The 144179-nt window shown below is 39.2% G+C and overlaps 1 protein-coding gene across 3 annotated transcripts; it reads left to right on the top strand.

Annotated features, from left to right (window-relative positions):
- The first annotated feature begins 38653 nt into the window (after window positions 1–38653).
- NOX4 (NADPH oxidase 4) lies at window positions 38654–143564 on the top strand. 3 transcript variants are annotated; one of them, XM_062020370.1, is made up of 18 exons: window positions 38654–38710; window positions 39420–39515; window positions 47750–47860; window positions 48797–48881; window positions 49537–49634; window positions 51536–51563; window positions 54721–54793; window positions 58144–58224; window positions 62966–63194; window positions 65472–65636; window positions 65785–65847; window positions 86680–86740; window positions 108145–108226; window positions 131354–131473; window positions 134943–135051; window positions 135617–135685; window positions 137693–137793; window positions 143083–143564. In XM_062020370.1, exons 1-18 carry the CDS (start codon window positions 38654–38656, stop codon window positions 143201–143203), a joined length of 1749 nt encoding a protein of 582 aa, XP_061876354.1. In that variant the 3' UTR covers window positions 143204–143564. The 3 variants fall into 3 exon arrangements, with proteins under 3 accessions (XP_061876354.1, XP_061876356.1, XP_061876355.1); XM_062020372.1 differs by lacking the exon at window positions 131354–131473; XM_062020371.1 differs by lacking the exon at window positions 38654–38710 and having other exon boundaries at window positions 39443–39515; window positions 47754–47860.
- Window positions 143565–144179: the final 615 nt, after the last annotated feature.

Below are 144179 nucleotides of genomic sequence, written 5' to 3'. Positions count from 1 at the left end.
CCTTCTAGACTTAGAGGATGACCTCTTATGTTTAATGAAAGCTGGGCATCACTGTTTTTCCAATTGAATAGCAAGATAGTTTCTCATTTGCCAGTGTGCAAGGAGTTGCATTTCAAGGAAAAGGCATCAAGATGAAAGAGATAACATTTATGCTGGGGTTGATCCTTGTCTGTTCTGGAATGTGGGACATCTTCCACATTTTAAGGTAATAAAAGGAGTGTCAGAGTGGAGATAGGAGTAACAGGCTGAGAGGACAGATACCTAAGTATATAGAATAGAGCAGAATCCTAGAACAGTAGGGATTGGAAGGGACCTTTAAATATCATCCAGTCCAACCCCTCTGCTAAAGCAGATCCTACTAGATCAGGTCATGTGTCTTAATATGCATTTTATCTTGCTATAGAATTCACATCTGTGGTATAACAACTCATGAACAGACTGGTTTTCTTTCAAGTCTTACAATGTTTGGCCTAGGGCAATGTTGCCGTTACTTTGCTGTGCAAGAAACACAGCCATAAAGGGTAAGCAGACATGCTTTGGGTGGTGAGCTGTTTAACACTGGAGTCTTTTTTAAACTTATATTCTCTGAGTTAATTTAAGCAGCTACTACAGAGCTATCCGCTTAGGCCTAAACTTCATTTTCCATGACACTGAATGCATGAATACCATTATATTCTGTGATTCTGTGATATACACTAGTATCCCAGAGACTGAACCAAGAATATCCTATGCAAGAAAACATTAAATAATTACAGCTAGAACTAAAGAACCAGTGTTCCTGAGCTGTAAAAACTAATCTCCTTCTTTGGTGATTCTGGCCCAACAAGGAGTGATCTGCAGTATTCCCAAGAGGTCAAATGAGAATTCTGTAAAGATTTTCGGGAGAGCATGGATCTTAACAGACTAAATACTTCCATGAATTCACCTGTACTGCCTACTTCCTCTTCTATTTTAGATCTCAGATATTTGTTTTGAATCTAGTTTATTTAAACTGAAACTACATCAACAACTATCCTTTTATTTCTACATTTGATTAGCAGCACCATAGTTAAAGATTGTTTCCTCGGATCTCACGCAGCAAAGTTTATGAAAAGCTCACAGACAAAATGTTCTGTTGCCAATCTGTCAAAATCTATGGTGTTCTAAGTTGCAACAAGGACTGACTTTGATCAATGAAAGAAAAGAAAAACAGACCATTAATCATTATTAGTGTTATAAAATCTTTTTCTCAAATTCAAGATTTTATGTCAATCCCATGTCTCCAAGGAGGCACAAATTATTTATATGTATTTATGTTGGATTTACTCCTTCTGATATGCTTAGGAAGCTATCCTTTAAAAGATGACACTGGAATAAAAACTTTAAAAGAATACAGGACTACCTTGGCTGATAGGTATCACCACACCTTGTTAATATATATAAATATTATTACTCCATTTACAAACTTGCATTATACTTTAAATCTCAAGTAATAAAAAGTTCACATATTTGACAGATGAACTTTCTAAACTTTATCTAAATCACCTGTACCTCACAAGGCATTAAGATAACCTTCTTGTTCTAAATTCTGCTTCTCTGTAATCATTGGCTCTTTTTGAGGGAACAGACCAGGAAAAGACTGGAAAAATCTGAAGAGCTTATATTATCCATCACACAGATGGGTCCAGAATATTATGCAGACAAATGACATGCTGCCTACTCAGGTCAACAGATTGCCCATTAAGGATAGATAATCTGATAATGATTTAGGATGCATTTGTGGGCAGAGTGGAACAGAAGTTCTGGCCAAAGTTGTTCCCATTGAGTTGGAATAAAACCAGTGGATCATAATTTATCACCTAGAGCTCACAGAACTGAACTCCAGCTAGCTAGTTGGATATACTACCTTGGCCCACCATGCCAGAAATGGGCAGCTGTATAAAAGCCACTGCTGAATTATACTCTGAGGAAGCTTCGTTTTGGCTCTTTTTCCATGGTGAGGACTGTGAAGGGCATGCAATAAGTTTGCCACATCACTGTGAATTCAGATTTATACTTATCACTTTTCACTTTGACTTCTATTTCTTTTTCTTCAAACTAAATTCTGGCATTGATGCTGGTGATGCCTGCATTCCAATCCAAGTGGCTAATTTTTGGTTATTTCATCTTAGAGCCTTCTAAACACAGAAGGCACAGAACCACAGAACATGCTACTATCTAGCTTTAACATCCAGTTCCAATTCTTACTCTGGCTCCTGGCTTTAATCTCTTGATATCGAGCACTTGAGAAGGTGGTTAGTAGGTTGCAGTGAGTTAAATAGTGAAGTCAATAAAGAACTTCTCTTTGACTCACTTCCTTTATATTAATAAATATCCTTATTTCCATTTTCTCTGCTTATTTCATTATTATCTCAATTGACAAACAGAGAGATAGTATTTTATGTTGTGTATTTCTAATCCTTAGAAAACCTATGCACTAAATGTCTGGATTTATGCATTACTATTTAATATGAATAGTTATTAAAGTCCTTTTCTGTGTTGAATTGAAGTATTTAGTTAAGGATGCTTTACACTGGTAGTTTAGCTACCATCACTGTGTGAGCTGTTGCTGGAAGCATGTATTTTAAGACTGCTCAAAATTAATTATGAACATGTTTCCCAAGCATGTACTCTGTACTGAAGACAAAAGATGGCTTGGAAACTACATTTTCTCTTGGTAAGCTGTCTTCAAAAGTAAATAGAAAACTGCTAGAAATATTTTCATTTCTGTTTAATGACAGAAATGGAATGTATATTTGAGGTGTTTGAATGGGAGTTGTGAAGTGCAATAGGAATGCTGCAGCACTGCACTATGCCAGGGTTGATAATGGATCCATGGATGGTTTATTCTATTCCTAAATGACAGTAAAAGAACTGGGACTGGTCAGTTTGTCCTTCTAATATTTTTATTCTTTATACAAAATAGCCATTAGTCAGCAATTAAAAATTTCAAAGAGATTCAGATGAGTTCCTGTGTGATCTACTCTAGATGGTCCTGCTCTGGCAGGGGGATTGGACTAGATGATCTTTCAAGGTCCCTTCCAATCCTTTGGATTCTGTGATTATTTTATTATTTGTGCAGCAATAATGCTTATAAATCTCTGATGAGATCAGGGTCCCTATGGGCTTAGTACTATACCTTCTTCCCTATTAAGCAGACAAACTAAATAAAGAGAAAAATATTGCCCTGTTATACTCTCCCACTGGTATAATCTGAAATATTTTCAAGTGCCTTATATTCAAAACCCTTTAAAAACTCCTATAAATCACATAGGCATTAACATCATTGTCTGTCTGGGAGAATTAAAACAATTACATAAAGGAGCAAAGTTAAAAAAAAGACTCGCTGGCATGCAAGGGGCTGTGACTATCCTGTGCAAAGATTCACTTGTCTAGATCTGCTCTGGGTGTCTGTACCCTCAAAACATCCAATGCAATTTAGGTAAGAGGTCTGAACTAACACAGCTTGTTTTGTTTCTAAGGCTGCATTCTGATTCTCAGCAGGAAAAATTAGCCCGTGTCAAGCTCTGACTTACCATGGCTAGACTGCTTCTTGCAGGCAAACTGTCTTGTTTTCTGCACATTCAGTGACAGAATACAATGGAGATGTGATGCTGAGACCACAGAAATCTTTGCCTTGAAATTTATGCCAAGATTCTTGAAAATCCAGTAGTACAATTTAAAAAGATTGGTTCTGTTGTGGTTTCTACCTGCCTGCTGAAGGGAGATGATGGACTTGATATCCAGTGTTAGATGTGTGCAACTGAGCAGTAAATTGCCTTAGTTTTACAACTAACAAGCAATAGACAGTTATGCTGCAGGAATAAAACCACTTTTGTACATAAAGCCTTACCCAAGCTGTTCTTTTTGCATATTTTATTTTTTTTCAATATACACAGTATGTTTAAACAGAGAACAATAAAAGTTCTTAGTTCTTTTCCAAAGTAGCACCTATCCTTATTGTTTTTAAAGTATTGATGCTCTTGTAAAAAAAATATTACATAGAAAGGTAACAACTGCAGAGGTCTTTCTAAAGAGTGAGACAAATCAGAAAAGCTGAAAGAGAGCCAGGTACAATATTCAGCCAGGAGACACTTGGTAGCTTTGGGACTGGGAATTTATGACACTAAACAGTTTCATATGAATTGTTTCTCTAAAGAAATCCTATCTTTGAGAGTAAGGCAGGCTGAACATGACATTTAGGCTGACCTTTCAAGAAAAGCAATTTTGTTTTTATTATTTTAATAAGAGCTACAGATGTTTATCTGAGCATCTGCTAAATTTACCCTGATTTTGAAGTCTGATATGACAAATGAGTGCTCAGTACATTACTATGAATTATTAATAGGATTTTTAAAATAAAAAGGAAGTTTTGACCCATCCTGGGTGGGCCAAGTTTATAAACTACTGACCTATGCTTCTTTATATTGTGAATGCAATAATGCATTATTGTAACCTTAATAGTATTTGCCTCAGTTTAAAGTGTTAGTGTCCATAGTTAGAGGTAATTTGGTTATTTCTTTCATATCAGTGTAAAATTTGCAAATTATGCCACCTTTCCAAAGCTGTATAAAAGCTAACTGGTGGCCTGCAGAATCACACAGGTACTTGTAAACATGAGTCATTCTGGGTCATAGTAACCCAGACTATGAATAAGTGAATGTTAACTGATTCTGAATCACAGAATCATTATGGTTGGAAAAGACCTTTAAGATCAAGTCCAACCACTAAACTCACACTGCTGAGCCCATCACTAAACTAAATCATATCCCTCAGCACCTCACCTATGCATCTTTTGAATATCTCTAGGGTGACTCCACCACCTCCCTGGGCAGCCCATTCCAATGCTTAATAACCCTCTCTGATTGCAATCACAACGTTCCAGGCACCTTAGAAATAAAGTCTGGATCTAAAATTGTGTTAAAATGCTGTAAATCTGCCCATATTTTATCTAAAGCCATACTAGATTCATTTAGTTCTGCACCTCTGTGAATTCTTTTATCCACAGCAAATGTGGGTTCTCTGTGTGTGTCCCTTTACTGTCCAGGGTGTACGTCCCAAAGGGAGTGAGTGAGTGTGACAAGCTTGGGACAGCTAAAGGAGCTATTGCCTGCAGTCATCCTCCTGTCCTTGCCACACAAGGCATGGAGCTGTTCATGTCACTAAGTACATTAAAGATAAATTGCGTTCTTAATGCATGAAGCTATTTGGGCCACCTCACTAATGGTAAGAGGCAGTGAGGTGTAAGCACTGAGCTAGTCAATGCTGTTCCTGCTTTCATCAAAGCTGGCAGACAAATAATCATTTACTGGAGCAGGATGGGGCTCATCAGTGTATAAGCACACAGCCTCTCGCTCTTGCTTTATGGCTGAGACTGTAACCTTGCTGACAGCCTCATGAGTCTGACATTGTAATTAAAATAAAGAACTATCATATATTTTTTAAAAATCATTCACCCTGTATTACAAACTGCATACTAATAATGCTCAGTGTTGTTTTTTGTTTTTCACTTTGACTTACCATTGGAAAGTCAGAGACTGTACAACTTAAAAAAAGTGAAAAGAGGAATAAACAAAAACATTATACATAAGCCTAAAAATTCTATAGTCTACACACAAATGAACTGGAGTTCAGGGTCATGATCATTATGACTTCTTGGTTTATTCATTAAGGGTAACAGCCCTCTCTTCCATTCTGTCTCAAGTGAATTTTGTCTCAAAAAATTCACAGATTCCAGAAACCTGTGCAATTAGCACAGAAAAGACTATGCCAACAGTAGGAAAAGGCACAGGACAGATTGCCAGTTGACTAGTTGATATAATCCTGATGAGAATCTACTGCAAAAACAGATGAACAGCCTACTGTGTTTTTCTATGAGAAAGGCCTCTGCTAATACTTACGTGAACAGTGGTCTTACAGTACTTTTTCTGAGTAAGGACTACACTGAAAAGCTCTGCTTCTGGTTTTCCCCACTTCAGAGGAAGGACTTTAGAGCAGCTTACTATATCAGGACTTTATAGCAGTGATGAAGCACTGTCTGGGTTGGGGTGGATGCACAGCATGGAAAGAAAACATACCTGCTGCCCCAAAAACAAAGCAAATACATTGTGCTCACTTGAGGTCATCTGATCAGCTTCCAGTGGCTGTGAGCCATTGCACACAGAGTTGGGCAACATACTACATTTGTTGCTAAAGCTGAAGTTGCACTGTTATTAATATGGGTCAGGAAATGTCCGCTCCCTCTCTCCCTGATGAAAGACAGAAACACTTAATTTTGGGATATGTTTGTTGACTCCTCCCTTCCAAGGGATTCGTGATGGATTTAGTGGGATGCTAAAATGTCTTGATTTATCCTCTGGGGTTAATTAAACTTAATTTCAAAAACAGGTTTAAAGATGACAGGCCAGACCTCTGAAGGATACATGCCTTCTGTTACCTCAATTAGCATTAATGCATGTTAATTGACATTTTGGTAATACCTCCCTGATCTGCTATTTTAAGGTGAAGCAGAGAATTGTCTTTGCCGTGTTGCCTGACAGGCCCTTTCAACTTATCAACCTAATGTGTCTATTCTCTAGTGAGAGCTTTGGCTTTTTTCTTTGCAGCACTTAGTGGCTGAACCTTAAAAATAAGAATTAAAGGTGGTAAAAATAGAAGATTACTCAATTATTATATAACAAATATGACAAGTTCCAACTTCAGAGGAATCCAAAAAAGGGTGTGAACAAGCAGAAGAAAAACAAATCATTTCAAGGAAATACAGTTTGATTCTCATCAGGCTCCTAAAAGCAAGGGAGACCATGAGAAGGAACAATTTTTAATTTTTAAATACTGCTGGATAACCAATGATAACTCTTAAATCAGAGGCAGAGAAAGGGATTTATATATTAATATGCCTGTGTGCTGTAGATTTGATTCATCAGTAGTTGTAGGAGCTAGTTTGAATTTCAAATAACAAGGTGAGACAAAACTTGGATGAGGTAAAATTTTTCCTCATTTTCTACTAAATTTTTTACTTTAAAATTATGGTAAAAGAATATGCCTTGGACCAAAACAACTGCTAAAGCAATTTTTCCTTCCAGTCTCTTCCACTAGGTGCCTTTGCAACAGTAATACCATCCAGTTTTTAATGACATAACTTTAATTAAATAAACTAATTCCAACTTTTAAAATCATGTTCTCCTCCTTCCACCAGGCCAATGGGAGACATAACTATCAGGAGATGGAGGAGAATTATTTCTGTTTTGAAGAATAAGCTTTTCCTCTTTCCTTTGCTCTCTCCCCTTTGTTGAAAAGCAGTGATTGGTGCTGAAAAAATGGCAGAATGATCAGCGGAGAAAACTACCCAGCTGAAATTTTGTTTTCAAAGAGAAAGCAACGCTTTTTCCTAGATTATCTTTATTTTTCCTTAACAATTGTGACTGGAAAACATGGAGATTTGAAAATTAAGAGAAAGGTGATTTTTTTTCCACCTGAAACATGCCACTGAATTCTTCTCTTCCTGCTCATTTTCAGCTCTAGTAATGTGCACACTTTCTCCATGCTTAAGTGTGATTATCAAGGAATGGTCTAAATATTTATTAGAGACTTCAAATTTAGTCTTATACTTTCCCGTGCATCTGTGCCAGTCTCACTTATCAGCTACCTATCTCTCTGAACAGAAAGACCTCTGAAAGAAGAAAGCATGAGAAATGGCTTCTGGGTTCATGGGGTACCAAGCAGGCATATGTGACCTTGTTCTTAAAACTGTTCTTAAATTTTAAGGCCTCATAACCTCTGAAGGTTCCATCTTGTTTCTGGCAAAGTCACATTAACTGACCTTGTTTCCTGTCTGGAATCTGAATCATTTGTGGGGATGTCTGCTTGGACAGAAGGGAGGTTTCATGCATAGGGTTGAGATGGGACAAGGGGAGCTCACTGCTACCAGGCTGGAGGTGCTGATCCCTGTTCCACTCCACATCAGCTCCCTGGAAATTTGCTCTTGCTGTTCCCTTTGTGCTGTCTCTGGAGTTTGTCTGATCTAATTGAGCCAGATCTGCTCTATAACTCCAAGAGAATTATTCATTTGATACAGGTAGAAGTTCTTTTCCTGCCCTTAGGAAGCACTACCAGATCGTGGAGCAGTCTGGTAAGCATAAGCACAAGGTGACACAAGCATATAGAAGAAGAGAGTCCTGGCTGCTTCTTTCAGCAGTCCCCTACATTTGACTAGATTAGCTGTAGCATAGCTCTTTATAAATTAGCATGTCACTGTATTTTCCTTCAAACTGAAACAGTTTTGGAAAGTGATCAATAGGAGCAGAGATGTGTCAGCCAGTCCAAATGCAAAAGTAATAACGATAAAATTGCATTTTTCTATAGTCACCTTCATGTCTCTCCCATGTTAATTAAGACTTCAACAGTTGCTGGTTAACTGAGGTATGAGAATATAAAGAATCTCGCCCAAGGTCATATAGCAAGGAACTAGTGGCTCCCAGGAGTCTTTGCCTCGCAACAGCAAACTTCCCTGCTGGAGTCAGAGGAAACAACAGTGTGGCTTAATTGAATTGGCATTCTGTGCCCCGTTCTGTTCCCTGGAAACAGCACAAGTCTAGTATCAGTAAAGGCAAAATATTCCTGCTGTCTGATCCAGGATTTGATTTGAACCACATGCCCTTTTTGGTCCCTAATGAAGGCTCATTCCCTTTGGGAGTAACTCCTTGGCATATCAAAAATTCTTCTGGAGGAAATGCTACTGGGCTTGGCAGGTCCCAAGGGGAAGCTAAAAGAAGACAGAGAGTGAGAGGTGACATTTCAAAGCGGGGCCAGACTGTCTCGGGAACCTTTTCTACCCTGCAGCTGAAGCCTCCATCATCTGAAATTTGGCATCCTCGGATGCTGCTGGTCATGTTTATTTTTATTGCTATTTTATGCTTTGAATTGCAGAAATGAAGAGTACTTTGCAGATTATCCATGAGAAATTGTCTCTTTTCCCAGGCACTGCTCAAGAAGCAAGTTTGTTGTTTTGTTGTCTTTTTTAATGGGACTCTTGGCTGTCATTGTTGATCTTTCACTGGTGACCTTTCAGTCCCAGTACTCACTCCAATCTGCAGTTAGTTAACTGTGAATATATTTAATTAAAGCTGTGTCTCACAGCAAGGGAAATATTAGCAATCTGTGTATCATTAGGGGTTTTTTTGGTTTTATTAGTCTTAGAGTGTTTTAGGACTCTCCCTATGAAAATATCATGACAACCCCATCTGCTTTCTCTTGACAGAAGTTTTAGCCAGCTACAAAATGTAGACTTTGTTATGCCTGTGAGCTGAGAGAAAACTGTTCCCTAATCAACCTTGTCTTAATTATAAAGTACTGCATCTGCTGTCATGCTTTATGTTTTTGTCACCAGATTTTGTACTTCCTCACGGAAAATTTCAGTGATGAAACTTTAGTAACACCTGTCAATAGGTTGTGCCAACCAGTGAACAGAAAATGGGAAAGAGGGATTACAAAACACAGAAAAAGACATATAGAGATTTGGAGGCATCTCCAGCACCACCAAAATCAGTGTTACCATATAAGGTAAGAAGGGAAAAAATATTTTCTTTGGGGATTTAATTACCTGATAGGACTACATTTTCTTCCCACTCCACTGTCCTCTCTCTTCCCAATACACTCAAGCAGTTGCCGTTGGTGTTCACTGGCAGCGGTTTGAACATCTACCTGTTGGTTCAGGACATGCTCTTCTACCTGTAAGTCCCAAAATTAAAAACTACTTCACTGTTCAGGTGAGGGAGCCCTGGCACAGGCTGCCCAGGGATGGTGTGGAGTCTCCTTCTCTGGAGGTCTTCAAAACCCACCCGATCCTTTTCCTGTGTGACCTGATCTAGGTGGACGTCCTGGAGCAGGGAGTTGGACTAGATGATCTCTAAAGGTCCCTTCCAACACCTAACATTCTGTGATTCTGTGAAAATCCTTTAATACCCAAATACACATTCCCTGTCATTACAGCCTCTGCATACCTTCTGCTGCATTATCAACAAACCAGAAAGCATTGTAGCCATTGTACATTTTCACCTTGTACTGCCTTTAGTAAGAATTTAAGCTAACAGTTACTAGGAATTTAGAAAAGGCACCAAATGTGCATACAGCTTTTAATAGGGAAAGTGAAAAAAAAACCTGAGATGACTGTTAGAAATTGTCATTGATTTTGATGTTTTAAAACTTTCCTTTTATCTAGATGCATTGCTTTGAAGCAGGTCTCCAATGGGAGATCATTGTTAATATAGTAAGACAAGTAGATTTCTTTACAGGTATTTGGGCATAATGGTGATTCAAATTGGTCAAATTGGTGCAAAAATAAAGTAAAGCCTTGTTAAATCACAGCTTTGTTTTAATTGGGGCAGGAGAGTCATAGTATAGTGAACATAATGAACTCTTCCCCAAGGCTATTGGCATGCCATCATAATTTTACCAAGGATTGTAAAAGTATTGTTTTTCAAGACAATACCATGATGTTTGAGTGTACCAACAGGACGTAATTATCTTGACGGTCCTCACCCTGGCACTTCCATTCCATGCACCCTCTGTCCTTTTCTCCAGGAACTGTGTGTCTTTATGCCTTGCCCAGTATCGATTTCTACCTCTGTCTCTTGTGTGGATTTCAGAGCTATATTGCATCTAGTCTTGTCTCCAGGCTGTTTCTCCTCTGGACCTCTTAGACACATGCTGGACCAGATTCATCACCTTTCTTTGTCTGGGACTGCTGATGGATACTGTTATCATGATCTTGCTCTGCCCAGATGGGTGGAACTTGCACTATACATGTTCTGTAGACACCAGTAACTCCTAGTTCATCCTACCTTGTGAAGAAGCCCTGTTCTTGCTGCTCTCTGATATAGGAAACATTTGTTTTTGCAGAAAATATCAGTAGGAGCTTAGGTATTATATTACGAACAGTCAAAACTCAAGTTCCATTCAATCAATATCTTGATTAAACTGGTTATTAAAATGAAAATTGTCAGAACTGAAGTGGAAGCTAATCTCAAGATGCTTAGCATCTAAGAGAGAGAGTGTATGTATGGGGAGAATGAAATCTATTTCATTTCAGAATTCTGATGTTCTGATTGCATTAAATATGAGGTGTTAGTAAGGATTATTGCAAAATGTTGGGGGAAGAAGGGGACAGATGAGAGAGATATTATATGCAACTTTTACAGAGGACAAAACATCATTTGAATATGTTAGACCAAGCTGATTATATGAAAGACTTTACAATGTAATTTGAAGAAGAAGATCTCTTAATAATGGGATGATGTGTAGGAAGTGCAGAAAATGCAACATGAATTTCCCAAGAGCAAACAGTATTCAGTAACCCAACCATTTTCCCTGATAAGATTTCTGGATTTTGCTAAATAAAGGAGAGACAATAAATTTCCCTTATCTTGGCTTCAGTAAAGAATTTTAGAACAACAAATACAACACTGTGAAATATTGGACAACATACTTCCACCAGAGAGAAGAAAGTATTAATTCCACTGACCAATGGAAACCTGTCTGTGATCGTGATCTCTTCTCAGCAAGGAGCCAGCCTTGGTACACATCAGCAATGCAAGACTTCAGACTACTCCAGAGAATATTTTGTTCTGTGTTTGGAGCGTATGTGGTCGTGGTGTTGGGAATGAACAACTGAAAAAAAGACAAATTAAACTCAAAGAGAATATTGGAACAAATTCAAGATGAATTTCAGAGAACATAAATACATTTAAGCTGGATAACCAAAGAAGTACCTAAGTACCTGAAGAATGAAGCTTTGTGATGATCATTCAGTAATAACAGGAAGAGCAGAACTGAAATTAGAGTTCATTTTAAGACAGAGCTTAATAAGCTTATGAAATAAATCTCCCTGAGTGATTCCTCAAAGGTCTAAGTACACTAACTGCAGAGGTTCCTCCCAGTCATGCCAGATATTTTTCGATGGACTAAGATTGGATTGATTTTGACAGAGAATAAGACCATCCAACAACTCTGACAACAGTCATTTCCACTTTATCCTTGTATATGGTTTGTGGTTCACCACCATGTCCTACAATTTCTCACAGAACATTTCACACTATTTAATCTTACCCTGAATAATAAGAATTATGCTGAATTATATGGTTATGTGTGGTTGGTTAATGGATGACTTATGGAGACGAGACAGAGGTCTTTTTCTATTGTTGAGTGGTGCTGTGTCCACTGTGATATACAGAAAGTGAACACAATGCAGAGTTATGTTCTGTGCTCCAAATAGATGAGTATACCTATTTTCACAGATTCTTATATTAAAAATTCTTTCCTGTCTGCCAGCCTATGAGAAAGTTAGAACTTCTGATGCCTTCTTGCAACAATTGAAGAATTAGAGCAGCAATATACAGCCAAGACAATGATTTACTAAGAGCAAAATGCTCACTGGCCCAAATGTCTCTTTTTTCATACATAGGTAAAGTAAAACAAACAAACAAACAAACAAACTTGTAATTGTCTGCTAAAGAGAACAACCTCTCTTCAAGTACGAACATGAGCTATGATGAAGTGTATCATGAACCGTGATGGAATAGTTAACATTTTTCAAACCATGAATGATCTGCTAAGTAGTTGCAATTTTTTTGTGGTCAAAGACCTGACATTTGTCTAAAAGTAAAGACAAAAGTCTTTTGTTTCTTATTTTCATGAAATCAAACAATTAAGGTCCACAAAACTGAAATAATTTGTTTCAAAGTCACACCAAGAATAAACATCAGTGTGTTGTGGTATACAGGGCTCGAAATGTTAAGTCCTGTGCTTGAGGAACCTTTACTTATGAATAGAACTTTCTGCTTTTGAGCTACTGTAAAGAAACAAACTTAAAAAGACATTTGAGATCCTTCCACTTGCATTTTTTGCCTGTACATTAACTCAGGCAACAAGGCAGTGATACAGAGAATACCATAGGAATATTGCTACTTACAGAAATAATTTTTTTGTTGATTAATTCCTTAAAAGCAAATAAAAAACCCCAGAGGGTTGCCAAGAGTTAACCTATTCAATGTCCAGTATTAATTAACTGAGGTTTCTTTTGCAGAAGCAAAAGTAGGACCTTATTTGCAGTCGTTTAAGACTGAATGTCTAACAAATGAAAATTGAAACACAGTGAAGTGCCACATGAATTTCCATGAAAATGTGCATCATAGGTCCAAGGTAGTGTTTTATTTTTTTCTAAATGTTGAGGATCTTACAGTTCTTCCAGTGCTGAGAAAATGTACCTTGAACTGCCAGAAAAACTTAAGAGTTAATGGTATCCTCTAAGGAGAAGGCTTATGTTCAGGTCAGTGCAAAAGTCTCCTTTGGTATGTGTGAGGGAGTATCGGGGATGTAGAACGAGAGCATTTACGGCCACAGGAACTGCCTGGTGGAGGAGGTGCAGTGAGGTTGGGATCTGGAGCAGTGGAAAGAAGACAAATTAACATCCTGCCCCAAGCACTGCAATGCCTTGATATGGCTCTCCCACCTCTAAACTGAGATATGATACTTGCTTGTGTGAGAGGAAAAGAGGTGAAGTGCAAGACTAAGGTGTGAGGGTCACAGCAACGTGAAGCCACTGAGCTGCTTATCATCCAGGGTGTATCAAGGTGCCTGGCACCTCTCTCCTCAGGAGCATATTGGAAGCAACATTATACAAGTAACTAATTATGCTTCTCAGTAAAATTAATGATACATAAAATTCACTCATTTGTGTTCCTGTCTCTTGTGTCTCTACATGGTAGCTATGATTTTCCTCTATTACGGTTTGAATTACAGCAGGCTAAGTCTGCTCATTTTTCTACTTCTGAACACTTCTCATCTCTTCAAGTCTTTGGCACAGCTGCCATTTCTGAAGCAAAGGCAAAGAGGAATGCAATATTTCCCTACTTTCTGTGACTCTCAGAATTGTTTTATAGCCACATTGGGAAAAAAAAATTAACAAGGCTACACATTATATATAAGCTGTTCTGTTTTCTCTGGAGGAAATCATCATGCTTTCTGCTTTATGGTCTAGAAGGTGATTCACTGTCATTACTGAGCTCATGTAACCTAGATACCTTATGTGTAACATAAACCTCTTCCATTACATGCAATATCGCATGACTGAAGACCAATTTTCACTATTAGACATGAAGATGTGCTGAATGAGGTACTTAAAACTCTCAGGAAAAAGCCCTCAAAATTTGTTAGCTAGATGTGCAAACACACTGAGAAACAGTCACACAAACTTTGGATCAGGATATGCAGCCCTTTTACATTCACCTCAGCTACTGTCTTGCTGTAAGCATAAACCTATATTGAAAGAAGAAAGATTTAGTTGCACAAGCATCTGTGTATACTGATACACAGATAGTAACTGATACTAATATCACTTAGACATTTGAAACCATTTGCACTGTGATAGTTCAGAGAAATGTGTCACAGTTTAATGAAATTCTTTTGGATTAGGTTTAAAGAAATGGCAACAGAATTTAGTTCCAAGCTTACCCATCTTTTCCTTAAATTTCTAGCTTTTTTTTTTTTTTCCACATGTAAAGAGCTGCCAAGAGAAATCTTTCATAGGCCACACAATGTTGTCTGGATTTTTAAAAAGTCTACAGCCCCTTCCCCCCTAAATAAATGCCTTCAGGAACAGAAATAATTTTTCACTTGTTCCTTTAACAGAAAATATGAATGGCAAACCTAAAATATTTTTGGGAAATAAGTTTCGTGATTGTGTTCTGGCAAAACATTGGAGAGAGGTTACATCTCAGTGTATGTGTAACTACGCATCACTGAAACAAGAAAACAGACATGTAGCTCTCTGGAAACCATATGATTCTCATTTCCAAGAAGGCCAGTGGCATCCTGGGGTGGTTTAGAAGGGCTGTGGGCAGTAGGTTGAGAGAGATTCTCCTTCCCCTTCCTTCTTTTACAGTGTCCTATCTCAAAAGGCTATACTATTTGAATAACCAGACTCTCTTCTTCAAATAGATGGATATTTACCTCTATGACTTCTCCAGAAGCTGAAGTGTTCCAGCATTTCATTAGTAAGCTTCAGAAGAGGGGAGCGTAGTTTTACCAGTACAGGTTGGGGAATGAAATCTTAGAGAGTAACGTAGGGGAAAGGACCTGGGGGTCTTGGTGAACAGCAGGATGAGCATGAGCCAGCAATGTGCCCTTGTGGCCAAGAAGGCCAGTGGCATCCTGGGGCATGTTAGAAGGGATGTGGTTAGTAAGTTGAGAGAGGTTCTCCTCCTGCTCTACTCTGCCCTTGTGAGACCACATCTGGAATATTGTGTCCAGTTCTGGGCCTCACTTCAAGAAGAACAGGGAGCTGCTGGAGAGAGTTCAGCACAGGGCCACCAAGATGATGAAGGGAGTGGAGCATCTCCCTTCTGATGAAAGGCTGAAGGAGCTGGGGCTCTTGAGCTTGGAGAGGAGGAGACTGAGGGGTGATCTTGTTAGTGTTTACAAATATGTGAAGAGTGGGAGTCAGGAGGATGGAACCAGGCTCTTCTCAACAATGTCCAATGATAGGACAAGGGGCAATGAGTACAAACTGCAATATAAGAGTTTCCAAAGAAACATAGAGAAAAACTTCTTTACTGTTCAGGTGTGGGAGCACTGCAACAGGCTGCCCAGGGCGGTTGTGGAGTCTCCTTTTCTGAGGACATTCAAAATGCACCTGGATGAGTTCCTTTGTGATCTACTCTAGGTGGTCCTTCTCTGACAGGGAGGTTGGACTAGATGATCTTTGAGGTCCCTTCCAGCCTGGAGATTTTATGATTCTGTGATTCCTTTAAAAAAGAGAAATCTGTGTCCCATCTTGGTGGGGAAATAGCTTTGTGTGTGAGCAGGTAACATAGTTCTAGATGTACATAACTACAGCTAAGAAATCTGGTTCAGCTAGTGTATTGTATGGCTTTCTCCTGGTTTGTGAGAAAGTTAGTCCTGGATACTCTAAAAAGTTTTTTATTGGGTAGCATGTGAGGAATACAGCTTGCTTACTGAAAAATAAGAAACAGCCAAGATGAAAGCAGACTGAGACGTAAGGCTTGGACAAATGTGACAAGACAATTGACGATTGACTCTGTCAAGACAGATAGTCAATAAAGCTGAATGGTGTGTAGATCTTTGTGGGTATGGGATACTTGTCTTTAATCATGCTGGAAGACAAGTAACAAAAATACAAACAGCGTACGATGAACTTGCAGAGACAATCTCTCTAGAATATAAATTTTCAATTAGATTCTTTTCATATTGGTTTAATTTTCAAGTGAAAACATTTTTCCTTTGTTTTTCTTATAAGAGAAAGTAAAAGCAATGGTCTTGTTAAATGGTGCCTTAAGAAGAGTACAGGCATTTCAGAGTGAATTATTTGCTCTAATTTGTTAATATTTTTTCCTACTGGAAAAAGAAATCTTGGATAATTTCTCTTACTACTTACAGTGTATACCATGATATATTCCTTTACTATGTTAATCATAATTCTTCATTCATATTTCTATGGGAGAACTAACTTTTCAGTTTCCTGTTTTTTTTTTTTTGCCCCTGGGTCAGGTTCAGGGTCCAACTTAGAACTGACTGGCCCTAACTCTGTCATCTACAGGGGAAGTGTCTGGCAACTGTTTGTTTAAAGAAGCCACCCTTGTAGCCCCCCCACTACCAAAAAAACTGGCCCAGGCAAAACCACTACAAACTTCAAAAATACCCACAGTATTAATGTGGAGGAAAAGGAATTACATTACTCCTTTTAACAGTGAACTTGACTTCTCCAGAGAATTGCTGGAACAGATTCATGGCCATCTCACTTCAGACAACCAGCCGACTCAGGCAAAAATAGGATGAGCTCATTTCTTTCCAGTGTCTGAACATTTTATGCTGTGCTACTGTTTTGAGTACATCTTTTCCCTTAGTTTCATGTGTATCTCTCTCCAGACAGGCAAATATTTTGTAAAAAAAACCCAAAAAACCTCAACAAGTTGGTCTAGCAAATTAAAAACAGAGAATCTTGCCAGGAAAAAAAGATATCAAAACTTGGTTACTCAGTCTCTGTTTATCTCAGCTGGAATGACCGATGACTATTTTTCTTCTGCTCTTTAGCTGTTTCCTCTTCTCCAACTTGAGTTTAAATCTTCATAACAATATTTAAACTTCAAGAAATAGTAAGATCTAAACATCCTAAATCTTGAAGTGCAAATACTCAAGATACTTATCTTAGTCTTCAAAATTGCTCATTGGACAAGTTTGTTAACTTAATAAGACTGTCTCCAGGAATGCAATGATACCAGTTATATTTAATGTATTGATGAATTTTCATTGCTTGAGGACTAGTTAAAAAGTAACACTCATATGTGCATAACCATAGCATACGTGGAATGATAAAAATATTATTCCTATTTACCTCAAAAAACCCAGTAAATATCTGAATTTTCCTTGTGATGATCTTGACCCAGTGCCTCTGAGCTGGTTATTATGGCTCAAAAGAAAACATAAAATGAACAGACAACTGCAAGTTAGAGGACAGGTCATTTATAGCAATAGGTTTCTACAGGTGGATATGGAGTGAATAATTTTCTCTTTAATAAAGTTATACGGAATGCTAAGGAAAAAGGGCATATGCATATCATGAGGAACTGACTCCTGGAAAAGGGATTCTGAGATAGTGTATGAGGCATGATCCATGACAAATTGAGTGCAAACTTCAAGTATAGTGGTGTAGCTGAAGACAAACACAGTACTTGGATCTACCAGGAGAGGAGCTTCAGCTAGCATAAAGAGATAATGTTACAGTCATGTGCAGAACAGTAAAGACCACTACTGGAATCTTTTTTCTAGATCTAGTTACTCTCTTCAAACAGAAATATCAAGCAATTCTTAAGCAGTATGAAGAAAAGTGAGATTTGAACTTTGGTTTCAGGTATGACAACTGAGCCTAATTAGTTTACAAATAGAAACACTTCAAAGCTGATGAAGCTACCTTTGGAATACATCAGCAGAAGAAATCTGATGGTAGATGGTCTTTGACTTGGATGAGAAGGCACGCCTGAGACCCAGTCTCTAGAAATTGCTGACAGCCATCAGGAGAAGAATGGAGTGAAACATTTGAAGAGGAATGTTAATAAACTACTAACAATTATCAACAATGGCCATGGAAGATTGTTTATTTATCACTTCAGTGTTTAAATGAGAGAGGGTGTATTAGGTATTTCTTCTATATGCCTGCTGTAGGAATTGCTGTGTAAAGCACTTTAACCTGTGATAACTCTGAAAGCAAGACAAGCTTAATTGTATACTGCTTTAACCTGTGATAACTCTGAAAGCAAGACAAGCTTAATTGTATACTGCTTTTAAAACATTGACTGTAAGAAGCAGTTGCGGTTGAAAACCCCACTCTATCATATATGAGTTTTGCCAGAATTTCCCTGTCAATCATAATTGGCCAACCAAGGGCATGTTCCTTTAGAGACTCTGATTTAAGCCCTGTCTTCTTCCAATCAAAATCAAAGAATTCCAATACCTCACATCAAATCCTAAAAGAATGGAGCTAGCTGTGGAAATAAAGTGGGAAAATACCTTTGAAACCCATCTCTTTGAAAACTGTGAAGATCCAAACAATGATAGAAGCGTTTCCTCAGAAGCTGTTACTGAGGAAAAAAAAAAGAAATTAAAATTAGCATAGTGATTTGTAGGAATCCCTGTTGACACTGCAGGTACTTATATGAAGCCAGAGTCATTATCCACCACATTTTTCTGAGTGTAAAGTGCTTTACAACATCTCACAGTGAACACTATGAACACGGTAAATGATTCTTTTATGGGGTGTGAAGAAAGAAACCATTTACTCTCTTCTTCTTTCTGAGTCTCTCTTAATGCATTCTTTTTAAAAGAAGTTGTTGCTTACCTTCTGCCGTGTCCTGGCTCTATTCCTGCCACTTATGCACTGACTATTTCATCTGTCACTGCAATAAAGATGTGGCACACAGTGAGAATTACATGAAGCAGCGGGAGAGTAAATCTACAGCAATATTTTATTGCAGTTGCTTGCCCTCAAAATATAATGTCTAATGTAATATAACCTAAATTCTCTTTAAATAGAGCTCAAAATGCAAACAGTTTCATTTGTAACAGGGAAAGAGATGCAGTTCTTGGCTGTGGAATTAGAAACATCATTTCAAAAGAAAACCCCAGAAATAAGAAGGCATGAATTTCAGAAATACATGTTGCTGATGCCCTTCTGCAGCTGACACTTGGTACAGACTCAGATTTGCAGATTTCCATCTCCAGGAGCCTCTGGAGCCTCACTCCTTTTTCCACCCAAGCATGAGGATTATAAGAAGGCACTGAATGCAAATGAGAATTCAGAGCAATTCCAAGGAACTCTCAGTTCTTCCTCCATAACAATGGAGATTTATTACACAATGAATTACATTAACTTTATTCTTTGTGAGGACAAACCCACTCTTTTTGACTGGATCTGAACTGCATTATGAAATGCAATGAGGCTTAGTTGTATGGCTTTCTACCTCAGGATGACCTTCCTGTTATGAAGTCAATTGCATTACAGTATGATCTGATTTTTTTCCATCCCAATGTGATTTGTCCTGTGAAACTTTGTATAGCTTCGTAACAACTGATCATAACATAAGAATTTATCTGTAGACTTTGATAGTCTTACAGCTCTTGAAAGCTCTTGGCTTTGCAAGAACTCTCCTTCAATGATACAGAAGTCGAAGGCAGTCTTCAGGGTGGCTTTGCTGAAGCATTTTTGAAGTTTTATCCTCCTGCCTCCAGCTTTTGGATGGTTTTAAGGGCCAGGCCTGATGACTCACTCTACGAACTTCTGCAGCAGCCTGATCCTTGTTTTCATGCTTTCTGTGAATTATTTGTTATGTTTGAATGTTTTACAGAATTAAACTCAGCAAAAGCCTGTTTAACAAGGACAAGGACTGGGAGTTCTTCCTCTCTTATTCCCATTTCTCATTTTTTAAAATGTTGTTTACCATTTTCCTTTGTTTTTTAGCAGCTTCACATTCTTCCAGATGACCTTTCTTCTATTTGTCTTCAGATGTGGCTAAAACCAGCTCTGTTGAGATAATTAAATCATAACCATTTTCCTCTTTTCCCAGTCTGTTTAGTTATGTTTCTTCTGTGTAACTATGTGATTGGAGGCTGTCAAACTGCAGCTTCTTCCAAGCTGGCAGTAAAATTTCTCTTTTCACAAATTATTTCTTCAGTCTTGTTCTGGAGATTCCTGAAACACTATCACTTCTTCAATAATGTCTCTTTTCACAGTTTGTTTCTACATTCAGATACTTTTTGACACTACTCATTATTTTTAAGACTTCCTTTTCTATAGATTTTCTTTAGTTTCTCCTCCTCTTAGGTCTCACTGAACCATCACTTGGTAAGCAGAATTTCACACGTAGCTAAGTGACTCAGTATCATCGACAATGTTTTTAACTTAGGTCACTGCATCTTTGAATGATTGGTTCCACCACCTGCAGCTCTTTGATGTTACTTAAATGTTGATGCATATCTTTTCTAGTTTAGTTGACTGGAACATCTTTCTTATTAGGAAAGGCTGCAGGAACTGGGGCTGTTTAATCTAGAGAAGAGGAGATTGAGGGGGGATCTCAATAATATTTACAAATATCTAAATGGTGGGTGTCAGGAGGTTGGGACATCCCTTTTTTTCAACAGTATCTAGTAACAGGACAAAGGGTAATGGGATGAAGCTGGAACACAAGAAGTTCCATTAAAACATAAGAAAAAAACTATTTTACTGTGAGAGTGAGGGAGCCCTGGCACAGGCTGCCCAGAGGGGTTGTGGAGTCTCCTTCCTTGGAGGTCTTCACGACCCACCTCGACACATTCCTATGCAACCTGATCTAGGTTGACCTGCTTCTGCAGGAGGGTTGGACTAGATGATCTCTAAAGGTCCCTTCCAACCTCTACCATTCTATGATTCTATGATTCTATGAACTGGGAGAGTAATAGAGAAGGTGATGAAAGTTATTCAAGTTTGAGAAATAACTAAGAGCAGAATTGAGGGGCATTATCCAGGAAGAAAAATACCTTTGGAGAGCAGGGTCCATGCAGGTCTTCTACATCCTGAGTGCTTTGGTAAAAATTAGTACAGTATCAATTGTGCTTCTAAAACAAGAAACAGGAGATGTTAGATGAAAATGGTAGGTAGGGGGTCTTAAGCAGGCAAAGAAAATATTTGTTCATCTATAGTGCAGCTGTAGAATTTCTTACCAGTGGAGGCAATGGACACTGAAAGTCTACAGAGTTCTTAAAATGATGGACAATTAATGGAAGGGAAAACAGCTCAAGGATTAAAAAAAAGACTGACTCTCAGGAACTACCTGGACCATGAATAGTAAGATGCTAAAAGATTATTCTGCAGAGGCATCCCTAAGACCCTTGCTGTTTAGTTTTGCTTTTTTCTTAGGCATCTGACCCTGGCTGCCCTCAGAGTCAGGACAATGTATGAGGCTATTTGCCTGACCTGGAATGAATATTGCATGCTAAAGCATTTTTTGAAGACTTTTATAATCCAAACTTGGATGTCTGGAATTCAGTAAATAATAATACAAATTACATGTTGTCTTTGTGCATTTTGGGTCAATTAACATTGCACAGAGACTGGAACCTCCAGGACAGTCAACTTTGAAAACTGGACTGACTTTACAGTGCTAGAGAGACATATCTGTTATGTTTAGTCTACAGATATACATGTAACTGTGGGCTGGAGACCACATAGACCCTAAAGCAATTCCCTTGAGAACTGAATCTGGCTGTGTATTGCACAGTCTAGAGAACTATTTTGCAAAAGGGGAGGCAAAGAAGAGGTACTGAGAGTCCAAACTTTCTCTTTTCTCTAAACTGTTGTTTAACTAACTAAAATTTGACATGTACTTGGCTAGATGGCCAGAACCACAAATACTTTCTCAATCTGTGTGGAAAAAAAAATTATCTTGTATCACCATGCTTTGCTTATTTAGTGCTGACAGGGCACAAAGTTGAGGAGGGCTATTGGTCTTGAGAAGCTGGTAATGTAACAAATGAAAAGCCAAAATAACTGTAGATCAGAAGAGGGAAAAATTGAAGGATGTAGAAACTGAAGAACTTCACTCATTCTGAATTAGTAAAGCATTTTAGGGACTAATCAGTCTAGTTTCTTATCTGTAAAGTGAAGACATCTCACAAGGCTGCATGCAAATTATTGAAAGTTGAGACAATTGGTTTCTACAGTAATTCACAGAATAAAAAAACTCCCAAGGAAACAATATTCTCTGTGTAAACCAAAGTGGAAAAGTGTGAGGCTACACACTGGATGAAGAGGATAAAGGAAAAAAAAGAAAGAAGAAAGAAAATTCTGCACAGCATGATGACTCCTTTGCTGAGCACTCTCCATCAAAGGATCTAAAACTAAAAAAACCACAAACACTCAAAAAACAAGATGTCGTTACTGTGTCAGTTTACTCAGTCTTTGTGGTTATGGTCCTGGATGCTGAGGGTATGTGCTTGGCCCTAACTGTCACGGTTCCTAACTCTTCCCTGCACAGTAAGATACCATATCCATTTTATCCAAGCTCAGTCACTACCTCATGCGCTGTTAGATGCATCACTTGCAATTCTCAAACACCTTAAAGGCTGTGCTTCTACCCCAGCCTAGGCATTTTTTGTTTCCAGCAGGTATCATAGAATCATAGAATCATAGAATGGTAGGGATTGGAAGGGACCTTTAGAGATCATCTAGTCCAATCCCCCCTGCAGAAGCAGGTTCACCTAGATCAGGTCACATAGGAACATGTCCAGGTGGGTCTTGAAGACCTCCAAGGAAGGAGACTCCACAACCCCTCTGGGCAGCCTGTGCCACTGCTCCGGCACCCTCACAGGGAAATAGTTTTTTCTTATGTTTAAATAGAACTTTTTGTGTTCCAGCTTCATCCCATTACCCCTTGTAAAAAAGGGATGTCCCAACCTCCAGACACCCACCCTTTAGATATTTATAAATGTTAATAAGATCTCCCCTAAATCTCCTCTTCTCCAGACTAAACAGCCCCAGTTCCCACAGCCTTTCCTTGTATGAAAGATGTTCCAGTGCCCTGATCATCTTGGTTGCCCTGTGCTGGACTCTCTCTAGCACTTCCCTGTCCTTCTTGAGCTGAGGAGCCCAGAACTAGACACAGGACTCCAGATGAGGCCTCACCAGGGCAGAGAAGAGGGGGAGCAGAACCTTCCTTGACCTGCTGGCCACACTCTTCTTGATGCATCCCAGGATGCCATTGGCCTTCTTGGCCACGAGGGCACATTGCTGGCTCATATTTGATTTATTATCAATCAGGACTCCCAGGTCTCTCTCTGCAGAGTTGCTCTTCAGTAGTTAGACCCCCAGCCTGTACTGGTGCATGGGGTTGTTCCTTCCCAGATGCAGGACTCTGCACTCATCCTTGTTGAACCTCATGAGGTTCCTCTCTGCCCAACTCTGAAGCTGGTTGAGAACCCATTGAATTGCAGCACAGCCTTCTGGGGAATCAGCCAGTCCTCCCAGTTTGGTGTCATCAGCGAACTTGCTGAGGGTACACTCTGTCCCCTCATCCAGGTGGTTGATGAAGATGTTGAACAAGACTGGACCCAGAATCGATCCCTGTGGAACTCCACTGGCCACAGGCCTCCAACTCAATTCTGTGCCATTGATCACCACCCTCTGGCCTCTGTCTTTCAGCCAGCTGTCTATCCACCTCATTGTCTACTCATCCAAGCCTCATTGCTTGAATCAATATCAAGCTGCCCATTACAAGCTCTCGGCTGAAATACGTATGTATCTCATAGGAAGTTAAACAATGTAATCTGTAGCACTAATAGAAACATTTACCCTTTTAGTTGAGAGCTGTAATTCCACTGCAGTGTTGCAATCATCATCTGCTATGCACCAGTCAGTCAGGTGTTAGGTAAGACACAGTGCAAGGGCAAGTGTCATCCCTGGGTGGGAGTGCTGAGCACCTAGGTGCACACTGCATCCCGCACGATGCAAATATAGGCATCGTTGGCTGAGCACTACTGCAGGAATGCTACAACGGCTTATTCCATCTCTCAGGCAAATCTGTGCATTGTATGAGTACCGTTTATCCTCAATACTAAACCTCAAACCCTTTTTACAGAATTCCACAGTACTTGTGCTTATGTATGTATAAAGACATACATTTACTGAAGGTAACATCTCTTTGTTATAGCCTCAAACGGTACTGATGATAAATTGGAAAATGCATCTTAAAGACCCTGATAGCATTTCCTATTTTTATCCATTTATTTTGTGACTCACAATATTTGTAAGCAGCATTATTTTCAATTTAAGGTACCTAATAGCAACGCTTCTTGCATCAATTTCCTTTTTTATGACTGCTGCAGCTATAAAAATATATACAGTGTATCTTTTTAAATAAAGAACTCCCAGGTTTTTGGAATAGAACTGTTCCCATCAAACAAAGGATCTGCACCTACCACAGAGACACTGTTGTTCTCAACGGAGAATGTTTTGATTGCTTACCTGTTCCTTATAATTTCTAAGTGGTAGAATTCACAATTGTCTGAATGCCAAGATAACATTTGACTCCAGGTTTCCAATTGAGCTTTATTCTTTGTCTTTGCTATAGAAACGAAGAACTGGTATTTGGAAACCCCACCGTTAAAAGAAAGTAAGTAGCCGTGTACTTTGCAGAACAGTGCTTGTTCACACAACCTTCCTCTGCAGGAACAAAGGCAGCAAGAATTACTTACGTGTGCAGAATTGTACAATTTTCTGGTTTTAAAAAAATCAAACAAAGTTAGTTCCCATAACCCTTACAGCACATCTGCTCTTTGAAAGCAAGAATAATTGACAAAGTATTGGTGTTATATAACATTTCTAATCACAGCTGTTGCCCTTTTGTCACTTACATTATTTTAAACCAGCTTAGATAGTGATATATCAAAGAAATGTCAGACATAGTGAAGAGTGATAAGTGCAATTCTAATTTAGCTGGACACTTATGGTTTGATTATCAAACCATAGCAATGAAAGAAACATAAAGGAGTCATAAACTGATGCATAATTTATGTCTTTATCATGCCATATTAAAAAAAAAAAAAGACAGGAAACCAAAACTGTTTCGTAACATAACTTTTAGAGTTGTTTGTTATTGAACGTTTGTTACATTAAAAATTGTCTTTCTGTTATTTCAATGAACTAAAATGAACTAACTCTGGGTGGTATAACAAACTGCCTAGAAATGTCAGTTCCTTGGGGTAACCTAGCCTGGAGGCTGAAAAGTTTGCTTTAGTACTAGTTTCATTCCAGAGATAATAAAGCTAACATAACACAGAAAAGGTCTGACAGTATCGTATCTAAAAAGACATCACTGCTTTACACTAAGATTCATGTGTTTATTTTTAAAAAACATACTTAAAAGAAAAAATCTCAATGAGGGAGTACACGAGGAGAACGACAGAAGTGTTTTTTATGAATCTGAGTAAACAGTCATGTCAAGAACATCACCACTATTGCCTAACATCATCCTTGACTGTGACTTTCCATTTTTTCCAAAGATAGGGAAGACACAATTAAATGGACTGAAGTCAGGACAATTAATATGAAGGGTATTAATAACAATATTAGGTGGTACAAGCCCATCAGCGTGGCCAGAGTGTTTTTGTAAGCATGATACTGAGAGATTTGAAGGAAGTCAATGAAGTCTGGAAGTGGCTGCTTTTCTTTTGCAGCTTATTTTAGCAAGAAAGCCAAAATGGGAAAAGCTCAGTTTATGTTTGCTGATGAATTTAGTAAGTGGACCAGGGAAGTCAACAGTGCTCTCTGACTAAGGCTGATGATTGACATTGTGATTGAAAATGAGAGGTAATAACCACCAAGGTACTTCATAGCCTAAATATTTTATGTTTGGTGTGTGTCCTGGTTTTGGCTGGGATAGTTAATTTTCTTCCTAGTGGCTGATACAGTGCTATATTTTTTATTTGGTGTGAGAATAGTGTCAATAATGCTCTGATGTTTGAGTTGTTGCTAAGTAGTGCTTGTCTTAAGGGAAGGATTTTTCAGTTCCAATGCTCTGCAAGCAAACAGGTGTGCAAGAGGCTGGGAGGGAGCGTGGCCAGGAGAGCTGACCTGAACTAGCCAAAGGGCTATTCCATACCATAGAATGTGATGCCCGGTGTATAAACTGGGGGTAGTTGGTGTGGAGAGATGGATAACTGTGGGGCATCAGTCAGCAGGTGGTGAGCAATTGCATTGGGCATCACTTGTCTTTCTTGGGTTTTTACTTCTCTCTTTTTTATCTTACATTTCATTTTAATTATTGTTAGATATTTTTACTGTTAAAATATTTTATTTCATTTCAGTTCTTATCTCAAACCACAAATTTGGTTTGTTTGTTTGTTTGTTTGTTTTTTTCCCAATTCTCCCCATCCCACTGGCAGGGAGAGGAATGAGTGGCTTTGTTGTGCTTAATTGATGTCTGGGGTTAAACCACAACAATGTGTCTGTGAAAAGGAGCAATTCACCATGGTGGGGACTTTTTTCTGTGAGGTTAATACCTTAGTTGTTTGCCTCTCTAATCTGGTAGTCAAAGGCAGTTAAAAAATAAGCAAAAACTTGGACTATAAAACACTTTAAAAAAATAAACAAAACACCTCTAACTGGTTTTAGTCACATGTCTTAGACATCAAGGACTTTGGAGCAGATACTGGAAAAGAGGTTGCTGGATTTTCCTCTTCTAACTTACAGAATCTTAGAATAAATCTTTTTATAGACGAGCAGTGTCTTACCATCACCAAAGGGAAGACGTTGCCTCCAGCCAGTCTACCTGATGGCCTGATGGTTAAGATACTCTCCTGCACAGCATGTAGGGAGAGTTTAATTCCCTGAGATTGAGGAGTGCTTTCATCATAAACCTACTATCTTTCCTGGATGCTCTCATTATCAGGATACTAAATGAAAGCTGTATTTGAAAGAAAAAAAAATCCAATAAGATTTAACAAAGTTTCTAATTTGGTAAGAGTTTTGTGAAAATCTACCAGATGTAGCCCAACTGTCATTAAAATTTCAGATAAGAACATAATTATGTACATATATGTACCACTACTATGACAGTATTACTTTATTGCCCATCACTGACATTTTTAGAGGTTGTTAAAGAAAATTTCTGTTTTGCAGAAAACATTTGTATTTTGAAAACACAATGAAAGCGATCTTCCAAATTTGCTGTGGAAATTATAAAAGTCTTGCTTTGGAAAAACATAAAGGTGGTTTTAATTTTTATAGTTCCATTTTTGTACTGGTTTGTTACAATGTATCACATCTTGAAACGTATCACAGCATGTCAGAAGAAACACTGTAAAATTCTGTATCTCAAATTACAACAGTCAACGGCTACTAATAGAAACATTTCTGGATCCATCTGCTTCTACTGTAATAGTGTGAAATGTCACACAAAAGAAGGTAGGCACCTGGTGAAGTAATTTAAGGAGCAGCTGTTTTCAACAAGCTGTGGTAGCTTGTTAGTGTGCTATGCAGCAGCAGTGCTAGGAGCTGCGACTACAACAATAGATTTATACTTTCTATTTTTGCTCTTCTACTTGTGGCAGGGTCAAGATATGACTTGTGCTCTTCTTCCATTTGCTGATGGAATTTTGTACTGTTTAGTGCAAATGATGACAATTTCAGTGGCATATCCACACTCTAACCTACTCTGGAAATTGGTGATAGGGAAATAACAGGTCTAAATCTCTTTTGACTGAGGAAAAAACATCTAAGCTTAAATATCAGATGCTACTCAGTTATAAGATCCAGACCTAGTACTCATCCTCGGGAATCTGGGATTCATTCAATTGTTTTCTTACTTGCTCCACTACTACCGTGGACTGTTTGTTTTCTAGGAGAGAATTGATCATCTATTTACTAAAAAAACCCCCCTTTATGAATGACCTACTTGCAAAACAAAAAAAACCATAAAATCTTTACAGAGCCTAACCATTATAAATTGATAAAGTTGCTGTTTGTCTAGAAATTTCTGATGAGTAGCTGAAGTCCTCAGTTTCCCTCAAGAGAGCATGTCTTGGTGAAGAACACATATCCAGGACAGTCAAGATGACAGGTAGCTCTACTTGCAGAGAAACCTGATGAGAACGTTATCTGTGATTTCCTTTACCAATGTGTAGCAAAACAAGGAGAGAAATATTGAGAAAGAAAGTAACTAGCAACTAGCTAATAAAAAAGACTTTCTGCTGAACTAACTTTTTTTCTATTAAAAGCATTCATTCCTGTCAAATAAAATCTTAGGTTTACATACTTAAAAATGCCAGCACCTTAGTGTTCCTGCGTTCTCCTTGCAGATGCTGGGGAATGTTATCTCATTAAAGACTCTGGCATTGAACTGAAAAATGTATTTCCTTTGGGAAGAAATTTAATTACAGAAAAATTATTTTCATTTTCACAGAGAATGGACTGTATCTTTTTTGTTTATTTCTTTTTGTCTCTGATGTCAGTCAGTTACCTTTACTGACAGGAAAATATAAATGCATTTCATTCCTGGCAAGCATATTTCAAAATCCTCTGGTGTCTCTTAATCAAATAACAGAATTTACTTTGAAGTAAATTATTGAAAAATGATGCTGTTTACTGACCTTTGGATTTAAGCATCTTTATAAATCTTTTGACTCTAAATTCTTTAAAAGTAATTAATATTAACTGTTTAGTCAATACCGCAATTCACATTTTTGGCTTCCCAAGTAGATGATGATAGCTTAAATTCCACTGAGGGTATAAGGCAATAAAAAGGACATCCAAAAAATCTGCTCAAGAATACTTGTTATATCATTCATAATTTAAATGATTTAATGTGCTTCAAATTGTTTATGTGAGAGAAAAAAACTCTGCTTTTTAATAATATATAAAGAGTGAAACTGCTTTTAGGCAACAAATTACCAACTAAGGAAGAATTACTGCTGTAATTAAAAAAAAAACCCTACATAACTGAAATTAGATGTTATTAATATATTCTAGTTTATAACATTTTCATAATACTTTAAACAAAAAAAGGTTTACTAACAATAATTCTTATTTAGGAGAATAGGAGTTGCCTATATATTTTTCCTGGGATAAAAATTGGAATTCCTGAACAATTAATTTTGACTGCACATGAATTGAAGTAACGATGTTGTTTGGGTCTATGCTATTCCTGTATTTTTTTTTAATCAGTAGAGCTGAACCTGCTTAAAGAAAAATTGTTTGAAGAAAATGTGCTTGAAGAAACCAAGTACTTCCCCATGCAATAAGTATTTGCAAAAAGTGTCTCTTCATAAAGAATGAACAGTTATATTTTCCTAGCAAGGGAGCTTGTAAAGATTATCTTTTTATGTGCTTTGTGCTTTTTTTCATCAGCTACAAGCTTTGATATTCTTATTCAAGCTTTAATATTCTTATTCAAGTCAGCAATGTGCCCTCGTGGCCAAGAAGGCCAATAGCATCCTGGGACGCATCAAGAAGAGTGTGGCCAGCAGGTCAAGGGAGGTTCTGCTCCCCCTCTCCTCTGCCCTGGTGAGGCCTCATCTGGAGTCCTGTGTCCAGTTCTGGGCTCCTCAGCTCAAGAGGGACAGGGAAGTGCTAGAGAGAGTCCAGCACACGGCCACCAACATGATCAGGGGAATGGAACATCTTTCATATGAGGAAAGGCTGTGGGAACTGGGGCAGTTTAGTCTGGAGAAGAGGAGATTGAGGGAAGATCTTATTAACATTTATAAATATCTAAAGGGTGAGTGTCAGGAGGTTGGGACATCCCTTTTTTCTATGGTAGATAGTAACAGGACAAGGGCTAATGGGATGAAGCTGGAACACAAAAAGTTCCATTTAGACATAAGAAAAAACTATTTCACTGTGAGGGTGATGGAGCAGTGGAACAGGCTGCCCAGAGGGGTTGTGGAGTCTCCTTCCTTGGAGGTCTTCAAGACCCGCCTGGACATGTTCCTATGCGACCTGATCTAGGTGAACCTGCTTCTGCAGGGGGATTGGACTAGATGATCTCTAAAGGTTCCTTCCAACCCCTACCATTCTATGATTCTATGATTCTGTGAAGGTGTCCCAGCTTTTCTGTTTCTTTAATTTGTTTCTTTTGTTTTTAGCTTACAGTACTTTCATGTGCAAATGTAAACTTTGCTCTTAATCAACGTACATCAAACTCTGACTTGTAATAAATTCAGCTTGGACACAATTGCTTTTTGAAGCAGTAATGTGCTTCTTTTTCGAGGTCATTTGTTTTCAACAGCTTTTTCCAGTGATGGACCTTAGTGACTTTATGTTTTTATTAAATGAGAGAAATGAGGGAAGTGATTTTGGTTACAGGCCTTAGTTTCAGTGAGGCCTAACATAACACACAGTGGCACAGTTCTCAGGGGGAAGATTTTGGCAAACATATTTGGACCTGCAATACAGAAAGGTGACTGGAGAAAAATTTTCAGAGGCACCCCATAAATAAGAAAAAAGAGAAAAGTGCTGTCTTAAAATATGGTGTGGGGAGGATACTAAATGGTTGTGGAAATAGTTCACTTACTGCATAGCTGAGACGTGTGACTGTCATGCATGTGGAATTGATCTCACAACAAACTCAAGATCCACCTTTCATGATGCTGTTGATTGGTTCAATTTAAGTTGCCAGAAACTGTGTTTCATTAATTTCCAAGGGTTTGTATAATGCTTGTGACTCCAGAGGAACAGAGAAATCTAACTCTTATAATAGTCCTTATTATACAAAGAGGAGACTTCAGCTTCTCCCAGAAGACTGTCTAGTAACAAAGTCTTTGCAAAAAAATGATATGGTCTGAAAAAGAAGTAATAGCATTCCTTATATCTATCTAGGCAAACAAATAATAAACCTCTAGATATTCAATAACACTGAGTAGTGTTTTTAAACTTCAGATGCATGTAGAATGAAGGTTTTCAAGCCAGCAGCATTTTGTGTCAAGGTCTGTCATAATGGCTGTCTCTAATAAAACTGGCTCTGCTTACTCAGAGTCCTGAGGGCAGAACAAGGAGAAATACCAGCCATATTTTGTTCCCACTCTAACTGATACAATTCCATGCACTTCAGTAATGTTGCTTTCCATTTACTCCTGGGCAAGACTTGGACTCAATAAAGTGCTTACATATGTGCTCAAAGCCCTCACCAAGCAAAGAAATCTCTTTACTTAACTGTAAGCAAAGTTAGACTGAACCCCAGTGCTTGGGGTTTTTTTTTAAGTTAAATATGTGCCTAAGACCTTTACTGGATGAGAGCCTAATTGAATAAAATAGGAGATTCTAGTCTATCCCCTATAATCTTCTCCATAATGTTCACAATCTTTCTTCTCTAAACTGTCTTGCCTGATACTGTTTACCTTGTCTTAGCCCTAAATGCAGCATGATCCGCAAAGTCCCACATATTGTTGGGCTTCATCAAACTGAACAGAAGCTGTAGATCCTCTGACATTGTGAGATTGCCTCTGTGGGTCATGTGAAGCATGGAATATGAGTTAAATTTGCAGTGCAGTTAATTGCCAAGTGTGAATATTAAGTATTGCTTCTACAAAAAATAGTTGAACTCTAGAGTAAGGCCCTGTAATTGTGACAAAAATAGGTTCATTCTCAATAAAGTTTGAGACTATTATAATTACAAGGAAGAGAAAGGAATATTATGTTCAACATTAAGTTGAAGATATAATGTCAGAAGTAATGTTGCAATCCTGACCAAAAAAAGTGCTGCTAAAAAAGGAAGGTGTGGTGAAGTTGGGACCGTGCCTGACTGTTGGGAGTCCTGGGTGGCAGTCCCCAGTCATTGCAATGATTGCTGGAAGGTGTGTTTGGACTGGAAGACATTTTCTGAAACTGGGTCATTTAACTTACTCTGGAAGATATTGTACAGTCTTTTTCATAACACAATAGAACTCTAACATTTAACAAGCTCTTTTTTTTTTTCCCCACCACTCTTACTAGAAATCTGTTCCAGCACTCTGTTGCACCTCGTCTAGTCTCCAGGCTACATCATGAACAGGGTACAAATATTTATCCTTGTACTAGGGTTCCCCTTTATTTAAAGAGTGGTAGAGTGCTTTCCCTCATTACTGTTTACACTTTATTGCCAACTGTACTTGCTTTGTCTGACAGAATACTATGCCACCATTTCTCTCCAAGCTAAATAGATCTTGCTTTTTCACCCTATTTCCATTACTCCCATACTCTCTAGAGAGTGCAGCTGTGTGGCACAGTCAACTTTTCTGCCTACTACTGGCCTGGTAGGTTCCAGTCTGCTTATGTGGTTTGTGTTGGGTTTGGAGGTTTTTTGTGTGTTTTGTTTTGGTTTGGGTTTTTTTTTTTGGCTTTTTCTATTTTGTTTTGTTGTGTTTGGGCTTGTTTTGTTTTTATCTGGTGCTGTTACAAGCATGTGTGTATTTGGAGATGTTTGTATCTCTCTCAATAGCATGTATTGCACTTCAAATTCTCTATCTGTACAGGCAGGATGATGCATTTTGGATGCAGCCTGAAGGCACCTTTTAGAAGCAAATTAAAGACAGAGCCATTAGGGGAGATATATTGGAAGAGCTTTTTTCTGCATTCCCATAGGAACTTCTTTCTGAAATGTGAAGACAGCAGTGAACTTCCACAGAAGTCTATGTGAAGGATTTAAGCAAGTTTCACAATGGCAGTGTAACTCCAGATTAAGTTAGAGGAGTAAAGTTGTCCAAGGCACTTTTATGAGAGGATTGTGATGTGTGACAATGTGAACAGACAGAATGAACTCTTCCTCAGATGAGAACTTCCAGTGTCTGGGATATCTGACCAACATTTGGTCACCTTTTATCTTGCTGTATCAAATATACTTTCCCGATTTTACTTTTTTGATTATGGATAAAAGTCAGCTTTAGTTCCCAGAGCTCCTCTGTTAGCTTTGTGCCCTCCTTTTCCCTGCTTATCCATTTTTCTTTTCCTGCCCTGAAAACTTTGTGGTAACAGTGCAAACACCAGTTTGGCAGATTTAATCTGGAAGAGTACCCCAATCTCTTGGATCAGCAGTCTTGATGCTTTTAACTTTACAGTCTTCCAAGGAAAATAGTTTTCCAAGAACTGAGGAAATTATGAGTGTTTACTCAATGTTGATATTATGATGTTTGCATAAGCATCTTGTTGGATGTTGTACAGGCTTCAAGAGTTTCCGTAAACTATGCTCTGTAAATTGTAAGAAAGAGCTGCAGTTTGTACTGTAACTGTTTGAAATTTTTCAGTTAACCAGGACTGACATGTTCTCAATGAGCCCCCTAGGAAATGTGGATACTGCACTTTATTTGGTATGGATCTCTGGGTCCTGGTACTGAATCAGGATGCCCTGGTACCTGATACATATGTACCTGGTACCTGGTACATAGCGCATGTTATCATGCACTATGTCTCTTTGGGATGCAAGCTACAAGACATATAAAATAATGTTTTATTTTTGTACACTCTTAACCATCTCTCTCCTTAAACCTGAGAAGTTACTGTGCTGATACGAAGCTTTTCTTATTTCATGGATTGTTCCAAGACTCAGCTATTAATGATTCCACTAAAGCTCTGACCTCTCTTTGAAGGATATATCACTTTTTTATCAAGATCATATCACAAGGAAATGTTATTCAGTGGTAATGTGTTACTGATATTGTTCAGTAACATTTTTTTCCACACCAGCTTTGTTCAATAGCTTTTATTCATGGTCTGGAAGGAGTAATAATCTTCAGTGCAGTGCTGTAGCTAAATTGGCAAACTCAGTAACTTGGCATAAAAGCAGAGATGTCCTGTAATGTATTAAGGTACTTGTACTCCTACCTGTAATATTAGTGAGCCTGGTTTTGGACTTTTGTATAAAAATAAGGGATTTCCTCTTCAGAAAGGAAGAAAGAAATGTCTACTAAAATCCCTCCAACTCTGGAAACCTTGTCTTGGAGCAAAGTATTAAGAACTAAATGAACAGTCTACTCAGTTAACCAGGAAAAAGGTAAAAAGGTGACTTGATAGCAACAGAAAAAGGGATTTCTGAGAGTAGATTAATTTCTGTGTAGTATCAAAATAGCAGATAATGCCAGCACTCCCAAAATGATCTTAGTCCTGTTTGGTCTAAACATACAGTGCATCCAAAAAAAAAAAAAAAAAAGAAAGTAAAGAATAATGAATTCAGGGATAATTTATTTGGAGGTTGTGTTTATTTCTCTTTTCAAAAGTTTTAAAATAAGGCTAGTCATTTTTTATTTTAAAGAACTGCTCAAGCTCAGAGTTGATTGGCCAAATACAGACATACTTGGTTGAAAATCACTGGAATGTTGATTTTGGGGGAATATAATAGTTCCTTTAACTTCTAAGATCAATGTAATATGTATTTTAACCCCTGTACTACTCTCAGACCTGGTCCTCATTTAGGGGGCAGGAAATAAAGAAAGGCAGGAAATCAGTCAGTGGGAGAGCAATCAGGTCTAAAATCTTTTAAAAGCTACAAGATGCTGCATGTTAAGGATCTGTAGATACGTGGTTCAATTCAGTAATAAGTGTTCAAGAAAATCCTACAAACAGTTGGAAAAATAAATATAACTGACATTTCTTTCAAATTGTCAGGGAAGGCACTCCAGCTGTATTTATTCTACACATTTCCCCCATGTGCTATGTGCTTGCATTCTTTCGTGATGAGCGACGTTGCCGTGTGTTGGAGTTGTCATGCTATGTTCCTTGTTTCAATCAGGTTTGTGCAGGAGGTTATTTGAGGATAAAATACTGTAGGACCTCCCGTCATTTATGAACTTGTAGCATGGAGCTAAGCAATGGCTGAATAGTTTGATTTGGGAGGGATTTTCAACAGAGGCAAACCCCAGCCTGTTAATGCTACCTGTGCACTTGTGTCTTTCTGCCCATTCTGCTGTGTCTATGAGATCTGAGGATCAGAATCCGTCCATCTGTCATTTTCTGACTTGTTATTTGAAGCCTTTGGGCATAAATTTTACTTTCCTGGTAAGGTAATGTGTAGGCCTGGGCCTTTTCTAATGCTCCTAGACACTACAGCAGCATTAAATAATGCATTACCGTGAATCACTGCAGCTTAACTGAAATTAAGAAACTTGGCTGTCACCCAAATCTGGAGAAGCATTTCACCCTGGGGAGGCCTCCGAGTCCCTCAGGGAGCATACAAGAAAGCAAGTTGATCTTGTGGTATGCAGCAAATGGAAAGATCCAGTTTCAAAAAGGGAAAGAAATGACACAACATGTAATGCCATGTGAGCCATACACCATCACACACGATATTACTCACGTGGCACCGATCTTAAGAGTGACGTATGTTTTGATTACTCCTTTGACCTTTGTTGTGACTACACACTAGAGTTATAGGAAAAAATATAAAGGCAAACAGCTTGTAGCTTAAGTTTAATGAGAAAGTTTCTAGGAAATACAAGAAGTCCGTCTGTGGAGCAGCCCTTCTGTTTCTGGTTTCTGCTGTGATTACAGTCTTCTCCTGACATTTTGAATATTGAAATTTGTTCTGCATTTTTTCTTACCATGGAAACAAAAAAATGAACTAATATCCCAAATCTTCTTTTCCTAGATAATCCTCTCCCTTCCTTAGATGCATGCTGTTACCACTTGACCAGCATCTCTTTCCAGTTTTATTTGACTTTGCTGTCCTTCATTTTTAGCTGCACAATGGCTCACTTTGAGCCTGTTTCCTTCCTCAAACCTGGTGAAGGGCAGTGGTTGGGAAACTTTCCTGGGATGTGAAATGCAATGGCTTCAGTCCTTTAAGAAAGATCCAACTCTCTCACTGTTAGACATGTGCTCTGATCACTCAGCTATTAGGCAGAAACTGCACTTTTCTTGTTCTCTGTAATGAAGTCAGTGCCAATATTCCCTTCTCCTCTGATGAGCTCAATGTTAAGGGTAAACACCCCCAAGAAGGTATATTGGATCAACCCCTTTGGGAATGCAGGCAGAATTTAAGGGCCTGTCTGCCTAAATCTAGATTGAAGTAGAGCAGAAGATGAAATGCCTGGATTGCTCCCCAGATTGGAAGGACACAACGTTGTGCTCACAATATGTGGGAACTTGCAGGATGATTGGGATGCATTGAGAGTTGGAGACACCTCAGAGTTTAGGTGATTTGAATCTGAATCACTCTCTAGGTACCTTTGGCACCAGAAGTCTTTTAAGCCCTGTCTGTAACAACACCCAGAAAAGTGTTCTAAAGTACCTGAAGAAGCTCTGGATTTGAGTGTAGCAGATGTTGATGGGGAGTATGTTTGGAAAGCGAGTGTGCAGTCAGGGCGACTTTGCTGATGCAGTAGAAGCAACCTTATCAGAGAAGGCATATGCTCAGTCTGAGAGGGATGACCTGTCATGACAGTGACTGTCCAACTGGCAGGATGAAGCACAAAGATTGTCATAACTGGAGGAAGCAGAGATTATCTGGTGCTCAAATGATGTTTGAATCATATTGCAACTTTTAAAATTATTCTGATTGTAACTAGCATCCAGGACCATTTTTGAGTGTTCTTCTGAGTGTGGAGTTTAAAATGCATGCTTATATACATCTGAGATGGTTTAAAACAGAGAAAGATGCCAGAAAACTTTGAGATCCCTGGTAGCCACTTGCAAACTCAGCCTTTTCTGTGGAGGAAGAACACAGTTGTATTAGTGTAGCATTGGTCTCTGCCAGCGTCTTCTTGGGGTACTGATTCAAAATCCTCGGTCTTTTCTAGAGAAAAAGAAAAAAAGGGATATTTGCCACAAAAACACACCCTTTGCTCTCTACCTAGATATAACGTAGGATCCAATGTCGTCTGGAGCATGAGTCACATACTGCACATGTGTTACAGCACTTGGTAAGTGGGCAGTGAAGTGCAGTTGCTGGCTCATGAGTCATCAGCTTCATGTGAGTGGGCAGTCAAATCCTACATAAGCTCGTTTTTTCAGAAACATTTCTAAGGGTATTTTGAAGTACAGCATATGGCATGGGTAAATTATTTTGGTTTTGTTTGTGCTTGCTGAGGCTTCAGCTTTGGTGGAGGCACCACGTTATTAGGCCTGACATATCCTACAAGTTTTATTTTTTTGTCATTCCAGCTTTGACATGTCTGTCTAGAGAAGTTTTGTCATCTGATTCCCTGTAAGCAGCTTCCATTTCTCTTTACATTCCAACAGAAATGAAGAAGTGAATGGAAATACCAAACAAAATGAAGAAACTATGTTATTTCTTGTGCTGATAGAGATGCTTTGGCATCAAACTATGGTTCTGCTGTCTTAAATTCAAAATACGTATCTTCCCTTTCACTTGTTCTACTTTTAGAGTCATTTGATGATAAAAATAGCTGCAATCCTCTGTCCCACTGTTCCAGAACTTCACCTTACACCTCATACAGCTGCAGAAATCCAGCCACTTTTTAAGACAGGGCTCTTTCCACAGCCAAAATACCACTGAGTTTCACTGGAGCCATGGGGAGTCAGATGCCCCATCTTTATATGGAATTGGTACTTAGCCTCCTGACTATTTTCTGAGCCCTTGGTAAGTGGCTCATGAGGAACACAACAAATAGCGACTTCCTGAGTTGTAAGAGAAAGACAACCAACTCAAGCTGGACTAGGTGAGACTTCCCTGCACTGCTCCTGGACTTGGCATGTCCTGGAAAAACAGCCTTCCTGTACTGCCAGCCCTCACTGCTGCTGCTGTCTCAAGGGGCAGCCCTGTGCACAATGCCTGGTTTAGAGTGGAAGCTGCCCTGGTGACTCATGAGGGTGTTGTATTTGAAAGCTGCTAGCAACAGGGTATTTTTAAAGCTTCTTTTAAAAACAAAACCAAAAAACAGTATCCAGTGCAGCCCCCCTTCCAAAAATAAAGCAAATCAAACCCGAAGACCACCACGAAAAGCAGACTGGTTGCAATGCAAGCACAGCAATCGGAAGTCGAGCACTGTGGATGTGGAGGTGTCTGCAGCACCTTTCCTCGTGGCCGCGGTAGGATTCCACATGTGCCGCGCCTGCACGCTCGGCTGCTCCGTGCCGGGCTCCAGAATCTGCCTCTGCCCCTGCCTTTGTTTTGCCCCGAACTGCTGCTGCTCTCCACTCCCCTCTGCTTTTTGTATTGCATTTCATCGGGGGCGAGTCGGGGCGAAGAGGAACCCCACGGACGGGACTCTCCGTAAAGAAAGGCTGTTCTGCAGGTGTGGGGAGCCCGCCAGAGGCCCTGACAACCCAAAGCCCCCCGGCCGAACCCCCGGCAGCCCCGTTCCCCCCGCCTGCCTCCGCGGCGGCTCCAGGGCAGCAGATCCAGGCCCGGCGGCAGACAAAGGGCAGAGCCGGTGGCCGCTGGGGCAGAGCCGGTGGCCGCTGGGGCCGGGGCGGCAGGGGCCGGGGCCACAGGGCCCGGGGTGGCGGGGCCGGAGCGCGGCGGGGCCGGAGCGCAACGCCCCGGCGGCCGGAAGACGGGGCGGGGGGTGAGGGGTGGGGAGAGGGGAGGACCGGCTCGGCCCAGCTGAAAAGGAGGGCTCGCCTGCCCGTCGCCCCCTTGCCCCCCCGGTTCCTGCCCCACAGCCGTCCCGCAGCATGGCTCTGTCTTGGAGGAGCTGGCTGGCCAACGAGGGGAGCAAGCACCTCTTTCTGGTAGGGGGCTGCCCCCCGAGGGGTCCTCTCGGCGGTGGTCGGCTCGGGTGAAGGCGCTGGTGGCGGCGGGCCCGGCCCGGGGGCAGCGCGGAGCCCCGCAGCCCCTGGCACGGGCGGCAGGAGCCGGCGGGGCAGCGCGGGGCCGGGCGCCGTCGGGGCCGTCGGTGCCCGGCGGCTGGGAGATGGGGATGCTCTCCGTGCCGGTGTGCGGGGGGGCACAGGGACGCGCCTGTGCCACAGCCAAGGGACAACGCAGGCGTCCGCGTCCCGAGAGAGTCGGCGTATAGTGTGTTTGCCCTTTGTTGGAACCACTTTTGGGAAATCTTGGGGGAGAAGGTGCATCTTCATGAAGGTCAAGTTCTTCTGCCTTTGTCTCTGTTGCTAGTTTTTATTCTTTGACCCTCTAACTGCAACAACTAAAGCTTTGGAGTACTGTTTTGTATGCCGAAGGGTTTCACTGTCTCTCAGTGGTCTGAAGTCAGAAAGGTAAAGTTTTGTGAAGTTCAGTGAAAGTGACGTTTTCTCATGCAGTGCTTATCCCTGTTAATATTTTTAAATGTTTTATCCTAAATGCTTGAAGTTTGTTTTCCCATTTCATTTACATATGTTCATGAAACTATAGGTATGTGAATTTTATGAATGAAATGAATATTGTGAAGTTTACGCATGTAACTTCCACTTACAGTCTCTTGTTTTTGTTTCCTTTTAGTTTTTCTGGCTCTCCCTCAATGTATGGTTCTTCGGGAAAACCTTCCTGCTCTATTACCAAGGGCTGCAGTATTATTATTTGCATCAGATGTTAGGGGTGAGTGACCCGGACATTACTTTTTGCCCTGGAAATTGGGATGCTGGGAGATGGGAATGAGGCAGAATGCATTTGCTAAGCAAGGATGATATTAACTCCCTGTTAACTCAGCAGAGAAGGGAAGGATCAAGTAGGAAATTACTGGAATACTACTGGCAGTTGTTTAGGAATAGAAAGTGAACAGTGTTGAGAATAAAAAGAGTCAAGTGTGAGACAGCTATCTTCCCTGTCTTCTCCCCCTTCCTGTGTTCCCAGCTGCAGACAGGCTCACAGGGACACAAACACGCTCAACAGATGATGGGCTCAACTTTTTCTCATCAAAACGTTAGCCAAACTTATGGACTCACTGTCAGTTTCTTTCCAATCTTGTTATTGTGATATATATTGGCTGAAGGATTAGTCTTAGTTCTTTTCAGTCTTTGACATCCTCCGTTCTCTGTAAGTCATTGTAATCTATACAATTGTTTTGTTTTATAATAGCACATTCTTGAATGATTTAATGGAGGTTTGACTATTTTGATTTAGCAAGGGTAACGTTCACCACCTTCAGAAGAACCCAAAGAGAAATTTGGGGAAGTGAAATACCACTTGTCTCATGAAGTTACCCACAGCTGGTGCCATTGCAGTTGTTTGAAATGACTTCTATCCAAAGCGATAGACTATGGGGTAATACATACTGGAAAGTGTGCTAGTGTTGTTCAGGGTTTGAGAAACCAGGAAAAAAGTGGATGAATAACTTGATGCTTTATTAACACTGTGTCATACTTGGAGATGAATTTTGGTGGAAAGTTGACATGGAGTTAAAGCACAGGGTGAGGCACATCCTAACCTGCTATAGAGCCTCTGGGTAGGTGCAGGGTATATTTTTTTCATCTGGTCAATGTCACTGCCGTAGCTAGACACTTCCACAAGCACTTGTGAACTTGCTTGAAAGTAAGTTGACGTGGTACACTTTTTTATTCTTTTTATGATTTACTCAAGTGTGTTCAAGAAATGAATCTCAGTAAAGGTAGTGCAAAAAGAAGGGAATGAAAATACTTAAATCCTTCATAATGATAACTTTCTTGACAGAAAAAAGAGTGGAAATGTGTTTAATTTTACCATAATCTCTAATGGCCTTGCAGCCCGGTGCATCCATTTGAAAACTGGTTGTTCCTGGCAGAGCAAGTGAATTGTTTGTAAAGCAAATGTTCTTGGGTCAACATTTTGGGCCACATTGTCAGCTGGTATCAATCAATAAAGTTCCTCTCAATTCAGAAGACTTGTCTGCCTTGTACCAGCTCATTGTCTGGTCTTTTTTTTTGTTTTCTTATACTTCAAAATGAAGTGAGATGATTCACACAACACATTCCTTGCCTTGGTCAGGAGAGCCATGCATTTGAGTTTGTCTAACTCTTTTGTCTGCAACTGTGGGAAAAAATATTAAAGAAGTTTAAAGTCTTTCTAAAACAAGGAGGAAAGTGAAGAGCTAAGTCTAAAAGATACTTTTGGTCCAGGTTCTAAAATTTAAAAAAAATAAAAAATACTAAAGGCTGTAAAACATTCTCACAATTCACTTTTTACAGTTTGTCTAAATATGATCCTTAGACCCCCAAATCTCCCTTCTCTTCAGTATATTTGTGTATATGTACAAATAATACAAAGTATTTTGCAAGAATTGTGAAAACTGGATACCATTTTAGTCCTTTCAAGAAACAGAATGAGTGTGTTCATACCACAGCTGCTGTTACTTTCCACAGGGATTTTTGCAGCTCTTCTTTTTCTGTATTGGTTAGAGCAGCCAACTCTCCTCTCTCTTCTATACCTGGGTGAGTGGCTTGCAATGCCTCTCTATGCCATTTCTTGGAGTCTGAAAATTCAGAGATTTAGGTGAAAATTCTTTATTTATGATTCGACATTTGATTTTTTTTTTCTTAACATAATGAACTTTCTTACAGATATTTCCATGAAAATTGATTCCTTTTTCCAGTCAATTAAAAAAAAATAGCAAAAGGGAATGTAATTTTTAAAATAAGAGAATATTTTTCCTGTTTTGCAGTGAGATCTGCTAAGGAGTTTTTCGCTCCCTTTTCATATTGTGCTAGCCTAAAATCTCCTAAAGAACTTCTGCACTTGCAGCACTGAAAGATTTACCACAGGTAATTTTATTGTTTACCAAGTAACAGGATGGAGAACAAGAAGAGTTCCTGTAGGAAATCAGATTATCATATGAAGTGAGATCTTGGACTGAATATATTCAACTCTGCCACATTTTCATGCCATCTCTTTTCTTTCTGATGTGAAGAACGAGAAAGAGTCAGGTTCGTCTTTCATTTAGTGGCCACTGAGATGCTTCACTTTCCTTCCACCTTCTGTAGAAGGATGCTCAGGTTTACTCTTTTCCAATTGCATCCTCTGCAACTTTGATCAAGATACTTAGCACAGGATTTAACAATTATTTAGATACCTGTCTCCCACTCAGTCTTTCAATTACAATCTTTCTGATCCTTAGTTCTATACCTGTGAAAACTAAGAGCACTAAGAGCATGATGGTGTCCTGGAAATCCAAAGAGAATAGGTAAGTCAAAGGCACTGATGTGCCAGGAGGAGGTTAATCAATCTGTTCTATGCTACAAAAAGTAATGGGTAAATTTATGTTGCATCAAATGTCACTGCTTTCTCAGTTGGAGTCTTGTTGATGAGACCATGAGCTCTTCACCATAGAAACCCCATGAGGGTCTTAAAAACCTGACTGGGGAAAACCCTGAACAAACTGCATCTGACTTGGGTGTTGAACCTGCTTAGAGCCAGGAGATTGGAATAGAGACATTCTGAGATGTCTTCTGAGATGATTCTTGCCATGTAAGTTCAGCCAGAACCAAGTGGATGGAACCCCCTTTGCAGTACTTTTGCCTTGATGAGCCATCCCTTTGGGTACTTAATTGCTTGTATCACTGCAGATCATAGTCTTACTGCATGGATGCATTCGTTGCTGCTGGTTCAGGAGTGTGACTCAGATAAGAAATCTCGTTTTTTCATAGTTCAGTAAATATTAACTTGTGCCCTTACTTTGCTTAAAGAAGAGACCCTGGGAAATGCTCAAGAGGCATGGGTTTCTTCTAGAAGTGTGGCAAAAAGGAAAGGAGTATTCTCATTCATGGTACATACTACAAGATATAGTAGACATAAATCACAGAAAGGAAGATTCATAAATTACTTGATGTGACTCCCAGATTTTCATTGTTGGAGATTTTGTATCTACTCAGAGAAATTGTCCAGATGATTAATTTCTTTGCAGACTTCAAGATTTCTCCCTTTAGATTAGCTTGGCTGTATTTTTGTCCAACAAGATTGCTTGCACCTGACCAACAAATTCAGTCCTAAATTCAGGATTGGCCTTATTATAGAAAAATCTTGCTTTTATAGACGTTAAACGAAATACCTGTTTCGTTTTGCAGAGTTCCCTAAGAACATTGATTTCATTTTGTCATGGCACAAAAAGGTCCTTCTTTCCCTGTTTACTCTCTAGTCCCTGCTCAACTACCTCTATATAGTCAAATGGATGTTAATGCGAAAGGTAAGCTTCTGGCTTTCAGACCAAAGGGAAGAAAATGCATTCTCAGAAGAATGTCTTTGGGAAAAGATTGAGTTACTGAAAATGGGGCTGAAAAGGAAAAGTGCTGCCTCTCTTTTTTACCTGTACATTTGCTGCCTTCATACTGTGCAGTACTGTGCACCGCATTTATGCCATCTCTATTCACTGATTGGAATATGTTTCAGATATTCCAGTAACGTGCATGTCTCACCTTACTAGTTTATTGTAATGATAGAGGTTTTACTAATTGAGGCCAAATTCTGTTTTCATTATGCATTATTCATTATTTCCTTACGCAACCACACTGCAAGCCTGCTATGAAAGCTATATATATATATGCAGACTGAGAGTGTTAATCCACAAGACCTTGATAGTCCCTTTGAATGCACGAGTAAATCTTTTTTGGGCATTCTCTTTGCCTCATTCTAGATTTTTTGTTTGCCAAAACATTTTTTCCTTCAATCCTTTTTCCTTCCTGGATAGACTTTAGTTCAGCATCACTGCTGAGATTATTTTAAGTTATGAGACAGTGAAGAACTGAAGCTTTGTATCATACAGTTCTTCTGTTTGCTTGCTTTCTTTTGCTTTTGTTTTTGATTTTTTTTTTAGCTCAAGTGACAGTACTCTTGTGAAGGACATTTATGTTATTGGCTTTTGTGTGAGAACTTCCACCTTTGCAGAACTTCTTGTGAAACTGTTGGTAATGGAGGCTCAATTAGTAGAGGTACAACTCAAATGATCAACTGAAAGTTTTACTGTTATATCATACGGACTTGTTTTAAATAGTCTTGTCATCATTATTCCTCATTCTAAGATGGTCATGACATAATACTCTGTGTAGAGCAGAACTGAATTATGTCCCAAATGTTTCTTTAGTTGATCATTCATTATATTTTGTATTATTGTGGGGTCTATGGTAGTCCAACAAAGTCAGGACTTTAAAATTGCTGGATTACACTCCAGATTACAGACCATATTAGCCACTGTGTTGTGATAATAGGAAATAATTTAACATAACAGAAACCCTTAGTAGCAGACACTGCATAGCTTCTTTGTGACTGTGGCTTAGATATGACAATGAGCAACTTCCTGCTCTGGTCATGAGTTGCAGTGTGTTGTGAATCTCTTGTGGGTCTTGAGTATCCTCATTCCTTTGATTCATGACTAAATTGTTTGAGTTTAGATCATGCTGTATCTTGCAGGATCAACCATTCAAGCTCTTTTTGCTAGTTAATATGCAAAATAGTGCCATGCTTTGTGATGTCGCTACAAAAGAAGGATGATGTGAAACACTCAGACCTGGAAGATGGCTTGAGATCCTTCCAGTCCGTGTGTGTATCATTCTGCCTGGCACAAAAAGAAACATTTTCATCAGCACCAACAAAAGTATTTTTAAAATTGTTTTCTGCAGCTTTGGGGAAGGAAAATATGGTGATTACACTTGTCTAACCTAGTTTTTAGGATTTGAGTTTATAGAAGATCCAGTTCCCTACTGTCCCTGCCACAGACCTCATCTGTAAATTAGATTAATGCTTTAGGTTTCCTATGCCTCTTTGCCCCCTCATGAAATGAGATAACAGCATGTGTTGTACTCAGTAGGCAGCATACAGAGAGAGGCTGTCAAATGCTTGGATTTGATATCAGCAGTGATGGAAAAAAGTGTCCAGCAGAGATTTTGGGGGTGTTTTTGTCTCTCTTTTTGATCCTACAGAAATTTCATATGCTAGCTAACATAAAATAACACTTTTTAAAGTTTTATTTTTCTTAAGACAACAGTAATCTTAGGAAGAAAAGAGAATTATATTTCTCTTATTTCTTAGCTACTTAATAAAGATAAATATCTCCCTCTAGAACCAGTGAGTTTCCTTGGAGCAAAAATTATCTTCTGTTCTACTATTGTTTAAAAATCCAACAATGCATTATATATGTTTGTTACTATAACACCCAGGCAATGCAGAAGTCAAGTAAGACACCACTTGGAAACCATTTGGAAAGAATTAGTTTCATGGAGATATTTTTAGCCTTTGGATATATATTAAGAGCAAACTTAGTACTCTGTTTTTCTTCTGGGTCTTGCATGAATTGTGTTTCTAAGCGTTGCTAAATGTGTTGCATTACCATTGTTTTCAAATTGGTCATGGGTTTGTTGCAGCAAACATACCCAACTTTATTTCTAAAGAATAAAGCCTTAAACGATCCATTAGTTAAAGTATTTGAATCACACTTTCTTAGAAGTGCACTGCATATTTGAAGAAATTGTTGTTTCTTCGGGGTTTTTGTGTTGTTTGGTTTTTTGTTTTGGGTTTTTTTTTTTTAATACAGATGTTGATGCCATTGAATTAGAATCAATATAAAGACATTCTTCACAGAGTAAGGTTAATAGAGTAGCTTCTTCTATTCATTATAGCTGATTCATATGTTTTGTACCACTTAATTGTTTGGCATTTTGCTTCTTACAATAAATTATTTCATTTATTTAATACTATACAGTGTAGAATGAACTTTGTTCTAGACTATTCCAAACTTGATTGTTTTGCTGTAATTCTGTAAGAAGCATAGTTGTGCCTGGCAAAGGAACTCTTGGATAACTTGTATTTTTTCAGATTTATGTTTAAACTGAAAGTCAACATAAATTCTTGGGAAACGATGTGTCATATTATAGAAATTATTACAGTTTTTTAATTTACTTTACTTGCTCACAGTATTGCATCTTTTTCCAGCTTTTGGATGTTAGTCAAGAGCTACAAAAATGGTTCAGTTTACTGCTGGATTTTGTGTAATGATAGTTCTACATAGTCCTTGGGTTTTTCAAATCATGCTTAATTAATCCCTGAAATACTGTAGCACACAGGCAAGCTCCAATAAAAATGCTTATATTTAATATATTTAATGACCGTGTTTTTGAAGGTATTACTTTTACGAGGTGTATAGCTCAGTTTTAACTTCCCTTTAGAGGAATAATAATTAATGAAAGAAGAATCTTCTGTATGTTAACGACACACTAGAGACATTTTACTTGTCTTTGAGTCCAATCATTTCAAGGGTATTGTCATTTAATTTGGTAGCCCAAAAATATTTATGAAGTTCTAAAGTCACTTTAAGCTACTGTGAGCAAGACTAAAGAAATATTTATTGTGGTTGTTTGTATTTATATATATTTTTTTCAGCATACTTTGAAGTTGAAAGTGACAAACATTCAGTAAAGTCACAGCTCAATTGCCGAGGTTGTCGTTGTTGTAGCTTGTGCTCAATTAAATTCATTGCACTTGGGCCCTGTCCCAGTTGGGAGAGTCCAGAGATGAAGGGAGAGGGTGATGTGAGAAACATGACTTGTGAGGGAAAAGTAGCAAGAATAATCTCTCATTGAGCAGGTGAATAGAGTGTGAAGTAACAGGTGAAACAGAAGCAAGGGAGGTTTGAGGTAAGGAAAAAAAAAGGACTACCAATGCATTGGAAGAAATTGTGGAGGTGATCTGGAGAGTTTGCTATTTTATGGTACTGAGAAGCTCCTATCATACTTGTGGTCTTGCTAGACATGCTGAAGTCCAGTTATTTGGTTTTTTTCTTTTGACTGAGAAATAACAAATGTTCTTTTTTTGACATCAAGCTTCATTTTGAAACAATAATTAGTCCTTTGTAATTGTACCTGTTCGGTTCTTTCACATACCTCTGCAGTATTGGAGTTTTCTTCTTATAATAGTTTTTTATTGTTTTCTTTGGGAGTGGAAAAACTTGGGGTTTAGAGAACATTGTAAGAAATATCTTTCCTGAAATCTGTTGACAGTCTAAAAGCATCTTTTATATAAGCTAGTAAAATGGTAATTTAACCTAATGACTAAGAGAAGAATGGTATTTTGCTAACTTTAAAAAAAAAAATCATAAATGAATGAGAGAGAATATAATGAGATTATATATACAGGGTTATGATATTAATGTGTGCTTTGTTCATTTATTTGACAAGTGTTTTTGTTCTAATTATGTAAGTTCCAAATATATCAGTGAAAGCATTAGTGAAATTAGGTTTCATTACTGTTCCCAGCTATTGAGTAGTTAAAATGAAGAAAACCTACTTTCTTTAGGTCCAAATATGGCACTGAATAGTGTGAATGGATGAGGAGTTCTGTGATGATTCCGTAATGGTCCTTGAAACAATGTTATCATTTCAGTTTAATTGGATCTGGTTTTTTTTACATTTTTCTGGCTTATCAAAAGAATATTACACTTATGTAGCAGTGTAGTGTTCTTGCTATATTTATCCCTCTTTCTTGTTTAATTGTGTCTGTTGGAGTTTTCAGGTAGTTTCTCAGTGGATGTTTCTTGTCTCAGATATGTTTTGTTCCATGTGACTTAGAGCACAGATGAATGTATTGATTCTTTCAGTAGAAAGTTGTAATTTACTGACATTGTTGCTGACAAAATGAATTCAGAACAATTTTTTGATGCAAAAGTGAGAGAACACTTGTAGAACAAGATAAAACGCTGTGTGTACAATGATTTTTCCAGTACATGTAAAACATCATGAAAGTCTACTATTCTGATGAGTCGAGAGAGCATGAGAACAATTTGGCATCACAGTAAAGAAAAGGAGATTGAATACTGACACCTGAACCATTGGAGTGTCTTTTCTCCATGTAATCTAACTCTTACTATATTTGTTCAGCTAGGATTGTGTGTTAGCAGAGCTTCAGCATCTGTCCTCAATCTGAACTGCTGCCTGGTCCTTCTACCAATGTGCCGTGTTCTCTTGGCCTTCCTGCGAGGCTCTCAGAGGGTAAGTGCTGTGCTTGGAATGCAGCAGTTAAGAAGAAAAAGGCCTTGGTCTCTGTTTAGCCTAAAAATAGTAGGAAAAAAAGTCTGCTAAATGTACAGTATGTGTCTGCATGGTGGAAGTAGCAGACATTCAGCCTAGATTTGTGACTCCTTTGAAAGACAGTGCTTGGCTGGCCTTGTCTAGTTTGACTGGGCTTGTGGTGAGGAAGGTTTCTTCTATGCAGTTTTCAAAGATGGGTTATTGCTGTGGAGCTGTAACTAGATGAAGCCTCCTTGTTTCTCAAGCCTAATATAAAAGTCATCTGTGTCCTCTCTACTGCTTCCTGGTAGAATTCCACAGAGCAAAGACTTTTGTCTCTGCATGACCATGTCCTACTAGAGATGAGAGAACTTGAAATAAAAATGCCCAACCTGATACATTCATTATCATGAGAGAAAAAAAAAGTTCTGTCAAAGCTGAGGGTTAGTTTTCTGGGCCAGTATTGAAAAAACAGGAGCTTAATTTGTTTGACATTTTCCAGTTGCTTTTACAGTAATGTAAAGAATATTTTTGTGGAACATCTGTGTTTTCTAGGTGATTGCAAATTGAACCTGTGTGCCTATAGATGCATATATGTGGGCACATATGCCTTTCCCTCTAATCCTGAAGAGTCGGTGATGCCTATAACAATTAGTGCTGGAATTTCTAAATTTTAAGGCCAGAAGGGACATTTATGTGCTCTTGACAGCTATGTAATACACATACAACTGTAATTTCTTCATTACTATCTCAAAATTGGCTTGTTGGCATACTCCTGTGCTTTTTAAATTTGGGAACTGTCCTTGCAAGGGGGTTAAATCATTAAAAGCTGAAGTTGCTATTACATCACCTCAGTTACTGTTAGTATTTTTTTTCTTTGTTTTAGAAAAGGGATTACTTGAATTCTTCTCTTACTAGGTTGCCAGCAGGAAGACCAGAAGACTGTTAGACAAAAGTAAAACTTTCCATGTAACGTGTGGTGTTACAATATGCATCTTTTCAGGTGAGATGTTACTGTGCTGCGCAGTGCAGCGGTGTGTTGGGAAACACATTGAAGCAATACTTTGTGTTTTTTCTTGTACAGTACATTTGGGGGTAGTCTTGCTCTGTGCTTCCCTGACTTAAATTGTGAATGCTTTCTCAGATGTGTGTGGGTTTTGGTTTATTTTTCCTTTGAGCACAGAGATTTACATTCTAGTGTTGAGCATTTACTTAAAATTACAGTTTCCGAAAGGACAGGTATATGAGATCATATCAAAATCTGCCACTACAAGAGACCCTTCCTTGTGTGCTTCAGGCATTTGAGGGAAGAAGCAGATTGCTACAGGCTCATCTGCAGAAGGGGGAGCAGTGGAGACAAATACCCAATTTGATGAAATTCTCTTGGGTGGACGGCTTTAAATGTTGTTTCCCAGATGAAGCATCTCAGTATGGAAATGATTGCTGTAGTGTTAAAAAAGCCTTAAATGACATACAGCTTTCTGCCATGAATGTCTATAACCTGATTTACTTTAGAAAAAGAATTCCTCAGCCCTTGTTGGATCTCATGCAGGTGCTGTGATTATAGCTTGGCATCTGCGTAGTCACTTGTCTTTGGAGGAACATCTACCTCCTGTTTACAGACCTCAGCTTTACTCTGTTTTTTTTTTTTTTATCAGTCTTACATGTTGCTGCTCATCTGGTGAATGCTCTTAACTTCTCTGAGAACTACAATGAAGACTTTCCGGCAATAAATGCAGCAAACTATCGTGGTGAGGTGAGCCAGCTGTCCTTTCATATTTTAAATATATAAACTCAATATATGATTATTTGTATATCAATTACATTGTATGATCCATCCTGTGGCCTATACAGTGCTGCAGTTTTATGCACTGAAAACTCACCATTATGTGGACTGCTGTGATTTTACTTCTTCCTCTGAACAAAGCATATATTAAGCACTTTTTGTTTGTGCCAATAGGATTCAGTCCTATTGAATTATGAGGTGAAGAATGTTGTTATCAAGCCCTTTCACCTTGCAGCTTGTTCTGCTTTTCTTCTTCTCTCTGTCCCTTGGGTAGCCCTGATTGAGATGCTTCTGCTGCTGTTTGGGAAAATACATTGTGCATTTGCACTATTTAGAGTATAGTTCTGTGTGATAGATACTGGGGATTTGAGATCTGAGACTGATTTTGCATTTTTTAAGCTCAGTGGGAACTGGAGTATATATACTAAGAACAGAATTAGTTATCTATGTGAACTGGAGGATGATTCCTACTTAGATAATACTTGGTTTCCATGACTTTGACAGTGGTGCAGATCTTCTGCAGGCATACCAGAGTCCTAATCCCTCCTTCAGGTCCTTGCTTGTGCATTTGGCACTGCAGAGATATTTGCAGTAGGTAGGAGTAAGTTCTTTTAGGAGTCCGTGACTTCCTCTTCTTTGGACTATGGTCAAGCTCTGTCTTTTTTATAGTCATTCTAGTTGCAAGTCTGCATTTCTTTTCTACTAGCTTGATTAGGAAAGATTTAGAATGATCCAACTGCATCCTTTCCTGGAAAAGGAGAGCTTGACTCAGCCTAGGCTCATAAGGACCAGCAATCAAGGTCTTCCATTCCCTGGGTGAATGATCTAATCACCAAGCTATTCTATGGCAGACAGACATGCCAACACCAACTGTTGTGCTGAGGTTCTGGATTGAACTCAAATGTCTGCATGTTAGGAGTGGTCTAATAGATTTAGCCTCATCAGGAATATTGCCCCAGGATCTTGCCCCAGACAAGAATACACCAGGGTGTACATGGCAGCCTAAATTAAGGAGCCTTAGAAATTTTGCTATGGAAAATGGAGATAATAACACATTTTTAGTAATTCTAAAACCAAGACCTCCTGGATTTTAGTTACTCTAGTAGCTCTTGAACCTTTATGCTTGAATTCCACTGAAGCCTGTTTGTTCTTTTAACTGTGGTGGACAGTACATGGGTACACCTGGATGCAGACAAGGTCAGGGAGAGGGACCCTTTGTCTTTCCTGGCCTCTATGAAACCCTTTCACTTCCCATCACTGCATTTTATTGCAATTGTTTTTAAAAAAAGCTTTTCTCTGCAATGAGGAGAAAACGTCAGGAGGTCTAGGACTCATGGAGGGGGCGGTAGTTTCCTGTGAGGCTGACATATCTCCTCTTCCTTTCACATGTGGTGAAGGACACAAGAACATCTGACCCTGTATTGTCAGTTCCTTTGTGTTTGGTCCTGCTTCACTAGAGTCCACTGCAAACCTCTTGGTGATGTAACTGGCAGTAAAATGCTTATTGCTTGTCTTTCACTGCAATTCCAAATCTCTCTCTCTTCTACTCTTCTCTGTCCTCCCAAAAGTATGAGGTAACTGAGTAAAAATAAGCTTTAAAAAATAATTCTCTGTAAAATTATCTCAATTTTCCATAACAGATCAGAATTGTCTTCATTGGAGGAATGCAAAGGCTAAAGGTTTAGTTTATGTTGAATTACAGTCAGTGTAAACTGTTACCAAATACCAAATCCATCCCTGCATTCAGATTTAGAGATTGATTAGGCCTTCAAGTGTGTGAGCTTTATGACCTATTTATTATTATTATATCATTCATATAGATATAAAATCAAGTGTTTTGATTAGTTCTTTTTTGCCTGTCTGCTTTTCAGGACCCAAGGAAACTGCTTTTTGCTACTGGTAAGTCTGTCGCAAAACTATATGAGAAAGTTTGCTGCTTCTCATCATCACTCTCCAGACAAAACATTTTGATCCCGTGTTTGCCTTCTTGTATCTCAGCTAGGTTGAGATGTGTTATTTGTGTTAATGTTACTTGCGTTTGCTTATCAAATAGTCAGAAGGGAGGAGTTACATAAGCTCTGTAGTAGAATGAGCAGCATCTTCAAAGCTGTTGCTGAACAGATGAGTCAGTAGAAAATCATTAGTTTCAAACAGAGGTTGTGCATAATATTAAAACCAATTTCCTAAATGATCCAATATCTAGGAAAAAAACAAAAAGCACAACAAAAAAGTGATATTCTTGCTTCAACTGGTTTATTTAAGGGTTGGTTTGACTTCAGAGCAATCTAAACCATTACATGGGAATCAGGCCTCAGCACTCATAAAGAATAAACAAGTGAGGAGATTTTTAATGCAAGAATTTAGAAAGGAGCAATGTTTGGATATGGAGAAGTAGGCACAAGCCCAACAATGCTTTACAAGGTTCTTCCTGATGTCATCTCACCCTTGTATCAAACACAAAAATCCCAACTTGGAAGCATTTAGGGCAAGGTTCAAAGGAGTCTATCTGGACAGCAATGAATGATGTTCTCGATCTGTCGATTGCAGCATGTGTATTAGAATTGGCAGCCTGTGAGAGAGTGCTTCCACAAAACCTTGGAGAAGTTTTATATCAGTTGACAATAGAGGAAACAAGACAGTGAAATTGAGATGTAGGTTAAACTGCTAACTGGAAATAGGCCGGGTAACTGGTGTAGTTAGTGAGTCGGTGGTGAAGGCTTGAACGAGGGTAACTGACAGAGAAGGAAGTTAAAAGATTGGAAGGGAGAATTAGAACGAGCAGCTGAGGATCACGTTTACTCTCTTGGATGACAGAGAAGGGCTTAGGGTGGAGAACCTGTGTAGAGGCCCCATCAAATATTGTCCTGGTTTCTGGAGACAGCTTAAGACCTCCTGATAGAGCAGAGGACCTGCAAGGCCTCCTTTTACCCTCTGACAGCTGGGAAAATAGTGTGTTTTCAAAAGTTTGAGCATGCTGTTGCAAAAAGTAGTGATTCTAAGTCACCTTAAATTAAAAATTGCTTAGATCACATCCCATCCAAATGACGTTTACATTTATTGTTTGTGCTGAAGAAGTTTCTAGACAATGACCAAGATTTTGCAGCACTGGGAGCTGTACAAATATGCAAAACAATAGTCTGTTCCCAAACAATTCAGAACTAGATTTACTGGCTGAATTTATTTGTTTATTTACACAATGAAAAGAAGGAATAAGGACTTGGACAGCTTTATATTGTGATGTCTTTTCAGATCAGTGCAGGCAAGAACCTCCTTGTTCTTTGGGTGAGGCTAAATGGGGGAGGAACAAGTATTGAAGAAGACTGTGGTTAGTGGAGGAAAAAGAGAGACAGGGACAAGGAGGAGAGGAAGCACTAAAAATGCACTGGTGAATTTTGGCAAGATTGTGAGAGATTTCATGTTTGCATATTGATGGAGAAGAGGATTGAAGAACTGGATGTAAAAGGCTTGAGTGACAGTGTAGGAAACTATCAAGTGCTGTACTGCAGCTGAATTGGAAGTATTTGTGTCAGGGAAGACTGATCGCACACTACATATCAAATGAGATTAAGAAAGAAGAAATGAAGGAGGCAACAGAAAGAATGCACATTTTTTATTGCAATGACTTTTAATTGCAACTTTTCTGTGAAGAAGTTAAACTATTTCTTATGCAGTCTACCACAAGACTTCCATTGGTTGTTAGACCAGGATTTTTTCTACCGTTTGTAAAACTGAGGAATGATTTGAGATGTGTCATGTTTTGTGTACTGGACTTTTCAACAAGTGAATATTGAGAAGTTAATAAAGAGATAAGATTTGAAATTGTCTCCTTAGCAACAGAGACCACAAATTGTCTAAAATCACAATAAATTATTAAAAAAATGAGCTTGTTCTTACTATTAAGATATGATCCCATAAAAGATCCTGGACCATTAAAATCTGTGATTTTTTTCCATTTGCATTCATGAAAGCTGGTTGAGATGCTTATATTCTGACACTAAACCAACACTTATGTAGCTTTGTGCTTGGTGATTGGCCTAACTGACCTTGTTTAAACCCAAACACGTGGCTTTTAGAGTGACCATACACAGTGCTTAACAACTATCATTCTTTGAGAAGTAAAAGATTTTGATGTAATGCTCCATGGATTTTAGATTCTTAATTCAGATTCTTAATTCCTGGGATGGCAATTTTGAAATAAAAATGCTCAGAAAAAGAAGTAACTTTGTTGGAATTTTTCTAATAGGCTGATGATTTATAGGAATTTATGGGCAGGATTATACTTCAAGATGAGTGATGCTGAAGAAATACTTGTTTCTCTTTGACTTAAAAAAGAGCCAAAAATAGACTAGTTATGATACAAGCCTGGATTTGAGCAAATGAGTCCATCGCTGAATATTTTTAACCTTTCCTTTTCAAATACTGGCTGTAGATCACTCTTACAGACCTTCCTCTACAGGTAACAATTTCAAGCATGATACAAAGCCATGGACAGTAGTTTCAAGCTCTTTCTCATTCCAAGATGAAATGGGTTGGCAAACAATTGTAGTGACAGCTTGCATAGAAATAGATTTGCTTGAAATTCTGTCCCTAACTGTATTTTTAATTGTCATGTTGAACAGAGTTTAGAGTTTTGAGTAAAAAAGAGGTACAGAATTTCATATACTCAGTCTTAAACAAATAGACAGGATTTGTTCTTAGTTACCTACTTAAAGACAAATATCATGAGCAAAAGATTACAGGAGCAAAGACTAATAGGAAATTAATGGCAAAATGTGGTGAAAAGGGCAGTTTTCACAGGAAAAGTGGAAAATAAAACAACAACCCCTCTTTCCTAGCTAGTCTGATACGTGATCTGTTTTCATGAGATAAATAAGTGCGTATGTATGTCACATTATTTGTGTATCTAGTTATGTATTACATACATTGATAAATAAATGCAAGAGTTTGATTGAATCAAGATTTGCGTGTCTAAATAACTTCCACTTTCTTAAAAGGTCATAGGAGACAAGTATACCTCTTCACATTTCAAAAGTAAATTATCTCTTGTCTGTTTTAGTTCCAGGTCTGACTGGAGTCATTATGGTGTTAGTATTATTCCTAATGTGTACAGCTTCTACATATGCCATCAGGTAAGACATAATGTGATCATTATGCTGAAAAATGCCATTTGTGTAATCATATTCTCATACTGATTAGCAGGAATGAAGAGTAAATGCAGTATGAGGCAAGAAGTATTTAAATGAGTGTTAAAAATATCAGTTTTCTTACCCTATCTTTTCTTTTTTTTTACTTGCTTGCAGGTAAATTAGCACGTTGAATTTTATATACAAAAAAATTACTAAACCTGATTAAATTGCCTTCAGAGAAAAATGCTGTTTGAGAAATGGACTCAGTTAAAAGTCTAGATGTTTAAATATTCAAACAGTTCTTTTTTCCTGTTTGTACAAGGAGAAATTAAACTCAGCATATACAATACTCTGTCCAATGCGTAAATTAAGTCACCTGGAAGTAAAATGAGATGGTATCTTTATCTTAATCATTTCCACCAAATAATTATAACAACAAATTGGAAAAAAAACAGCAACAGAAAATAAACAGAAATGAAGCAGACCAAAACATGATTGTGCCACTTAAGTAGAATGTTGGGTTTTTAAAGCTCTGCTTCTGCTTATCAGATACTTTTTTTTTTTTTCATGGCAATTATCATTCCAAACAGCAATGCAGTATTGGCTTAGAATAACTACTGGGATTTCTAAAGGTTTGGTGCTCCATAGGGTTCATGTTCTACACCAACATTACTAAACACATAGTACATTTGAGTGACTGACACCTTGGAGGATCTGACCCAACATTGTAGCCTTTTTAGGGCTTGGATTCTGCAATTGGATCATATAAAAAAATGCCTTGATTGTTATAGCCGTCTCTGGTGAAATCAAAGCTGATTATATAAATGCATCATCTCAGTTCAATGAAGGATATTTTAATTCCATATCTTCAAATATCAATGCTGCTCCACTGATGTCAGCTAGATATGTGGTTTTGAACTTTGCTGAACTAACCTGCCTTTCCTGGGTAGTGATGTTACCAGGCTCTGGTTCAAGAAAATAGTCCAGCGAATACTTTTGTGCGTTTTGTAGACAAAGATACTTCCAGGGTTGAGACCTTTGTGAGGCACTGCAGGCTCCAGAACTGCAGGGTAAGACTGCTGCACAAGATATCAGGTGTAGCTGCAGGTGACACAGTCCACATAGATGGCTCTACTTGCAAAAAAAAGCCAATTTGGAAAGGTGGAAATCTATAAAACAATTGCTTCACTCTGCAGCAGTGAGCCAGAACAAAGTCCTGTTGTCTCTAAGACAATCATAAAGTACAAAGAAATCCAAGAGCATTTATTAGTGATTGGGAGACCTGAGAAAGTATATGTAATTGAAAATATTCTTGGAAATAATAATTTTGGGGTCCATGCAACAAAAGTTTCCATCTTTTCAGTTACATAGTTTTTATTTCCTTCTTTGATTACTGTAAGTGCAAGATGTGTCCTGGCTTCTCCCTCAGGCATATGTCTCAAGCTTGTGTTTATAGTGTGTTATCTTTGGGAAAGAAATTTCTGTGTGCATCTTTCTGTCCTTTTTCAGTCTCTTTCTCTGTGGATTCTCATGTGCCTTATGATGGCTAAGCTCACACTGTAGAAAATTAGGGAAATTGTAAATATTCACTGCCTATCAGAAACTGGGCTTTTAAAAAAGTATTTCAGAGACTATTTTACTCTCTTGGATTTCAGCTCTAATTCACTCTTGCGCAGACACCTGCCTAATCATGTCTTCCTTCATATGTTCTTCCTGAGATTTTTCAGTGCTTGATTATCTTGCTATTTTTGTGCCTTTACTTGTTCAGTAAACTGTGAGAGTAACTATTAGTAGGATTGAATTAGCTTTCCATCACTGAAATTTTGAAAAATGTATGCATTCTGAAAAAAGTTCTCAAGATGCAATATAAATGAATTTAGTGTGCAGCTGTTGGTATTGTAGCAAGATACCAAAACGAACTAGAGTTCCAAGACCTGTTTTTGGTCTGGGAGTAAATATTATTATCTTTGTGCCTTCCCATTGTGCTTCCACTCCTCACACCATCATCCTCTACTTTCATCTTACTGATGTTCACTCCTACAACTCCTTACAGATAATGATGAGTAACTGCATGGAAATGCCTACCAGTATAAGGGTAGTTAGTTTGAGCAGCCTCAAGGTGGAAAGAGCATTAACATGGTGTTGAATGGGGGAAGGATGACAGGGTGAAGGAGCCCTTGCTGTTGTTGAGTTTCTTAGAACTGCCCTAGTTTGGATTTTATTTTGATAGCCCTTAGATTATCAAAACTTTTTTTCTCTGTCTTGAGAAAGAAAACAAATAAATCCTGTATTGACAGAAACAAATGCAGTGGATGTTTCAGATGTGTTAGTTATCTCTTTATGTAAAAGGCCATAGGAGGGGAAAAGTTCTGTAAAAAAAGTTAGCTATTTCAGAGGAATAGCTTCCTAAAACAGTGTTCTCAGAGTTGAGCTTGTTTTTTATTTAATAATTGTTTTGGCTTATGAATGGGGGTAAGAGTTTGGGGTTTGGAAGGGATTCTCCTACCATGCTGTGTAGTGTGAGACATGCGTTTGTTTGCTGTGAAGTAAAGTGTTTTCTTAACCATTTCAATTTTGTTGGTTTTTGGTGACTGTTTTACTCAAGAAAAAACAAACAAGCTTAAGAGGCAACAGTTCCAGATGGATATTTTCTTTGCCCTTCTTTCTTTTACCTAACAAATTACTGATGAAAGGAAGTTTTCTTTCCCCTTCACCTCTTCTGATCCTCACAGTGGTTCTTGTTGCTCCCAAGACCATCAGTGCTAGAGCCCCACTGTATGTGGCCTCCTGCCCCTAAAATTCTCCTACATTCCTCTTGTTGCCTCCTTACTCTAGGTCTCTTTCCTCCTGTATCTCCTTCCCCTCCACACCCTCACAAGTGTCTTTTACCTTTCTCACCAGCCCTTCTGCTATTCTCTGTGCTACTTCTTTGTACGTTGTATCAGTAGTGACACATTAAACACCACAGCCCTGTATTGGGGCAGGGAGACACTGTAAAGAGGGAGAGTTTTGAGCCTGGAGGCTGAAGAACTATTCTAGCTATAAGGATCTGACAGGGACTAAGTAGAACCAATGAAAGCAGTGAATTCTCCTATTTTCTTTAAAAAGAGTTCTTCACTGTCTCTGTATTTCTATGTCCATCATCTCTTTCTCAGCTTTTTTACTTCCATGACAGTCATCTCTTTGTCTCAATACTTAATTGCTTGCAAGTACAGTGTGCCTGTAGGAATATGTACTGGGCTTTGACTACGTTAAGTGGAGTATAATAATGTTTTATGTTCACAGATCTGTTTTTAATTAGCAGTGATTCGATCTGAGTGAAACTGCATTGAACCATGGTTTATTCTTTTCAGGGTTTCAAACTATGACATCTTCTGGTATACACACAACCTTTTCTTTGTCTTCTATATACTGCTGATGCTGCATGTTTCTGGGTAAGTAAATGGAAAACACTGTTCCTTTTCCTGAAGCACAACCCAAAAGAGCAGTTCCCTTGATTGCTGCAGTTCCTGAGCTTACCTGTGCACAGAGGTCAACTTCTTGATAAGATTCTGCCCCCTTCAGTTTTTCAACGGGTGTTTGTTTAGATAAAGTTCACACTGAAGCTTGGAGAATTGTGTGCTACTATAGCCAGCTAGCACAAATTTCTTCACTTTTAAGTTTATTCCTTTTAGTTTATTCATTTTAACATTTTCTAGTGGGAGATCAAGAAAACATTATTGTTTCTTTTCTGCTCCTTCTTACCTGACTACTGAGAAGAGAATGTCAAACAGTTGGTCATCCCTTTCTCTTTCCTCTCTACCTTCCACTTTAACTCCTAAGGAGAGGGAAGGAACGGCCTCTGCCTAATTATCTCTTTCTTATTGCTATGATACAGAATTTACTAGTTTTATTTCTTGTTTTCACAAACATCAGACCAATATTCATGTGCCACGAGGCTGATGGCCAGTTCTGTATCGGGCACAAACAAGCCCAGCTATTCCACAAGGTAAAGCAGCTTCCACAAGTTATGCTGTGTGAAAATCTGGTCCATTAACATCTCTGAAATTTCCTTTAGGGATGAAGGTGCAGAGACTGGTAGAGGGAAAGGAAGTTGTAGTTGAACGAGGGTTATTTCTTCATGTCATCAAACATCTACTGAAAGGGTGCTGGAATGTCTGTGTGACACTGAGCATTTCTGCTCAAAGTAAACAGTGAAAGGTAATTAGGCCTAGCAAGATCACCCTAGGAACAGTTGTTGAACAAAACAAACACAGCTTGAGGTCTGGTGGATTTAAACAATGAGTTCAAAACAATTGAAACTCCTGAAAACAATTCCAGGTCTCTGTGATTTTGTTTTTGTTGGGTTTTTTTTCTATAGCATAGCTCTTATTCATAACTGGCGAAGATGGACCTGACTTGTTCTCCGCATCCTGGGGCAGGATGAACTTTTGCTAAATTATTCTTGACAGATGTTTATCTAACTTCTTGAAAACATCTGGTGACTGAGAGCCTCTAACCTCCCTAGGTAAATCTGTTCCAGTGACTGCCTTCAAAGTATTTTTCATGTCCAGTTTAATTCATCTCTTTCACTGTGTTATCCTTTGCCCATTGTATTCCTAACTGTGTTGCTACTTCATGAAGGAAGAAGCTAGAGAAATTGCAAACCAAGCCTGCAATAATACACCAAGCGTTAGATAGGCATCTTCTTGTATACAGCCTCCATGGTATTGAATTAGAAAGTTGTTCAGTGCAAATCAACAAGAACTGTCAGTTGACAGTGGGAGAAGAATGAGTCATGAAGAGTGGGAGTAGGTTCAAGTTTAAGATGCCTAAATGTAGATTTCAACATGTTTTCCAAGTATCTTTCTCCTATTATAGTTTAATGAGTTCTAATAAATACAGTCAATGGAGCTTTAAAGATGCTTCAACTAACCTACTGCTTCGAAGATCTACATTCAAGTGAGCTGGGCTGATTCCTGGGCTCCGTTGGTGGTATTGACTAGAAGTCTGTCCTGAGAATATAAGAAACTCAGATACTCACAGTGAGATGTCGCAATGACTCCAGCATGGCATGGCTTAGAGATTTTCAGACTCATGGCCTGTTACTCTACAGAGTAAAGCATCTCCTCTGGCTGAACTGTGCAGTCAGGCTAGGTGAGGATTTACCTGTCTTGGAGTCTCTCCTTTTGAGTATCTCCACAGTATTCCTGGATTCTTGGGTTTTTTTCTTTCAAACTGTTTCGGGTATGTTCTTATATTACCTTTGTCAGGATAGCCAAGCACTTCTCAGGAGTATATAAAGTGGTATGATTCATTTATCATATGTTATTGGTTTGTTCTTTCATCCCTGCCCTAAAGGAGAGGAGAATCTTTCAGGGAATTATCCTTTGCTCTTGTACTTCTTACAATGTGACTTTCAAGTATTCTAGTGGCTTAAGGCTTGGTGCATATCTGCATTAATTTATCTATATTTTAAGTGACATTTAATAGCGACATATAGTGACATAATAGTGACATATCTACATTTAATAGTGACAACAAAAATAGTTACGTAAAATAGAAGCTAGATGTGTCTAGTATAAATGTAAGGAGCCGTAAAACATACAAGACATTTGGACTCAGATCCTCAGCTGATCCAAATTTCATATTATGGTGGAGTTAAATGGATTATGCTGGTTCATAGGAGCTGAGAATAAGGCCTTTGTGCAGTGACTAGAGTCATCCAAGGATTTATCTTCTAAAAGGTGAGAATTCTAAAGATTTCACCCACACATTGACCTTTAGCAGACTTCTCAAGCAACTTGCCTTGAGCTGAGCAGCAGAAGATGGACAAGAAAATTTGAGCAGTGCAATTCCCTATAAAAACAGTTAGAACGATTGACCTCTAGCTTATCATCATGAAAACCTCAAAACATCATTATATATGTTTTCTAGCTCTAGCCTGAAGTTAATTTTGTCTCTAGTTTCAGAGCAGCAGTTGATGTGTGCCAATGCAGATCCTGCATGTTGTGTTACTCAGCCTGTAGGACACTTTAACATGGCTTAGCCTGTTTGTATCTCCCATTTTTGTTTGCTAAAAATGTCTCTCTCCTACTTACTGACCTCCATACTGAGTTTTAATGTATTAAACTGTTGCACTAAGTAAATACTTGAATATATATATTAGGCTCCTTAAGAGCTGTGCTGAACTGAACCTTTCTGGAAACTGATCTTGGGTATGTAAGTCAACCTGCTTTTCCTTGACAGTTTCAGAAATGGGAGTCATTGCAGCATCTGTCAACAGGCAGCTTTGTCATCCCAGTTTGCCACTCAGTTAGCATGTCTATAATAGTTTAAACAAACTAGAGATGACTGGAACGGATGTTCATGTTTGCAGTTCAGCTATTTGCGTCTCAAGAAAAACTTTCAATCCTCTTTTTTGGGTGTTCTGAGAACAGAGAAGGTGTGGGAGCAGCTATCAGATTGTTTGGGAACACGTGGTTGTTTGGGAAGATATGCAATGTGCTGTGCCTTCCCGCTAAATCCATGAGGCACCATAATATTTATGGAGCAGGGAACTATGTAATATGAGGAATATCTGTCACTTTGCAAAATATGTGATCACCAACAGTGACGCCAGATGCAAGCAATAGGCATGATGGGGCAATGAATACAGACAGGAGCGTGAGTGTAGGCACATGGACGCTTACCAAGTGATTCCCCTGGGGTTAGATGTGGAGTTTAGAGTGAACAGGTTTCACTTCTGAGTTGTGCACTATTCACTGGACCATGCTGGAAGCTTGTTACGAGCTGTCAGGACTGCATTTCAGTAGGGAAGATTGCCAGTAACCTGTCGGAGCCCATTTAAGTTGAGGATATTGCAGATGTCCTACCTCTGTCTCTTGTCATGAAATAAACTCTGTCACTGCTGCTGCTATGTTTGTCCTTATTTTTGATGTTATGAGCCTTTACCATGTGACCCAATGCTCAGAGGGTATGTCTCACCAGATGTTGTGTCAGTTGCCTCATTTCCCACCCAGCACCATCCTATACAATTGTCATTTAGCCCTGGGTTGGTTATTTTTTTTAGATATTCCTTCTTGTGCTTTTGTTGTCATGAAGTCCAGATTTGGAGGCACATAGTACTTGTGAGGAATTTTATTAGTAGCATTATTAGTTCTTCCCTCTGATTCATTCATGTGTTAAAATCATTGAATCATAGAATCATTTCAGCTAGAAGAGACCTTTAAGATCATTGAGTCCAGCCTTTGTCCCAGCCCTATCAACCACTAGACCATTTCCCTAAGTGCAACATCCAACCATCTCTTAAACCCCTCCAGGTACTGTGACTCCACCACCTCCCTGGGCAGCCCGTTCCAATGCCTGACAACCCTTGCAGGAAAGAAATTCCTCCTCATACCCAGCCTGAACCTCCCTTGGCACACCTTGTATTGATATATTCCAGAATTTCTCAGGTTTCCACTTCTTTCTTCATAGTTTATTCCTACAGCTACAAAGTTCTTACCTCATTTTCACAGTCACAGAGTGGTAGGGGTTGAAAGGGACATCTAGTCTAACCCCCTGCTAAAGCAGGTCCACTTAATTTACTAGAAATTTAACCTTATAATAAAAAAGAGATTTGAACCCCACAAAATAATTTGCCAAAAAGATTCCTTGGCTATGATGTAGGACTTTCTTTCATCCTTCCATCTGTTTGAAAAGAAGCTATTCAAAGGAGCAAATTATACTGTTGTGTGCAAACCTGATAAACACCAATCAGCAGGAGCATTCCTACAGTTTGTGATTCGGCAACTTAGACCACTTCTGCTACAGATTGCTTTAAAAAACAAGGCTTGCTGAAGGTAGGGAGGATGAACGAAAACAGCCTGGGTGTGATTGAACTGAAAATGTGATTATTTAATATTTTTATTCAAGGCTTCCACAATATCTTCCCCTTTTCAAGCAGTATTGAGCTTGAAGCTGTTCAGTGAGGGAGTGCCAAGTGAGCTGGAAAAGTTAAACCTTTCCTCTAGTGACAGAGGGCTCTATTGTTGCAAAGCTTCAGTCTAATTGAAAGTCCTGAAAGTGAATGGAACAGAAATTCTTACAGAAGATGAGCCTTGTGACTGCTTTCTAAAACTCACTTTGAATTGATGTAAGTTGCTTGGTTTTGAATGTTACATCAGTCTCTTTGCTTTTTTTGTTTTCCTGTAGGGGAGTGCTCAAGTACCAGACCAACTTAGAGGAACACCCTCCTGGTTGCTTTAATCCTAACAAAACACTCCGACAGAATATGACAATGCCAAAGGCTTTTGAAGAGCTGTTTCCCGACTATACCACCGAGTGCTTCCCGCAGGACTTACCAGTCCCAGAACCCTTCGTACAAAATAACTTGATGAGAATTTGTTCTGAGGAACCAAAGTTCCAGTCACACTTCCCAGAGGTCTGTATGATCCGACGTTTCAGGTATTACAAGCCATGCCAAGTCTTTCAGTCAGCCATAACCACTAATTATTGCTTTTCCAGACCAGATGTTTTAATAATGGAAAATATTATTAAAACCTTTTCAGGCATTCAAAGATTTGGTGGAGAAAAAAACAATCTGTATTAAACTCTGAAATGCATTACAGTATGATGCACAGAATAGGGTGGGAAAATGTCAGAAGATTGGCTGTAGTGTTCTTTTTATATGGCACAATAAGTGGTGTATTGATCTTGCTGTAAATGTGACTTGACAATGTAGCACTTCAAACACTTGTGTAAGGTATTCATAGGATCCCTTTGTAAGCATTGTGTCGCAGAAGTTAATTGAAATAATCAAACTCCATTTGTTCTCTTTTTTACCATATGAGTGCAAGTCCTAATACTCAATTACGGGTTGCAGTTGATTGTGGTTTGGCTTTGTATAGCCTGTTGATTGCAGACAGGCTTGTTTTCTGTGTGGCATGGGTAAATGACTGTGATGACAGTGTGGACAGAAAAGCTTTTTCTATTTTCTGTTTTCCTTTTATTTCTCTCTGTTTTGTGGCATCAGCTTTTCCTTCATCCAAATGTTCCCTTTTCTTTTGAGAAAAGGTGAACTGGGCTGTATTGGCAAGTAGACTGAGGAGGTTTGGGAATACAGAGTTCACAGGTCCAAGGCCCACCAATCAAGGTGGTCCCATAGCAGACCTCACAGGAGTTTCTCTTAGAATCATGGAATTATAGAATGGTAGGGGCTGGAAAGTACCTTTAGAGATCATCTAGTCCAACCCCCTTGCAGAAGCAGGTCCACCTAGATCAGGTTGCATAGGAACGTGTCCAGGCGGGTCTTGAAAACCTCCAAGGAAGGAGGCTCCACACCCTCCCTGGGCAGCCTGTGCCAGGGCTCCCTCACCTCAACAGTGAAATAGTTTTTTTCTTAAATTTAAATGGAACTTTTTGTGTTCCAGCCTCATCCCATTACCCCTTATTATTATAGTACATTATGTTTTATTATCTTATTGGTTTCTATGGAACATATATGTTCCTTATAAGCTGCAGTGGGAACCCATTTTACTACCGAACATGTAATTGTAATGACAAACAGTCAATTCTACATTGAGGTCCTTTGTCATAGTTCTTCAGATTTGTATTTTGTTGTGGTAATATTCCTGAATTACAAGTGTTAATGTATATATGGCTCTATATGACCCTCAGGACATCAGTCAGTCTTTTTAGGGGCTTAAGATGCCAACTTTAGAACCATTTATGGGAAGAAACAAGGAAAGAAATGGCTACTCAGTATTCTCGTTTTATGCACTTAGTGATACCAAGTCTAAAAATCACTTTCCCAAAAAAAGCCTTAAGTCTAGTAAGATAGTGAAGTTTTTAAGGCCAGAGGTGCTTGAGGAAATGAAATTGCTAATTGCAGGAGATACAGATGTGTAATTTCAAAAACTAGGAACGTGGGTTGACGGTACTTCAGTGCCGTGGCTTGTATGCCTGTGCAGCTGTGGAATTAGTAGTTAGCTCTGCCATAAGCTGTTAGTAATTGACTCTTAGGATGAGATTTAGCTGAGCAGCTGCAAATATCTGACTCCATCTGAGATAGTCACCCAGGGCTCCCCGTGTAATCAGTGTAGAGAAATGGGCATTTCCAGGGTAGTATTTATCTAGTATACACATCTACAGGGGAAAATTAATAGTAATGCAAATGTGTCCATTTTTCTCTCTAGTGATTCTACACTAGTTTAATATATGCATAAATTCTGTAGACGTAGAATGCTGCTTTCTCAGTTTTTTACTTGTACCTGAGATGGCCAAAAGAAGATAATTGTCAAATAATATTACAAATCAGACAGTTTTTTTCCATAAAAGTTAACCATTTGTATAGTATTCTGTTCAGTTTTGAAACTGTGTGTATACTGTGTCATTCACTGTTGAAATCTGTTGCAATCTAACTACACAAAACCAGAGTAACATGGTTGCAAATGAGGTCATTAGCATTTTGTCCTTGAGGAGTTTTATGATTGAAATGGCTTGTACTAGTGATGATGCTGCTGGTTAGACATATTAAACCTCCATAAGGTGCTTGGCTTTCTGCATATAGAGAGATGTGGAAGTTACTTTTGACCAAACAAAACACTATTATATTTCACAATAGGTGTGAAATGAAGCCCTGCAAGCACTCATGTAGCTTTGAAATTGAAAAAAAAAAAAAGAAAAGTCCTTGAGGTAACATATTTTTGTTCTCCCATAGACCTGGTTGTGGATTTCTGGACCTCTGTGCTTGTACTGTGTGGAAAGGCTGTACCGCTACATACGCAGCAATAAACCAGTCACAATAACTTCAGTCATCAGCCATCCCTCCAATGTCCTTGAAGTGAGGATGGTGAAAGATGACTTTAAAGCAAGGCCTGGTCAGGTGAGCTAGTGTGCCCCTAAAACAATAACTGCTGTTGGTGTGGCATTTTCTATAGGGATGACTTTCACTTTGTCTGTTCTAACCCATCACTGATTTTTTTGAAGGTATCTTTTCTATATTTATTTTTCTCTGGCTGATTTTGTTACAGTATGTTATTCTACACTGTCCAAGAGTGTCCACCTTGGAAAGCCATCCATTCACCCTCACAATGGTAAGAAACACCTTTTTTTTCTGTACTTCTCCTTTTATTCATGTTTGGTAAGCAAATGGTCTTTATTTCCTTCAAGGTGAAAAGTTCCTCCACAAGAGCTTATGTTTCATTTATGAGAGTACCAATGAATATGAAATGACATGATTATTATGTATGACAGTGCTCAATACGTATTTTTCTCCACTGTTGAGAAAATTATAATGGGAGCTTTTTTCAAAGTCTTCCATAAATGAAAAGCAATAATAGATAAATAGGATCCATGTGATTTTGGCCATTGTTTCATAAAAGAGGTTTCAGATGTTTTTGTAGACCTTAAAGCAGAATGAAATACAAATTTTAATGAATTTCCAGTTGTCTTTCCTAGTCAATGCAAAGACATTCCTGCAACTGCCTTTTCCAAAGTTATAAAAATGTTAAGTTTTTTAAAAACAGGCTTCTAAAGTAGTCTTTTGGTTTATTTTTCTATTAAGAGATATATCAATGACTACGTTGAGATTATTACTTACCTGGATCAATTAGTCTGGAATGGGAATTAGACCTGCTGGAGACAGACTAGAATAAAGTGAAATTGTATGTAAAGAGACCTGAAGTTCCCTAGCAGTAATCAGTGCGTACCAAAAAAATTGCTGTACTGCACTGCCTGTGTTGTTACAAAAAGCAGAGTCCATGGTTGATTATTAGTGGCAACCTTTTCCTTCCAAAGGGAATAAAGGCTTTAGAATTGCTTGAAATGAATGTCCTTCTTCATGAAGGTCATGGAGATAAATATTCATGTTTGATTCTTTTATTTGGACTGATAAGTGATACTTTATGCCCATTGAATTGTACCTAGTACTATGAAACAGCTGAGATGTTTTACTGTTACCTGAAATTCAGAGGGCATAACCAGGTCTTGTCCACTCCCAGTTCCTTGGTTTTATGGAGTATTCCACTTTATTTTGTGTTGTGGGTTGTTGGGTTTTTTTTGTGTATTTTATCTTTATGCCAAACCAGGAAACAAGTACTGTCACAGGAGAACTCACACTAAATTCTACCCAAAACAAATTCTGTGCTGTAAGTCCATGGGGATGCTTAGTCTAGAAAAGAGAAGACTGAGGGGGAATCTCATTAGTATTTACAAATATCTAAATGGTGAGTGTGAGCAGATGAGGGCAGCACTTTTTTCTGTGGTAAGTAGCATCAGGACAAGGGGTAATGGGATAAAGCTACAACACAAAAAGTTCTATTTAAACATAAGAAAAAACTATTTGTTGAGGTGAGGGAGCCCTGGCCCAGGCTGCCCAGGGAGGGTGTGGAGTCTCCTTCCTTGGAGGTCTTCAAGACTCATCTGGACACATTCCTATGCAACCTGATGTAGGTCGACCTGCTTCTGCAGGGGGGTTGGACTAGATGATCTCTAGAGGTCCCTTCCAACCCCTACCATTCTATGATTCTATGAGTGAATCTCACTTAAGGGAAGCTGCCTCTGCGTGGCTTGTTGAAGCAATATTGGCACCTGCATGGCCTGATTTTTGCAGTTTTCACAGCTATTTGCTCTAGAGAGAAGGGGGGGTGTGTTATTTTTAACTCCAATAGGTAACTTTTAAGGCTTTTCTCTGTATGGTACATGAAGATAACTAGATATGTAATGCTGAAAAATTATGTTAATTGAGTATGATGCAAGGTAGCTACTTTTTTGTGCAGAATGATTCAGTCAGTATTTATTTATATTTTGTATCAGTTCAGTGATCAGAAAATAAAAAAACTCAGCATAGGTACTCTACACTGGTGAGCTCACACTTCAAATACTGTATTCAGTTTTGGACCTTTCACCACAAGATAAACATTGAGGTGCTGGAGTGTGTCCAGAGATGGACAAAGAAGCTGGTGAAGGGTCTGGAGCACACGTCTGATGAGGAGTGGCTGAGGTAACTGGGGGTACTTATTCTGGAGAAGAGAAGGCTGAAGAGATACATGTTCACTCTCTAACTTCCTGAAAGGAGGTTGTAGCGAGGTGGTCAATTTCTTCTCCCAAGTAAGGAGTGACAGGACAAGAGGAAACAGTTTCAGGTTGCACCAAGGGAGGTTTAGGTTGGAGATTAGGAAAAATTTCTTCACTGTAAGGATTGTTAAGTATTGGAACAGAATGCTTTAGTAGTGGATGTGGCAGTGCTCAGTTAACAGTTGGACTTGATGATCTTAAAGATCTTTTCTTAAACTATTCTATGAATCTATGATTCTATAAGTCTCAGATTGCTCTTTACACTCGTTTGTTCCTAGCATAGCTACATTTAATAAAGTTAGACCTGTTCTATACCGGTGGAGACATCTTATTTAAACATCAGTCTCTGCATTTCTGCCTGTCCATCTCAGTGGAAATTAAAGTAATGGTAATAATTTGATTATTAGTAGTAATTGTACAGTTTGGAAACTATAGGATTTTTACAAAGATTGTACTCCTCTTATGTTAAGACATTGCTAAATAAAATGGATTTTGTGATTCTAATTTTGAGAAATAACATTATTGGAGACTATCAGGCCTGAATCAGTAGTCTTTTCTCTGGCAAACCTTCTTTTTTGCTATGGTAAGAGTTTTTATCAGAGAAGAGGCTGCTGAGATGGACCTACTGGGTTAGATCATAGGATTAAATTGAAATGTTTTATTGAAGTCAGATTCTTTGCATGAGTTGAGGATTTCATCCAGTGTTTAAAATGGCTAACTATAATAATGGATGTTATGAGAAATTATTTTTGCACAAAAACATGGAAAATCTCTTGTGAGTATGAGTTTTCTTATTGACTATAAAGAACTCATTTCTATTCAGATAATGTGCAATATATTTCCAATACATATGTCTAGTTGATAAATCACAGATGGTGTAATTTTTACAATCCTGTGTTGAATGTGTAATGTTGAAACTTGCAATTTCCATTCAAGCACAATGCATTATATTTTAAGTATGTATACTAGATTAGGCAATTTCTGTTCATGCTCAATGCTTTACACTTTTTCAGTATAACAATGTATCCTTCCAGATCACATACATATTTTAAGTATTACAAGATATGAAGTTACCACAAAGTTACTGAGCTTCATTTCTATTGCCACAAACATATTTCAGCAGAACATCAGCTACGTTGGAGAAATGTTGTTAATGCGTAAACAGCTATTTTAAACCATAATGAGGATTTGAAATGTCAAGGTTTATGACAGTCTTTTTACCCAGCCTAAGCAGGGGACAGTGATTTCCACATGTCTGTCTTGGTCACAAAATATGCCTTGGGCTGCTGTTCTGCTTAAAAGCTGTTTTGTTGTTAGTATGATGCCAGATGTGAGGCTGTTCTTATAAAGTGTGGATGCAATATCTTAACTCAGTATTTTTTCTGCTTCTATCTGACCAACTTGTCAACACCAAGCAAACTGAACACTACTGCTGCTTCTTTTATTGGATGATGATAATCCCTGTGTTATTTTTCTAGGCTGGGATAGGAGCATGGGGCTCAGCCACGGCAAGCGTAGCACAAGAGGTATGGGGAAATTTAGATACTGGCAGTTCAGTGCAGCGATGAATGCAGCAGAGATGGGGAAGAGTACAGCCTTCTGCCTGGCACTGCTGTCCTGCTTAGAATCATAGAATAGTTTGGATTAAAGGGAACTTTAAAGGCCATCTAATATAATCCCCCTTCAGTGAGCAGGGACATCTTCAAGTAGATCAGGTTGATCAGAACCCTGACCAACCTGACCTTGAATGTTTCCAGGCATGGGGCATCTACCAACTCTCCTGTCAACTTGTTCCACTGTTTCACTATCCTCATTGTAAAAAATTTCTTACTCATATCTAGTCTAAATCTACGTGGTTTTTAGTTCAAAAGCATTACCCTATGTCTTATCCCAAGACGGATAATAAAAACTTTGTCCCTAGGCATTATGTGATGTCTTGTGTAAGCTGATGAAACATCTCACTATGGCTGGACTATGCTCAAATGACAAGAAATAACCAGTTGAGGCATATCTTTGTACTCTGAGGACTACAAACAAAAATTGAAAGGAAGGGCTGTGTTGTGGTTTAGTTCTATCTGGGAACAAAGGACCATGATCAGCCATAAGTACTAAAGGCCTTTGGAACTCCCTAAGGACAGGGAGGGCTCACTCCCCACTTATTGTCCCAGGAAAAACAGACAGGACTACTCAGCTTGGGGAAGAAAAAAGAAATAAATTTAATCGACCAACAAACAAAACCATAAAAACCAAAAACATGACACACAGAAAACAACACAGAGTGGCATGACGATGAAGAGCACAACAGTCCTTTCAGACTACCTTCTCCCCATGCCTCCCCTCTTCCCAGGCTCAGAGCCCTGATCCCGGTGTCTTTACCTCCGCCTTTCCTGAACAACTCAGGGAATGGGGGTTTCTCCTGCAGTTTGTCTCTCCTCAGGGCAGGTGGAAACCTCACCACTCCTCCCTGCTCCAGCACAGGGTCCCTTGCAGTCCAGGCAGCCCTGCACAGGCCACTCTGACGCGCGTTCATCCCAAAGGCTGCAGCTCCTCTCTGCCTCTTGTGTGGGTCTGCTCTGCAGCCCACAGGCTCTCCAGCATAGCCTGTGCCATGGCCGCCTCCTCACACAGTCTCTGCCTGTCTGGGCCCACTCACACGGAGCTGCTGGTGGCTCTCAGTCCACCATTGCCCTCTACGCGTTGCAGGGGCACAGCCTGTGTTCTTGCCATAGGTTGCAGAGGGGTCTCCAGTCCAGCACTTCTTCCTTCCTTCCTTCCTTCCTTCCTTCCTTCCTTCCTTCCTTCCTTCCTTCCTTCCTTCCTTCCTTCCTTCCTTCCTTCCTTCCTTCCTTCCTTCCTCCTTATCTGACTGTGGAGTGCACATGGTAACCTCCATCTTGTACCACTCCTGCACCTTCTCTTCTACTGCAGATTTCTCTTCTTAAATAATTACAGCAGAGGCTCCAGATTGGCCAAACCAGGTTGGAGGTGGGTCCACCTCAGAGCTGGGAGATGTTCTGAGAACTGCTTACTGGCACCAGCACTGCAGTCTCCTCCCCTGTTACCAAGTAAAAAAATGACTCTACACAAACCCATGACAGAGTGAGTCAGTGTGAAGGAGTCATACAGATATTGTCCCTTCCCTTTTGAGGTTTTGAAATATTTACAGTTTAGCTCAGTTTCTTACATAATGCCGGAGTGGAGGAAAACACTGAGAGGCTGTGTAAAAGGCCTGAACCCACTCCCATTGCTCTCTGGCAAAGCTCCCACGTTTTTCACTTGAAGGCAGAGAGAGCTCTGAATCATAACCAGATGAACATAGAGGTAGACATTGTTCAGCATGTGTGCAGTGGTGTTTATTTTCTTTTTCTTTATGGCAATTGGAAACATTCTTCCTCCTGCTGATGAGCAATTTGACAATTGAGTAGAAGTCACTGGTGAAAATGCACACTGGAATTTGGAGAAGCAAAATTCAAGTTTCTGTCAACTCAGTGCTACCAGTTGGACTTCTTTGCTTACCTGTGACCTGGCTCTGCCAACAAAGACTTCATCTCACAGAATCACAGAGTAGCTGAGATTAGGAGGGACTAGGGATCACCATTGAGAGGGACTAGGGATCACCTTGTCTAATGCACTTGCTCAAGCAGACTTAGCTGCCCAGGACTGTGTCCAGATGGCCTTTGAATATCTCCAAGGATGGAGACTACATAACCTCCCTGGGCAATCTGTGCCACTTCTCAGCCACCCTCACAGTTCATGTTTCCTGATATTCAGATGCTACCTCCTGTGTTTCAGTTTGTTCTTATTGTCTCTGGTACTGTCGCTGGGCAACACTGAAGAGAGCGTGGCTCCATCTTCTTTGTAACCTCCCTTCAGGTATTTTATACACATTGATAAGGTCCCCTGAGCCTTTTCCTCTCCAAGCTGAATAGCTCCAGCTCTCTCAGCCTTTCCTCATATGAGAGATGTTCCAAAGCCTTAATTGTCTTCATTGTACTTGACTTGACTCTCTGCAACATAGAATCATAGAATGTTCATGTCTCTCTTGTAGTGAGGAGCCCAGAAATGGACACAATGCTCCAAGTGTGGCCTTTTTGGTACTGAATAAAGAGGAAAACCCACCTCTATCTGCTAATGTGTATTAGAAGGGCTGTGGGCAGTAGTTTGAGAGAGGTTCTCCTCCCCCTCTACTCTGCCATTGTGAGACCACATCTAGAATATTGTGTCTGGTTCTGGGCCCCTCAGTTCAAGAGTAACAGGGAGCTGCTGGAGAGAGTTCAGCACAGAGCCACAAAGATGGTGAAGACAGTGGAGCATCTCCCTTATGGAGAAAGGCTGAGGGAGCTGGGGCTCTTGAGCTTGGAGAAGAGGAGACGGAGGGGTGACCTCATTAGTGTTTACAAATAGGTAAAGGGCGGGTGTCAGGAGGATGGAGCCAGGCTGTTGTCAGTGATGTCCAATGATAGGACAAAGGGCAATGGATATAAACTGGAACATAAGAGATTCCAAAGAAACACAAGGAAAAATTTCTTCACTGTGAGGGTGATGGAGCACTGGAACAGGCTTCCCACATGGTTGTAGAGTCTCCTTCTATGCGGACATTCAAAACACACCTAGATGAATTCCTGTGTGATCTACTCTAGATGGTCCTGCTCTAGCAGGAGGTTCTACTAGATGATCTTTTGAGGTCCCTTTCAACCCTTAAGATTCTGTGATTCCTAAGGCTGATACTTCTTTGCACATTTGTGGAAGAAATTGTGGAATCTGCTGTGGAATACAGTTTAAATGTCATTATCTGTAATGATCTTTAAAGCCCTTATAAAAGAAAGCAAGCATTAGGAATAGTATGAATTTGAGGCAGTAAGGATGATCCTTCATTACAAATACCCAAAACATTGCTTCTGTATACAGAGCCCCAAAAATTAGTTTATGGAGAACCTTCCATCTTTATTTTTTGTGTACATTTTGGAAAGTGTCTTTGTCCAACCGTTCCAATTCCTCTTTGTTTTAACTTGTTTAAACAAGAAGCGACTAAGGCTTGCAGTTCACAGTAGCACTGGTTTTCTTTCCATTTCCGTTGTACATTTTCCACTTGGTATGAGTTCATCCTCTTTCCAGACATTTAACCACATTACTGATTATTTGGAGAAGCATGAAACCATAGTACTGACCATTTATGGCTGCATGCTTCCTTTTTTTAATAGTGAATGACTCCAGAATTAGATTCCAATTTAGAATACCTATTAGTGTCTTAGCAGAAAAAGTGACCTCTCTTGTATGTTTTTGGAATTTCTTGAATTGGCGTGCAGTGTTTGGCAGTAAGCCTCATGGAAATAGCCTTGTGTTTTGCAGATATGAAGTAAGTGCTTCAGAAGATGTGCTGAGTCCTTTCATGTGGTCTCTGCTGAATCTTCTACAGAGTCAATACACAGCACAAGCTGCAGTTAAGATAGTTTGGCTACCAAAATGCTGGTGTCTACACCCAGCACTTAATAAAGCTTGGTAGCCTTGTTGTTTTAGTAATATTGAGTTGCTTGTGGCAAAATAAAAGATAGGAAACAATGACATCACTTCATGTGGAATTTGGCCTGCCACAGACCTCAAAATAAAGGCAAAACCCAGAGGTGCATTCTCCTAAATTTTGAAATGGCTCAGATCTAAGGTTTGATGAAACTTCAGCTCTGCAACAAACATCCACAAATGGCAGGATCAAATGATCTGTTGTCCCAAATTTGGGACAGTTTTGGGTGCTACTATCTGCTGTCATGCTTATTTCCCCTTGGAACTGAAATCTATGTTGCACAAAGATGGGAGATACTGCTCTGCCATCGTGATGTGAATTCAGAGTTCACTTATACTTTGAGCTATTCAGATAGCACTTCAAAATCCCTCCTTCAGGTGCATTCATGGATCAGCAGAAAGTGTTCAAAACTGTTCTTTCAGTGAGTACTGTCTCTAAACTAGAAGTACCACCTCTGTGGAGAAAAGAAAACTTTGTCCCAATGGTATATGTGGTAGTGAACCAAGTCTTTCACCAATGCTTCCTTGCTGCTACTTTTACTGTTATGGCTATGGAGAAGAACCTAGCAGGTACCATGGTGTTTGAATGGATCAGTGCACAGCATCCTCTTTGCTGAACTTGAGCTCCTGATGGAAAGGCTTCATTAACTTTTGTTTGATGGCAACAGCATAGATCTGCTATTTGGAATAGTAAGAGGTTTTTTTTTCACTTAAAGTATTTGATCTCAAAGGATTGTCCTCTTCCATTTCTGACAATTGCATATATGTAATTAATTATCCTTTCATATATTTTGACATTCAATTGAAGTATTACTATAGCACTCAAGACATGAGACATCAGAGTTTTATGCATTATATGTGGACATAGAGACAACACATCCTTAAGACTGGCACTCTTGTGCTGCAAAACAAAGAGGAATACTTTTGGCTATACTTCTGTACTATGAGGGCAAGAGACTCGTCCAAGAAACATTCAGGACATGAGCCCAGCTTAAATCCTCTGAATCACATTATTGCATTAACTAGAGCAGTTGCGAGAGTTAGGCCCTGGGAATTTCCTCTTGGATGCTGTGGGTTCTGGAGAGGAGAAAGTCTTTAGGAGTTTCTGGGAACTGAATTCTGTACTCTGTAGTTCCTGTCCAGTGATTTCAGTGACCCAACCACAGTGTCTTTCTTCACTGAAATCACTCAGGCAAATAATCCATATTGAATTTCAGTGTCATCGTTTCTTGGAAGTAATGAAACAATAAATTGTAGCTCACTAAACTAAGGCTCCTCAGGCAGAGAAATAGCGTTGCCTGGTCTGTATAGGTCAACCTTCATTGACTGCACTGCCAAAGAGGTTTCATTCCTTTCTCCATCATTCCTCCTGAACCAGCACCATTGGTGGGATGCCCTGTCACATCCTGCAGTTACCTTCTAAGCATTCAGAATCCCATTTGGAAACAATGACAAAGTTATCAGTTATTAAGATTGAAGCCTTAATATGAAGGTGTTAATCTACTTTGTAAGAAATTGACTGTGTAGAAACAGTACCACCTCTACTGCTCCTGTGAACAGTTCAACCTTAAATATTTTGGATAAATATCCTTACATTTTACTCCTATCTATAAAAATGTCTAGACCCTCATTTGTCACTCCAAGGGATATATATCCTGCGCTTTGTGTTTGCTGTCTTTTCATCTTAATACTGGTTTAGCATTGGAATTACTCTTTGGTGACTTGTTTTTAATTAACACGTACAATATGGTCCTTCTCTGGCAGGAGATTTGGACTAGATGATCTTTTGAGATCCCTTCTAGTCCTCAAGATTCTATGATTCTGTAATATCCAAAGATACTCTTTTTGATAATCATACTCAGTTAACTTGCACAAACTTTGTCTATCTTAGGCATAACGTGTGTATGCACTGGTGAGTAGCTTCACGAAATAAATAGAGGCAGATAGCCTGGAAGTGGCACAAATAAAGCAAATGATAAAACAAAACCAAAGAACTCAAAACAAAGATCTCAGCCTTCAGACTCCAGGACTTTATGAAATATCTACTTTCTATTAACATGAGTGGTTGCTTCTTCAGATGCTCCAAAGAGTTTTGGCTCTTCATTCAATCTCTAGATCCTAATTCTGGTAGTAGGCAAGCAGAGATAAACTACCTGCAACAGGCAAATTGAAACTTTCTTTGAAACCAGCAATTTTCTCCTGTGTTATGATGTGTTCTAACCTCCTCTACTTCTGTGCTGCATAACAAATATGCATTTAAATCTCAACAAAATAAGAGCTGGTATGCTTTTAAATCTCAACAAAATGAGGGCTGGAAGAGTCTGTTAGTGAAAAGCTCCAGATTCTGCCTCTGCTCTTTTGTTGGTTCTCCATCTTTTTGCCCAGATGATGAATTTGAAGCAGATCACATCAGGAGGATTTGTAGTGCTACGTTTGTCTTCCTGCCACATACAGTTCTGTATGAGTAAGAAAAGAAAAAATCTGGAGGGATTTGAATTCTCTGTTCATATGTATAGATGGTCAAATCCTTGTTTTTTTACAACATGTAGCAAGTTAAGTCGCCAGTATGTGTGTTTTTTAACACATCAAAGCTGAGTTTTAAGGAGGGGAGAGGGTGAGTTTACATATGCAGATACTCAGATCCACAGACAAAATCCAGGCATATATTACATAAGGACAATACTTTGATTAGTATCCAAATTAAAATTCTATAAAGTAATTATTACTGAATCCCAGGCAGAAGTCCATTAATCATTTCAGAGTAGGTAGAAGAATTACCTGAAAGATGTTTCTGGATGTTTATGACAAATTTTAGTACTATACCTAAATGTTTTGGAGCTATTACTTATTCATACATTTTCTGCTTTTAAGATATTTAATTTTGGTTTGTTTTGATTTTTTTTTTTGAAGATGGAATTTTCTTTGTTAGCTGTGAACTTCTGTTTAAATTCCTTTGATATCTGGATTTAGGCAAGATGAGATGACAAGATGATGACCCTGATGTGTTCATTTACATTTTTGGACCTGATGCCTTGCCAGAAAGGTCTCAGCAAATAATCCATGAGTATAAACAATGTCACAAGGAACACATTTGTTTTTTTAAGAGAAATCCAGTCTTTTGTAGAGCCAAGGTTGTCTTTATCCCTGCATAATCCAGAGCTCATTTAAAGTCAGTGTAGGTATTAACAGTCTAGTAGTGTAGTTTTATCTCGAAGCTTCTTTTAAGCAAGAAGTGTTACACTGTGCAAGGAGTAAAACTGGACATGATGGAGAAACACGTCCTGTACTGTAAACTTGAGAAGTGAGCTATCCAGAACAGGAAAAGCCCAGGGGCCAAATTCTGAAATACTTAATAAAAAAAATGAAAAGTTGGAAAACTTCCAACAAGAGGAAAAAGTATGTAAGGACATTGAGAACTAAATTCATACTGACACATAATACAATAAAACCAAAATCTAACATGATGAGATTTTAATAAGATTTTGTTAAATATCTTGTGCAAATGGTTAGGAAACTTGCCTTTATGAAATATTTTACAGAGCATTTAGGGAAATGCAGACATTGTGAAGTATCTCACTAGCAAAATAAAGAAATCCCTAGAGCTTGTATGCTCTTCATAGAAGTAGAAAATCTAGTAGCTGTTTGACAAGGAATATAAGTAAAACAAAAATAGAATATATTAATATTTTACATGCCTTTAGTACTGCTTCAGTCTTGTTTGTTTGGTTTGGTTTTGGGCTTAATAGTTTTTAGGACTGTATAAAAACCTCAGCTAAATTTGTCATTTAAACCTACAAATCTGACTTTTTCAAGTCAAGGGAACACAGAAATTATTACAGTCAAATTTGCTAAATCTTGAGTCCTCCTTCAGCAAATGCTTTAAACAGAAGGTGTCAGATCCCTCTCATGGACATTTTTTTTCTGATACTATGAAAGTAAATTTAATATATATAACAAGCATCTACTGACTTTGGCAGAGAAGTGTGTTTTTCCATCAGAGGTAATGCTTCTAGGTTAGCTGTGTGGTCAAGTTAGAGAAAGGTCTAGGAAGTGCAGGAGAACATCAAAGGAATAAAAGGACTAGAACTTCTACGCATGAATACAGTTACATGTGGACAAAGTATTAGAGGAAATGAAGCACCCTGCCTCTTGCTGTCCTAAAATTAAGACCAGCTGACTGGCTGAGATCTGTGCTTTAGCCTGGTAAAATAATACGTGTGCTGGTAGGGCACTTTGGAGGGACACGGCATTCCTCAAAGTGTTGGTGATCCTTGTAGAAAACCAATCAATCCTTTGTAGTTTTTTTCCACAAAAGAAACTCCACACCACTGGGAGCCAGGTAGCATGAGTCTAGCCATGATCCATAGTTTCTGCTCAGGGATGATGGCGAATGAGACTTCTGTGCCATTCAGTTTGCTTGTTCATGCATTCGTCAGTTCAGCACAGTGATCCTTGGCAGTGTGTCTGCATACCCTTGGAGAACCTAGAGAGGTAGCCTTGGGAGGAAACATTGCTGTACTCCCTTTTACTCCTTCAGGGACAAAAGCTTGCATTCTGAGTATCTCATAAAGCTGTGGTTTCTTTTTCCCACTAGCTAGTGACTTGAAAGGCATAAATTAGATGGGCTGAATATTACTAGGATTGAACACTTTTACTATGTTATGGAGAGCTGAGCTTGATGATCCTTATGACTTCCTTCCAGCTTTTGCCTTGCACAATTCTATGAAATACAAAATGTCTGCTGAGGTGAAAGGGTGGTCAGCAATTTTTTTAATTTGATTGAACTGCAGAGACAAAGAAATACTGAGTAGTCTATGGAAGTGTGTCTTTTTAGTGCATCCATAGCAGAAACAGAGTAGCAGTTGGAGTATTACAGGCTTACTAGAAGAGACAGAAACATAATTTCATATTATTTGTTCAACAGTGTATGTATTTTCTGCAACATCATGTATATTTTAAGATTACAACTATTGATCTATGCTGAGACATCTGTTACACCAAAGATTAGTGTTTGCTCAGGGCACAAGAGTGAAATCAAGGAACAAATGATCATAGGCTGAGCATTTAAAAAAAAAAAAACAAACCAAAAAAACCCAAACAAAACCCCAAAATATTGTTTTGAACATAGAGTAACAACTGAGACTGCAGGGAGTGAAGTCACAAAGGGCTCACAGGAATTAGTAGGTGTGGGTTTGTGTATCTTGTTACAAAAGTTAGACCTCAGATGACCATAATGATCCTTCTTGGCACTGCACCTGACCAGTGAGTGATGCACTCTGAGGATCCCACTCTGTTATGATGTGTTTTTTCCACTAGCTAGACTGCAGGTGTTTGAGATTGTACAAGGAGTGTAAGGGAACGGAAAGTGAAAGGGAAAAGTGTTTGGGTTATATTTCTGCAGCTGGACTGCTTGCAAGGAGTCAGCTCTGCAGTGGGAGGGCTCTGGCTGAAGCAGTGAGTGTTCAAGGCATGGTGGTCTCGCCTTGATCATCCAAGCACTCTTGATACTGAAATCACATTGTTTGTTTAGGATTTCTCTATGTTCAGAGATGTTGTAATATCTACTGATGCCTGCCAGTTAAATTAGAAGAGCTGTAAGGCCAAGTCTCTAACAGGGAAAGCTTTTAAACAAAATCCTATCTGGAAAGTAACACCAAAAAGAAAAACAGACAGAGCTGTTTTGTAGAATCTCCTAGGCTTTGAGGCACAGATGTGTTGAAAAGAGTAACTTCTCAGATTAACCTTTTTTCTTCTGAAATGTACTTCTTAGGGGATTCATTAATTAAAACAAGAGACTTTGTTCTAGTGGAACAAAGTTCACCTCCTCTGAGTAAGACCGAAGTCCAACTACTATTTTTTGACTACTGTTATATGGCCTGGCTGTGTTTAGCATCACTCCTCTTCATTTTCTAATGTCAGGATGAATCATCTTCAGAATGTTTATATCAGTTTTGTATGAAACCAGACAAACTACAGCTTACTGAACTTCCAAGGTTCACATTTTCTTATAATTTTCAAAGTTGAAAACCTTTTCTTTTTTTCTGTTTCCCCTCTACAGGCAGGAAAATTTGTTCATTGTGTTTAGTTCTTTCCCCTCCTCTCCCCAATTTTGACTCTTTCCCAGACATACTAAGTCTTTAATGTGATTTTCCTGATCTGTTTGAGAATTTGTCTGAGTCTGAAGCAAGGATGAGCTGATGAAATGAAGTTTGTGATGCAGTTATTTCATCCTGGCATGCAGGCAGGCAGAGGCATGGAAACAGATCAGGGGCTCAGCAGTGTTTACAGTCCCTGCCAGGATATCTGCACATTCATATTAGGATCATATCATGGCTTTTTCCCCAAAGTGAAAGCCTTCTTTGAAGGAGTTTCCTTTTGTTTAAACAAACTCTGCAATGGGCTTTTTAGTTGCCAATATCAGACAAAGTTTCACTTTGATCTTCTAGTTTTGGCATAGATCTTTGTAACTTTAGGCAGTATTCAGGCCATATAGTACAGCACCAAACACGAAAGTTGATGTTTACTGTGGTGCATCAGCCTGAGAGCAGTATCTCCACAGAAACTTGTAAGGAGCTTAATTTGTGGAGCTGCATGTGAGAGCCCTTTCAGGTCTTTTTTTCTGATAGTAGATATTCTGCAGTGTTATCCTGACATGTGTGTCAGCACTTCCATGGCAGTGCTGTAAGCAAAACCTAACAGCTCAGAGATATCTTCACAGTTCTTATGGTAGATGTACAGAACATCTGGAAACTTCCAGCGATTAACTTTTAATTTTCTTGTTAGTTTACTGTTGACCCACGCCAGCTCCTTGCATCTCAGGGTCTAAGAGTGTTTAACACTCTGTTTCAATAGATTAGCAATGAACCTGGTGAAGGGACTGGAGCACCAGTCTGATGAGGGGCGGCTGAGGGAGCTGGGTGTGTTTAATCTGAAGAAGGGGAGGCTGAGGAAAGACATGATCACTCCCTACAACTGCCTGAAAGGAAGAATGGGGGTGTGTCTCTTCTCCCAAGTAAGAAGTGATAGGACAAGAGGAAATGGCATCAAGTTGCACCAGGGGAGGTTCAGATTGGACATTAGGAAGAACTTTTTCACTGAGAAGGCTGTTACACACTGGCACAGGCTGCCCAGGAAGGTACTAGAGTCAGCATCTCTGGGGATATTTAAAAGACACGTAACTGAGATGCTGAGGGACATGGCTTAGTGGTAGGCTTGGCAATGTGAGGTTAGTGGTTAGACTTGATGATCTTAAAGGTTTTTTCCAGCTAAACCATTCTATGAGTAGTATTTATTGCCTTTAAAATGATTTCAATAAGGTTTGTACTGTTTCTTGTTCTGTCCAGAATTCTTGACTGGGAGTATATATCAGTGATGTTAAGTATTTGAAGTATTCTAAGCTGGAAACACAGATGCTGGTAACATACTTTTCATTTGCTATATGTTGTGCTCTCATATGCCCAGATTTCTCCACTGCTTGGTGCCTCAAGTAGATTTTTATGCCAATATAAAGTGGGTGTAAAGTATTACCACTATGATCTAACAGTAATGGATTCGCTCACTTTGTATGAAAGCAGAAAATCATGTTCATGATGCAAAACTGCAAAATAAAATAAATTTCAAGTGTGTATTAGTCTAGTAATGCATTGAACATTAATTATATTGGTAATATTAAAAATAATAATCTATATTTTGTCTCAACATAGAAAGAAATAATAGAGCTACAGCTACTGTTGAGTGTAATTAATTTGGTGGTTTATAAGCTCAAAGCTCTCCATGGGTTGCTGTAAAGTCCCTCTGTGATAATTTGCATCTGTATTTCAAGTTAGCTTGTGAAAAAATAAGAAAAAATATGGAAAGGTGTTTTTCCATCCAGATATAGAGTACTCTGTATTTCATAAATTTTATCTACATAAAAAATGCTGTGCTTACTGCTTTGAAAGTGGAAATATAAACAAAAATAATATAGAAATAGGGATTGTAAACTTGCTCACATGTGATTAACAGCTCTGAGGAAATCTACCAACTTTCCAGTGCTAAGAACATAGTTTGGTTTCTCTGGGAGTGTAACTCTGCACAACTCTATTAAATTAAACAGAATTCCTGTAGCTGGGAGAATGGCCAAATGCTGGCAGATAATCTGACTAATGTAAACGTAATGTAAATGCTTTTTAAAGGTACAGATAGCTTGAGGTTAGAAAAAGATTAACATAGCTTCACGTAATTACGCTACCTGCCATGGCAAATTTGTGTACCCTACAGTTTTAATCAAAAGAATATAGCAAACAGGGTTTATTTAACTCTCCAAAATGAGAAAAGAACTACTAAAAAGCTTACCACTTGTGACGTTTTGTTTAACAACATCTAATGTCTCTTCTCATAACAGACTATTAAAATTAATGATTTACTTGTTTGGAGAATATTGTTGTTTAAGGAAAAAAATAAAACCTAAGAGAAAGTACTGGCTAATCTTTTCTTTTGGGTAATGTACTGGACAATAAGGAAAAAAGGAAGAGACTGCATGTACTTTTCAACACAGTGCAGTTATTAGTCACTGGATGCTTATTAGGTTTCCTAGATTAAAAGGAGCAGGGAAAAATCCAAGGTTTATTTACCAAAATCCATTTTTAAAATAATTTTGATTGGTTTTGTTGCATGGAGAACACTGTGCATGTTCGAGGCCACTTTGATACATCTTTGTTTGACCAAGGCTCATGTGCTTGTTCTCTTGATTTCCAATACAAGAGGCTAATTCAGCTTGTACTTGTAAGGATTCAGTACTGGGGCCAGTCTTATTCAACATCATCATCAATGACCTGGATGAGGGGACAGAGTGTACCCTCAGCAAGTTTGCTGATGACACCAAACTGGGAGGACTGGCTGATTCCCCAGAGGCTGTGCTGCCATTCAGCGGGATCTCGACTGACTTGAGAGTTGGGCAGAGAGGAACCTCATGAGCTTCAACAAGGACAAGTTGCAGAGTCCGGCACCTGGGGAGGAACAACCCGCTGCACCAGTACAGGCTGGGAATTGACCTGCTGGGGAGCAGCTCTGCAGAGAGAGACCTGGGAGTGATGGTTGATAAATAATAAAGGCCAATGGCATCCTGGGATGCATTAAGAAGAGTGTTGGCAGCAGGTCAAGGGAGGTTCTGCTTCCCCTCTACTCTGCCCTGGTGAGGCCTCATCTGGAGTCCTCTGTCCAGTTCTGGGCTCCTCAGCTCAAGAGGGATGGGAAACTTCTGGAGAGCAGCACAGGGTCACCAAGATGATGAGGGGACTGGAGCATCTTCCTTATGAGGAAAGGCTTTGGGAACTGGGTCTGTTCAGCCTGGAGAGAGGTGTATGTCAAGAGGATGAGGCAACACTTTTTTCTGTAGTGTCCAGTGATAAGACTAGGGGTACTAGACAAAAACTGGAACACAAGAAGTTTCATTTAAGGAAAAACTATTTTACTGTGAGGGCGAGGGAGCCCTGTCACAGACTGCCCAGGAGGGTTGTGGAGTCTCTTTCTCTGGAGGTTTTCAAAACCCTCCTGGACACATTCCTGTGTGATTTGATCTAGGTGGACGTGCTTGAGCAGGGGTTTAGGATTGAATGATCTTAAGAGATCTCTTCCAATCCTTACCATTCGGTGATTCTGTGATTCTATACTTGCTTTTAAAGAGCATAAATAGGTACCAGTTTAAGTGTGTGTATGAGCTGACTATAGTAAGGATTTTCAATCTGTGTTTATCTATGCAATGTTTCAACAATGAGATATGGCAAATTAAAAGTAAATACATGATTAGACTTAGGTCTGTAAAATGGACAAGAGCATCATAATTCACAAGATTCCTGACACTGTTTCTTGTGAAACCCTCAGAAACAAATTGATGAAATCCAGAATAGATTATTAGGCTGGGAGCTAGGTGGAAAATTGGGTGAACTGCTGGACTGAAAGGACTCTGATCAACAGCACAAAGTGCAACTGGAGGCCAGTCAGTAGTGGTGTACCTCAGGGACCATACTAATTTGCAAATGATACAAAATGGGGAATAATGGTTGATACACTAGGTAGTTGTGCTGCAATTTGAGGAACCTTTAGAGGCTCGAAAAATGGTCTGACAGTAACATTGTGAGGATCGTGAAAAGGAATTGCTAAATCCTGCCTCTGATGAGGAGAATGCCAGGTGCTATTACACGATGGGACACCAAGATGACTCTGAGCCACATGCCCTTGCAGCAAAGAAGACCAACAGACTCCTGGGCTGTATCAGGCAGAGCATTGCCAGCAGGAGGTGACCCTTCTCCTCTACTTCAGAACCGTTGAGAGGTATCTGGAGTTCTGTATCCAGTTCTGGGCTCTCCAGTATAAGACATGGTCTTTTATTGGAGCATAAAAGGCCATGAAGAGGTTTAGGGAATTAGAGCATCTTTTATATGAGGAGAGACTGAGAGAGGTGGAACTAATGGAGATATGTAGAAAGCAAAGTCAGACTCTTCTCAGTGGTAGCCAGTGACAAAACAACACAAACTTAAAGACAGGAGGTTCCATTTGAACATAAGAAAAAACCCACGTCTTCAAGTAGGACACTGTCCTAGGCCACCTGCTCTTGCAAAACCTGCTTGGGCAGAAGGATTGAAGCAGCCAATCTCCAGAGATGTTTTCTAGTTTCAGCTATTGTATGATTCTATGATTTCGTAAAGAAGGTTAAAAATATAAGAGGATATTTTCATTGCACTTTATTACACATGCTCAGTGGTCTGTTAATAACACAGGAAAGTTTAGTCACTTTTGTCATTCAGCTTCTGAAACACTATCTGAATATTTTCTTAAGCTTCTGGAATCTTAATGAGAGTCTGGAAGAAGCTACAATTTGGAGACAATGTTGTTTATGGAGATGAGAGAGGTAAAAGAAGTGTTGATTGCAGTAAAAAATGTAAATGCAGTTTTCAAACTAAAAATTACAGCTCCATAGGAAGGTCTTAAGTTTGAAGAGCCCTCTGGAGATCATCTAGTTCAACTTTCTGGTGCAAGGGCTGTGGATTAGGTTATCCAGGAATTTGTGAAGCTGAGTTAACAAGAGAAAAGGCACCTTTTTTAATAAGAATATTTTTCTTATACCCAGATGAAATTTCCCCTGAAGCAACTTGTGCCTGGTCCCTTGTTGTGCCACCATGCATCGTGGTGAAGAGAGCACCTTCATCTTCTCTGCAGCTATTTTTTTAAGTGTTTGAAGACAATGATCCCCTTGAGCCTTCTTTTCTGTGGGTTACACAAGCACATTCACTTTTTGACCTCTCTCTGTATTTTACATTCTTCAGTCCCCTCATTGTCTTGGTGGCCCTTTGCTGGACCATCTACAGTCTTTTTCTGTGTTGAACTAGGGAAATCTCACTCTGCAGCCAAGATGATGGGTGTGTTTCTTCTGGTAAGATTTAGCAGCACAATAAGATTTTTCCAGAACTCTCTGAGGAACTCTGATACTCAGTTATAGATATCAAAATAGGCTTCCTAAAGTCTAAAGCGAAATAAATCTCTTCTTTATTGGATAATTTTTCAAAGTAGAGCAGAAAGGAGTTAGTCGCAAGGGTAATGTAAAGGATAACAGGTTTGAACTTACTCTGTCTGGAGACAAAGGATATTCTGCCATCAACCGTAATGGAAAGAGGGAATGTCAGACAATAATTATAGATGTGCTGAATTGAGACTGCCCATTATTGAACTAAGAAAATCTCTCAATCTTCTGTGAAACACAGAGAGCCCTGGGACAACCCAGACTGAAAAAGAGACTCTGCTAAAGACTCTTATAGAAGCCCCCAGAAGAACATTTGTGGCCAGTATGCAACCTTCTAGCTGAGAGGGAGCTTATCTATATTTATGTGAAGAATTGACCTTCATATTTTTGTTGAAACACATTGCAACTAGCCACAGCAAATACTGACTTGGTGGTGTGAGGTTTGCCAGCATCCCTGCCTTGATGCCATTTTTTGGAGGCCAAGACTTGCTGAAACAATTCTGACTATAAGTTCCTATACCAAATTTTTACAGAAAAAGTTGAAAGATGACAGGGAATTAAGTATGAGTCTGTCTAGTAATCAATCCTCTTAACAAGATTGCTCCCCTTCAGGAAAACAGAGTGACTAGCTGGGACATTGTATTCCCTGTTCTAGATTTGCCAAGACTTAGTGAATACTTTTATCTGTGTCTGATGCTAAATAAGGAAGTGACAGAAACCGATCCTCAGCCCTGAGGCCAGCGATTCCTCATTTTACAACAGATTATCTTAGGAACTGTAACGGCAATGGTCCAGAACAGAGCCAAGGAGTATCCTCACAAGCACAGTGGACGTCTGAGTATTTGGTGCTTGGATTCACCACCTGGATCTTCTATTTATAATATAGATGAGTTCCTTGAATTTAAGCCCTCTCCTCAGAATTCATATTTGTTTTTAGAAATAGGAAAAAAAAGGGTATTGCATTCGTGATGGAGCTTGGATCAATCATTATTATAGTTGCTTGTCCTGTTTATGTGTGAAATCATTCAGTGTACCTGCAAAAGCTGTCTAGACAGTGCATTTTTATCTTCCTGTAGCTAATAAGGAATGAAACTGAGGGTGTCTCTTTATTCCTTTGATATAGATTGCCTGGAGGTTTTTAGATACCAATGTGTGGATAAGGCTGTAAATAACAACATTCTTGTGTTTATAGTCACAAGCAAGTAGCCCTGAGGTGAGGGCATAGGTGCAGAATGAAGAGAATGGCGGCTGTGAAGTGATTTTTTTGATCTACTATGCACTCTGATTTTTCCTCTGCAAACTCTAAGCTCTTGTGAAGAGCAGGAAAATTTCAGTTTGCATTTAGAAGAAAGCATCAGTTGTGTGACAATGGTCAGCTTGAAAACATATGCTCTGATATTCAAGAACAAGAAGTCACTTAAATGACTTGATTTAGGAGCAGCCTAAATGATGTGTTTAGGAACAGCCTACCTGATGGTGTAGTTCCTGATTTTGAATAAGTGTCAATAGTAGAGAGAGTGTTTCTATACTGCTGGATCCTGAGTTAGTGTCATTGCTGAGTAATGCTTAGTGAAGTGGCTGCTCCAAATCACACCCAAGCCCATCTCAAATTCATCTGAGACCAGAAGGAAGGAGTAAGACTGAGTGGGGACTAGCCATGCTTGGCTTCCTCGACTCTACTGGTGCTGGACTTGCTTTTTAAAAGGTATAGCTGCTGGTATGGCAAATCAGGAATGACCCATTTACACCACCTTCTGTCTTAACAACTGTACTTTGAATGCATTTTGTTATTTCATTGTTACTCAGAAGTGGTCCTTAATATATTTAATATTTTTAGTGCCCTACAGATACCAAAGCAACGTTTGGGGTCCACCTTAAAGTAGTAGGAGACTGGACAGGTATGTAGAAAACCAATTCTTTTTCAGAGACAAATACCTTTACTTGAACTGTTATCTCTTTCTGGCTTCAGCAGGATTGTACCTTGAGCGTGGTGTGTTTTCAGTATAGTTCATGCTTGTTTTCCTGAAGTTGTTATTCTTACATTCTTGATGCAGCCCCTGCTTTATTCAGATTTGTGTTACTTCAGATAACACTTTTCTGACTACTAACAGATCTTCTGATTGCAATATAATAATTTTCAGTGTTCCTCTGTTTATGCCTCTTGTTCTTGTGTTTTGGTAAGCTGCTGCCCCTGTGCAGGGCAGTGCCTCTGTGTGTGGTAGTGTCTGCAGAAATGCTGCAATGTGCAGCTCCCAGATAAGCTGATCTCGATGCCAGTGGTTTGGATGGCTGCCAGGTTAATTAGTGCCTGTGGTACACTGAGATTACCGGTTGCTTTCATGTTCTTCGGTGCTCTTCCATTGCTCTTTGAATATGCTCCAGACCAGGGATATAAGCCAGGATTCCTTACAGAGGAGAATGCTAATTTGCTGCTCCCTGTGACAGTTGTATACTCAAGTGACAGTTGTCATTATTCCTTGGTGATCGACTTTCTTCTTGCTTAGCATAGTATTTCCTTGTAAGGAAGACAAATACACAACACTGTCTTGTTCATATCCTATGAAGAAGTGTTTGCCATGTTAATTTGTATTGGCTTTTGTGTTTGTGGATCTTAGTCAAATGAGCTTGTCACCCTGAAAGGGATTAGACCAGTTCAGGGAGACTAAGTCAGTTAATATCTGTTGAACTTGTTGATCTGCTGCATATTTGGCTGTGGAAGTCATTGAAACTTTAATAGACAAAGATTGGGAGGGCAATGCTGTATGCGCATATGCTCCATAATCACCCTGCTGGTTTTCTATGCCTGCTTAAAGTCTCACATGTTGGTCAGACAGAGGCAGATTATGGGCCTAATTGGCCTCTGGTGTGCCCCAGTATGATGGCTGTTTTGTTGTTAAACATTGTTGTTAGCTGGGAGAGGACAGGAGACTATTGGGACAAGTGGAGTGGAGAAGAACTATCTGAGTGAGTGTTCCAAAAGAAGCGGCATCTTTGAATGTTTTGATTGCCTCTGGGGCATGAATTGCTCTCTGTTAGCATTTAAATGTTATTTTCCCCACTCGGTATCTATACTCTCCGTTGAGAGGCATGTCTGTCTAGGTAGGACTGTATGAGATTCAGGACACTGTCATATTATTGAGACCGTTTGTTGTGTTAGTTTTGCTGAACAGTGGTATCTCCTGGGGTCAAATGTGTTGGCGAGAAGCAGCAACCCAACCCTGTATGCTGGATCTGTACTGTGGAACCCTGTTCTCACTCAGTTCCTTAAGCCCTGTGACAATTAATAGTCCCTAATCCACTGCCTGTTTGAGGAAAGATTATTACATTTGCTACATTCCTTATAATCTGTCTTAAGCATGTTTTAATGGCCATTTCTGCAGACAGGGTATTGGGCTGGAGGAGTTTTTGTGTGACATACTGTCAATTGAGCTCTTCTGATAATCTGTTCTCTCAGCCTTTATCCTTTTTATTCAAATTCTCTTTTGTATCACATTTTCACATTCCTCACAGTTTGTGCCTGAAATCAGAGAGAGTTAACAATTTAATTCAGAGAACTCAGTTACAAGCCTATATTAAAAGGATGCAAGAAGAGTGTAGATGTGCTGTGAAATGCACAGAAGCACCAGTTAGTTTGAGAGATTTCTCCTCTCTGCTGCCTGTACGTGAGAGATGTATAGAGACTTGAGGGGAAATACACACTACTGGCAAACCATTTCTTCAAGTTAGGTTTTAGGTCAAGTCTCTGCCACCCGTGTCTTACATTTTGAAAGTATAATAGAGTAACTCGTGGCCTTAGTGACTTTGTTTTGTAGGTTGGGGAAGTAACAGAATGTCAAGAGAAAAGACAAGGGATAATAGACCTGTCAGCACCTGATGAGAAGTTGCTGTTAATGGAAAGTCATTTGTTGCCCATATCCCAATGCATATAATTTTAGATAGCCAGCAGAAGCTGCTGCAAGAAGCAGCTTCTGAAAAAGGAAGACAGTAAAAAAAATATTTTGCGTAGGGGCAGATGTTCGGTGTATTTTCAGGCAATACCGTTATTTGCTTTTTAAAGCAATGATTGGAGTGAAAGATGTAGAACAGTATAAGTAAGGGAGGAAGAAACAGTAGCTCTGAGACCTTTGCAAACTAAAAGGTAATCCAGACCCCTAAGTGATGTACTTCTTGCTCCACTGAAATCAAATGGTGCTGTTGGAGCTTAGAAGAGCTGAGAACCTGCACAACTCAGAAGCAGATTCTCTCCTATTATGTAGGCAGTGGCATCCTTTAGATGAATTTCCAATTCAAATCTGAGCTCTTTCATTTCTTACCTACATTATGATGGTGTTAGTAACTGTATTGTGCTTAGTTTTCATGTTCATCGCAGAAAAGAGAGACACACAGGCACTGGTATTGCTGTAATGCACCCTCAGATGCCTGTGTAATGGGTACTTTCACCTGAAATATTTTCTGTGGCTTCCCTTGAGAAGCTCTGACCTGTTTATGTATCCAGTTTAGGATGAGACCAGCCAGACTCAGGCATGCCTTTTTCTCCTCATTCATTTTAAAGAGGGTCTAGATGTATACATCACTACCTCAGAGAGAGTGGTTTAATTGACAATGAGTTGTGTCTTTTCACAGATAAAGATTCAATATGGTTTTCCCATCTTTTGCCAGGTACACTGGGTGTTGTGTATAGTCGAATACCTATTACAGTCCTCCCTAAAGAATGGTTTTGTGATCATATAATTACTGTCCTGATGCTGACACAACTACTTCAGTCAGCACTTATTATTTTAACAAAATATTTTGTGACATTGTGATGACCCATACCATTAATGTAATTATTTCATCACATTGCAGAGGTGAAACCTATGGCTGTAGACCACAGCTTAGTCACCCTGTCAAGACTCAAGTTCTGTGTTAATGGTGGCTGATGTGTGGTAATTGCAAACATGAAGCCCTGCAGGTTGAGTTAGCCCTGTGGACTCAGAGCTAAATCAACATGTCTTCCTCTGCCACTGCCAGGCAGTTACTGCAGCTGAACTGGTGGGTGGCAACTTTAAACCCTACAGTAACATTGTAGTCCTGGCAATGGCTCTTGCACAGGTCACAGCTATGAGGTCCATGTATCCAACAAATAAGCTGATCTTGTCACTAGCCTCCCCTCTGAACACCTGCATTGTTCTGCTTCTCTCATATCTCAGTGGTCACTTATTCCTCCTTCAGCTTTTCAAAAATTGTTGGCTTAGTATTTACAAAAAGATTTTGTGAAAGTCTTTTTGGTCCCACTTATGGTCTAGTTTGTCCTCAGCATTGTCATCTTATCAGCCTTATGCTTCCTCTGTCCTTGCTGCTGCCTCAAGTACTACTACTACTTCTTTAGTTTTACAGCTGACATTTTATCTGGCACCTCCAGAGGGAAAAAGAGAGGCCACAGGCCTCCGGCCTTGTGCCCAGACACTTGACAGCAGTGTGAAAACACGGCAGTGTATCAAGACAATGTGTCTCATTCACTAGACAAGCTTCAGGATGTGAGACAGAAAATGATATTGATGATGCTGAAATAACAGACTTCTGAAGCCATGCAGCTTTTGCTTTCTTTTTTTTTTTTTTTGTGGAAAACAAATACACAGCACTCAGAGGTGTTAAGGTGAACTGCATGCCTTAAGGCAGTAAAATATTGCTGTTATGTTGCAGCCTGTTCCTGATACAAATTGATGTGGGACCGTGTTTAAAACACTGCTGCTGTTCTGTGCTCTACAGTAATTTTTGTCTTGCAATGACATCATGCTGCTGGGTAGTTGCCTGTGATCCTAGAGACTCTGCACAGCCTGTCCATAGCTTTGAGCAACATGGTATTTACCGTGGGGATACCATAAGAGCACATTAATACCACTCATTCAATGGGACACTATGGACTGAATAGTCCCTATAGATTACTAGGTGTGGCAGCAAGAGATGGTGATGTGTGTGGGAACTCCCCAGCTAGAGTGGGAACAGATAATGGGGTACTGGCCTGTGTCACCCTAGCAAACTCTACGTCGTATCAGAAAATACATATCTTTCTTTAATTCTCTCTGATAGATATGAGGATATACACTGTCACTACTCATTTAGGTACTGACTACCTTATTTTAAATCTATTGTGGTATGGTGTCAATTTTTGGCAGATATTAGAATCATAGAATCATTTTGGTTGGAAAAAGACCGTTAAGATCATTGAGTCCAACCACCAACTTAACACTGCCAAGCTCATCATTAAACTACTTCCCTCAGCACCCTATCTATGTGACTTGTCAGTATCTTCAGGCATGGTAACTCCACCACCTCCCTGGGCAGCCTGTGCCAGTGTCTCAGTAAAGAAGTTCTTCCTCATCTCCAATCTAAATCTCCCGTGGCACAACTTGATGTGGTTTCCTCTTGTCCTGTCACTTACTACCTGGGAAAAGGGACCAACCCCCACCTCACTACAACCTCCTTCTGATTGTTGCAGAGAGTGATTGTGTGTCCCCTCAGCCTCCTCTTCTCCAGGCTAAACAACCTCAGTTTCCTTAGCTGCTCCTCACAGTGCTTGTGCTCCAGACCTCTCACCAGCTTCATTGCCCATCTCTGGACACACTCCAACCCCTCAATGGGCCTCTTGGGACGGGGGGCCTAAACCAACATTTTTAAGACAAACCCAACAATTTTCCAGAACATGGCAAATGTATGAAATGACGGATCTTGTTTAACTCCTTGTGGACTAAAATCTGAGGCAGTGAAGAGTACACATCCTTGATTTATTTTTAAACAGACAAAAATTTTAAGGCAGTTGTTTCAGATTTTAGTGGCTGACTAAGAATTTTTTGCATGCTCATCAGAAGAAAATAAACATATCTTTTCAGTGATTCTTAAGGAAGAGTGAGCTAAACTTTCTGGCCTGGGTGGATTTGTTAAATTGTTCAGGACTATTTATGTGACCTTGATAAGCCTTTGCCGCTACTGGTTTAGAGAAGCATTCTGAGGCTCAGTGTGCATGCTCCTCTTGCTGAAATTTATCAGCAAGCACTGGAGGTAGCAGAGAAGCAGTATTTTATTTTAAGTAACCCTGGGGACAACTTTAGAGATGCTAAAGTAGTGGATCATTCAGTTGGTATCTACTGTATTCTTAGTAGATCTTGATTCAGATTGGAGGAATGTGTCAAGCAGAAGATGACAAGAAGGAATAATAGAACTATAAAATCTGCCTGCAGGATGTGACAAGATTGTCCCAGGATCACTACAGCTGCTACTGAGTTTCTTTAAAAATATCTAGTCACTGGTCATGAGTGGTTGGTCAACTTAGAATCATAGAATGGTAGAGTTGGAATGGACCTTTATAGGTCATCGGGTCCAACTGCCCTGCAGAAGCAGGTCAACCTAGATCAGGTCACATAGGAACATGCCCAAGTGGGTCTTGAAGACCTCCAAAGAAGGAGACTCCACACCCTCCCTTGGCAGCCTGTTCCACTGCTCCCTCACCTGAACAGTGAAGTAGTTTTTTCTAATATTTAAGTGGAACTTTTTGTGTTCTGACTTTATCCCATTACCCCTTGTCCTGTTACTAGATACAAGAGAAAAAAGGGATGCCCCAACTTGCACACTGTTACCTCAAGCTCTTTTTGACTTGGGCCTTTTTCATTCCATAATAACATGTATTTTGATGTGTTTAGTTATTCCATGAGATTCCTACCAGGTGTATAGGTGTTAATGACATGGTACTGTCAGTTGTTCCAGCAAAGGCAACATGTGGTTTTGGAAGCAGAAGACAAAGTTGAGGTGGACATTACTTTGTCACTGTTGGTTTTTACAGTGAATCCTACTTACACTTCTGAAGAAGATATCAGAATTGTGACACTGAGAATCTAAAAAGATTTATGTTTCTTTTAAAGCAATTTGACATTAACAGTAGAAGTAATAGTTACGTTATTGGGAGGTTAAAATACCTTAATATAATTAGCCAAAGTGTGCTATAAGGAATACTAGTTTTATTATTCACTACCATCACTGTTTATGAATTATTTTATTTATCGCTGCAAACAAGCTCGATAAAAGACAGAATTAACAGAATGGAGGAAAATGAGAACAGATTTACTATGTCAATGCTGAAAGCCTCTTTTTTGTGATTAAATAATTAATCCTGAAGGTGAACGCATATGAATTTTTGGCTCCAGACCTGTATAGTTTTACATTAGTTGAACTCCAGCTGACTTAGTACCAAAATCAGTATAATTTGAGCCAACTCTGATTTGATGTTAGTTAATGAGTTTTAACTCTGCAGGGAAAAAGTGAGAAAGTAGTCTTGAAGGGAATTTGCTCTGAAGTTGTTTCTTAATGTGTCCTGCTATTTGTAAACTTCCACCTTTTTGCATATTTCAGATTCTTTTTAACCACATAATTATTATGGAAAATGACATGACTGAATTATGTAGATTATTTTTATCCTTCAATATAGTATGAACAGGATGCATGGATATTGCTATTTCAGTTCCATGAAACTTCTGTCTCAGGATAGAAGAATAAAGCAGATACACTTGAGACTTGAAATTCTGAGTTACGACTTTAGATGACAATTGCTAGTTAAAGTATCTTTGAAGTAGATTTGAAAATTTTCTTTGTGGAGTCCTTTTCTAATAGATTGTAAAAACACTATAATTACTTGAGAAAAATGTATTTCAAAATATATTTCATTCAAAAATAGTAAAAACTTCTGCAGGAAAGGTTGATATTTATGAAATTTGTGATCAGGACAGTTATCTTTATGCCCTCTCAACTCCTGCATGATACTTTAGAATTTCTTAGAATTATGTCAACTTCTGTATAGAAATTAGGCAGAAACAAAATTTGAAGTGTTGAAATACCCTGCAGATTTTTCATTTTAAACCTTTGAATGTCCACTGGCTCTTTCTGTGCTATTTGTGAAAAATGAAGCTCAACATTATGATGATGTCTCCTCCAGGCTGAACAGCTCCAGATCTTGCAGGTTTTTCTCTTAAGAAAGATGTTCCAGTCCCCTGATCATCTTGATGGACCTGCTCTGGACTCTCTCCAGAAGTTCTCTGTCCCTCTTGAGCTGGAGAGCCCAGAACTGGACACAGGACTCCAGATGAGGCCTCACCAGGGCAGAGTAGAGGGGGAACAGAACCTCCCTCGACTTGCTGGCCACATTCTTCTTGATGCATCCCAGGATGCCATTGGCCTTCTTGGCCACGAGGGCATATAGTTATATTATTAATCATATAGATTGAGTTATATTATTAGTCATATAGATGGTTTATTAATAACATTTTTTAATAATTATGTTTATTATTTATTTGTATTTGGGATGCCTCAAGAATAGTTCAGGTGAGGGAATCCTGGCACAGGCTGACTAGGGAGGGTGTAGAGTCTCCTTCCTTGGAGGTCTTCAAAACCTTCGTGTGCGACCTGATCTAGGTGACCCTGCTTCTGCAGGGGAGTTGGACTAGATGATCTCTAAAGGTCCATTCCAAGCCCTACCATTCTGTGATTCTATGATTATATTAGTTATTAATGATATTGATAAAATGAATACTAATAGAATCTACCACTAACCAACTATATAGTAATCAACTGCAAAAATAGGATTCCTGTGAAAAAAATAGGTATGCGATAGCTGCAAAAGTGTTGCTTCGTTCTTGAAAAAAACAAACCAAAGCTCAGAACTTAAGCACTGTGTCATGACCATGGGCTAACAGAAAGTTTCCACAACTCTTCAAAATAAGGAGTTTGATGTTTGCTGTAAACAAAACGGAGAAGTTTAGTTTAAAATGTTTATGGCTACATATTTTATGTGAACTTAAACATGAAACTTCATGCTAATCCTAGCTCTGTGATTATACTATGAATCTCACAGTTTCGTGCCTCAAAAGAGTGGATACCTTAGTGCAGAACACAGGTGGGGGAGCAATTTTGTGGTGGTAATGGGGTCACACTCCCAGTGCAGTCCAATTTTTAATAGAAAGGCATCCTTTATGAGTGTTGGTCCACTAATTTAATTTGTAATGAAACTCCATTTTTTTTAATTGATCGTGCTTTGAAATTTCAAAAGGCAGTGAGACAGAAAAGCCTTAAATGCTCTATAAAGTTTAAGATGCTGCAAGGTAAATTAGTTGCTAATGCATCCGAATTTTGAGTGAAATTTGAAATGGTGATTGCTATGTGGTGAACGTGGCATTTCTAAATGAGACAGATGACTCAGTTATCTCAGTATTAACGAAATTGCTGTGAAGAGAAAGTGTAGGAGGGAATTCATAGGCTAGAAATCACTTTCTGAAATGTGAATGAGATTGCGGCTTTGCCCATTGTGGTACGTGGAGCAGAGTGTACCGTGACAGCAATAAACGGCACTTTGGTATGAAGTGCAGCAGCTGATGGGCAGGGTATAGCCTATATTTTGTTTCACTGACATAACCCATATTTCTGCAGCTCAGGCATGTTATTCTTCTTCCTCTTTTTCTTCTTTAAGTAAAGCACTTTTTGCTCAGAATGGGGATAAAAGCAATAGAGCTTGTTTCAAAAAGGACGTCATGTACAGTTTCTGACATTTGTAGCAGGTTAAACCAAAGTACACTGTAACAAAATAATATTCCATGAGAAGCAAGTTTTGTAAGGAGAGATCTTTTATTAGATCTGCTGAAACAACCGGAAAAAATGGCTTGTGTTTCAGGCCTTGTTGCCTTCAGCAGGCTTGATAAAGCAGCAGCAAATTCAAAGCAAAGAGCAGGGAATGAAATAACATTCCATGTTACTTTACAAAGCAATTTTTTCCTTGGGAAATATGAGTGATAAAATTGCCTAGTAAATGAATAAAAGATGCCCTCCACCCTCCTGCTTTTTTTTAAGTTGATTTATTTTTTCAATGAGAAATGTTACTTGTTTTTTAAAAAAAATCATATGACCAGAAATACTGTCTGAAAGCCAAAAGTATCACTTGGAAATTCTCTCCCCACTGCCTCTTAGGATTTGTATGTCTCCAACTTTTTTTGTGTTCTGGCTGGGTTCCCAGTTTAGGATATGTTTGCTGTAATATGCCATGATGTCTTGGAGAAAGAGAGCACTTGCATTGTGGCAGATACAGTCTGACTGGCAACTCTTAACTGGGAAAAGAGATGGGCACGTGAGAACTCCACTTTGACTTTCATGAAGTGCTGCATTTTAGTTGTGTGTATGTATATATATGTATGCACACACACATCCTTAAACTTCCATCATTTGGGTATGGGTTTTTACATTTTAATGGGTTTTTTTTCTCTTAAAATACCAGTAGTCTACCTAAGCAACATTTTGATTGACCGGCTATAGAGATTAAAATTTAGACAGTGCTTTATGTAAAGCATCACTGTGTTTGTAGTAATTTGAAAGGACCCTGTTCTATACATAGAGGCCAATAAGTAGTAGATGAATGCTTACTTTTGTGACTTACTTGGAACCAGAAAATTTAAAGTTATGCTGTAGTAAATACCATGATCATAAGTAAGAGAGAAGGCTTTTCTGCTGATCTGTGGATTCTAATAGTCACATTTGTGGTTTAATATGTGTTGGACAAGGGAGAACTTGGTGGAGGGTGGCATTTACCAAAGACTCTTGACACATCTTACAGTGTTGAAAGGAGATTTTGGGGAAAGGAGGAGTTTCAGAGATTATTGGCTATTTTGAGTTTTGCTGCAGTGGTTGCTGTGATCATTTTACGGTACTGTTGACAATAACTAACACATCTACAGCCTCTAAGAAGCCTCCTTATGTTACGTGAAATGAAAATAAATCAGTGAGCAGTTTGTGCTCCTCATTGCAATAAACAATTTTAAGGACTCTCTCTTATTCCTTATTCATTAATCACACTGTAAGTGCCATTTTGTCAGGGAAAGTGCTGCAGACACCCGTGCACATTTTCAAACATGAAGCTGTGATTCTATGCTGTGCTTTGCCAAGATGCTGGTGCCAGCCTGACAGCACAGGGCTTTCCCTCAAGGATTTCACTTAGCTGAGTGTCTCTTAAGCTTAGGCATGACTAGTTTAAAAAAGGTAGAATTTATAATTAAAGGAACACACTCTTGTAGTTTCTGTTATTTGATGTTGGCAATTTTTGTAATGGATTGACAGGATTATGCTAATTGTGCCCCATCATTAACAAGCATGACAAATGAAGTTTTATCAGTGTGCTTTCCTAATAAAGCAGAATTTAATTAATAAAAAAAATTTGTTTAGAAATAGTACTTCTTTAAAAGTCTCCTATACTTCTTAACACATATGTACCAGCATGTGCCATTGCTGCATGAAGAGGTTTTTATCATTTCTGTGCTGTTTTGTATTGCTGAATTCATGATGGTACATTGGTACTGAGTTGTGACTGGTGACCAAAAGAATCGAAAGATATCTAATGGCATCTTAGAGTTATAAGGATTGGCAAAATACTAGTTTCTGAATAGTACATGCCAAACCATTTCCTTACAATGATGTGAGGAACTGTGTGATCTAAATCATGTTAAACCACTGGTTCTTTGTTGTAGAAAATAGTTACCGGTGTAGTATTGCATAGCAACATTTTCAAGCATTTCTCTCCCATCCAATGCTGGAAATACTTTTTCTGTTGACTTGAGTAGTAGCAGATTTTCTGTCATGTAAAAACATATCTGTTTAGTATTTTCTTACATTCATGACATCATGATAGCTGAAAGATGGAGATAACAAGCTGGTAGAAAATCCTGCAGCACATTTTAAGGAGAGTCTACACAAGAGCTAGTGTTAAATCAGCAAATATTTTTTTTTAAGAAATTATTAATTCAGAGTAAAGGAAAACTACCCAAGGTAGGCTATATATAGTAGTTTATATTCAAGGAGAAATTACAAAATTGCTCGCAGCAGAGTGAAACTTTTGATACATTTCCTGATACACTTGTGTGTTTTGCGTTTTACCACCTATCCAAAAAAAAAAAAAAAAAGAGAGAGAGAAAAAGAATATCTAATGGCTGTTTCATTTACCAGTCATTCAGATGATTTCCTGCTGAGGTTTCTTATTGCCCTTTGAGACATGTTATAAGAAATGGAGCCTCATATGTGATTAGATCTTTGGAAAAAAATATACATTTCTTCCCAGTGGATTGTCCTCAGTTGGCTAGCAAAATTTATGTAGAAAATAGGATCCAGCTGAGCTCTGATCACTATATCCTGTGTTATGCTTCAGTGAAATGAGTGCTAGGAGTGCTTTTGGAGAACTTGTATATGTTCTGAGAGACATAGGCAGCTGAAAACATAGGAGAAATTATTTTTATATATAAATGGAGTCTCTTAATACCCTATTTCTTCTTTTGTTTCTTATTTGGACCCTTGTTACTGTTATTTCTGGCATTTTAGTTTAGCTAAGTGATTGGCTGGACAGACATTTCTCCCATGGGGTGTATATCAGTGTGAGGATTGTCTCTTAAGTATTCATCATATTTCAGCTTTCTCTCTGGACCTCAACACAGAGTCTGAGAACAACTTAGCACCTTCATTGTGGGTATTCACACAACTTAGCTGTGAGGAAGTAAAAATTATGCTTAATGACCTTACTAACATCAGTTGAGCCTTGGTGATTAGCAATCTCCTTCACAACTGTAGCTAGAGGGAAGAGGGATGGGCAATCTCATGATATTACAAGGCAGGGAGTGAAGGTGCCTTAATAAGGAAATTATTGATCTCCTTTGTAACGCTGCTGTCTTCTTGTGGCTTCCCTTCCCATACCTGCCCCAGGTAAGAGAAGCCAGCATCTAACCTGCCCAGCCTGCACAAAGCCTGTGGCATGGCAACATCTTGACTGCTGTTTAGTTCCATTTAAATGTGAGGAAGAACTATTTTACTGTTAGGTGAGGGAGCCTTGGCACAGGCTGCCCAGGAAGATTAAACCTTCTCTGGAGGTTTTCAAAGCCCACTTGGACATGTTCCCGTGTGACTTGATCTAGGTGGACCTGCTTGAGCAGGGGATCTGGAATGGATGATCTCTAAAGGTCCCTTCCAACCCCTACCGTTCTATGAATTGTAACCCACTGTGTCTCCCTCCTCAAACAGATGTGGGTATGCAGTTTTATCCAAAAGTGGCAATCAATGGAAACAGCACAAAATATTGATTTTTATTTTCCTGCTCCATAAGCAGACTGCTAATAATAACAGAGAAATTTAGGATGGGTTTTAAGAAGAGTTAGTGCAAAGAACTGGGATGTATTTAGCAGTGATGTGTCTATAGACACATCCTTCGCTAGGCCAAAATCTGCTAGGGCTTCCTACCTGTTCTGTTGTGATGAAGTAGGAGCACTTTGTACAGGACTAGCTTGTTGTGTGTTTTGGGTGTGCAAAGAATTTGTTGCATCACCTACTTCCACAACAGTGACTAAAGATAAAATATCATCTCATCAGATTTAAATAACCCCTTTTTTTTTTGCACAGGGAAAAGCTCTTTAGATCTTGAATGGAAGTCCCATGGCATGTAATTGTTCCTGCCAAAATCCTTTGCCCTAACCAGTTTTATCTGGGAGGGAGTAAACAAGACGAGCTAGACGCTTCTCAGTAGGCACAAAATGAAATACAGGAAATTCTTTTTAAATGTAAAAAAAAAAAAACCTTCTGCACTGTGAGAGTGGTCAGGCACAGGAACAGGTTGCTCAGAGAGACTGTGAAGTCTCCATTTATGGAGATACTCAAAACCCAGAGAGACATGGCCATGAACAAGCTCCTCCTGTTGATAGTGCTCAGAACAGGGGGACTGGACTAGACAATCTCCAGAGATTCCCTTCTGCCTTCCAGCTGTTCTGTGATTGTGCAAAGTGATTATTAATTGATTTGCATATTTTGAGTTTAATAATGAAGCTATGTCTGTATGCCTACAGTTTAAACTGGGACCAAATACAAATAGACTGGTAGTGGTTTTGTTATGCTGCAAAATTTTAGCCTTGGATGGGATTAATTTCATTATTTTGTGGCTGCCATTTAAATGTGTTAAACAAAAAGTCCTTGTAGCTTGTTCAAATGTATAAAATATATTACACTTACAAACCTATTAATAGATCTGGCTAAAAATACCAACGCGTGTATGCGTGTGGGTGTGTACTGACGTTGGATAAATTTGGTGGCAAACACATGGCTGGAGATGATGCGACCGTGAAAGCCTGAGAATAACACTTTAAAGTCATGATAATTATTTCCATGAAGATATCAGCTTAGTGCTCAGCAGAAATAAAGAGAAAAATGATTTAGAAGAGTAGAGAATAAAGCAGAGGAGATAGTTGTACAGCACTGTGGGGATTTTTGTGATGTGTGATTCTATGATTCTGTGATTCTGTGACTTGAGTCCTAATCTCTCAGATAGGATACTGGGCAGCATTCAAGAAGGAATGACAAAGAGGATCAAAAACATGCAAGGGCTTCCAAAAGGGGACAACTGGGTATGCAGGGGCTCTTTAGCCTGGAAATAAGAAAATTTAGCAGAATATAGCAGTGGTCTACAAAATCATGCATTACACAGGAAGGATGAGGGGATAGGATCTGACTATTCATGGTTTCTACCAGTATCAGATCTTTTGGCCATTAAGTACAGTCAGTAAGACATAATTTCAGAGAAAACATAAGGTCATGGATCTTTGTGTAGTAGGTGAGACACACATGGAATTCCTTGCCAGAGGATGTGGGACATATTCGGAGGTTTACTTGGGGGATTGGACAAGTACTTTAAAGGGGAGTCAAGGCATTTCTTAATAGACAAATCACTTTAAGCTCAGGAGATCCGCTGAGAGAGAAATGATTGGAGGCTGGGAAAGTGGCATCAGGAGGGTCTTTCCCTCTGCTGATTCTTCCATAGGTGTCTGCATGTGAAGCAAGACATTAGAGTAGGGGCCCCTTGATGTGAATTGGTACAGCCTGATGAATTGTGCCTTTGCGCAGCTTTGTAGAGACAAACGCTCTGGAGCTTTGCAGTGTTGGAGAGTATTGCAGTAATTGCACAGCTGGATAAAGCTCCATTTTGTTGTTAAAATCCCATGTAGCTTTTGAAAGGTTGAGCTTTCCCTAGTTTTCTGTATCAGATTATAAGTTACAAAAAGAGAACCAACTGAATCTCCCATTGCATTTTTTTTATTTGTGAATGCAAGGGCTTTTTAGATCAAGTGTCACAACTTGACTTTAAAGCCAAAAAAGGATGCCTCATCATTTCTTCTGGCATGTTGTGATGGAGGAAAGTGCACCACTAGTGAAGAAAATGGTAGTTGAGCCTCCCTAAATTGTCTGGTGGCAAGTTCAGACAGCGAAGTATGGTACTTCATGGCCAAAGTGAGCAATTGTAGAACTCAGTGCTAAAAAATCTGCATATTGCTTCACAGCATGTGTTTATAAAGACTTTTTAAAAAAGTTACCTATTTGTGTTGTTTCTAAACCCTCTTTTACTGTTGCACTTTGTAAGGGTTAAGCTGTGGAATGAACTCTATTGTTCTGACAGAAATATTCTTCAAGCATAAGTGTCTCTGAGAAAAAACAAACAGCACATTTCTTGATTAAGACATTGGTTTTGAACTCCAGCAGTTTAGCTGATCCCCAACTCTGCCAAGGAGTTGCTGTATAACCTACAGAAGGATTTCTAACTGAGTACTCAAGACTGTTTAACTTTGGTGTTGTGTCTGCTTCTCTTCACTGGGGAACCTGGATCTGGCAGCGTAGCTAATAGGTAGTCTGGGTCACTCACTGCTGTCTTGTCAAGTTAGACATACAAAATGCAGTCTAAATGTGGTCCTCAGTGTCTCTCTTTGCTGTTTTGAAACAAAGCAACTGATGCTTTTTCCTTCCCATCATTCATCTTCCACGTTTTAAAGTTCCTTGGACAAGAACTGCCTTACTGTGTTTCTTCATTGGCTGACAGATGGGTATAAACACATAAAATATGCAATATGTGTGACTACAGTGTAAATGAGGGAGGTCTAGTTAGAGATAAATCTGTCCAAGCTAATTTTGACATAGTAGGTGGGACATTTTAAAGACATGAGAAAGTGCCTAGAGTTCCAGCAGGGAAAGGATGAATTGATGCCAGAATGAGGGAGGGGGAATGATTTCCAGTTGGTAAGCGCTCAGCTAGAGAAAGAGCTGACTACTTTGTAGGAAGCAAATGCAGGTTAGAGGGGAAAGCAGGGTATACAAAGATTTTCTTCAAAGAAAGGACTATTGTACAGGTCCAGAGCTGCTGGAAGGTTCACTGATGACTTGTGTAATGATGAGTTGGTTTCCTTATTCTTTCCACTTTGGTTAAATAAACTAAAATCCTGCAAAATAAAATGTTGAACAGAAGAGTGATCACTAATCACCTAGTTTAGAAAATAAAGAGACAAGTTGCCTTTCTGTGAAAGCTCCTCTATTTCCTTTAAATAAGAACAACTTTTTTTATATAGTTTTCAACTTTCTGGCCTTTTAGTGTTTTTTAATATCTTTTAATTTTTTTAGTAGCTGTGGCTCTAATTACTCTTTCCAATGACTGATCAGGAGGGAAGGAAATGGTGGGGAAAAAACAGGAGAATGAAACTTGGTGAGGTTTAATGGACTGAGAATCGTGGAAGTTCAAGCTGGTCAAAAAGCTTGTATCTTTGTGTCAGCAAAATATGTATCTTACAGGGGAATTCCACGGCTTATGATGTAATCATTTTGGAACCTTTAGCTCATTGACATTACCTCAACATTGTTTTCTTTCCTTCCCTTTTAATATGATGGAGTATATTTGTAGCACTCACTCTTCAAGAGGAGAGAAATGATACTTCCTTAACTTCAGAAACTTTCTCTTTAATAAGCTACAGGTCACACTGAAATATCGGGCGTTTCGGTTTTATGCCATCTTATTGCTCATCAGAATTTTATAGCCCTTAATTGGCAAAGACTTCTTCCTAAATGCCTTTTCTTATTACAAGGCACTGAAGAACTACTTATGACAGCATTTCCAAATTTACAGGTCTTGAAAAACAGTCAAATTAGTGGGTCTTAAATCCTTTTAAATGCTGTTGGCAGTTGTAAGAAAGCTGACTTAATTTATCTTTTGGGGTTTTTTTAATTGTTGTAAGGTGTTATTTATGGTTAGGGAAAGTGCTGCAGACCACTCTGCATTTTGCATAAAACTAAGCAGATTTTTTTAGTTTGAAATTGCAGGGCTTCAAGTGTCTATGTGGTTTAAGATGGAACTGAGATTTGCATCTCAATGAATGCAGAATTGCTGAAGGTAATATAGAAACATGACTGTAAAATATCCAGATTCATGAGAATGTCAGTATGCATAGACCTTTTGGTAGATAGCTAAGCTTCTGGACTACAATGTTCTGTACTTGATAACTGATGAGGCTATTCTGATTTCCTAATCTCTAGTTGTTTTCCAATCACATTTCTATTTATTCTTACAAACTTTGATTTAAAAAGTAAAACTCGAATATCCTTATCCCATTAAAAGCAATTACCATCACTTTTACACTGTTCTTAATTGTATTGGTTACGTGCAATTCAACCTGGTGTTATTAGAGGTTCAGAGTGATCTGAATCTGATGGGTAAAAGGTGGTTAACTTCAACCGATAATATCTCAGACTTGAGTTATATACTGCTATGGCCTCATAGGTACAGACCCATCAAATTCTGAAGGAGCAGGAATTTGATTTTTCAAGACCCTTGGAATTCAGCAGAGAGACTTTGCTGTTATTTTCTGTAATTTTTAACAAGGAAGAACAAGGAAAAGAGAACTGCAAGACCTGCCTTTTAAAGTCAAATCTGACACAACTGCAGTGTGTGACTTTTGGCACCATTTTTAAAGTGCTAAAGCAGTAAGATCTTCAGGGATATGCTTTAAAAACAAGGCCAGTTCTCCCTGTGCAACAATGTCTCTTTCTACAGCATGTGAATAGTAATGTGTTTTGACTCACAAGGATCTTCTGTACAAATTATTTTCCTTTGCTTTGAGAGCCCCAGATATTATATTACTGTAAAATTTCCCTTTGTTGCTCTCCTCCTGTCTTAAATAGTGTATCCTGGAAGAAAGAAAACTTGACTGTGTAACTGGTTTGAATGGCTTCAAGCTGTATGCCTGTTCTTGCTCACAGTTTTATAACATATTACTGTTTACTGAGCACAAGCCCATTCCGCTTGAGTACAATGATGACATGCATCTAGATATTTAAAAGGGAAAATTTCCATTGAAATGCATCCTCTTGTGCTTGTAAATGGGTAACTGGTTTGTAACTGTTATTATAAAGATCTTAGTGAACCTTCATGTTGAGGTTCCAGTAGCTAAGTTATGAATATGTTGAGCTGGGGGGAGGTTGGAGGAACAAAGGGTGGAAAAGGGGGAAGAAAAATTAGATGAGAGACAAGGAAGAGAGGTATATGAGATTAAGTTTGACATTAATATCTAAGACTAAATCTATAAAGCTCTCAGTGGCAAACTTGCTCTTCTCTCTTGTAGTGTATAACCTTTCTCATTTAGGGGGACAGGTTGTAAAGACTGTGTTATTACATCCAGCCCCAAGTCATCACAGGTAACTATGTTACACATTTAGACAAACATACATGATCCCAGTGAGACTGCTTTAATTTAACTGAGGTCTTTGCACTGATGAAGGATTTGGAAGGTACTTGCATGCTTAAGATGCCAAGAGGAACGGAGATAGTCATCATGTTGAAAAGATAAGCTTGAGCATCAGATGTGACTGTGCAACCATTCTGTGGGAATTTTGTCCTGTGGGTAGACTTATGGGAGAGTTGGTGAGACAGTGTCTGCAGTGTCACACTCAGCAGAGTGACAAAACAATCAATGGCACAATTGATCTCAGAACAATATAAAAAATCATTAGGAGACCAGCTAGTACAGACTTCAATGCAAATTGCATGCATAGAATGAGGGACAGAAACGATGATTGCAGATTTTCACAAGTAAGACATTTAAAATGTAGTTAAGTAAATGTTAATAATGGTATTCATTAACAAGCCAGACCAACACCTAGACAAAAGCATCACATTCACAAAACTGTAGCAAGTTGTGGAAAATGGGAGGTGTCTCTCTAAAATAATAAGATTGTCTGTGATTTGGTTTGGTTCTATTGATCAATTACTGACTGCAAGTCAAAATAATGTCAAAAATACTCTAACCATTAGTTTCATTAGTTCTCAAGCTTTTAATTTGTTGTAGCATGAGTTTGAAGAAAGTCTTAGATTTTTTTGAAAAAAATTCCCCCCCTTGGAAGGTATCCACTGTGGATTTTTTCATACAAATACAAAAGCCTTCACTTGTCAAGCACCAAAAGTACCTGTGTTCTGCCAGTAGCTGCCAAAGCTCTCATTACCTCCCTCACCACCATGCTAAACAGTCCTTAAAAGCAATAGTGTTATTTGCACCAGTGTGACTTTTGTATCGTGCATATGCATGTGTAATATGAGAATATGATAGACTTGAAGGGCAAGGTGCATGTGTAGTGGTCCTACAGAATGAATTACTCCTACAGGCTTCTGTTCGGTGTGCCATTTCTCTTAAGATGATTAACAGGACTTGGAGACTACATGTGCTGGAGGAAGTTGTAGGATGTGTTTGAGATGAGGTGGAACACTACCACATAGCTTAAGTGTTGCCATGGAAAAATGAGTAAAGTCGTATGGTGAAAAGAAAACACATCTGCCTGGGAAATTTGCCATAGCATGAGGAAAAAAAAATAGTTGACATTAACTAAACCAAGATTAGTAGGGAAGCTGTATAGGCCAATTTCAGATGCTGTAACTTGGCTGCTTTCACTACAGTACTGGCCAGCCCTGTCATGTTACTATTCAAAATATTTTCAAGATTGTGGCCTGTTGAGTTGAGTCCTGGAGTGCAGCCAGGTGGCCTGAATCAATGGGAAAGGGCAGCAGCACAAGAAAAGGAGTTATGGAGTAGGGAATAGAGATGGAATATGGCTCTCTGCCTGGCTGCCATCCATCTCAGGCTGAACAATGGAGTGAGACATACCTGAACCCTCACTGAGATGTCTTTTGTGTCTCCCAGAGAGTCATAAGCACTTTGCAAGATCTGCCAGGCCGGCATCACTCAGATGTAATGTGGTGGTGTGCAGAACTGAACTGAAGACCGTGTCACCCCATACTTTACATTGCTGTTGTGCCTGATTATAGCCCCACAAAGATAAAGCAAGCTGACTACATCAAAGACAAAATCTTAATCATGGTGGCTTGTACCATGTTCTGGAGGTCACTTCCTCTCATTCCTTTGCCAGGCTCACACAAAGGCTGTTATTTATATAAAGCCTTTTTATAAAGAGTTCCTAGAAATTTGTAACTCAGTGTACTTGGTCTGAAACATACAGTTGGATATTTTGCACCAGGGTAAGCTACCTGAAGCCTTTCAGTTGATGTCCATCTTTAAAGGATGACAGGATGCTCTATGTACAGCATATTGCCGTGTACCAGAGAACTGAGAAAAAAGCAAGTCTCTGCATCTTCTTAAAAATTCAAGATGTCGAAAAGTATCTGTAATGGCAAGCTTTTTGTCAAGACAGTGAACAGGCTGTTCCCTGAAAGATGCTCATAGAGTTTCACTTCCATCTTTACATTGTTGCGTTTATTCTTGTTAGCTACATCCAGACTCTATCCCAGTTAGGTACGGGGGAAGCCAGGTTACATTTTGAAAGTGCTGTAACTATTTTGGAGGTACCAGTGCTTATTTGTTTCAAAATGGAATCTGAAGAGGTGTAAGGCTGATGCAAAGTATCAGCCCTTTTTTCTTCACTTTTCTGAGATGTTTGCAATACATCTTAGCCAGATGATGAAAGATTAGATTAGACCATCTAAGACAACTGACCTTTAAATGTGAGTGCTTAACAAGAGAGTTAATAGATGAATTTATTATGCTTCCTTCAAAGTCTTACAACTTAATGAAGTATGGGGTTGGATTTTTTTTCCATACTAGAGGCTGTATAGCAGAATTATATCCAGATTAATGGAGTTTACATATGGTGACATAACACTACATCAAACTGGAAGTCAATAAAGCCATCATATACTAACCTGAAAGAAATAAGAAAGCTGCTGTGGTTCCTTCTTGAAGCTGGGAGATTCAGATGTTTTTCTCCACCAATGTTCTGTCTCTTGATTTTGTTATTTATAAACCTGATGTTAGTGGATATTTTGAGATACATAGTGATATAAAGGGAGGAAGGAATACACTTATCCTCAAGTTCAGTTCTCAGTGTTAAAAACTTACATGGAAGAGATAGCTAGTTTAGGGAAACCCATAGTAAAGCTACTACACACAACATGAGCTACAAATTGGGATTTAGCAAATGAAGGATAACACCTGTAGCTGCAGATTTAAAGCCACAATTGTAAGGTGGCTGTGCCACTGGAGTATTGGTAAATAGAAGTTGCAGGTGGTGGAAGGAGAGAAGGAAACAGAGCATGTCCCATGCTATGGAAAGCCATGAGATGTGCTAAGGGGGTTTGACCTGGCTGGGAAATTACCTCCTATCCCTGAATTTGGATATCAAGTGAATTTTGAGGAGATTCCCATTTTCCAGGAACTGACATACCGATAGAAGCTCCTACAGATGGTGCTTACATATTGTGTCTAACCACCTCTGGAGAAAGCCATCAGAGAAAGGCATGTACACAAGCCACAGGCACCCCTTCACTTGGCGGGTGGTAAAGCTAAATGACAAAAAACGTATCTGCTTCAGATGATCCTATAATGCAGTTTTTAAAATATATAGCAGAGAACAGAAAGCAAGCCAGTCTTCCAGCTATCCTTGAAAATATCACTGAATCTGTTACCCACTTGTATCGCAACCTTAATTTATTAATTATTCTCTGTTAGTTTACACTATGGTGATCTTTGAATAAATGGCTCCTCCTTTGTTTTTAGACTAAACTTTTCAAGGCAGGGACTGTTTATGGCTGTCTATGATGCCTAGAAGACCCCAGAAGACCATATGTCTATGTATTATGCCCAGAAGATCCTTATGCAGACCTGATAAACCTGTGAACACTAGTAGAATTCAATATTGGATTAAAAAAAAAGACATTTAAAAATATTGTTTAAAAGTTTTACAGTCATTTCTAGTCTTAGCAGCAGTTTTGTATGAATATATAGATTTTATTCCCTATACACTTAGCTTTGTCCTCTGGTAAATATTGATGGAGAATTCACTGATATTACTGCTTGCTTACTTGTGGCCTGAACATTTAATGCAGAGTCACAGTCTGGGTTTGTTTTTGTTTTTTGTTTTTTTTCTTTTTTTTTTTTTTTCTTTGTCCTGACAGAAAGATTTCGGGATTTACTGCTTCTACATTCAAATCAAGATGCAGAGATTCTGCCCATCTTTCAGCAGAGACGCTATCCCAAGTAAGTAAGATTGTCTTCTTGGGAGAAATAAAACCTTTATTTGCAACCAGAGAGAGTGAAACATTTATAGCATTACACATGCTTTTGGTGTGAAGTCCTAAGGCAGAGCTGTCAGGGAGCCACAGTCGGTGCCTGGCTTTGCAGTCGCAGAGGTGCTTTGCAAGCATGCCCAGCTGTCAGCAGGGAGGTGGTGGCAGAGCGCAGATGGGAAGTCGCCTGGATCAGTGTCTGGTGGAGCTTTGTTTCACCTAACACTGTTGACATGGGCAGATGTTTGTCAGGCTAATCCTCACTCTTGTCTTGTGGGATTCCATCATTTATGGTGACAGATTCCTTTGGATTTTAACAAGCTTCCCTCTGGAAGTCTGCAAGTGCTAGAAAACATTGTTTTTTCCTGCCCTTTTTAGGGATATACTTAAAGACAAACCAAAAAAGTTGTGTATTTCTAGGAGGTCTTGCATGTATTGAGTATCCTGGATAAAACTTCTTCTCTCAGGTGATGTACCTGAACGAAACAATAAATGCTTCTTGTTATTTTATTTGTTAAAAGCAATGGTCACTTTCAGCTAAGTCTTGAAAAGAGACAATGAAGGGGAAAGAAGAAATATTCCTCACATTAACCATGACCAGAGTGAGTAATGAAAGAACACTAGTGCAGGATGGACAGAGGCAGGAGAAAGAAGAAACAAAGCCAATCCAGCAATGGTGATGGAAATAAGCAAAGTTATTTATTTTATTCATTATCATTGTCAGGTTCCTGAAATGTGTAAGAAGCCAGTGGAGCTAATTGTTAAATGCAGCAGTTAGATCTGATAATTTGTATTTAAGAGCAGGCAGCAAATAGAGGGGCTGGGTGCTGAAAACCAGTCATGTCCTCACTGTGACTACTTGAAAATAAAAACTGTCAAAGGTGAAATCCTGACTCTGAAAATGGTGAAGTTTTGAATTGACTTCGTGTGAAATAGGATTTGATCCCCCTGAATTTATTGTTTGTGTTATCCATTGTCACTGTTTTACTGGAATATTGTGGGACTGCAATACTTGAAACTGTGGGAGGCACCTTACATGGATGGGCTGGTCTTGAACTCCATGAATTATTACTTTTCTCCTCATCCTTTGGAGAACAGGAAAAGTTCTTTTTCCACATCAGCAGAATGCTTTGCTTGGCTTAGATGTCTTCACTTACAGTGTAGACACTGTCAGACTGATCTGAGGAAGTAGTTGATCATTCTTACTCAGAGAACAGACTTCTTTCCATATAAACAATTCCTAAGATGTCTTTCCATTGCCCTACAGTCCATTTATTGCTAGCATTCTCGGCAAGTACAGTCTGCTAGCAATAGTACACATTTTCAGATTCATGGTGAATGACTGCCTGTTGCCTTCTGTTCAACGGATGCTTCAGCTCCTTGAAGACTATACTACAAATATCTTCTAGTATGGAGCTTTACTCCATACTAGATTTGAAGTTCAAATGGCCTTGCATCACACCAGAACACCTGTTTTCAGCCATGTAACTTGGCAGATTGACTGATTCCTGCGCTATACAAAATTAGCTAAACTTTGGCACCAAACTCAAAGACAAGTCTGCCTATGTCATTAAAAACAATAGATTTCTGGTTTATAACATCATTAATTGGTGCAAATTTGCTTGCTTGTTACAGAAATTGATCATTTATTGCAGTTCATTTAGAAACTGGTTGAAAACTATTGACATGTCTTAATTTCCCTAGGGGTTGTCATTCAGGTGAAATAATTGTGTTCAGCAAGGTAAAAAATCTCTTCATCTTCCTAGTATTATGTCAGTTATTCTTTACTTATTCCTATGTCAGTTTTTTCCCTTCCTTATTTTTCACCAAAAGGTCAGTTAACAGAAATGAAGGTAATGAGCAGATCTCATAAATCACCGTCCCTTCATTGACTTCTTGGGAGCAATGGCTGATTGTACTGACTACATAAGGATCTGTGCAGTAAGGTCATTTTAATGAGACATCGTGACGGGATACAAGCTGAAGCTTGTGGTGCTTAAGGAAATCCTGGGAATATGGATGGTTAAAATTAGAAGAGACGTTTTAGTAATGACGTAGTTGAATAACTTGTCTAAGCAGGATTTAGTAGGTAGAAAAGACAGAATTTTGCACATATTTAAGAGACTTATGTCCAAAAGAAGGAAATTAGATATAAAGATGTTCAGCATCTCTCAGCATATTTGGAGTAACAGTAATAAATATTAAAGGCTAAATAAGCAAACTATAATTGATCAGTTTTTGACAGAAATACAAACCTTATTATTCTGGCTTGAATTATGTTCTTGTACATTTATTATATTAAGACCTGAACTCTTTCCCAGGGAACAGCAGGATAATTTCAGCTACGTGCTTGCTCTCAGAGAAGATGTCTGTGCACTGGAATGGCTGGAAGAAGTTTTCTAGGATATGCATGCACATTGTTCTGGATTCTCTGGGGTAAACGTGTCAAACATGCTTTGCACTCCTGGGTGATGAGAGGCAAAAGGCAGCATCTTTTTATAGTCCTTGTATTTGCCTGAGTTTATTCTGCTGGCCATGGAGCAAATACCTATTGTGGCACATGGAAGAGATTATAGAGAGGCCTGAGTTTACAAAGATGAAGGCTCGTAAAGCCACAATACACATCACCTTGACTTCCTTGACTACTACTGTGTGTCCACAAGTAGCATGGCATCATAGTTACAGTTATTGAGGAAGGAATATGGAATTGTGTTTTCCCATAAATGCCTGCAGTAGAGTGTCTTAATGAAACATCTTCCACTGCACGTAGCTACAGGTTATTGTACTAGCAAAAGCACTCCAATCCAGGCAGGCCAAGTGACTTGACCTCAAGTGATTGTCAGAGGATAAAATACATGGATCAGAAATCAGATGTCACTAGGAATCCCTTCATCCACTTCATCAGGAAACCTACTCATGCACAGGGAGAAATGTTTTAAGGAGAAAATCTGTCTCCTAGTTGACATGAAGCCATTGCTATGTCCATGAGGATTTACATTCCTGAAACTAAGAATAAAGCTGCAGCTGTGGGCAGCCAAGTGGGTTGGGGAGCACCCGCCTGGGGAAAGCACGCTAACATACTTGCAGCTTGTTCCTTCCTTACTCCATGACCGTGATGAAGTCACTGAGGTGAGTTACACCAACATGATCATGCCTCTCAACAAACAAAACTTGTTGCAATGAGTCTTATCCCTAGTCATTACATTGACAGCAGCAGGACTCCTGCATCTCATAAAAACTTTTCAGAGTTTCACTCTTAGCACATTTCTGCTGGAGTTTTTCTCACACTGATATCAAGCTCATGCTTTACTTGATTTCCTATTTAACTGATGATGTTCCCACTGTTTTATCAGATGGTTTCACTCAAATGCAAGAACTCTTCTAGTGCTGACACAGGCTATGGGAGATTGCTCCCAAATGCTTATTAATTGGGCTGTAGAGTACAGGATGTGACAGGGTCGCTGGTGATAGCAGCAGGGGCTTAGGTCTCTCCATCCCACTGGAGTCTTTTGGTCTTTTCCTGCTGACTCCACTCCACTCCTGACTGCCTGTGCTATATGCATAAGGGAAGGATACACAATTACCTTGCAAATGAGAGAGAAGTCTCTTGTAGTTGGGCCTGATAAGGTCAAAAGAAAAAAAAACCCAACAACATAAAACAACCCAACAAAAGAACAGAATAATAAGGAAAGTGATAAAAGAAGTGCTGGAGTGAGAAATTAGGTTGGTGGGTGAACAAGGCAAGAGAGGGGCTGACACTGTGTGAAACAGCACTTGAGAGGGATGTGCCAGAAATGCTGCTGGCATTACAGGTTTTTAGCAAATGTATCTGTATACAAGTGAGCTGCACTTGATATTTTCAAGACACTGTTGAAATCCTCAAATAGGTATGTGAGGTTTTTGGAGTGGTTATTTGCTTCTTTCTTTTTTTTCTTTTTTCCTTTCAGAAATACTTGCAGTCTTCATTCTTATCTTCTGTGGATTTGGTGGAAAAGTTCTTGGATGATTCATAGATTTTAAGAACAGAAGGAGCTGTTATATTCCAGCTGAGTCCCTTCTTAACATAAGCCATAGAGCATTACCCGATAATCCCTGCAGCAAACTTCTGGTTAAACTGGAGCATGAATTTAGAAAGACACTTAGTCTTTAAATTGAGATCTTAGAAACTAGAAAATTCACAAGTCTTTAGATAGTTTGTTTCACTTGTCAGTTGCTTTGCATATGTATAACATTAATGTCTTTAACGTCATTTTCCAGCCTCTGCCATCTCACTGTATCATTTTTTGCTGAGCAGGAAAGTCCTATACCATCTGAAAATGACACCTCTATATAAGAGATTGGAGGCCATTTGAAAACTTGCCTTTTTCCAGGACAAATTGAACAATTACCTAAAAAGGTGTTTCTCTCTAATAATTTGATTCTTTTTAAAACCTTTTTGATTTGTTTTTTCTTTTTAAACACAAGCAGGAATTAGGAAAGTGTTTTGGTAACTTTTTATAGTGTGCATGTAGAAAAATAACAGCAGTTCTTTGTAGTCAAATAGAGAGACAATGCTACCTGCTTGAACAAGGGGTTTGGACTTGATAGATGATATTTAAAGATCCCTTCCAACCTCTACCATTCTGTCATTCTCTGATTCTATAAATCAGGCACTGTCTTATTATTTAAATGTAATGGCAAAGTGTTGGACTTTGGAGAAAAAAAAATGAACTTAGAACCTAGCAGGTGTAATGAAATAACAGAGTATACCAAATATATTTACTTTCCATCAGTCATAAACTTACAAAGCTTTCTTCAGCATATATTCCTAGTGAATTAATGTAGACTTCTTGTGTAGACATAGAAAACCAGTCATTTTCATGTCACAAAACCCCAGAAGATACAGAATCTTGCTTATATATATATATATATATAATTATCTTCAAATACATATTTCTGAAGGTCATCTTTGAAAAGCCACTGAAAGTTTCTACTCAAAGCCAAACGGTGTTAGTCAGTTCTCATCCTCTAGTAGTCTAGATAAATAGTCAGAAGAACATTAGTGACCTAAACCATTGTGCCATTCTGGTTCCCAATTGCTACTCATTTTAATGGTAATGGATCTGTGATGAATATGTGCCAATTTACTACAGCTTGAGATCTGAGCGAGGAAACAGATAGTTCATAAATAATACACCAGGAATAAAAATTGTGCCTTATTTATAACTGTCTTGAGAATGTTTTTGATTTTAGAGGAAAAACAATTTGTGTCTTAAGTAGAGAAAGTAGTGAAGTTTGGCTTCTTGAAGTGGTGATGCTCAGGAAGTGCATCTGCTGAAATTCCCCCTGAATCCCACGTTCAAGCGTGCACAACAGCAGCTCACAGCATCATGGCCTAGAAACCTAATTCAGTTCATATTAGAAACAAGGTCAACATCTGCCTTTGGTGTTCAGTGAGGGAAAAAATCGTCACCTATGCATTCATCACTCAGTCTTTATTGTAAAGGCAAAGAGATTTTTAGTTTTAAAAAGAGGGAGAGAACTTTCACAGAGTGATTTTCTATAGCAGGCTTTCTGTGAAGTGCTTTACAAAAGATGCTCTGTTGTTACAGAGGAGAAACTGAGGCATGGACCTCCAATGTGAGTTACCAGTGTTACCTAGGATCAGATCTCCTGGGAAAGAGGCCAGAAATAGAAATCAAGTCTTCCACAGTCCCTTCTGTTGTGTGCAATTGGCTATCTTGTCTAAAATAACATCAATCCTCTTTCCCACTGCAAAAATACATGTCCTGTCCATATTGCTGAAATCAGATGGGAAAGTGCCAAATGAAGGAGCCTTTCAGAAAAGCCCACACAAGCACTTTAAAATGCTTTGTGTAGCATTGTACATTAAGCATGAAAATTCCTGATTTTGAAGTGCTCTGAGAATTATTTCTAAATGCAGGCTGGAAGCTAACTGTCTCACCAGGAGCACTGAGCCCTCAGGAAACCTGGGGCTCAGAGAATTTTGATTACTTGATTAAAAAAAGATACCTGCATGAGGAATCTGTAATGATATTTAAAAGAAAGTCAAGCTGTTTATAGAGGAGAATGTTTATAGAGTGCTTTTTAAGTGGTTTGGGTTTTTGACTATTACTTTTAATTCTTTTTTTTTTTCCTAATGTGACTTGCAGTGATACCAGGTTATCCTGTAGAGCTTGCAGACCAGTGCAGGGTTGAGCTTCATGGCAGTGAAACATCCACTGTAGATAAATTACTTTTTCCTGTCCTTAAGGATTTTTATCAAATGGTAAGAACAACAGTGGCAATGGGGAAAAAGCTGGTAGCTGTTTATAAAGAAAATAGCAATAATGTTACTGGAGTAATCATATCACTAAAAATGCAGGCATTGTAGCTAGATTTTGTTGAAACCATACTTAAAGTGGGAAAAGGACAGTAATTCATACTGTGCACTACATGTTTGGGCTGAGATCCAACAAAGACTCCTGTAGACATAACCACATAATATCAAACAAGACCAAGTCAATATCTTGAAATATTTAGGACTGCACTTTAAACCCAAATGTGTGTCATAAATTCCTCAAGATAGAGCCTACATTTATTTAGAGTACCAGTACAATGCCCCAGTAACTTCCAGTGCAAAATAAAGACACTTTTGTTCTGTTTCCGAAGGCCTCAAGTTCAAGTACTGACAACACAGAGTGAACCAGTCCCCTTAAAGTCAAGGGGAATTTTCCTCCTATCTTCAGCAGGGTTCAGACTTGAAATCAAAGAACCTTTGAAGAAATAAGTACAAGTCTTTCAGACGTAGAGAAATGTGGGGAAAAACTTGCATCCTCAGAGATTTATGCAGCAACATACATGCAAAATTGAAGCTCCATATGCATACATATTCTCTTTTAAGTAGCAAGCAATCTCAAATTCAAGTTCAACTTGGCTCTGTTTATCCTGGCATAGTTGTGGCTCATTACCAAACATTAATTGTTTTATGCAAAAGATTACAATACTCACAATTGAGAAGGAGAAAGGGATGACTGAAAATAAAAGATGCCTAAACCTTTCAAAATATTTGAGACATGAAATCTTTACTTTCTTCAAAGTGAATGGTATAAGACAAAATATTACCACTGGTTTTTATTCTGCTATTTGGGGAGCATAAGCATGGTTCTTGATAAAACCTGCAGATTTAATTGATATATACCTGCCTACTGTGAGCAGCAGTGTGTGACTGTGGGGAATTATCTGCTTCCAAATGTCTTTTTAAAATGTTTTTTAAACGGCACAAACAGAAGTTATAGTAGTTTGATGCAGAAACTAGTGAAGTTCTTTGATTCATTATGCAAGAGAGAGTTTCAGTGATCCCTTCTGGCCTTATATTCAGTTTTGTCATAGTTTTAAAAATAATGGCTTATATTAGTTTAAAAAACAGTTTCACAATTACCATAGTTACAGAAATCCAAGCACCAGGCTCTTGAAAAAGGAAAACAAATTCTAAAGAGTTGTGGTTGTTTTACAGTAGTGACTTCCTCCCTGACTCTATAGATAAAAGGGAACAGCAGCGTTCATTCACTCCATACGCCTACCTGCACATTAGCAATTTAATTTTTGGTATCATGCTTTCAGTGAGGGACCGTCACTGAACAACCCTGGAGGCTGTTTTCTTTCATAGAACCTATTAAAGGAGGCAACATCTTTTCTTGGTGTTTTGTTAGTAAGTCTTGGTGAAAAAGGGGAAAAAGAAACATTCTAGCTACAATGAAGAGGAAAATGAACAATATTGTGCCCTATAACATGTGAAAGAAACTGGGAAAGAACAAGGAGTTGCCTACCATGTTGTCCTTTCTATTTCATGGAAGACATAAGCAAAACCTGTGTTTCTTGATCTCTAAGGAGGGCAGAAATTTAGCAACACTCTTTGTTGTTTTGGCCCTTCCCCAGGCAAGGTTGGAAGAAGCAAGTAAACTGTTTTATAAGTGTCTCAACTGTAGTAAAAGTCCCTCTTTATGCTGTTTAATGCACAGAAAACAGCATACATTGCTATTGTCCCTGGGGGAGCAAAGTAAATGTATGCTCTGTGTAAGAGTAGAGGGAAGCATGAGCCAAATGGCATAGTTATCATAGAATCATAGAAAGGTAGGGTTGGAAGGGACCTTTAGAGATCATCTAGTCCAATCCCCCTGCAGAAGCAGGTTCACCTAGATGAGGACACATAGGAACATGTCCAGGCAGGTCTTGAAGACCTCCAAGGAAGGAGACTCCACATTCTCCCTGGGCAGCCTGTGCCAGGGCTCCCTCACCTGAGCAGTGAAATAGTTTTTTCTTATATTTAAATGGAACATTTTGTGTTTCAGCTTCATCCCATTACCCCTTGTCCTGTTGCTAGATACCATAGAAAAAAAAGATGCCCCAAGCTCATGACACCCACCATTTAGATATTTGTAAATATTAATAAGATCTTTTCTAGACTAAGCAGCCCCAGTTCCCACAGCCTTTCCTCATATGAAAAAAGTCCAGTCCCCTGATCATCTTGGTGGCCCTGTGCTGGACTCTCTCCAGAGGTTCTCTGTCCCTCTTGAGCTGAGGAGCCCAGAACTGGACACAGGACTCCAGATGAGGCCTCACCAGGGCAGAGTAGAGAGGGAGCAGAACTTCACTTGACCTGCTGGCCACATTCTTCTTGATTCATCCCAGGATGCCACTGGCCTTCTTGGCCATGAGGGCACATTGCTGGCTCATGTTTAGTTTATCATCAATCATGATGTTCTAGTTTTCCATAAAATGGGCAAGGATGGATTGCTCTCATCAGGACACAAGCCTAGATTTCAATTTTAGCAACCTTTTAATCGGTGGCACTGGTGGAGCAGTTTAATTCTGAGTGCTAGGCTCTTGGGTATATATGTGAGACGTCACATTTCCTTTTCATGGAACACGCTGGGCTTTAAGCTCTTGTCGATAATCAAGGGCAACAAGAGGACCATGTTTATCTAATAGCTGTCCCCTGTCTCTTCTGAAAAATGAATATATCTGGGCTGTGGGATGCCAACTGGACCTCCCTGAAATGAGCATCCACAAGTAAACATGTACCTCAACCCCATCTGGTGGAGGAATATATCTCAGCATCTAGGCTAGAGCATAGCTCACAAGTTACTACCAAGTCTTAAAAACTGGCAATGGTATAAAATCCATTTAATCCTATAGAATGTTATAGCAGATGGTAATGATTCTCAATCATGGGGACCAGAGTTGGCTGCTGGCATATTGTGCCCAGCAGGCCAAGCCTAGCCTTAAGGAAAGTTCTTCTTTCAAGTGGTTTGTAAGAATCACAAGTGCTTTTGAATGGCCAGACAGCTAGCAGCTGGAAAACATTGTTAGCAGCTGCGGAACAGCAACAGGCCATGATATTAGCTGCCAAATCCTTTCTGAGTGTTGCCTAATCAGCTAGCTGAGGCTATTCATGAACAGAACTGGAGACTGAAGTAGATAAATCCTAAGAAAAAAGCTGTTTGAATAGAAGATGTTGGATGGGGAAGATAAACTGGGTCATATTGAGAGTTCCTGATTTATTGTTTTTCAGTAGAAGAATTCTGTGGATTACGGATTTGGGAGAAAATTACCAGCCTAAGCATCTGCACCTATAGTGAGTGAGGTGACTAGCAATGTTTTTCTCTGGTGTTACAAATGTACTGACACTTCTGGCAGAACTGGGCCATGCATTTTCTTGTGCTTCATCCCCAGGTGTATTTTTGACTTGGATGAGGCAAATCACGTAGTTGTAATGTTATCTTCTGAAGGAGTCATAAGCCTTATGTTCTATGTATTTGGGCACTGTGAATATGAAATTCTGTGATCCTGATAATCTACCAAGAGTATATATCTCCTGCCACTGCAGTTTGCAAGGGAAGCAGATCTAGGATTTCAACTAATCACTCAGTAAGAGTCTGAAGTACGTTGGAGAGATCCCACTCAGTTTGCCCAAATCTAGGAAACTGGGACTTTGTTCTAGCTGGTATAAGATGAAATCTGTCAGAAGCGTGAACTGAACTCAGACTTTCCATAATTTTTTAGTATAAGCTGTAAGAAAGACTGGAAAGTACCAAAATCAGTTAGTTAAGGTGATACAGTAGGCAATTCACTGACTGTGTCGGTGTTTCCATTTGGGAGGGGAGGGGAAGGGGCTGCTGTTCTGAAGGATCACAGCTGATCTGCATAGTGTAAAAGTCATTGATTACATGTTCCAGTTATGTCTGAGTGAAATGCTGTGCTACTTTCCATCCAGAAAGTCTATTTTCTGAAGGACAGTCATGATATGCCAGACTCTCTCTTGTCCTAATTTTATTTCAAGGAGACGACATGAAATTTTACTTCAGCTGACACACATAAAACTTGCTGGTGAACTAAAGAAAAAACCCTTACGTTTGGTTTCTGAAGGGCTTAGAAGGGAGCAGTGATGCTGAATATTGTGTGATCAGAGTTCAAGAATGGAGGGAGGAAAGGACAGCAGGAAGGAGGAAAAGACAGATGTAGCTTTCTGGTTTGTGCACAGTCTGTGCATTACATTGGAAAAAGATACTTTAATTCAGAAAAACAGCTTTACCTTATAGGATCAGAAGAGCAAAATATAATGAGTTTGTTCAGATGTGTTAGGGCACTGATTGTATTGAGAGCCTCTGGGCACTGCACTTCTGTGACAGACAAGCCGTGCTGGTATTGATGGACAACTCAGATCTCCTTTTGTCTTGTGTTGCAGAGGCAGGTTCAAGGAATGTTTTGCAAGTTTATTTTTGGATTGCTGTGTCCTCAGGAGAAAACAGGCTGTGAGTTCCACGTCTCCAAAGCTTCCTTCACCCATGGTGTCATCAGCACACAGTTGAGCATCTAATTCCAAGCTCTAAGTGCAGCAGAAGGGCTGTCCCCTGTGGTACAGTCCCTGCTTCCCTCTTTCAGTCGCCACAAGCAGCAGTTCTGAGATGGGGAACTTTTCTGGCTTTCAATGCCCCATCTGCAGCAACAGTTTTGCTGTTTGAAAACCTTTTGTGTGTGTGTTATCTGTATGTGTTTTGCCTTCACATTGTTAGATGACAGTAACTAACTGTGTAGTGGTTGATGGTTAGCTTTTTCTTGGTGCAGATTTGCAGTGCAGTTAAGGAATCTACTTTAAGGGATTGTTGCAAAAAGCAATTATCAAAACCTGAGCTGGCTCTCAAGTCATTTGATAACAAAATAGATCAGGTCGGCTGCAAGCAGCTCTAGATAGCATCACTGGAGGTTAAGAAACCCATTTATCTCTGCATTGATTGTGCCAGCTGAACGTAGTCAGATGAACCCCCCTCACTGAATTAAATTTGTTGTTAGTTATTTGGCCCTGCACTTGGATTCTGGCACCAGTGAATAGCATCTGCACTGTTTGGGAATGTTTTGGCAATAAAGAGCCAATTAAATTTGGCATGGTCCCTTGTTCTATCCTTCTTCTGTCCAAGGAGAAGACTCATGGCTGAAATATTTAGAATCTATTGAACAACAACAATAAAAAAAAGGTGTCTCAATTTTTCTGAGATCTATTTTGATCTGCACTGAAGGTCCCTTGAAGAATGAAAGTTCGAGGGACATTGCACCATAAAACTTGTTCATAGTAAAACAATAATATCAAAAGTGCTTCAGAATCATACATGGTTTTATTACCATTGGGTCACTGGTGGTAAAAAACCCCTGTGCATTCAAGTATTTGAACAGTCTCATATAAGGTTAACCAGAGTGATGAAACAGAATTAACAAGGAAGTAGCAGTGCTGTGTGCCTTTATCCACAGTCATCTCTACCCTTTCTTTCACTCATTTTTCTTGGCAAGACTTCCCCAGTGAGATATGAAGCTCTCTCAGCCCTTTTTTAAACTTTGTATCAGATAGATCTGCAAATAAAAGCCATCAGTTGGATAGATGGAAGTGTAAAACACCAAATCTCTAGAAACACTCCTTTGTGTAATGTCCTTCCTTTCATTTGCTCATTAAGAACAGTGATCCATATATTGATGTTGTTTATGACCATCATTAAAGGTGTATCTGTGAGTCCCACAGACTTTTAATGAAACCATTGTTGCAGTACTCTTCTGTGTTTGAGAAACATAACTGTTCCTGTTGTAACAGATAGATGCTGTCACACAGTGTCAAACTGACTTGCCCAGGTTCTCCTAAGGAAGATATGGCAGAGGGCAGCTTGGGTCCCAGCACAGCACCCAGGCTGCTGCAGTCATCCTTCCTCTTCATGCTCTTTGTAAAGTTTTTATCCCATGGGGCAAAGTACTTTTTGACTAGAGACCTTTTGTTACTTCCACTATAGAAGTAGCACTAATAACATTAGAAATATGTGATGGTGGCAAGCAGTTCATGAATATTATAACCATTGTGAAAAACATAAATGCAGTTTTAAGAATCTCAAAAAGGAACAGCCAGCAAGCTCAATTTTCACTTCAAAAATTTGTTTAAATTACAGTTATTAAGGGAATCTTTAAACAGAAAGCGAGTGAATTGTATGTGAAACAATGAAACCACTGATCACAGCTGACAGATACATGATCTCCTCAGAAAATCAGATTCAGTAGATACAGAGAACCTAGAGCTCTGAGAACCATTGAGAACCATTTACTTGCAAATACAGGTACCACAGAAGGATAAATAGTAAAAAGTAGACAGTATATATATCCACTTGTATAGTGGAATCTGCTTGATTATATACCTTTCATTACTGCATAACTAAATTCTGAGATCCTGGCATTCAGTGGAATTTTTGCCATTTGTTTTGTCCTGGAATCAGATTTGTTTGTTTGTTTCTTTGTTTGTGTTTTCTATAGAGTTTAACAAAGTATTGTCTAAATAAGAACACAACACAGTATTAAAAAGAATAAGTCAACACTTACGGGTGTTAAGTGGCAAATAGTTCTTAAGCAGACTTAAGCAGACTAATTTTTAAAAGGGATGAAGTATCAAATATGCAGCAATTCATCTTGGGACTTGTTCTTTTCAATATATCAAATAATGAATGACAAGGAGGGAGATGTAAACATGAAGTTAATTAAATATTCAGATGATATTGGGCCAGGGAGGGTAGTATATCCCAGAGCAGAGGGATTGAAATTTCTGAATGATCTGGCAAATTTCAGGAAGTGAATAGATGAAAAGGAAGATGACTTGAAATAGGCAGAAATATCAGACAGTTCACCAAGAGAGAAATTATCATAATTGAAGAAGAAATAGTGACGTGGGGTAGGGGAAGCATTAGGATCAGACTTAGCACTTTATAACAGCCTTTTGTGTGCTTATTATCGAGAGCATTAAACTGATTAAATTAAATATTCCTGATCTTGTGGAGAAGAGATCTAAGAATGTGCTACTACCTGGTTTCACCAAAAGGAAGAACATAGCTGAGGATGTATATTACATTCTGGAAATGGCAGTGGATTGTCATCAGGGGAATGGAATTAAAAGGCTGAATTTCTCTTCCTCTGTGACTAATCAAAAGTGACATTTGAGGTCAGGCTTGAGGCACAGTCCTGTGATCCTCATTTCACAATGGCAGTGAACATTGCCCAGAGGATGCCAAGGGAGTTCGGCTTTACCACTGTGGAGCTGCAGAGCACATAATTTAAACAAGTCTCATGAGTCAAGATGTGCTGTGTCTCTCTAGAGTGACAAGGCCAGTCACACACAGTGGGCACACACAGTCGGATTTCTCTGTATGTACACAGAGCAACTTCAGGGTCTGGGTCAATAGGAACTGGTTATTGGACCTACAGGAAATGTCCTTCAGCTTAGACTCTGTCTCTGTGCCAGATATATTCTGCTGTGATGTCCAGCCTCTGTTCGCTTCAGTGCTTCATAGTCACCTTGCCCTACAGCAGTATTTCACAGCCAGTGGGTTGTAACCTTCAGGACATTTGTGAAAAGCAAGAGTGAAAATTATATGTTTGGAGTGCTCTGTCTCTTACCAAGACACTTGCTCACCTGTCTTGTTCAGGGTCATCACCTGTTCTCAACTTCTTAAAACTCATAGAAATATTAAAAATAAGACACTTTTCTGTCATCATGGATACTTTTACAGCACATAGAAAGGTAAAAGCTGGAAGGAATTTAAAAATTCAAGGGATGAAAAATTCTTTGCTTTGAGTAACCCGGGAGACCAGAGGGCAGTGCAGAGGCATGCTTGTGTGTCTACAAAGGTAGTAATAATGACACTACCACTTATGAATAATGATGCCATTATATAGAGCCTTGGCAGGATTGAAACTGGAATTGTAGGTGGTAATGGCTGTTCCCTCTAAAAAACAGAACTTCAAATAAGAAGTTGGAGCATATTCAGAGTAAAACAATGAAGAATTCATGATGGTTAGAGATGCATTGAGCTCATCTGTTATGTAATTCAGTATATTTTCTGGTAGCTTGTTAAGCCTCTACCCATGAATCTATATGCTGATTCATCTACAGGCTTATGTTGTCTTCAGAAATTTCTTCTCCAAGTTGAGTGATCTCATCCTTAAATTGCAATTTTACTGCAATTGTGTATGGTTCACTCTAGTGTTCAGGAGGTATTCTTTCTTTCCATTTTGGCCTTGCCAGTTTTCTACATCCCTTTCCAGATAAGAGACCGTTTGCCTAAGGAGAAAAGCTTGTCTGACCATCAGTGAACATCTGGAAGCCATCTGAAGTTGCAGACCTCACTCCTCAACTTTCAGAGCAGCATTTAGAGAATTTCTTTCCAGGTTTCCTGGCAGCTAAATTCAAGCAAAGATATTTTACAGACCCCCAAAACAATAACTACTTGTTTCATGAAGCTGCCCTGAAGTTAACTTATTCCTATAGGCCTGTTCACTGGCCTGTATAGGATGTGAGGCTCATGGAGTGCATCTTTCCTTAACGGAAGTGAATCTGTGAGAGACATTTCCTTACAGAGAAAAGATAGTCTTGTGACTGGACTAAGTTACTTTCCTTACCCAGTGCACATCCAAAGACAGAAAAGAGTCAGCAGTGAGATATGACAATTTTTCTTGAGGTTTTATTACATTTTTAGGTAGTATATTTGTGATTATGTTTGCTATACATTGAGGATCTCATTTGATTGCAGGATTAACTACTTCATTCCAACTGCAGAATTTGTTGTGAGATTTGTCCTTTGGTTTTTTTCTTCTTATTCTCTTCATTTGAATTCTTCATCTCTAATTAATCCAAAGAGCCTGGGTGAACTGCCTCTGTAGGGAATTGTGATATGCTCAGCCTTGTCTTCAGATTGATTTGCTGCCAACTGAATCTTCCAGCACTCTAGTAAACTGCTTCTCTCCTTCCCTTTTGTTTTTGCAGATACCTAGCTAGTACTTCAATTTCTGCACTTGACATCCTTAGGGTTTGTCAGCAGGTGCCAGCTTTTCTTTCCCCAGCTCTAAGTTGTCTTGGAGTTTGTCTGGGTAAGCCTACTGGCAGTGTGAATGTCTAGTTAGAGTGGTCTTCTTTTCTCCCCAAAAAAATCTATTTTGACCTTTGGTGTAATATCCCTCTCAAATATATTTCTAAGTGCAAACCAGCTGCCAGGAGTAGGAGACCCCTGCATCTCATGTATGTACTAGCTGGCAGGCTTTCCTGAGTCCTGAACTAAAAACAGACTTTTTACTTCACTTGAAAATACCCAAAGCCTGGATGAGGGAACTGCATCAGTCCCTTAGTGATGGTGAATGTGTAATGATTCTGAGAAAGACTAATTCCATCTACTAGATGGCAACCGTGAGATGACCACGGAAGGGAACAGTGTGGGCTAGAAAAAGCTTCTTGTAAATATTGAAACAGACTGATGGTCAAATATAGAAATGGATTGCTCTAAAGCAGAAATACTGTTTGCAGTGAGATGGGCAGATAACTACAGTGCCAGTGAATGAATTATGGATAAACATGGCCAACACGTTCAACCTGATTGTGGTTGCAGGTCTGCAGCATCTTGTAATTTAATAATGTAACAATCTACATCTTCAGAAGGTGAGTTACAATAGGTGGTCCAGTCACAACAATTATTCTTTTTATTTTAATTTGTTAGCTGAGGCAAAATTGGAGACAAGTTTACAGATACAAAATAGATACTATAATTGGTTAGGAAATAAGTGGAAAATTGGATTTCCTGTTATAATAAAATTAAATCATGTCTGATCTTAATGGAATACATTTTGGAAACACTTTCTAAAAATGACAGTAAAAAGGCTGCTATGGAGAAGAATTAATGCAACATTAATTAAGAATAATGACCCAAGCATTTAGTACAGAATTACCTGTCCTTTCAGAGAACAAAGTTGACCAAATACATAATTATATTTGTTTCTAGTTCTCACAGTGGTTTTCTAGACCTGCTTAGTGAAATGATTGGGTTAAACTGTTGCTCCTCTCTTGTGATCGTCAGAAATGAGTAACAAAAAATAAGGATTCTCCAAAAATAATTTGGGCAAAACTTAGACACTTTTATTCAGTTCTGAGGAAGATGAACTTGATCTAAGAGTTTGCTGTCAGATTGCTGAGGAGCCCTGAACAAGGAAGAGCCATGCCCACACGCTTACGTGCTTATTGTCTGTCAGTTGTGCAAGTCTTGATTTCTCTTGCCTTCAGTGGAAGTTCTGTCTCCATGCTTTTTTAAAATTGTCATTCATGGTCATGAGGTTCTTTTCTCCTTCCCTACCATCCTCCTCATTCCTCTGTTACAAATCCAGTTCCCCATAGGTAGTTGTACAACTTTTGCTGCTCTAAGTGTTCCAGCCTACTCCAGTGGGATCTGAACCTGTACAGTGTCTCATAGGAAACTATGGATTGCAGTTCAGGGTTTACAGCAGAAGCTTTATCCATGAAAATGCAGGTGCCTGCTCTGCTTTTCCACTTTCTTGCCCTTGTCATCATGCCTGCAACTTGTTTTCTCTTGCTAAGGATGTTGTAGAAACAGAAAATAATCTTCAGTCATCTCTAGGCCCTTGACAGTATAAAGGTGAAGAATGGGTGATTTCGTTTTATTTTTGCCCATCCAGGGAGAAATAAGTGGAACTGAGATGTACTAAACCCAATGGCTTCTCTAGAATTTTTAAAATAATAATAATTTGGCATGTTCCTGTGAGAAGAAAATCTGATGCTAATTAATTCTACAGGGTTTTGAGCCATCTATGTTGTTATAATTGGCTGTTTCACTAACTGATGAAACTTCTACAAGCTCTAGTACGTATTGTAAGAATATGTCTGAAGTTGAAAGGAAAAAATGTGAATAATCAATCAGAAATTAAGCTCAAGCAGTTAAAAAAATGAGAGAATGCTTAATGAAATCTGAATTAGAATCTAATGCTCTGCAATCTTGCGCAAAATAGTATATCAAGTTAATTGGACCCTCTGGGTTTTGCAAGCTTACTTGTGCAAGGGACTGCTGTTTTCTTTAATGAAAACATCATCCTTCACAATGTCAGGAGAACACATGGGAACCTCTGATCTCACATGCCAGATGTCACGTTTTCTTACACTTTCAAACTTTGAAAGCCGTTGTAGTTTTGGAAATCCATACAAACCAAGGATAATAGGATGATGCGCTTTGTTCAGTGGTGGCTTTTTGTCTGTAAAATGTTGTTGGTACTGAAGTCCTGTCAGTAATCAAAAGCCCACTGGAAAAACAGTATCAGAGTGTATGCTTATTAATCAAGGCTTAAATAATGACGTGAAGTGTCAGATGTTGACTTCAAAAGGCGAAGCAGCTGTCTTGATTTCTCCTCCAGAAAATATTTGAAAGTCTTCGACAGTAGTAAGTGCAGCTTCTTAGAAAAACAAGATCACGTGATTAGTTGTAGCGAGTTTTTTCGTGAAAACTGGGAATTGACCACCAAAGTGGTCTGGAACACTCCTGTAGCCAGTCTTGCTTTATGCAAGCCTACTGTATGAAAGTTTGCATCTGACATGTTCCAGAATTTGATAGTTTCTAGTAGCTCTTTGCTTATCTGTATTATCCTAGTGCCCTGAAGAAATAGTTGTGCATTACTAAGCCATCCTGATACATACAATCACACAGCAGAGAGACCATCCTGACCAAAGCAGCTTAAACCAGAACAGGAGACGATGGATACAATCAAGCAGTAAAATTCAGGGAAACAGTGAGACAGTATTGGGCCAGAACATGAATGAGCTACAGTGGGCACATTAACAGCCTAACTGCTGTCAACTTCTGGCTTGTTGAGATTTTAGATATTAGAGTAGAGAGGAATTTGAAGGGAGATAATGAAATAGCTCTGCAGATGTTTACATAGATTTCCTCCCATGTGTGAAAGGCAGTGTGGGAGGAACATGAAGACACTTATTTGAATATTTATCACGTGGGGGTGGAGGCTGATATTGTGGGTTATCAGAGGGAGGTGATGGCATCTCTCTGGTGCATAAGAGATAGAGCAGCAGAAGAACCTAAGGAGGCTCTTCAGCCATTAGTCAGTCAGTTCCTTGGAGTTCTCAGACCGTATCTGTCATGGCTGTACTGAGCTGTGGTTTTGGTGGCACAAGTGAAAGAGAAGAATGAGCATGAGAGGAGGATTGTTCAATTGATTTTGTTGTGACTTTAGAGAACTTTATCCAAATCTATTAAAGTAAGTGACATGGACTTTCATTAGGGAAGCAGGAGAGGGTTTCAGCTCCAGCTGAAGACATCTAAATGTAGGTGTCTGTGTGAGCTAGGTGTCAAAGCTCCAGTTATCTCAGTGGATATCTAGGTCTGGATTTGGGTGCCTCAGGCTAGGTGTTTAGTGCTACTTCAATTCTCTTTGGCCTTTGGTTGCCTTTCCATAGGGACACTGACCTCTAATGTCCTGTTGAGTTTGGTCAGTACAGTCAGTAGACATAGAGAGCAATTCATCACATCCCAAATCTCTCTTTAGGCTCCATGAACTGCATTTCTTTTGACTGTATCAGGGACTTACTCAATATGCTCACACAAAGATGCCTGCACCTGGATCTTAGTAACAAACTAAATACTGCTCAAAGATATAAAGTCTTATACTGATGAGTAAAATCCTTGCTCTGTTGACATTGATAAGAGTTTTGCCACAAACTTCAGTCAGGCCACGACTTCGTGTGATGTAGGCACTACTTTGTATCCAAGCATTTTGTTCAACTTGCAAATGATGATACTTCTTTAATTAAAATTTCTTACAAGCTCTTGAACTAACTCCCCTGTCCATCTGTTGTTCCACTTAATATCCCAGATAATGTCTCACAGTAGCTCCCAAAGAGCCTGGAAAAAAGATATTGTCAGCATTTACAGTTGGGTAGAGAAGTACAGTGTAAGCATTAAACTTTTCCAAGGGCATATGCACCCTGAAGTAAAGGATGGGACTGATGTCCAAGTCTGACAGAGGTGCAAGCAAGTGTCTCCATTATTAGGCAGTTCCTAATGGAAGTTAATAACTTGGGTCTCAAAGGCAATGCGGTTGACTGTGTCCCTGAGACAGTGTCTGTTGGTTTAGGGACAACCCCATGTTAGTGCAGTTCATTACCCAGCACTGGAACAAGCTGTCTTGGTGCTTGTTGGGATAGTTTTGTACTGCAGAATGTAAGTTTGCTTTAAGTAAGAAATGTGCTCACTAGCTGTCTGTAAGAGGCTTTTTAATAATGTGCCCTGATTGTTTTAGTGATATTCTCTGTTTTGAGGAGCTTTTTTTTCTATTTGTGAGATAAAAAATTGTGCCAGAATAACTGAGAACACTCCTAAGACTGGAAATTAATACATGAACAACTTATTATTTGAATGTTTGCCTGAAGAGGGAATTTCTAATCTTCTAGTAAAACGCCATTCCCTTACTTCTTGTTAATTAAGTTAAAGCTCCAGGGGTAGGAGAACATAGCATGGTAGTGTGATATATCTCAGGCACAACTCAAGAAACAGAAAGTCATCTTAACCCCCTTGGCTTGTCTACCTTTTTGTTGAGTGCCGTGAGATTTCATGTGCAATAATGAACTGCTTTTTATGCCAATCTTTTCAGTACTACCAAATAGAAGGAGGAACGTGTTGACAGGAAGCAAAAGTTACATAATCTCTGCAAAAATCCATGCCTGAATCGCAGCTCTGTTCATCACTGCACTGTTTGATATGGCTTCAGGAGGTTCCTTTATTCTTCTGCCTTGAATAAAAGAAGGATCGGTTCCTAAATGACCACTTCCATCAAGACATTGGAGCCACATTGCTTTTAAATTATCCCCGTAGTAAAATGGGATTAAGTAGTGCATGTTTAAGACATCCAATGAAATCTTCCAGGGAGATCATGTTATCTTTGGAATCAGTCTTCTCAGGCAGTCATGTGGAGTTAACGCAGTGGCAATATTTCTCCAGGTTTTTCCCCATTTCCCTTTCTCACACTTGGAAGTGGTGGCTTCTGGCTGTTCTGCACTGGACCACATGCAGGCACAGCAGGAGGCTCTTGGCTTATCTGACTGCATTTGCTATCCAGACAACTGCTCTTCACTCCCTCAGAGGAAGACACAGTGGGCAGATAGAAATATTTTGCTTGCCAGATGGGGCTAATGGACCACAAACTGGAGCAATCTGACCAAAATACATATTTACTTGAAGGTTGTTTCTTGTGTTTCTGGCATGGAGTTATGCACTGTGCTTGACTGATTTTTGCGGTGACCAGATCTAGTTTTGAATATTTCAGCTCCTGATCACATCAGTGGTATTCAGCAGCACTCAGACTTTACAGGAATTGCTTCATCTCTTCTGAGATCAGGCATACATACATACTTCAGGTAGTCCTCAAGTAGCCTTAAGTGCAGTCCTAGCAAGTGGCACCCCTACAGTATCTGACTATTGTCACGTCCACTGAGGTAATTTCTGGAAGAATCTCCTTTGATGGTTTACTTCTGTTTTGTTTGCTTGTATTTTTCCCCAAAAATGTATGCTTTAAGTCCTGTATCTGAATATCTGAAGTGCCACTTGTGCAATGCAAGGAATTTCCCTCAGGCCTGTGCTTATGCCCTTCATACCTTTAGGAGTGATTCTCCAGATTTCACTAGCTAGGCTCACTGAGAGGGTTATTAAGCGATGGAATGGGTTGCCCAGGGAGGCAGCTGTCTACCTCTAGAGATATTCAAAAGACTCGTAGATGAAATACTGAGAGGTATGGTTTAGTGATGGGCTTGACACTATGAGGTGGGTGGTTGGACTCTGTGATCTTAAAGGTCTTTTCTAACCATAACAATTCTATGATTCTGTGATCTGATTAGGATAACATATGTATATAAGAGGTATGCCAGGAATGACAGTGGACTTCTGTTGCTGATCCTCATTATCCACTACACTGATACGCTGAAATTAGATCTCAGTTGAGAACTGTAATGTTTGTGGACTTCTCCCAAAATATCTCCTGGACCAGATTAATTTCAGAGTAATGACATGCTTGTCTAAATTTCCCCTGTTGCTTATTTAAATAAGATATGCTTCTTTACTTCCTCAGTCAAATGACAGTGACACGTTTAGAAGATCTCTTAAAGCAGCTGCTGCTGCACGCTGCACCAGAAATGATATCATTTCATTAGTGTAAAATAAACCTTCGTTAAGCAAACGGATTATAAAGTGTCTGTAGAATACTGTAGTGACTTCAAGACATAAAGATGGAAATAAGGATAAATACATTTAGGTTGAATACCAGCGATTAATTTTGCTTACTTAAAAGCCTCTGCCACCAGTGCTTCCACTGCCTTCTGATGATGGCTGTGGTAGGCCCAGTGTCTTCTCCCTTTCTCTCCAGGTAGGACACCAAGAGCCAAGAAAGAAGTTTATAAGACAGGGCATAGTTAAGGAGTAGCTTGTTTGCCTACAGAAAGTAGGTACTTATCTGTCTTTAGGTAAGACACTGTAGAAGTAGGAGCCAAACATAAGAGGCATCAAGATGTCAGCTGTAGTGAAGTTCTGGAAGAAATTTCCTAGAAAGGACCATATTGGCCAAAGACACCCAAACAAAACCAATGAATGTTAGAGCTTTTTTGAGGACTCAGACCAAAGGCTGACCTCAGTCAGCCTATCTGTGAGCAAATACTTAGTCACTGAGCTTCTGAATGCAGTGCTGGTCCCACTCCGCTCTGTGGTGATCCAGTGAGCCACTCATACGCAGAATGGATCCCGACCAAATGCACTGTTCAGGTTGTCTTTATAATAGTTTCTAAAGGTGAATTTACTACTGAAGCAATTGGTTTTCGATAGGTTGAATAGGAGTCAAGTGAATCTTATTAGAAATCTAACAGCATGTGAATTTTGAGATGTCTTTGGGTGGCCTTGGTCAGATTTTCAGCAGTACAGCAAAGATTTGAAGGTCAGACTTTTTAACCCTTTTTGAACACTTTTAAATTAGTCAACTGACTTTCCAACTGCATCTGAAATATTCAAAGCGAATTGGAAATGAGTCTGTCTCCTACACAATCTTCAAAAACAGGTAGAGAAAACTGTTGTAGTAACAAGAGACATAAGTTAAAGGGATCCAATTCAGTCATTTTTCTCCCTCTTCAGATACCCTGTGTGACTGGAGTAGATCACATTTCCAAGGGTCTGAGTGTGAAAGACTAGACAGAGGATAATTTGTTCCTCTTATACATTGCAGGATGTATATATGTCACCTCAACTCTTCTTTATTCCCTGGAGGCCCATGGAAGTCATTATGAGAAGCCAGGAAAAAAAGATCTTTTTTGACCCTTTGCCCACCTCAGCTGTTCTGATGTTCAAGAGATGAATCTCTTAGGCAGGCCAGACTTTCTTCCTGTGTATGACCCACCAAGCTGTTACTGTTTCTAGTGCAGCACTTGCTTTGCCCTCTAAGTGACACAAAAGACAATCATAATTTAGTAACCACTTGTTTGATTAGAAATAGCTCTTCTAATCATGGAATGTGCTAAGAGATTTTATGTTACAGTTTTTCATACCACCTGTACATGGGTTTCTCTCCATGTAAAGCTTTCCAGGAAAAATATTTTCACATTCTGCATCCCAAAACAAACAACAAATTGAAACAAATTCATTGAAGGGTTTTATAGCAGAATTTTCCCCTCTCTGATTTTAGCAGCTTTCTGTAAATGTGTTCTTTTTGTTTTTTAATGCAGACTGTATGTGGATGGACCATTTGGAAGTCCCTTCGAGGAGTCCCTGAACTACGAGGTCAGCCTCTGTGTGGCTGGAGGTATTGGAGTTACACCATTTGCATCAGTACTCAACACATTGCTGTAAGTGGGCTCAAACCTTTTCAAGCCATTCCCCCTAAATTTACTGTAATGGTACATGCCAGAAGGACTTTTAGAGTATTTCAAAACTTTCATTGGTGTTACATAGGTGCATGATTCCTTGGAGAGAGGCAGAGGACTGAGATGTCTCCTGAAGAGGGAGTATCTCATGCGTGCATTGTAACCCAAAGAGTTGTGTCAGAGTTGTATCAGTAATACACCTGCTTTGGGACAGTGTCACTGGCCTTTATATCCTTCCACCAGCCTCACCTGAGATTACACAGGTCACAGCTCTTCAGCTAGACCTGTTCTCCTAGACTCAGCTCAGATGAGGCTAAGGAGTATGACAGTGAGTTTTTGAGAGCCAAGTTGTGACAGACTTTCCGCTGGAAAGGCAGGGCCAGCTTTCCTGGACTGTTTGACATCTGTACCATGTGCAAGTTAAGGTTTTAAAGGAAACAGATCAACCTAGGCTCAGATAGCATTCAGATATTTAACTCCATTTGAAAAGTTTATATTTTAGGCATACTTTTTTTGGTCTTATTTGTCCTTTTAAAAAAAAAAATAAATAAAGCCTCTGACATACTATTCAGACACAATCTTTCACCTCTTTTTTCTCTGTCACATTGTTTCTCCGTTGCACTGGCAAAACTCTATAGCAATCGTAAAAGCATGCCTGTTTCACACATGCTAGAGTATTAGCTAAGACCTCTAGTCACAGATTAAGCATCTCATTTTCATAGGTGCTATATAAACAGCCAACCAAAGCAGCAAACCTTCCCCAAAGTGTTGAAAGGCCAGCTGGCTTTGGGAGGGTTTCGCAGATGCACAGCCGAAGCATTTGTTGTAGGACAACCATGCCAATGGCCAGCTCTAACTCCAAAGTGAAATTAAAGCCTGGAATTTAGATGCTGTGAATGTTCTTCTGTTTATCTGGGCTAGACCTGACAGTGCTGATTGCTTCTGAAGTTCATCAACCCCACCTGTCTCATAGTGTTGCTGCCCTTGAAGACCATCTTGGGCTCCCTCATTTTCTTTTCCTAAAAGTGCATTGATTATCCTCTCAAAAAAAAAAAGAATACATTTTTGCTGAAAGTCTGGGGCCCAGGTGGGTAAGATGACCATTTTCCTTGTGATGAATTATCACAGAATCATTATGGTTGGAAAAGATCTTTAAGATCATGAAGTCCAACCACTGACCTCACACTGCCAGGCCCATCACTAAACTAAACCCTATCCCTCAGCACCTCACATCCTTGACAGTGTTTAACAAGAAATGTCATAAATCATAATGATGGGACAGCAGCAAGTAATGAGATATTTTCCTCTACCAGTGTTTTATCACAGTGTGTAGGAACTTGCATAGACATTGCGAGTGTCCAAAAGCTTTTGGAGTGTCCAGTTATTTAAACAAATGCCATAAATCAGCTTTCAAGCAACCAATCCCATAACCTGCCTTTATATCCAGTCTTCTTGTGCACTGTACAATATACAGGGCAACCATTCCGTGGTTCTGGGAACAAGGAGCAGTCTTAGCCTGCTTTAGCTTAGCCTGGCTTAGTGGATGATCTGTCTGTTGTCTTTGCCCTGCAGAGAAGCAGAAATAGGCAGGTGTGAACATGCCTTACGATGCCAATGCTGCAGAGCAGCGGGGCTGGTCCTGTTGTCTCAAGAACATGCAGGTCTGGGGGAGATCAGAAGCCTGTCAATGTAGCCATTTGTTTCCTGCTCAGTTGTATTCCTGTCGTATGTATACAGTTTGATTCCTGCTTCTGCCCTTCCTTGCACTTCGCTGTTGAACTCTATGCCCTACTTTTAAGAAAATACAACTCACATTAAGGAACACTAATGGCTTTCATGCAGAAGCATCTGTAAATAATGGCTGTTATTATGGGCAGTGGTAACATAGAAACACAATGAGAAGTGTTTTATATATGTGGCTTTGATTGTAATAGGGTATTTCACCTTTATTGCATAATATGTCCTGCTGGAGGTAGACCCAGGCATGTATGTCTGAGCTGCTATTATAAATACATGCTTGACTTGTTTCATGAAGTCTTGCAGTCCAACTTTGTCCAGCTGCAACATTTCATTACCAAGAGTGGTGTATTGTTACTGAACTACAGTGTTCCCATACAAAATGCCTTGCATTTTTCTCTTGTTTTATCTTTTTTGGTGAAAGACACTTATTTTCCTTGCTACTGCTCATACTTATCTTGTCACATCTGACCCAATTACAACCCTTCCTAAGGGCACATCTTAGTATAGGCAGTCAGAAAAAGGTGGAAGAAATCCTGCTCTGCAGGTCAGCAGGTTAAAAATGAAAAAGCTGATATCAGGACTTGAAGGACATTTTACTCAGCACTTTTTTTCTCTCTGTGGGGAGTTTACGTGGAAGGTGAGTTCTCAGCCTCTACCTGGTGCTGAGAAGGTGTCCATCCTTGTTTTTCAAGTTTAAAGTGGAGGTTAGGGGTATAGGGAAGTAAGGGAGTGATTGGAGTCATCACTTATGTAGATCTATGAGTACTATACCCTTGCTGGGTATGCTGGCAACACTAGAGTTTGAAGTAACACACAATGTCTATGATCAGAGGTATCATGAAACTTATCAACTAGAACTGGATCCTGGGACTAACATCTGAAGTTGACCTTCCTTATCTGAAAATCATTTAAGAAGGAAAAGAAGGAAACCATCTCTGCACTGATACCAGTGATCAGAACAACAGAAAACAGTGTTGTCCAGTTGAGAATATACTTCCCAGATATTTGTGCCTTATTTGAACAGATTAATTGTTGGAATTTTTTTTTACTTCTATTTTCTTTCCCAGTTCCTTTCAATCTTTTCTTTGTGTGATATTTGTGTTTTATTTGAAATAGAAATCTGACATGAAAGTCCTGTTTCTCTAAATGCAATCCCTGAATGTGTCCATGACTGCAGTTCACCCATCAGCATTTTCTTAGGTCTGAGGGCTGCACTGTATCACACGGTTCCCTAACACAACAGAGCTCTGATTTTATTTTGTGATTTTATAACAGAATTCATTGTAATCAACCAGAGCCTTTCACATATAAAGACAGAATTAAGTCTTGACATTATTGCATTTGTCAATATTTTCCTCTTATGGGTTGCTTTATAAACCTAATAAAGAATTGATATAATGCTCTTGGACTTAGAATGGCTGGTTTGCTTTGAAATAAAAATTTGATGATGATGATGCATGAATCTGTATTTGCTGGCCAAATCATCTGTATAGCTGACAAGTTCCTAATGCAGAAACAGTGTCTGTGAAGGGTGTTAGCTCTGTGCTAGAGATTTAATATTCTCAGGATCATCCTATTAGGCTACCTTGGTCATTTCAGTGATTTAGAAGTTAGCTTCTAATGGAAATTCATGTTTCCACTAATGAATATAAAGCATCTTAATTAATGTTTCCTTTCTAAATGATAATTACCCAAACATTTTCTTTTCAAGTGATGACTGGAAATGCTACAAGCTCAGAAGACTCTACTTCGTTTGGGTGTGCAGGGATGTTGAATCTTTCCGTTGGTTTGCAGATCTGCTCTGTATGTTGCATAACAAGGTAATGACTGTTGCTTGGAGGGATACTGACAACTTAATAAATGTAAGGTATGCCTACACCATGCAGCTGCCATGCTATAGAGAAAGAAAGGAAGCCTTGCTCAAAACAAGCAAGCTCCAGCTTCTGCTTGGGCTACCTGACCCAGACTTCATTGGAGCTGCACAAAATAGTGTGACTGTCTGTCACCAGTATTTCCCTGAAGAGTGTTATGATGTACCAGTAGTCTGGACACTTCTCTCTGAAATGTATTAGATAGAAGAACAACCTGCAGTTTGTGGAGTTTGAGTGACCTTTAGCCATTTGGATAATAGATTGAGAAAAGAGGGGAATTTACAATTTCAGGTGGATTTTAAGAGCAATTCCTAAAATAGTGTGTTCTACACAGCATGATGTGCAACATTCTGGAGTTCACAAAGAGGTGTTCTGTAATCATATCTTCTTCATTAGAAAGCTTACTTCACTGATGCTGAAATCCATGTCCCTCAGCATGTTAGACACAAGTGACTTTATGCTTACATTAAGAGAAGGGATTTTATTTCACGAGCTGTTTTTATCACCCTCCCAGCTTTGGCAGGAGAATCGACCAGACTATATAAATATTCAGCTGTACCTCAGTCAAACAGATGGAATACAGGTATGTGGCTAAATGCTGTTTGTAAACCAAACTAGACCTTGGGGTAGCAGACAATTCAGACTGTCAGTCAAAGGCAAAAGGGAATTACTGCAGATGGTAAAAACAGGAAATGAGGCCATAAGCTCAAGTGACAGATTCATTACTAGGGCAAGAGAGCAAGTCCATCCCCACCGCATTAAGAAAATCTAGTCTAGTAGCTTTAACTTGATTAGATGTGGGCAGAAATCCATATCTTCTTTTTCTAGGAAAGAGGTCCTTCCAGGCCAGGCCGCAGACCAGACAGTTGGCCGTCTTTGATGGGAAATCTGCATCATTTCTGGGCAAAGAATCAAAACAGCATAGTTCTAGGAGCTTGCAAGCTCAAACTTTCTTTTCAAATAAATATTTTGAGAGAAAAGAGCTGTTTTTGAATGCTTTGCATTTCTTTGTCTCAAATATAGAGAAAACTTACAAATTTCTTGATGTATGAGACCGGAAATTATACTGAGCTGTCAATTGTCATGTATTACCAACCCCAAAGCTGGGCTAGTTACCCAGCTCTTGGCATCTCCTGTTGCTGTCTATACTTGCAATCTTAATTTTACATTATTTAGCACTTGAGCCTGGGCCCAGTTCTTCCACCTGCTGTGTCTCAAAGCTTTCCATTGACTGCAGCGAGCCCAGAACGAAACCTAACAATTACTACAAAACATGAAATGCAGTGAGAAACCATGCTCAAAGGATTTTGATCTGCTTGGTATCAGGTGGAGATAGCATAATGTTCACAGCCCTGGTAGAAGCACTGTCCAATCGTCTAAATGATGTGACAGCTACAGTAGTTATGGATAGTGCTTCACAAATTTGTTGCCTGGATAATATATGTCAATTGAAATGGGGTGCTTGACACTGTCTAATTGGTAAACCTGCTATGCAATCGTTAGGTGAGATTTAAAACCTGAAGCACTGCAATGACACAGCAAGACTGTAATAACAAGCAATTCAAAACAAGTTTCCTAACATTAGTATCAAGCAGCTACTGAATTTATTTAAGTCAACTTTGGTTTAAGTCTCTTTTTAAAGTCACTTTTGTAGCTATTGAACAAAACTGGCATGAACCATAATGCTGCTCATGATTTCTCAAGAGGGAGGTAAACTCAACTCCTGTACAGCTTGTGCTACCAAAATTAGGACAGTTTAACTTCATGCTCCTTTTGCTCAGAAGTAGCAGACGTATGTGACAAGGAGCCAAGTCCATCCTTCAGCAAATGCCTCTTGAATATGGAAGACCGATGGAAGATGAGTTAGCCAAGAATCTGTGTTTGCATTGATATGAGCAATGTTTCAGGTTGTTCAGCAGTGGAGTGAGGATGGGAGCCTAGGTAAGGTGTAACTTCTGTCTGCTTTTCTGTCGCATTAGGACAGAAAACCAAGGAGCCCTGCAGTGGAAGGGTATTTGACCTTACCAAAATGCTGGTGAGTTAGCATCGCTGGAATGGGTCAGGTTCCATTCAGGAAGCAGTTTTGGCTGTTTCTGCTGTTACAGCAGCTCAAAACAGCTGGCAGACTACTTGGGGGGAAACTTAAGGTTTCCCTTGTTACTTTTTTAGGCCTAATTGTCTTAATAGTTACTTGTACAAAGTTAAAAAATAGACTTCAGATAGAAATAAGATTTTTGCATCAGCAGTGTTTCTTCCAGCTTAGCATTAAAAGCCAATGAGGGAATGAATAATAGGAGCATGGTTATTGTTTTATGGCTTAAATAAATTGGTTTAAAAGTAATGGGGAGATTAATGAGCAGCTGTGTGAGGAACAATGTATAGCTGACACCAAGGAGAGCCATTGAAAAGGCAGTGAACAGAGGTGTTGGTGCATGAAATGGCTGCAGTTGTAATCACAACTGTGACTTGTGCTCAGGTTTTACACTTCAGCAATATGGTACGTCAACCAATATCAGAAATGGGAGCCCTGGGTTATGTTATATGAGGCGATTTGCAAATCAGGCAACATGGAATTTCTTGTTTCTTGCAGAAAATAATTGGTGAAAAATACCAAGCTTTAAACTCAAGGCTTTTGATTGGACGACCCCGGTGGAAACTCCTTTTTGATGAAATAGCAAAGTGTAACAGGCGGTAAGTACCCGTCTGCTTGAACTGCCACAACGTGAATGCTGGGGATACCTGTTTCTAGCTATATTTGTATGAAAATAGTTTTGGGTTGTATCTTAGATTGTGATATTTAAGCTACCAGTGTTGAAATTAGCTAATATTTTGCTGTGAGAGATTGCCTGTACAAACTGAAACATATGTTTTTTCCACACTCAGAACCGTTCATCTTTTTATGCAGCTAGGATGTTCAGTGGCCCAGAAAATACAAGTGCTAGATTTCCATCCCACTGCACAAAGATTGTATATGGTTTTGTCTGTGGCAATGTCTTGCTTGTAACTTATGCTGGTTTTATATATAAAGTTGCATTTTTTTAAAATGCTGACTTCTATAATTTTCATGATTTATAGTGCTGGCTTACAAACAAAATGCAGAAGGAAGAATATGATTGTCCTATGTTGCTTTTATTGAAACAATATATTGGTTTTGGAAACTCGTGGCACTTTTTTATTCATTTTTACTGTGCTAGGCAAACATATTGTCATTTGGAACAAGACAGTTGTAAACCAGAGGAGACATGCATTTAGACTATGGAATGTCTTTGTCCAGATCCAGCTTTGTTAGTTTTTTACTCTCACACTGGCAGTTTTCAGCTGAAAGCTTATCTGGTAGAAGAGGTTTTAAGAATCTTCCCTAATCCGCTTCTGGTACTCAATGGGATGAAAGCAAAATGCTCTTAGCAGCTCTTGGTAGTGTTCTGTGTGCACTAGCTTGAGAGATGCTCTCAGGTTCACCTTCACAACTTTCCCTCAAGAACTTTTTGTCCTATGTTGCACTTGCAAAGTGAAAGCCTGCCCGTGACTTACTGACCTTTTTCTTCTGAGGCTGGGAATGACTAGAGGATTCTGAGCCCAGACTCTTGAGAAGTACTGAGTCCCAGTGTATATCACTGTTGGTAGTGTAATCTGCTGACAATATATGCATCTTGAATTCAGATCCTAGAGGATGTTGTGGACAGGTTTTTTGTGAGGATGCCCCCAAGGCTGCTATAGACAGGTATCCATAGTAGCATTCCCAAACTATGGAAACGAGTATCACTTAGAGATGGGTTTTGTAGAAGAGAACCATGGAAAAGAAAGGGAAACACAGAGGTCAAGAAGCAAGAATTTCAGGGCCCTGTGCATAGAGGAACGTTGACCTCTTTTTTTGCTCCATTCTAGTATCTTTTTTGTTGTTATGTAACTGTGTGAGTGAAGTTTTAAAAGATGCAAATGATGAGATTTCTGCCACTTCCTTGCAAGGCTGTAAGTGCATGTAATACAGCTGAAGCTATTAGTGGTAGTCATACTTTTTCTTTTGTACTTTCCATCCCATTACTCCTAATCAGACTTCAAGTACCATTTCCTCTGCATTTGCACATGAAATCTTTAAATTGTGCCACCATTTCCAAGCCAGGTGCCTTTTAGTACCTAAATAACGTTCCAACTCTTTTGATTATACTGCAGCTTGCTAAGGTGAAGGCTTCTTTACCCTTTTTCACCCCTTTATCTGGGTTTAAAGATACAGTTCTGTATCTATAGATATAGTTACCTGTAACATGACAGGCAGCAGTACAATCTGTAATTTAGGTATCTTACAGAAACTTGTAGTTAAATATTTTTGCTATTTCCCTGGATGGGAACTTCAGTTTTCCTCTATAGTACAACTTCCTGGTCTCCTACTAATTTTATTTCAGTTCTGATTTCTACATAACTTTCCCCCTAAATGACCCCACTGCAATACAGAGAGCAAAAAAAGCCTACCCCAACAAATCAAAACAGGGCAACCAAGTTGTTTACAACATCTGGTGCAGTGTTCAGGCTTCCACATGTATTTTCAGTCATCCCCTTGGGCCCGTTTTTGGGCAGCCAAGATATTTTCCGCTTTTTATCTTGTGATTTTAGCAAAAGCTGCACATAAATAAACACACAGCTGGCAAACCTCTCATCGATTTAGCCATCTGATTGGTTTGTGGTTTGTGAATTGTTGCTGCTTGGGTCCCAAATAAGCAAAGTGCATTTGTAAGTGTCTGAGCTCTGCCAGACTTTCAGAGAGTGACATGGGACAACACAGGATCAGGTTCCTGATTCATTCTTCCAGACTAAGAGGAGCAGAGGCATGCCATCTGCTGTTGGTATTTTATATGACACCCGCAGTCCCAACGATGTGCTTTGGGACAGTTTATGTGGCAAATCGCTGGTTTGGGGGTTCGTGCTGTTTTTTTGAGGATGAGGCAGCAGCCTTGTTCCTATTCATTTGTGTCCTGGATGGAAAGCTTGCACCATGCCTTGGCTGCCACGCTTGCTCAAGTTTGCTTAGGTCGAATAGATGCATGCTTTTTGTTCGAGATAGAAGCTGACCTAGAAAAACTCATGAATATCTGTAGGAGAGAAGGGCATGGAGCACCATGATATATTTCTTATGCACTGTAAAGGAGATATCTCTCTAGGAATGAATATGGAATTTAATACTGGAACATTTCAAGCCCCAACTCTGTCCTCTCTAAATGGCAAAGTATTTCACCTCTCCCTCACATCCTTCTGTTCATAAAATAAATGTGAGAATACATGCTGACCTACTCATCCCATAGGAAGGAACACTAAGGAGTTATTTGCTTAGTGCTCTGAATTAGTAAAATCCTCTATTAATGTTTCTAATTATTACAAAGAATGACCTATAATATAGTTTCCCTAATTGTAGACATCTTAATGGCATTTATAAAGATTTTTCAGGCACAGCATCTCCTGTTTTCATTTGAGCAACAAAGTGAGCCGTTGATCTAAACAAGTGATAGACAATTAAAGCCCATCAGCTTAGAGTAGTAATGTGCTGCTCCATGTACTACCTGCTTCCAGTCACCTGCCTGCTTGTGTCTCAGCAGCCAGGCAGGAGCCAGGTAGGCAGAGAGGAGGGTATCTGCAAGCAGAGAAGGTCGGCATAGGTCTGGGAGGATGTGAGGCATGAACTGGATAAGGTAAGTTGTACATGGAGGGACATCCAGAATAGATGCTGATATTGTTTGTCCTGGGAAGGAAGTTGGAGAGCCTCTGGCTCACTTCAGGATTCAGTGGCTCAGATGGATTTCAGGAGACCTTCTTAGCCATATGTCTTATGTGTGAGACCTTTGGCAAATGATTTAACCTTTCTGTGATTCTGTTTACTAGAAAAAAAATCTGTGTATCTTGGAAGGATGTTGCTGGAATGGGAATATATTCTCAGTATGTGCTACTTTGACGTGTCCGTGCCTTGGGGGTTATGTTTATATGTAATGAAAAGGAGAGAGATAGCCAAATCTTTAGGATTTATTTATCAGTTGTCTATACTAATTAGACTAGTGAAAACAAACAACATTAATTCTCTAATTAAATACACAGTAGAAGGCAGATTCTTGGTGGCAACACATGCACCCTTTTTCTCCACTGTGCACAGATTAGAAGGTGTTCAGAGTCTGCAAGTTGAGAGCAATGAGCAATAGCGCACTCATTATTTCTGCAAATCCAGCCACCAACACAACACTTGTTACCATGAAAAGGAGTACTGCCAGGATAGAAAAGATTTATAGATAAACATAAATGTGAACAAAGTATGAGTTATGAATATTTGCCATGGATTCATATGAGACACATTGTAACTGAAAGAAAGTACTGAAAGCATTGTAAGCTGCCAGCACAGGGACACCATTGCAGTTAACTGTATAACTTTGTGATGTGTTTTGATGCTCGAGTCCTCAATTGTACCCTGCCAGTGTTGGTGTGCACTGGTACAGCATGGATTGCCATGCTATTCAAGCTGCTGCTAAATAGTAGGTACATACACTTGACAGTGTGCCTCAAATATTTCTTCTAGTATGTGTTGGTTGCCTTCTCTCACCAAACACGTACACAAGCAGCTTTAAACTGTGCATTTGATTGCCTTGCATGTGTTAAAATATAGTAAATAGTTATTGTAAAAAATACTGAAATAGTTCTGGAGATGAGGACAAGAACTCAAGTCTTCAGCCTCTCTCATGGGAGACTTCTCACTCCCTACAACTACCTTTCAGGTAGCTGTAGTGAAGTGGGTGTTGGTCTGTTCTCCCTAGTAAAAAGCAATAGAACAAGAGGAAACGGCCTCAAGTTGTGCCAGGGGAAGTTCAGGCTTGATAATGAGGAGGAATTCCTTCACTGAAAGGGTTGTCAGGCATTGGAATGGGCTGCCCAGGGAGGTACTAGAGTCACCATCACTGGAGGTATTTAAGAGGCAGGTGGATGTACTTAGGGAAATGATCCAGTGGTTGATAGGACTGAACAAAGGCTGGACTCAATGATCTTAAAAGGTCTCTTCCAGCTGAAACGATTCTGTGATTCTTGGTGAGTGCTGTAGATCACAGTTGGAGACATGTTCCCTCTTGCATGGTCTCCCTCCATCCCAGTAAATCTTAAAGATCTTTCTCTGTAGTGGCACAATTTCAGCAGGAAGAAGAGCTAGCACCACATCTTCTTTCCTTGCTCCTTCCTTTTCCTTGTCGTTCCGAAAAAGAGACATGATATCATGAAGGACTCAGTCTCATTGTTCTGGATGTGCCTGGTTTTGATGCTGACTGCTGTTCTGAGCCCTTAGATGCTGTTTGACTGTCAGTCTGACACAGTCTGTGTTTGAGGAGAACAGAGAGCTGTTGTCAGTGGAGTGGTGTGAAAAAGTGAGGTTAAGTAATCAACCTGGGCTGAGAGCTGTGGATGATGAACAAGGATCACATTCTGTTTGGCTTTTCAGAAGGCTTTCAGATATAGCTGTTGAAGGAAAGGTTGCATGGTAATGTAAAGCTAAAGAGCTGAAATTATTCTGCTGCTGCCAGAAACAATCATGGGTCAGTAGTGCTCTGTTTTTGTTAGTGTAATGATTCATTGTTAGTGACTAGACCTCCTGATGGTGAAACTACAAGTTACACTCATGAAGTCATTACATTTTTTAACCAAAAAAAGAGTTATTAATCCTGGAAAAAATTGTAGTGGGAAGTAGTAGCTTTTTATCACTTGATGTCTTCAGGCTTAAGATAGGGCACATTTTTCTAAGAGTTGTCATAGTTAAATAAGTAATAGGACTTGTGAGAATACTTTGGAGACGTCTTGTGGCTTCAGTAATACTGACTACATGATCTAGTGAGCTGTTCTCACCTTAAGATCTATGCATAATTGGCTTATGTATAATACAGTGAAGCAAGAATCCAGTTCTGTCTGTTGGTAGAAGTTACTGTTTATTTGCAGATTCATAACTTTATATGTTTTTTTTTTTAACAGGAAGACCATTGGAGTTTTCTGTTGTGGACCAAACAAAATCTCTAAGATACTTCATAAACTGAGCAACAGCAGCAACTCTTACGGGACAAGGTTTGAATATAACAAAGAATCCTTCAGCTGAAAGTCTCTTCGACTAGCAAGACTCTCTAGAAGATAAAAGTGCAATTTTTTATTTGTACAATTTAAAAGTTCAACTGTGGTTTAAACAGACAGAAATGTACCAAAGAGCACAAATTTTCATATTTATGATTATTTAAGATGTTGGAAAATGATGGATATAGCAGTATACCAACAAATATGTGCTTATACTCAAACCTAAATGCTTTCACATAACACTGCCTGTAGTGATTCTTTGGAGTTGTTTCTCTTAATTAAAAAGTATAGAAGCTGGGGAGAGACACAATTGCTTTAAAAGCTGATGGAAGAATCCATGAAACCTTTGAACTTCATCCACTTCAGTTCTCTGAAGATGGGTCAGTAATCCAAACCCCAGGTTAAACCAAATGACAAAACGTAGTGTATTGCAAAGACTATTGGTTTTGTTGGTATACAAATCTCATGGCTTTGGGGTTGGAAACACCATATTAAAGGTTTTATACATTGCAGAGTTGGGATTTTGTATTTAAAATATAATGTTACTCTTACTAATGTACTTCTGTAATGGACGTGAATATTCCCACCCTGAATGGAAGAGAGAGTGGAATATGGAGTAAGATGTAAGTGAACCTATGGAAAAGTGAGCACAACTGTAAGCACCTGTGAGCAGACTCCACCATGGTGTAAATCGCAGCCTTTTGGCAAGCAAGCAACTGTGTGTGGAGAACTCTCTATCTTGCATTGATTCAGCATTCAGTGGGTTTGCAAACTAAGTATGATTTATGCAGCCAGAAAGGTGGAGTAAGAAAAGTGATTTGCAAGAGCAGACAGGATATGGTTTTTCATTATACCAAATGCTCAACATGGAAGTTGCAGTCACTCTGCATTCCTGTGCCATGAATAACAAATACTACAAGCATTCAGATGCTCTTACTGAGTATTTTACAATGTAGCAGGTTGAAATCTAATTTTGGAGGTCCCAGAGTATGTCTGGTTGACTG

The sequence above is a fragment of the Colius striatus genome, chromosome 1 (assembly GCF_028858725.1).
Source record: "Colius striatus isolate bColStr4 chromosome 1, bColStr4.1.hap1, whole genome shotgun sequence".
Taxonomy (NCBI): Eukaryota; Metazoa; Chordata; class Aves; order Coliiformes; family Coliidae; genus Colius; species Colius striatus.
Note: the sequence above shows the minus strand (reverse complement) of the source record. Positions and strands in the feature narration are given on the sequence as shown.

Excerpts from the sequence above, each read along its gene's own strand:
- NOX4 (XM_062020370.1), top strand. The coding sequence starts at position 38,654 with ATGGCTCTGTCTTGGAGGAGCTGGCTGGCCAACGAGGGGAGCAAGCAC. Across the intron at positions 39,516-47,749 it reads ATTTGCATCAGATGTTAGGG|CTAGGATTGTGTGTTAGCAG; the intron begins GTGAGTGACCCG and ends ATATTTGTTCAG. Across the intron at positions 65,848-86,679 it reads ATCCATTCACCCTCACAATG|TGCCCTACAGATACCAAAGC; the intron begins GTAAGAAACACC and ends TAATATTTTTAG.